Source organism: Amaranthus tricolor, chromosome 5 (genome assembly GCF_026212465.1).
Source record: "Amaranthus tricolor cultivar Red isolate AtriRed21 chromosome 5, ASM2621246v1, whole genome shotgun sequence".
In the NCBI taxonomy this organism is placed as follows: Eukaryota; Viridiplantae; Streptophyta; class Magnoliopsida; order Caryophyllales; family Amaranthaceae; genus Amaranthus; species Amaranthus tricolor.
The window spans coordinates 23,798,090-23,939,991 of record NC_080051.1 but is presented as its reverse complement, the minus strand read 5'-3'; the positions used below and the strand labels follow the sequence as shown (position 1 = coordinate 23,939,991).

The 141,902-nt window shown below is 33.7% G+C and overlaps 17 protein-coding genes across 21 annotated transcripts in view; 13 read left to right on the top strand and 4 right to left on the bottom strand.

Moving 5' to 3' along the window:
- The window catches only part of LOC130813866 (rho GDP-dissociation inhibitor 1-like), a 4,470-nt gene extending 1,100 nt beyond the window's left edge, over nucleotides 1–3,370 (bottom strand). Inside the window, exons 1-4 of one of the 2 annotated variants that reach the window (XM_057679765.1) lie at nucleotides 2,913–3,370; nucleotides 1,369–1,432; nucleotides 1,037–1,258; nucleotides 4–128 (exon numbers count right to left, since the gene is read on the bottom strand). In XM_057679765.1, the coding sequence (XP_057535748.1) occupies nucleotides 4–128; nucleotides 1,037–1,258; nucleotides 1,369–1,432; nucleotides 2,913–3,095 (594 nt within the window). In that variant the 5' untranslated portion in view covers nucleotides 3,096–3,370. The remainder of the gene's footprint in view (nucleotides 1–3; nucleotides 129–1,036; nucleotides 1,259–1,368; nucleotides 1,433–2,912) is intronic. The other variant, XM_057679766.1, reaches the window with a different exon arrangement.
- Nucleotides 3,371–5,153: 1,783 nt separating this feature from the next.
- Nucleotides 5,154–7,982, top strand: LOC130813595 (receptor-like protein EIX2). The gene is made up of 4 exons (XM_057679432.1): nucleotides 5,154–5,193; nucleotides 6,655–7,227; nucleotides 7,286–7,570; nucleotides 7,639–7,982. Exons 1-4 carry the CDS (start codon nucleotides 5,154–5,156, stop codon nucleotides 7,980–7,982), a joined length of 1,242 nt encoding a protein of 413 aa, XP_057535415.1.
- A 1,310-nt stretch (nucleotides 7,983–9,292) lies between these two features.
- LOC130813594 (cell wall / vacuolar inhibitor of fructosidase 2-like) lies at nucleotides 9,293–9,844 on the bottom strand. The gene has a single exon (XM_057679431.1). It carries the CDS (start codon nucleotides 9,842–9,844, stop codon nucleotides 9,293–9,295), a length of 552 nt encoding a protein of 183 aa, XP_057535414.1.
- Nucleotides 9,845–12,449: 2,605 nt separating this feature from the next.
- Nucleotides 12,450–18,353, top strand: LOC130813335 (WEB family protein At3g02930, chloroplastic-like). Of its 2 annotated transcripts, none has more exons than XM_057679151.1 (3): nucleotides 12,450–12,657; nucleotides 13,161–13,368; nucleotides 14,239–18,353. In XM_057679151.1, the coding sequence occupies exons 1-3, from the start codon at nucleotides 12,641–12,643 to the stop codon at nucleotides 17,329–17,331; spliced, it is 3,318 nt and encodes a 1,105-aa protein (XP_057535134.1). In that variant the 5' UTR covers nucleotides 12,450–12,640; the 3' UTR covers nucleotides 17,332–18,353. The 2 variants fall into 2 exon arrangements, with proteins under 2 accessions (XP_057535134.1, XP_057535135.1); XM_057679152.1 differs by having other exon boundaries at nucleotides 12,466–12,657; nucleotides 13,127–13,368.
- Nucleotides 18,354–18,465: 112 nt separating this feature from the next.
- On the top strand, nucleotides 18,466–27,541 carry LOC130813336 (uncharacterized). The gene is made up of 2 exons (XM_057679154.1): nucleotides 18,466–18,932; nucleotides 24,415–27,541. The coding sequence occupies exon 2, from the start codon at nucleotides 25,527–25,529 to the stop codon at nucleotides 26,850–26,852; it is 1,326 nt and encodes a 441-aa protein (XP_057535137.1). The 5' UTR covers nucleotides 18,466–18,932; nucleotides 24,415–25,526; the 3' UTR covers nucleotides 26,853–27,541.
- Nucleotides 27,009–30,650, top strand: LOC130813593 (uncharacterized). Its single transcript, XM_057679429.1, has 4 exons — nucleotides 27,009–27,048; nucleotides 27,306–27,380; nucleotides 27,535–27,712; nucleotides 29,289–30,650. The coding sequence occupies exons 1-4, from the start codon at nucleotides 27,009–27,011 to the stop codon at nucleotides 29,959–29,961; spliced, it is 966 nt and encodes a 321-aa protein (XP_057535412.1). The 3' UTR covers nucleotides 29,962–30,650.
- Nucleotides 30,118–33,070, top strand: LOC130813592 (uncharacterized). The gene is made up of 4 exons (XM_057679428.1): nucleotides 30,118–30,157; nucleotides 30,415–30,489; nucleotides 30,644–30,821; nucleotides 32,398–33,070. Exons 1-4 carry the CDS (start codon nucleotides 30,118–30,120, stop codon nucleotides 33,068–33,070), a joined length of 966 nt encoding a protein of 321 aa, XP_057535411.1.
- Nucleotides 33,071–54,749: 21,679 nt separating this feature from the next.
- LOC130813850 (putative indole-3-acetic acid-amido synthetase GH3.9) lies at nucleotides 54,750–58,001 on the top strand. Its single transcript, XM_057679743.1, has 4 exons — nucleotides 54,750–55,100; nucleotides 55,580–55,681; nucleotides 55,897–56,714; nucleotides 57,129–58,001. The coding sequence occupies exons 1-4, from the start codon at nucleotides 54,811–54,813 to the stop codon at nucleotides 57,695–57,697; spliced, it is 1,779 nt and encodes a 592-aa protein (XP_057535726.1). The 5' UTR covers nucleotides 54,750–54,810; the 3' UTR covers nucleotides 57,698–58,001.
- Nucleotides 58,002–63,855: 5,854 nt separating this feature from the next.
- Nucleotides 63,856–67,285, top strand: LOC130813847 (pentatricopeptide repeat-containing protein At5g46460, mitochondrial). The gene has a single exon (XM_057679739.1). The coding sequence runs from the start codon at nucleotides 64,318–64,320 to the stop codon at nucleotides 66,025–66,027; it is 1,710 nt and encodes a 569-aa protein (XP_057535722.1). The 5' UTR covers nucleotides 63,856–64,317; the 3' UTR covers nucleotides 66,028–67,285.
- A 979-nt stretch (nucleotides 67,286–68,264) lies between these two features.
- LOC130812892 (uncharacterized) lies at nucleotides 68,265–81,885 on the top strand. 2 transcript variants are annotated; one of them, XM_057678527.1, is made up of 20 exons: nucleotides 68,266–68,511; nucleotides 68,897–68,983; nucleotides 69,070–69,138; nucleotides 69,231–69,363; nucleotides 69,471–69,517; nucleotides 69,646–69,732; nucleotides 70,817–70,878; nucleotides 71,048–71,090; nucleotides 71,179–71,259; nucleotides 73,344–73,463; nucleotides 74,978–75,083; nucleotides 76,440–76,503; nucleotides 77,498–77,540; nucleotides 77,899–78,162; nucleotides 78,251–78,412; nucleotides 78,651–78,776; nucleotides 78,996–79,148; nucleotides 79,384–79,470; nucleotides 79,852–79,920; nucleotides 80,376–81,885. In XM_057678527.1, exons 1-20 carry the CDS (start codon nucleotides 68,380–68,382, stop codon nucleotides 80,481–80,483), a joined length of 2,043 nt encoding a protein of 680 aa, XP_057534510.1. In that variant the 5' UTR covers nucleotides 68,266–68,379; the 3' UTR covers nucleotides 80,484–81,885. The 2 variants fall into 2 exon arrangements, with proteins under 2 accessions (XP_057534511.1, XP_057534510.1); XM_057678528.1 differs by lacking the exons at nucleotides 79,852–79,920; nucleotides 80,376–81,885 and having other exon boundaries at nucleotides 68,265–68,511; nucleotides 79,326–79,466.
- Nucleotides 81,886–91,250: 9,365 nt separating this feature from the next.
- On the top strand, nucleotides 91,251–93,197 carry LOC130812908 (adenine/guanine permease AZG2). Its single transcript, XM_057678549.1, has one exon. The coding sequence runs from the start codon at nucleotides 91,361–91,363 to the stop codon at nucleotides 92,972–92,974; it is 1,614 nt and encodes a 537-aa protein (XP_057534532.1). The 5' UTR covers nucleotides 91,251–91,360; the 3' UTR covers nucleotides 92,975–93,197.
- A 1,350-nt stretch (nucleotides 93,198–94,547) lies between these two features.
- On the bottom strand, nucleotides 94,548–101,534 carry LOC130813214 (elongator complex protein 3). The gene is made up of 8 exons (XM_057678989.1): nucleotides 100,964–101,534; nucleotides 99,407–99,649; nucleotides 98,636–98,810; nucleotides 98,098–98,264; nucleotides 96,339–96,558; nucleotides 96,138–96,242; nucleotides 95,647–95,799; nucleotides 94,548–94,943 (listed from the first exon to the last, which is right to left on the bottom strand). The coding sequence occupies exons 1-8, from the start codon at nucleotides 101,437–101,439 to the stop codon at nucleotides 94,764–94,766; spliced, it is 1,719 nt and encodes a 572-aa protein (XP_057534972.1). The 5' UTR covers nucleotides 101,440–101,534; the 3' UTR covers nucleotides 94,548–94,763.
- Nucleotides 101,535–103,847: 2,313 nt separating this feature from the next.
- LOC130812829 (uncharacterized) lies at nucleotides 103,848–113,014 on the top strand. Its single transcript, XM_057678443.1, has 13 exons — nucleotides 103,848–104,172; nucleotides 104,514–104,542; nucleotides 104,732–104,837; nucleotides 105,395–105,548; nucleotides 105,789–105,974; nucleotides 106,157–106,317; nucleotides 107,501–107,777; nucleotides 108,196–108,410; nucleotides 109,135–109,233; nucleotides 109,309–109,835; nucleotides 110,441–111,210; nucleotides 112,048–112,246; nucleotides 112,348–113,014. Exons 1-13 carry the CDS (start codon nucleotides 104,013–104,015, stop codon nucleotides 112,510–112,512), a joined length of 3,048 nt encoding a protein of 1,015 aa, XP_057534426.1. The 5' UTR covers nucleotides 103,848–104,012; the 3' UTR covers nucleotides 112,513–113,014.
- Nucleotides 113,015–113,929: 915 nt separating this feature from the next.
- On the top strand, nucleotides 113,930–118,152 carry LOC130813886 (30S ribosomal protein S21, chloroplastic-like). Its single transcript, XM_057679789.1, has 2 exons — nucleotides 113,930–114,512; nucleotides 117,632–118,152. Exons 1-2 carry the CDS (start codon nucleotides 114,145–114,147, stop codon nucleotides 117,741–117,743), a joined length of 480 nt encoding a protein of 159 aa, XP_057535772.1. The 5' UTR covers nucleotides 113,930–114,144; the 3' UTR covers nucleotides 117,744–118,152.
- A 545-nt stretch (nucleotides 118,153–118,697) lies between these two features.
- Nucleotides 118,698–122,606, top strand: LOC130812782 (26S proteasome non-ATPase regulatory subunit 6 homolog). Its single transcript, XM_057678378.1, has 8 exons — nucleotides 118,698–118,975; nucleotides 119,069–119,183; nucleotides 120,296–120,386; nucleotides 120,525–120,670; nucleotides 120,773–120,992; nucleotides 121,085–121,193; nucleotides 121,521–121,689; nucleotides 122,209–122,606. Exons 1-8 carry the CDS (start codon nucleotides 118,840–118,842, stop codon nucleotides 122,381–122,383), a joined length of 1,161 nt encoding a protein of 386 aa, XP_057534361.1. The 5' UTR covers nucleotides 118,698–118,839; the 3' UTR covers nucleotides 122,384–122,606.
- Nucleotides 122,607–123,282: 676 nt separating this feature from the next.
- On the bottom strand, nucleotides 123,283–129,013 carry LOC130812781 (ruBisCO large subunit-binding protein subunit beta, chloroplastic-like). Of its 2 annotated transcripts, XM_057678376.1 has the most exons (14): nucleotides 128,707–129,013; nucleotides 128,502–128,627; nucleotides 127,395–127,532; nucleotides 127,175–127,270; nucleotides 126,852–127,094; nucleotides 125,899–126,133; nucleotides 125,645–125,814; nucleotides 125,450–125,527; nucleotides 125,300–125,371; nucleotides 124,733–124,837; nucleotides 124,535–124,627; nucleotides 124,351–124,443; nucleotides 123,982–124,159; nucleotides 123,283–123,680 (listed from the first exon to the last, which is right to left on the bottom strand). In XM_057678376.1, exons 1-14 carry the CDS (start codon nucleotides 128,863–128,865, stop codon nucleotides 123,658–123,660), a joined length of 1,809 nt encoding a protein of 602 aa, XP_057534359.1. In that variant the 5' UTR covers nucleotides 128,866–129,013; the 3' UTR covers nucleotides 123,283–123,657. The 2 variants fall into 2 exon arrangements, with proteins under 2 accessions (XP_057534359.1, XP_057534360.1); XM_057678377.1 differs by lacking the exon at nucleotides 128,707–129,013 and having other exon boundaries at nucleotides 128,522–128,627.
- Nucleotides 129,014–141,516: 12,503 nt separating this feature from the next.
- The window catches only part of LOC130813161 (uncharacterized), a 7,028-nt gene continuing 6,642 nt past the window's right edge, over nucleotides 141,517–141,902 (top strand). The window contains exon 1 of the mRNA XM_057678919.1: nucleotides 141,517–141,902. This exon is cut by the window's right edge and continues 155 nt beyond it. Within this exon, the coding sequence (XP_057534902.1) occupies nucleotides 141,571–141,902 (332 nt within the window). The 5' untranslated portion in view covers nucleotides 141,517–141,570.

Genomic DNA, 141,902 nt, shown 5'->3' with positions numbered 1-141,902 from the left:
TACTCTCAGCTTAGCTGCGTAAACTCCTCTTGCTAGAGCACCAGATGGAGTAGTTTCCTCTTCGAGCAGGTGAACATAGGGCTCCTGTTGAGGAGCAAAGGTACCGAGCATTCCATCCCTTTGATCCACTGAAACATATGGAACAGCAAACATATAAATGAAAAATTACACTGAGAAATACGGCAATGACAGATTTTGATTTTCATACAGTTCTACTAGCCACTAGGACTGCAGTTCATTGTTTGGACTCTATGCTCTCTCCAAGTGTTCATCATGTACGATACGAGTATATAAATGGCTTACAGAAATTTTCAGCAGAAGAAATTAAGATTACAGAGCAAAATTTATGAGCTATTCTGGTCATGGGTATTGCTCTACCCATGTAATCTGTTCTTTATTCTTACACGGTAATTTTTCTTATAAATCTCTCAGAGGAGACTGTAGAAGCAATTCACACTAGATTAGTAGACCTTGTCTACACTAAGAATACTTTCACATTTACTGATAAATTTGGGCTTGTACACAAGATCCACACGAGAGGAAAGTTGACTGAACACAAACCCAATGAGGTTCCATCCTAAAACCAATTGGTATTAGAAGGTGCAGCCCATCAAGTATATATGTCAGTCAATCTATCTCTTGTTCTTCGATATGGGATCACACGTGGATTATTTTCCAACATTTACATGGCTATGATATAAGGGAACTGAAAAGGGAGCTTGGATCATTTAAAAGAAGGGGAAATATAGTATGCATGAACCAGTTGTTCTCTCATGAATGAAATACGAAACCGGTTGCACAAACTAATCTATTGTTAATCCACAATGACATTGCACTATATTTCTTTGGTTTGGAGGGTGCCGAAGCATTAACACGCAAGTAACAAGCACATTGTTTTGAATAATTGGTCGAGAGCTTGGGTTGGATTTTTATTATGATTTGCAGAATACAGTGGAAAAGAAAGCAAAAATGTAAAAAAGTGTTTGGTAACGACTTTTGACTTCATGTAGTTCAACCTTATTAATTCACAACTCACCTTGAATTCCTGCTTTCCACACATTAATAGAGTAGGCCAGACCAGAGACAATGTTATGCTTGACGGTGAAAATGAGTTTAAGGCGATATCGAGAGTCTTCTTTGAATGAAAATAAAACTTTGCTGCTCTCACTTTCATCCAGCGGCAAGGCAGTACTTTTTTCTTCAAGATCATCGGATATGATCCCGATCGAGTGAAATGTGACTTCAGGTTCCACTTGGTCTAATAAAGAATGCCCAAACGAAGAAAGAAACAAGTCAATTCGAATATTAGACGATATTCAATGGAAATAGATAGAAAAAACAATAAAGCCAATGAAAGCATTCTCAAACCAGTTAAATTGCCTTCAACAGAACCTAATAGTTTTTCTTTCCACCTCCTTAAGCTCTCATCATCCTGCAAGTGAATTCGTAATTGGTTTATTCATGCTTTGATTTCGTAAGCAGGAAGATTTAAGAGGGAATGAAAATCCATCTACCAATTAAACTTGTACTCATATATGAAACATGGTATGTTCTGGAGTTTCGAGCTCATTCTACACACACTTGACACTCCAAATGGCATCGAAAACGTAAGAAACAACAACAAAAACAATAATGGATAGGAAAGAAACCATGTATAAAATGATAGGGAATGTATTTGACAATGTACAGGAGATGCGGAGTGAATTCTGCTCATATATTCACATGTTTTAGTTGTAAAACCAGTTTTCAGGCTTCAACACTTTAATTTTAAACTCCAAAGGGATAATTATTGCATTCTCATGATTTCCTACACTAATTTCAAAATCTCATTTTCTCTCTTATTATCCATGAACTCCTTACAAATGACAACAGAAAACTCAACTCTTCTGAACAGTGTGAAAGACTGTACATTATCTGTTTGACGTAGCACCATAACAATTAATACCAAGAAATCAACTCAACTAAAAGTTTAAACTAAGGCTTGAATTTATCATGTCCCCTCACACAAAGTCATTTGGACTAAAAGAATAGATGCAACACAAACATTCTTCATACTTGGCGCTAAATGCTCCACTTGAAATGAGGATTGGATGAAATTCAAACTCTTAACCTCTATTCACGTTGGCTTCTATACCATATCAACAAACCAACTTAATGAAATTTTAAGATGATGGTTGAGGTACCTTAATATGTTATATACTCTATCATCTAATATTATGAGCTAGATAATCGGCATTTCCTTAAAGCACTTAGCATTATTTTACAAGAGGTATTCAATTTCAAACTATTACACACTATATGTTAACCCTCAACAAACGCTCAAGACAATCAATGACTTGACCACTCAAACACGAGGAAGTCTTTAGTAAATAACAGTGATTTGTGATGTAACAAATTACCCCTATGTGCTAGGATTTGATAGGGCGATAGTTTTGTAATTTTAATTTATTTTTTTAATTTTGTTTATTTTATTATTATAATTTTTGTCTTTTTGTGGTGATTTAGATTAGTAATTATTGCTCAAACACATTTCCATAGCCCAACACCACAAAATGGCTCTCAATGTAAGTGGGATTGACCATAATTAAAGGGTGATAAAAAAGTGGTTGTTTCCGACTCACATAAGCACATGAATCAATGAGTTATTCAATATAATCTCTTGTAACTCAAACCAAAGAACTATCAATCTGTAGAGCATTGAAATAAGGGATATACTTCATTCAAACACATTACCCAATGAAAATGCATAATTAGAATTGCAATTTAAATAAACACAATCTAGTCAAAGAAGGGTACATATAAAATTAAGAATTTAGAATAGAATTGATTCATAAAATCAAGAACAGTAGAAAACTTAACCCTGTAAAAAATCAGTACCCAAAAACTGAAAAAGGAGGGTTTAAGAAAAAGACCTTGTCTTTCTCAAGATGGTGTTGGAGAGGAACAAGGGGAGCAACAACAAATTCAGCAAAAGACCCATCCTTTGTTGACTCTTCTACTGGTTCATCCTCCTCAAATTGTTTAACATTCTCCGTTTCTGTTTCTAACTCATCCCCAGCAACTGAAGATGAAGACCCTGCTACTTTCTCATCCATTTTTGGGTGTCTTAGTCCAGTTTGAAATCAAAGCAAGAAAACAAAAATAGGAAGAAATTGCGGAAAGAAAATAAGAGTTTGATTTGGTGGGACAGGGATTTTTTATGGGTGGGCCGTGGGTGGGACTGGAATTTGAATGTTTTGTTCGCCCTTTTTCTCGGTCATCAATGGCAGTGTCTTGAGTCTCAAGCTCTCAGCGTATGTAAGTGGACGTACATTAGTACGAGTCATTTTGCATTTACTTATTTTGTCGGCCAACTATACTACTCCTGTACATAAGAATGATATACGAGTAAAATTTATATATATATATATATATATATATATATATATATATGACTTATTAACAGTGGCTATGTGATGTGTATGAGATTTTACCCGCTCCATATTTACCTATTTTGCGCCTTATCCACCGCTCCTTCCCATACCCACTCGACATGCCTCATACATGCCCACTCTAAATCTATAATTTAGTACTTTTTATCATTTATATATATATTTATTTAAACCATTGACAAAAAATATTTAAGGGTATTTATTTTACTTTAACATTATATGTTAAAATAAATAAGATATACAATTAAATTTGTGAAGAATTGTGATTTTATAGAGCACTAGTTAGATGCCCATGCAACGCACGATTTTTATAACATCTAAAATTTATGAAAACTTGTGCTTAGATGTAATTCATGATTATTTACGACTTGTAAATTGAATTTATGAAGTTTGATGACCATGTGTTAAAAGTATCCTTTAAAATATTAGATAAATTAAGTTGTAATTTGAAAACTTTAAACAATTTAAAGATGATAAATATTTTGATCGATCTTATTAAGTAACAATTTTTTTGATATAATAGAACAATTTACAAATAATTGGGTATAATGTAAATATTTGTGTAAGTAAATAAATTAAACATATGAGAAAAACCACATATACCTAATATTGCCGATAACAATCAAATATTTGATTTACAAAATCTTTTTGATTTACATATATCTTAAAAAAAACTAATAAATCAAAATTTCTTTTTAATTTTAACAATTATTTATTAATAACTAGTATTGACAAAAAGTCAAGCAGATTTATTTTAATTGATTTTGTGACTCTATTAGACTATCACTAAATGTGTTTGTTCAAGTGCAAGTTTAGTTTTCTTCTTTTTAAGTTTATTTTTTAGTATTTTTGTAATTGGTTGGTTTTTGTACACTTTCATAGTTAGTGTAACACCCCAGCCCCTCGGACCGCTGGTGACTATTCATGGAGACTGTAGACTGGCCCCACAAACTAACAAAAGTCTTTCCAGCGCACTTTGACCTCACTCGTGCGCACCCGGGAACACTTCTCATGAGGTCACACATCCTAAGATTGCTTCCCACCAAGCAAGCTTAACTGTGGAGGTCTTAGCAAATGGGCTCCCTATATTTAGACTATTTTAAGGATGTAATTTGAACTTTGGACATATTTCGATTTTGTTGTAATTTTCCTATATTTTGGACGGTTAAGACTTCCGTTATATTGCTTTGGTTTGGTTCAAGTATTATACTTGGATATTGGTTTGACCTTTAAGTAACCCCTTAATTGTGTTGGCAAAAGTAAGCTTCCGCTTGATTAATACTAAATTCCAGTTAGTGTTACCTTCATAATTCGAGGCGGTTACAACAACAACATCTACATTTGCCTTTTCCAACTCATCCACAACCTTATGTGCCACATCAGATCTTTTAATTTCCACCTCATCTACCCTAACAGTCCCTACATTACCCGCCTCAGTAGCCAACTCAGAACCCTTCTTTTTCAATTTAATACCTTTTTTTTTATTTTCATTTTCTTCAACTTATTGATCTAGCTAATTTTGTGAAACCCTAACAAATTATTCAGACACAACAACAATCAATTCACAAAGTCCAAGATAAAAAAAATAAATTAAAAAAAAAACGCAGGAATTGGATTCAAATTGCTAAAATGAAAAAAATGCAAATTAACCCTAAGTTACAAGAATGAACTAGAAAACCATAATTAAGAAGTAGTACATACCAGTATAGGTTAGATCTTTTAATGAGAGGAAGTAAAGAGGAGGATGGGAGCGAAAGTAGAGGTTAGGTCTTTGATTTCGCCTGTGTGAAAGAAAACTTTTGAAAAATCGAAGCTCATTGAAGAAAAAGGAGAGATTTAATTAGTCAGTGACACTTACATGCTGGTCAAAGGGTAAAAGTAACAGTCAACAAACGATAATCGTTAACAGGTAATCATTTGCAATCATTTTACCTTATTTATATAATAGTTTGCATGATTTCATCCCATTAATTTATTATTATAAGTTATATAACTATCAATATTACATAAATCATGAATATATGTAAAGCTTCGTAATCAACATAACTGATATAAGTCATATAACCATCAAATTTCACAAAAATACACGACTCGAAGGAGCATTTGTCAAAATAACTTCTAGAAAGATTAATTTTTAAATAGTGATATACTTATCATAATGTCTAGCTTCGATAGTCATGAGTAATGAACTTGAGTCTTTCTTTTTACAGAAAGATCAATTCTAAAATAGTGATGTACTTATCACAACGTCTTAGACAGTTGTGACTTATGAGTAATGTACTTAAAGTCTTTTTGTTTAAAGGTTTGGGGCAGGTTAGTGAATTGATTCAAGTAAGAAAAAAGGAAAATTATTATACATTTCTTTAGAGAGCTACTCCTCTAAGTAGACATGTTAAACCTTAATTAAATTTGACATTGTTTTGAAATTTGATCAGATTATTCGAAAATTTGACCCATAATTCTAAATGATCTGACTCAAAATACCAAAAAAACTGACTCAAATCCGACCGTTTTAACTCGTTTTCAGTTCCAAATCATAATTTTTAGTTTCATGCATTTTAGTTGAAATCCACTATATTTCTGGTCAATATTGACATTTTAAGTCAATATTTCTTTAGTGTAGCTAATAAGTAAATTAATTGGTCCTTTTATAAGAAAATAATTTCTTTATAAATAAAAAATTATAAAAAAATTATTATATAGATACTATAATTTTTTGAAAAGTTAATTGATGATAATATATATATATATATATATATATATATATATATATATATATATATATATATATATATATATATATATATATATATTTAAATTCTTGACCACTTGGGTGGACCCAAACCCCACTCAAATCTAAAAAGACCAGAATCGAAAGTCCAAAACTGATTCGACCCGATGTAATATTGGCTTGACCCGCAATTCACCCGACTGATTGTTTTGACCGATCTACATTTGTTAGTGAGACGGCCTTAAAATAAAGAGCTTATATTTTCATATAATTAGCTTAAGTCTTGGTCGTCTACCCTACTATTTTTAGAAGGCATTGAAAACCATTATAAGCCTATGTATGCATGATTTTTTACCCTATAAACACAAACACAATTTCAAAGGAGTGCAAATTTTCCAATTTCCATAGGTAGATTATGTAACTTACAAATTATAAGCCTAAATCACAATAATCTTGAATATGAGTTTGCTACTATTATCCATTCCTTATCAGGATGTCTTCAAAACGCATTGTTGTCTTTGGATTTAAGCTATAATCGTATTTGGGGATCCATCCCGAAGGCAATCAACAAATTTTCTTCATTGAGAAATTTGCTTATTGGTAATAACCAGTTGAATGGTACGATATCTCAAGGAATTGGAACACTTTCTATGCTCGAGAATTTGGATATTTCTTCCAATTCTCTGCAAGAAACACTCTCTGATGCCCATTTCTCAAATCTTTCAAGGTTAAGCACTCTAGACATGTCTGGAAATCCAAATATAGTGCTCCATATCAGGGATAATTGGATTCCTCCATTTCAACTTATGCATTTGAATTTGGAATCATGCAAGTTAGGGCCATATTTCCCAAAATGGATTGTAACCCAAACCAATCTTTCCTATCTGGGCATATCAGATGCTGGGATTCATGATAGCGTTCCAACTTCTTTTTGGAACTCATTGTCACCTTTAAATCTGGATTATTTAAATGTTTCTAATAACATGATTTATGGACCATTTCCAGATTTATCGATCACACTTCAAAAACTCCCTATCATCGACTTCAGTTCAAATAATTTGAGGGGTTCGTTACCATTATTTCTAAGAAAGTCTTTGTTTTTTGTCTCATCTCCATATCTTAGATCTTTCTCTCAACCACATCTCTGGAACAATCCCAAAATGCATATACAACTTAACAGCAATGACTAGCACACATGATTTCGATGATATTACTTTGTCGAATTATGTATACATTGTAGACGCGAAACTGATGTGGAAATGGAAAGAACACAACTTTCAAAGATTTGTAGACCAAGTGAAAGGCATTGAGATTTCAGATAATGAATTGGAAGGACAAATTCCACAAGAAGTTGCAAGTCTAACAGGTCTTGTGTTCTTGAACTTATCAAGAAACCATTTGGTTGGAAGTATAACAAAGCAAATTGGGCAGCTTAAATCTTTAAAGTTTCTTGATCTTTCCAACAATTATCTTCAGGAGTCATTCCCATAAGTCTTGCTCAAGTTACTTGCTTGGAGATTTTGGATTTGTCTAAGAACAATTTGTCCGGGAAGATACCAATTGGTACTCAGTTACAAGGCTTTGATCCTTCATCGTACAGCGGCAAATGCGGACTTTGTGGTGCACTTCTCCCAAAATGTCCGGGAGATGAACCATCGGGTAGCAAACTAAAAGGACAAGGTGCTCAAAATCGAGAAAAAGATGGAGATACTGGAGATAATATGACATTTCTGGGACTGTTGATATCTGTGGTTCTTGGATTTTGGGTCGTTTTTGGAACATTAATTATAAAAATGTCTTGGACAAATGCCATTCTTTAGTTCCTTTAAAACATAATCGCTCCGTTCTTTTTTGATCTTTCACTTTGGATTTTTTATACATATTAAGGAAGATAGAATCTTTGGATTATAGTGGATATTATTTTAATTAAATAGTAGTGTGAAGTAATGATTATATTGGAAGTATGAGATTGTAGTGGGTATTATTTTAATTAAATAGTAGTGTGAAGTAATGATTGTATTGAAAGTACGAGAGAGAAAATAATTATAAATAAAAGAAAAGGGGTACATTAAAAGAAAATGGGGGGTTTTAAGGGGTAAAAGTGGGATAAAAACTTTCTAAAAATTGAAAGTATTCTAAAATGAAAGAACTTTTAAAACTACCTGTTATAGTAATATGGAAGATAAAAAAAAAACGGAGGGAGTAAGAAACAAGGTCTTTAGTTTATTTAGTTGGTCAACTTAAAGTATTAGAAGAAGGCATGAATTTCTTAGTTTTGTTGATCCATTTTTCAAAATTGTGCACTTCTGCTCTTACAACATATAGTCTTCGAACTTATATTTGAAGTCATTTGATGTCGATGACTTTTATGAGCTTTTACATGTAATAACATTAATTAATATAATCTTTAAAAAAACATTTATTAATTGTAAAAACAAAATTGATGCCTAAAATCTCAATATTTTCTTGGCGTAAATTAAATATTAGCATTTACATATCAAATTACCACATAATATTTTAATTCTATTACATATCAAGTCTCACTTACAACTAGTGTGTCATTGATAAAGAAGGAAAATCTGCAACTCTTGCTTCCAAATATGTGTAACAGCCCGTAAATTGAAGTTGCTCACTTAATTAAAGCTAGACAAGGTCGATATAAAATAACATAGAAACTTACAATTTACGAGCTGCTACATTATTAGCATGGTCGTCGATTAGCAAAGGCAAATTGGGATATCATCCAAGTCTGAAAATTTTTTAAGGCCTAAAAATTTTATATGGTTGATATTAATTTGAAATAAATTTAGATATAATTTACATTTTTTGCTAAGTAATATGAGTTATTAGTGCTTTTTTAATAAATTAGTTTAAATATTAACAATAAAAAACAAAAGGTGTATTAAACCTTAAATTTTTAAAGATTTTTTTTTTTAACTTTTACTCCGAGCTCAACAATTCAACAATGAACGAAATGATGTTGATTGTATAATCAAATCACTTCCATTTAAAAGTATATCTCAAGGACAAAAATAATACATATTACTTTAGATGATGATTATAGAAATTATGTTTTATTGATAAAACTAAAAGTAAACATCTAATTAAGGACCAAAACAATTATTTTATACTAACTTAACAAGCCAATAAGATCCCTACTCAATTGAGACAAATCATGCATATAATCATTCATCCCAATAAGCCTAACCCAAAATGATGAAGGGTACTTATCAATCACATCTTGGCATTGTTGCCCATCATTCAATGCTGCTAAAGCACCCTTTTTGGCATTCCCATAAGCCTTAACATTTAAAGACTTTACAACCATTGGAATATCATTGTTAGTAGCAAGACCATAGAAATGAATACAAGTACTAACCACAATTTTCATTTTTGTAGGAGTTATGTTTTGTAGTGTTTGAACATAGTTTGAAGTGCCCTTAGCATGAGGGACAAGTATGCCAAGGGCTATTTGAGCAAACCCATATACACTTGCTCCGGCACTTCGTGGGTCTGATCGGAGAGTATAGACACAAAAACCGAAATCGGTCACCTTTCTACAAGTTAGTACTATTGGGTCGGTTTCACCCTTTAGCTTGGTCATCAAACCATTGCATGGAATAAATGGTGAGAATATGATCAAAGCTAAAAAAAGAGATATGTTTAATGTGAAGGGATGCATTTTGTAGTGACAATGGGGTTACGAATATGTTGATTTTGTGGGTTATTTAAAGTAACAATTTTTGTGAGAAACCATTTTATAAAGATACGATTTCAAAATAAGAAGTCCACATTCTTATTTTTTGTTCAATTTGTATTAATTGGGTTATTTAACCAATATGTGTAATGCGTTTTTTGGAGAGATCGCCTCTCACAACAATTTATATTAAATTTAACAATTTGAAAAAAATATGTCTCATTCTTTCTAAACTACTTGTAACATTTGACTTTACACATATATACTAAATATCTAATTATGTATACTAAAATTATAAAAATTTTGATATTAATAATGTTTGCCTATTGAGACGAAATCATACAAGATTTTACTTGATTATATTTTAATTTACTTGATTATAATTTTGATATTAATAATTTATAAAAATTAAGAGTAATAAAGGAATAACATAAAAATTACAATATTACCAGTAATTTAGAACCGAAGAAATGCATGCCTTTATTGAAAAACTCATAAAGTCACATTTTCTATGTGCCAATGGGATGACACATATTTACGAGAAAATTGTAAGGACATTAAAATTAGATAGTTAAATTAAGCTGAATTTATTGTGAATTTAAGTAAATAATTAAAGAAGTATAAGGTGTATAAACTCTATAAACTAAAAAAAAAAATCATCCCAAAATAATATGACAATGGGAGGAAAGATTACAATGACTTATAAAGAGTACACATACCATCTTTAAATTATCGATGTGAGATAATTAGTTAATACAAAATATATTAATAGAGCACAGAGAGAAAATAAGAGAAAATATGTGTTAATAGATTTATAAAGGGAGAAAATATGTATAGTTGTGTTAATAGATTATTAATAAGACCAAATAAAAAGGCGTTAGAGAATAAATTATGTAGATGAAATTAAAAAAAGTTAAAATATATGAATGAAATTAGAAGAAAATACTAGACTATTATCCAAAAATACAAATAATATAAATTAAATAAGACGAATCAAAATAAAAAAATGATATAAATTCAATAAAATAGAAGAACCAGTGCTAAATTCAAAATTTTTTTTAACTAACTGATGAACCAAAATTTATAATATTTAACGTTACTGTAACTTTTTCTCTTAAACCTCAAAAAAAGGTGTAGCAGCCACCACATCACCATAACTGCAGACTTGTATGTAACAGCTAAAAAATCGAATTGGGCATGAAAAACACGTAGACATGTCTCCCCTTTATATTCATTTTTATAAAAATAAGTAATCACAAATTTTCAAATAAGTCTATTTTGATGGACTGTTTTTATTTGGTGGATTTAATGTATATTTATAATTTTAAAGTTATCGCTTATAACTTTAAAATTATCATTTACACTTCATATGCTTTTATAATAATTAATTGTAACTTCAAAGTAGTGTCGATCCTAACAATTTATGAAAATAATATAGGACAAATTAAATCTATTATGTAGTATCAAGAAAGTTTTTTTTTTCCAAGTAAAAAGTTAATTAATGGTTACGAAGAATGAGAAAGTTGAAGTCATTCATTTATTCGGTACTTATTAGTGCGAATACAAATTGTTGTGAGAAACGGTCTCTCCGAGAGACACATTAGATATATGGCTTAAATAACTCAATTAATACAAACAAAAGAGAAAATAAGAATGTAGGCTTCTTATTTTGAGGTCGTCTCTTTGAAAGACGGTATTTCACAAAAGTAACTCTAATGCAAATTACTACTTCTTTAATATTTTATTTTTGAAGATTTTGTGATAACTAATTAATTCGATTGGGTTCCTTATCATCTGGGCCATACCTCTGTATCTATTATCAAAAAGCTGGGCTATTCAAGTCCATTTCTCTAGGCCCACATTTGATATTATACATGTTCCCGCTTGCAAAAATATGTGTCCTGAATTCTGATATTTTTTTTCCTTTAAATTAGGTATAAAAAATTGTTATTGTTGTAATTAAGAGTATATTTTATTTATTTATTGGATTAAAGAATAGGTTGGGGAAGAAGAGATTTTTGTGAGAACTAAACTTATGATATTATCTGAGATTTACAATACTATTTGTTATACAAAGTTTTAAATGAAACAGTCTTTCGATTAGACCATTTCCTATTAGATACATTTACTATTTTAAATTAAATGCTTATAATTTTAAAGTGATTAGTTTAGTTTTAGGGTGACTGATTACTTATAACTTTCAAATAATTAATTATAATTTTAAAGTGATTAATTAGAAAAATAAACTAATCATATAAGCTCTTCTCATGATGAAATAATCTCAAGACTTATTGTTTTTATTAATAAATAAACAAAAAGAAAGGAGAGAAAAAACTCAAATTACTTGCTCTCTTAAAACAATACCGAATTCTCTTTGCTCTAATTCAATTACTCAAATGACAATTATACATGAGAAAAAAAAAGCCGAAAGCAGGAAAGAGAAATAAGAACTCCCTCTTGTGAACTTCAAAACATACACAAATTTTAAGTTCGATTTTCAATTAGCCGTCTTTTTTCTCTCGGACTATTCGATATTTAAAAAAATCAAACCAAAAAATATGTCACTTTCTGTGTTGCGGTGAAGTATTATATTATCATTTCCGCACCTACTAATCTATTACATGCTTATTCTAATTTCTCCAACTATCTCAATCTTGTACCCTTTTTCTGCATCTTGCAATGCAATGTCATAAATTTAATTAAGCACCATTAAACAAGAACAACAAATAAAGATTGTATTTTTATTATACTTCTTGCTTCTAATTGACTTGCACATAACCCATGTCTTCAAAGTCCAAGTAAGTGAACTCCATCTCTTTTTCTCTCATTTTTCCTTTTGTTTTTGTCTGTCTGATCTTACTGTCATTTTCAGTTGTTTTAGATTAATTATTTCATCTTAAATGTTGATTTTGCTTCTGGGTTTTAGTGGGTTACTTTAATTTCAGTTGATTATCTGAATTTCCCATAAAAATCACACAATTACTTTATAATTCAAGTGATAAGAAAATACCCAGAAAAAAAATTCAAGATGGGCAATTTCTTTTACTATAAAAGATTAAATTTTTTGATAAATTTCTTGTAAAAAATGCAAATTTGTGCTGGAATTTGGATCTACCATTCTTGACCTATTCCTTGATTGCCATTATAAACATGGGTACTACTATGCTTCACTATATAAATATTTCCCAATTTTCATTTTGATTGTTTTTTTTCTAGAAATTCTGCAAATTTTGTTTATTTACTTTTTTGTTGCTGATCTGCAATTAGAATGTGTAATGATCACATTATGATCAATGGGCAGATCTGGTTTATCTGATACTCCCAGTAGCAAGACTGGAAGAACTACACCTAGAGTTGCCAAATTAGGAAAGCCAGGATCACTCAAGTCAGATGCAGATTCACCTTCTCTTATCCCTAATCCTCGACTATCGATCGATCGAACATCCCCAAGATCGGTTACCTCGAAGCCTACCATTACTCGAACCCCCATTCGACTCTCTACGCCTGAAGTACGTTCAGCTGATTCTCTGATCTCTCACTTTCAGTTTGGTTTTTACTGCTGTTCTATCAGTGTATCATGTACTTTGGAAGTTGCTGGTATGACTATAAGACCTATCTAGTACTATTTACTACTTCCTCTGATTTTTTTAGTCGCTACAGATATGACATGAAAATGTCACTATCTGTAGCAACTAGCAACTAATAAAACCAGAGGAAGTAGTATACATTTGGTGTAATTTTCGTAAGGACTAAAATTTTACTCCCTCCGTTCCAAACGAATTGCTAAAAGTACTAAGTGAGTGTTTTTTGAGGATTTGCGAAAAAATGTAGTACTTTTTGGGGAAGTGATCGTGAATCGGATGAAAAGGTAAGCTGGATGTGTGGATGAGAATTAAAGAACGACTGTGTCATAGCTAAAAATAGAAGTGTAGCAAATTCTATGGATAAACTAAAAAGGAAATTGTAGCAAATTTATGGGGGTAGAAAGAGTATATGTTTGTTGGCGATGTATGTGACTTGATATATTCAGGGCCGGCCCTATACCCATTCAAAAATATTAGAAAAACGAAGTTTTAATATTTAATACTTAGTGGCCTATGATTAATGTTTCCCCGTGCCTCACAAATCTCAGGGCTGACCCTGGATATGTTAGTTATATCTCTAGCTTCTATATAATGTCTAATTTTTAGATGTGGTTATGGTTTTGTTTTTAATTTCTGTTTTGATGATTGATGTCCATCTACTATTACTGTTGGAATAGTTGGTAGGAATGTGAAATTGTGAATTTGTATATTTGTTTTTGTTTGTTTTCTGTATCTAGTGCATCAAAAATGTTCATCTAGTTTCTATTCTAAAGCAAATATTTGTTGTTCTTTTAGAAGCCTCAGTCGCGTATTTTGAAGCCATCCGAGTTGCAGGCCCAATTATTAGCTGCACAAGATGATCTTAAGAAAGCAAAAGAAACCTTACTTTTGTATGAAAAAGAGAAGAATCAAGCACTCAATGAGTTGAAAGATGCAAAAAAACAAGCTGATGAGGCTAATGAGAAGCTTCAGGAGGCTTTGGTGGCTCAAAAACGGGCCGAAGATACTTCTGAGATCGAAAAATTCCGTGCTGTCGAGCTGGAACAAGCTGGAATTGAGGCTGCACAGAAGAAAGACGAGGAATGGAAGAAAGAGTTAGAAGCGCTGAGGAGTCAAAATGCTGCAGATAAGACTGCGCTTCTCGCAGCTGCGGAAGAACTCCAAAGGGCCAAGCAAGAGCTTGCCATGGTTACTGATGCCAAGAACCTGGCTCTTAGCCACGCCGATGATGCCACCATGATTGCTGAGCTTCATGCCAAAAAGGTTGAAACCCTGTCGGCAGAGCTTGCTAAGTTGAAGGGTTTGCTCGAGTCGAATGCCAACGATGGTGATACCGAGAATGGGATAGTTGTGGAATTGAGATCAGAATTGAGTTGTTTGAGGCAAGAACTTGAAAAGGCGAAAAACTTTGAGCAAGAACTTGTCAAGAAAGAAAATTCGTCTAAGACGATTGTGGGAGGATTAAGATCGGAGATAGAAACCCTTAAGGAAGAGCTTGACGCGGTGAAGGCATGTAAAGAGGGTATGGTTGAAAAAGAGAAGTCATATGAAAAGGTTGTGACGGAACTTAAATCGGAGATCGTCTCTCGGGAAGATGAGATCGAGAAGATAAAGACCCATGAGCAGGATTTGATTCATAAGGAAAAGTCTTACGAGAAGATGATTGAAGAACTTAAAATTGAGTTGGGTTCTCTACGAGAAGAGTTGAAGAAGCAAGAGGCTTTCAAAGAAGAGCTGATTAACAAAGAAGAATCTCGCGATAGGGTTATTTCTGAGCGAGATTTTGAAATTGATTCTCTAAAAAAGGAGCTCGAGAATGCGAAGAGCTTTGAAGGGCAGCTGGCCGAGAAGACTTCATTGTATGACCAGACTGTTACGGAGCTTAAGTCAGAGATAGATCTCCTAAATCACGAGCTTGAAAAGGCCGAGATTCTCAACGCAGAACTACTCGAGAGAGAGAAATTAAACGAGGTAATCACAAGAAACTGTGAAACGGAGATGCATTCTCTTCGGCAAAAGCTGGAATCGGCCAAGGGCTTTCAGGAGACATTGGTCGAGAAGGAAGAGGCTTATGAACAGCTAAATGTAGAGTTGGAAGCCGCTAGGATGGCCGAATCTTATGCTTTGAATCTCCTAGATGAATGCAAGAAGAGAGCCGAGGAACTTGAAAATAAGGTGGCAGAATCAAATAGACTGGAGAGATCAGCATCTGAATCATTGGAATCGATTATGAAACAGCTCGCGGGAAATAGTGATATGCTTCATGAGGCAGAATGTGAAATTTCGGCTCTTAAGGAGAAGGTATCTTTGTTGGAAATATCACTCGAGAAAAAGAAAACGGATTCGGAAGAATCAGAAAATCGTCTTCAAAAAGCAAATGAAGAAGTTAGAGTAGTAACCGAGAAATTAGACTCGTTAAGGTCTGGGCTCGAAATTATGTCCGAGGAGAAAGCTCAGGCTCTTGAGAATGAGAAACTTGCAGCCTGTAATGTTCAGGACCTGTTAGAAGAGAAAAATAAGCTCATTAATGAGCTTGATACGTTGAAAGAAGAAGAAGAAAAGAGCAAGAAAGCAATGGAGAGTTTGGCTTCGGCGTTGCATGAAGTTTCTGCCGAAGCGAGGGAGGCCAAAGAGAGCTTGCTATCAAGCCGAGCAGAGCATGAGAACTTCGAAATGCAAATCGAGCATCTTCAGCTTGTTTTGAAAGGAACGAGTGAGAACTATGAGGCCGTGCTTGAAGATTCAAAACGAGAGATCGATCAGCTTAAAAATACCGTAGAACAATCGAAGGTAGATTTTGATACTCAAATGGAAGATTTGAAGGTGGTTTTGAAGGCTTCAAATGAGAAATACGAGAACATGCTTGATGAGTCGAATCAGGAGATTGATCGTCTTTCGAAAGAGATGGAACAGTCGAAGCTCGGGCATCAAAACGAGAAGGCGAAGTGGGAGGTTAAAGAGATGGAGTTGAAAAACCGTGTTAAGACTCTGGAAGATGAGAAATCAACAATTAAAGAGTCGGGGATGAGTTATGAGGACGCTAAGGTAGAGTGGGAACAGAAAGAGCTGCAGCTGGTGAATAGTGTAAAACGATCGGAGGAAGAGAAGTCGTCTATGGAGAAGGAAATAATAAGGTTGGTTCATTTGCTTAGGGAAGCCGAGGAAAAGGCTTGTGCAGCTCGGGAAGAAGGATCCCAGCTAAGGAATTCACTCGGGGAGGCTATGTCAGAGTCGGTATCCTTAAAGGAAGCCCGTGATGAAGCTGAGGGCGAGACGTTAAAGTTAAAGGACGCTCTTTGTGGTAAAGAGAATGAATTGCAGATCATGATCCGAGAAAACGAGCAGCTTTGGGCTGCAGAAGATGCGAATGCCTGGAAGATAGACGAACTAACCAAGTTACTTGAAGAAGCTAAGTCCTACCAACGAACCAAAGAAAACGGAGAACTCTCAGATAGCGATAAAGAGTACGATATGCTTCCAAAAGTCGTTGAATTTTCAGAGGAAAATGGGCACACTAGTGAGCTTCCATCTCATGAAAACAAGGGAGTTAATGGGGTGAGTGAGGGTGATAAAAACGTTGTTTTGGCCGAGGCCGAGGCTGAGAACACAAAACCCACATCAACGGAGAATAAAGAGCAGGCGCATGATGATTCTCCGGAATCTGATATAAAGATGTGGGGCCGAGATGTTTCAACCGAGATGGAAGCAGAACAAGTGTCAGTGGATGACGAAGTTGATTACAAGGCTGAACGTGGTGAAAGTGTCGATCTAATGAACGAGATTTCATCAGATAACGGTGCAAACTCCGACTTGAAGCAGAAGAAGAAAAAACCGTTATATCGAAAATTTGGAAATCTACTCAAGAAGGGTATGAGCAACCAAAAGTAGGTATTTTAGGTAAGTGCAATATAGTAGTGTGAGTATATGTTTGTTCTATTGGCTTCTTTTGGAATGTAAAAGTATGGAGAAGCATGTAATATGATGCCTAGATTCTTTATTTTATTTTTTCTCAAGGTTGAGCCACCTTAAGAAGTAATTAGTGTGTGATTTGTTTTTCTAATCCAATGGATTAGTGGTCTAGATTTGTGCTTGAAAAGAAAGGGATTATAAATTTGTTCTAATCAATATGTTTATTTCTGGTAAAAGTGATTTGTGTACTGTGTAACTTGTAGACTGTATACTACAAAGTTGTTTGGTTTCATGGTAATTCAGTTGGAATTTCCTATTCACAAAGTTTTATGTGAGACGGTCTTACCATGACATGTATAGCTCAATAAGTGAATAATTAGCATATGCTCTTTGTTTTTGGGTCGTTTCATCAAAAAAACGGTCTATCAAAAGAATAGTTCATATCTATTTCATAGGAATTGCATATTTGTATAGTAGTTTAGTTAATTTGGGCAAATATAGAAAATGAAATTTGCCCTGAAAGTGCGAAGTCTCACAAAATGTAGGAATTTACTTACTAAACGGTTGTAGGTAATTTCGATTTTTTGTGTTAATTGTAAATTTTACTGTTTAACCGACGAAACAAGTAAAACTATTATATGAGAATCTGAAAAAGAAAATAAAGTTTAAAGAATAATAAATTATCATTCAATTTATGTTTCGTGTTAGCTAGCTTAACATTTCATTTACCAAACACATCAGCAACTAAGAGTAAATCTAAATCCGACCCGTTAGCATTCCTTATGTTAGTGAGCGGTGCTACATAAAACCACTGACAAAGTCAGATTATCAACAATTCTTCTCTTGTCCAATGCGGGTGATATTCGTATATTTCCTTTGTTCTGAAATACTTGTTACATTATAGTTATTAACATTATTTATCGCTCAAGCTTATTTTATAAATTGCTGCTAATATGTAACAATAAATACAGTCAAATATGATCTTGTTTGAATCGTTTATCTTAATACTCCCTCCGATTCAATTTACTTGTCCTATTTCCTTATTGGATAAATTCATCCTACTTGTCCTATTTCCTTTTTTATCACTGATTTTTTTACTTAAATATCATTTGTTCACACAAGTAATGATTAAAATACTTCCACTTACACTACTTAAAATACCCCAAGTACCTATTTTTAGATGGTCCTCTGCTTTCCTTAATTTATTGTCCAACCCAAAGGAATTAAATTGGAGGGAGTATTAAATATTTAGCACCGTGCCAATGACCGAAAACGGCTATCCTACATTCATGGAGCAATTACTCATGAAGTTATGATCAAATCATATAGCAACACTTGAAGAAAAACTGTACTCGGGAGTAAATTTCAATACGGCAATACTCCAGTTCCAGAGGAAGTAACCCTAAATTCCGAATTTAAACCATCAGTGTTTTAATCATCAAACTTGATGGCAAAAGTAATTGCGAAGACTTCAAATTGTGATAAAAAGGATCGACCAATAATGGCGTTACTTGCTGGTTTTTGACAGAATGGCATCTTCTTCGTCTCATGTAATCGAATTTGCGTCTTCGGAAGCCAACGTTAGTTTCTTCTCTTAAATTTGCTTTATTTACTTTGTCCTTGATTTTTAGGCATGAAATATATTTCAATTCTTTTTTATTCATGGAATTTGAAATGTATGGATGATTTATGTAATTAATGGTTTGATTTTTTGATGTTTAATATGTTAGCCTTGTTTTTGTCATCTATGGTTGGTAATTGGTATTAGTTTTGAATAGCTTAGGGTTAGTCAGAAATTGTGGTAGCATGGAAGAAATCAATCACTATTAAATTTGATAACAATGACAGATAATAACAAATAAAGATTCGCAAATCGTTGTACAAGATAAAATTGAAATAACATTAAAGATAAATTACATAATGAAACATTTAGCAATACTTTCCTCTGCGAGGTGTTTTCAACTGACAGAATTAGGGCTAAGTATTGAGTTACAGACTATTTAAAGTCACTTAAAACCCTAAATCTAACATGCCACTACCTGCACGAGTCTGAAAACCTAAGATTTACTGATTCAAAGGAAGATGCCTACAGCGCAACAGGGAAATGCTGACGCAGTGCTCGACAATCTGTTGAACATGAGGGTCAGGGATCATCAACCTTTCAGCATCTCAATTTCAAGAAATTAGACTAACCTCTGATTATCCGTAGAATATGAGGGTCAAGGATCATCAACCTCTCAGCATCTTAATTCAAGAAATTAGACTAACCTATGATTATCGGTTGAAAAGTTTTTTGTTGAGATTTGAGGAATAGTTCTCCTGAAAATTATAAAATGGATTGTGGCATTGTTTGCTTGGATGTCAGTTGAAATAGAGAGAGGGGAGAGATAGTTGACCACGAGAAGGGGATTAGAAATTGTATATTTTAATATAGATTGTGGCATTTTTTTTGGATTTGTTGGTTTGTTTAATGACAACAAAGTTAAAGCCTTAATCCCAAAAATTTGGATTGGTTGCATAAACCAAAACATTTAACATAAAGATCATCACTAAATTTAAATTATTGGTTTGTGTCAACTATGCCAAGCTGCAAGTGGATTTGTTTGGTATATTATTCATCAAAAATTTCCCGGACTTACTCCTACAAGAGGTAACTATGATAAGACTAGATGCTTTATATGCTCTTTACATGTCGGAAGTAGCATTTCTGTTAGACTATTAGTGCCTGTGAAAGCATAATTAAAAGTTAGCATGGCAGAACTTAGGCAAATCCTTAGGTTTGGAATTCCGTACTTCAAGTCAAACTGCTAGTTAGATGAGTCTTCCTGATACTACTGAATATTCATCCATTCTGATTAGCTTAAGTTTATTCATAGACATTCAACAATCTCTCTGTTTTCTAAATCTGCGCTTTTGTTTGTAATGGATAGATAGACGCATGTGTCTCTTAGAAATACTCACTAGTAGACTTGTACATGTGCAAAAGTGTTGTTGATGAGAAATTCTATCTCACTTCGAGGGATCGTTGTTTGCGTGAATAGGGCTTACGGACATGGCACGTGTGCATGCTAGAGTGTGTGTGTGTGTTCGCTGAGCCAATGTGCTTGCCTAGACCATGTGTGTTTGCTAAGCCTAGGTATGCGCTAGTGATCCAACCTTGCATCGTTAAACTAGGAGGCCAATCAAGCTCTAAAATTATGTCCTACCACTAATACTATGGGTAGTATAATGATAGTACGAGACCGTATCCACAAAGTCGGTTAATAAATGCATTTAGGTTGGTGGCTTAAAGATTTTTTAATTGGGGACTTGGATGATTGATAACACAATACAAAGATTAGCAACTAAGTGAAATTAAACAATCAAATGACTAAATCTAGAGGTTGGAGCTAATACATTAAATATAAGAGATTATGAGGTAAGCATGCACATTGACCAATGACTCACAACAAATCCACAAAGACATCACCTCCACATTTAGGTTTCGGTGAATTATGGTTGGAGATCTTGGCTAAGAGTGATGATTTTCGAGGCATTGAATTCAGCATGATTTTCAACTCACAACCACATATAACTCACAATCAAGCATTAACATGGAAAGCATTGCATGAACATACAAGTCATGGTGCTAAGTACATCTTCTAGAACTAACAAAGGGTTCCTAATAGCTGTCGGGCTTCTAGGTCATTCAACCACTAGTCTTGGTCGTGAAATCAAGTAGACAGCAATACATCAAGCAAGATTGACCATGGACAGGGACAGCTATCAGGACAAGTTAGGCACATCTCTAGTGCTAGTCTTTCCTCCTCTATGAACAAAGCTTCAAGGCCAAGAGCATTGATACCTAACCATCTTCCATAGGTCATATGAAAGCCAAAATCACCCTAATTATATTTAATCATCACCTAATTGTGCTAATGGATTATTAGGTCAGAACCTTGGAAATTAACTAGCACATAATTTCTACTCAAACGTGAAGAATGATAAAAGAGGACATAAGAATGATTAACTACTAATTAAGCAAATAATTAAACTAATTAAACATGATTAAAAAACTACTTAAGTGATTTAAATAATTAATTTCGTAAACTTGAAGATGATTCAACTACTAACATGAATTCAAAATACTTCAAAGAATAATACCATGAACATGAATAAGTGAATAATTATTGAGGAATATAAGAAGTTACTAGTTTGAAGATGTATGAACAAGATGAACTTCCACTAACTATACTCCAAAGCTTGAGAAGGCTCTAACTAAAGATTACAACAAAGATTACAACTAAAAGTTTGTAGATCACAACAAACTAATAGGTTAAGAAAAGACAACAATAAAAATAAGAAAGTAAGAACTATTACTAAAGATAAACTAAAACTAAACTAATGTGGATCCACTACACTTTTTCTCTCTACTTTCTCTTACTATAAATGAGAAGGGGCATAGAACCACGTGAAAATTGCTCAGCGGTAGCGGGCCGTGCTTAGAGCCTGACCAACATGAACATTATGCTGATGGAGAAAAGGGCAAACATTCATCAGCCTGACCCAATTGCCAAAATTTTGTTGGCTTTGTTTGTTTGCTGCGCTCAAGTTTGGGGGAAGAAGCGTAGTCCGATTGGGCTGCTGAAGCTGACCCACTCGGACATTAATGCTTTTGAGTCTATTGTACAAGCTCAAATGTTTATTGTCAAACCCTTGTCAAGCAGGCATGCACCTATACAATCTGTGTATGCCCCCTTTAGGATTGAAAAGCGCAAAAATCCATTCCACATTATATATTATATGGCCTATACACATGTCCAAAACTCCAAATTGTCAGCACTGTTTTTAAACTCTTGCTTAGTAATATCTTCTGGCCCGCTTCTTTTATGTTGCCATCTATAATGAAACTAAGAAGGAAATGGTGGATAGAATAGTGATCACATGTCTTGTGTCAGCGTTCAGTTTTATTTCAGTTTTAATATTTGCAACAAGATTAGTGTCACAAAAATCACAACATATTCATTTTGTATGTGGCAACCATAATATATGTAAAAATATATTTGATGACCTACTTTTGGATAATACTTGCCATAATCAAAAGAACAACTTCCATCACAAAGTCCAAAATTGTATTTCCATCCTCCGCCTGAATAATCTCATACATTGTTGGGAATTACCACAATAAGGGTAGCACCAACTTTAATGATCCAAGGAAAGCATGTTCTGAAATTTGCTTTAATCCTTGTTCTCAATAATCTCATACATTGTTGGGAGTTACCACAATCAGGGTAGCTCTAACTTTAATGATCCAAGGAAAGCATATTCTGAAATTTTCTTTAATCCTTGTTCTCAATGGGCTCAATTTGGGCAACTGATGGTACAAGTACTATAACTTGCTTCTTCTTCGTTATCATCATCATCATACTAATCTTCTAACCCTGGTGAGCTGAACATAAGCAACGCTGGCCGCTGGGGGCAGTCTGTATAACTTGCTTCTTCTAATCTGCAAGTATGTTATTGCTGCATTTTGTGGGTGCTACGTGAGTTTAGGAACTCATTTTTAGCTCTCATATACAACTTGAACTTAACTCGATCAATGAGTGCCTCGAGCTCAAACTTGACCCAATATATATCAGTAAGTTGAGTGAAGTAGTTTCAAATTTAATGAACTGGTGAGGAGCTTGCTAACTTTTCAATCATTATAAACTAAATATTTTAGCATTTAAAACTTAACATTTTTCCAAAACGAAAAATTAAATTTTTTATAAGCTACTTAATTTGGTTATAAAATTATTGCCAATAATTTATGGTCGCGACTCGTGACTAGCTTGAACTGTACTTGTAGTGTAACTAGTGTTCAAGTAAGACATTTTTAGGCTATAAAAAATTATCTCAACTTAACACTTAAATGATTTGAGCGAAGCAGAGCAAGTTGTAACCTTGAAATACACAGAGCTTTTCTGATGCAATTATAGGTAGCCCACAATCCAAGTCAAAAGAAGAACAACATAATTGCATCATTGTGCTTACTCAACCCATTGAACCTATGAAGTGCTTGGAAAATAAAGAGGATGATCATCAAAATAGACTAAGCATAAACATGGAATTAAGACAAAGACAAGAAGGAACACAAGGAAGTCTCCTAACAGCCATCAAGCAAAACAGGAACATGAACCAGTTCCCAAGTCTACAAACAGCAGAATCAACAAAACATCACATTGCCTGCCAGCCTACCTTTTGAGCATTAGAACGTCTAGCTTTGTGCATGCATGAGCATGGAGATCCAAGGAATGGCATCTCTAGACATGGAAGATTACACCAAGACTCAGAGGCATCACAACGGACCCTCACAGAAGCCACAAGACCAGCTCCAAGGTCGCTTGTTCGCCTGACGTTTGATAATGGCTGATTCAAAGGGCAATCAAGCTGCCAGCCATCATCCACTGAGCAGCTGACCTTGAGGTCCTTCCACAGAGTCAACCTGAGCATCCCAAGGTACACTAAGGGCAGTTTTGGAATCTCTATACATGGACCTTTCCATCAAGCCCTCAAGTGCCTCCCAACGATGACAGCAAGACACCAAGAAAGGGAGCTGAAGGTCCCCTGTCAGACAGGAACAGGCTGGAAGTTTTAGTTAGCATTCTGTTTTGTTGTTTTGTTTTTCTTAATTGTACACGTGTTTTAATTTTAGGCTTTGAGTTAGTTTTGTTTGTTAGCCTACTAAAACTAGCCGTTAATAATCCTCTATAAAAGGACATGATCATTGTAACATAAACTTAGTTTAAGTTTTGATTAATACAGATTTTCTTCAAAGTAATTGTTGTTTCAATTACATCTCTGAGTGTGTTCTTTGTGAGTGAAGCAAAGAGTCATTCAGTTTGTTCCACGAGGGTTAGGAGAGTGAATCTTAATCTTAGTGTGAGGAAGAGGCCAATTGGTTGAGTGAAGACCAATTTGTTTCTATCCACGACATAGAACCATCCCCACGGATTGTTCTAGTCACCCTTCTGTTTTCGCACAAAACAGAAGGTTTGTTGTTCTTTGTGTACATTCATAGTGTTCTTGGCCATATTCTTGAAGGCATTGAGGAGGTTCTTGGATCATTCCACCCCGTACATGCATCAACTTGGTATCAGAGCCGCGTTTCGAGGAGGGACACGATCAAGAAGAGTCGAGAAGATCAGGTAAAAGAGGGCAATATACACACCTGGTAAGAACAATTTGGAAAATCAGGTTGTGCCATTTTTTTGTTCAATTTCACGAATACAGGTACGAATTCGATCTTATACTTTTATAATTCGATCCTTCTTTGTTAATTACTCATTTTTGATTAAGAAATACGCATTATATCTTGTCGTTGTACGAATTTGATTGTAAAAAGAAAAAATCTGGAAAACTGATTGTTGAATGAATGAATGTGTATCACTTTAATTTCTGAAAAATTTGTTTCTGAACCATTATACGTATCAAATTGTGTCCATTAAGCCATTTGAATTCAATTCTTGAATGTCCCGAATGCATACTCATTGAAATTTGATGACAATTGCGATTTAAACATTCGAACCAAAGTCTTCGCTGAGAAAACTGGTATACGCGATTTTGATTCTTGTAATTTGATTCCTTGATTGTTGTGAACGTGATTTCTGATGGGAATTGGATTGAATTTGTTGTGAATCATTGAGTATTACGTTTTTCTTTCAAAGATTGATCATAACAATCTGATTTGCGAAATTTATTCTGAAAAATTAGGGTTTGGTATTTGTGGATTTATCTTTGTTCTGAAATTTTAAGGTTTGCACTTGTTGTTGCGTTAATTGTCTGAAACAATTAATATCATTAGGCTAATCATTGAATTCATGTGCGAAATTTGTAATCCATGATATCACATTCTTGGTTTTTCATTGCACAATCACAATTAAAAACAGAAAACCAAGTTAGGGTCAGAATTCCTTTTGTTGCCCAGAAATTCATGTGCATTGATCACTTTTGTGAGAAATTTTGTTCTTCTTTCTGTATCTTTGACTAAAATTGATTCTAATCAAGAGATTTTCGTGTAAAAATTTCAAAAAAATCCAAACTCTAAGTTTCTGGGTGCTTTCCCTCTTGCTGCTGGCAGTAGACAGTAACTCCTTTTGTGCTGTATCATTGTGTATTCATCTTTGTTCCTGATATATTGTGGTATTGAGGACAAGATGCATACTGAGGAGAGATTGAATAAGATGGCTCTTGCCATTACACAACTCACATGTGCAGTGACCAACCTTGTTCTAAATGAGGGAAGATTAACAAATCTTACACCCCTACCTCCATGCACGACCATGACTACTCCTACAAAACAAAACAAAACAAGATATGTGCTGACCAAACGTGACGGGTATGAGGAAGTTCAGATTAGGAGAGGATCTAGGCATTTGGTCATAAGAAAAACTAATGAGAAACAAGACCAACAGCAAAATAAAAAATTGAAAGCAATAGAGGATGCACCAGTAGACCTTGAATTGACTAAGCCTACGAATGTTGATGATATTGAGATAAATAAAGTGTCTTTGAAAAATCCATATGCATACTGTAATGAAAATGATTTTCACTTCATGAACAATAAGGAAACGAGCTGTCTTGTGAATAAAAGCTTCACCACAGAGATTAGTGAGGAACAAGTGAAACAACAAACCAACACATTGAATTCAGTACAAGATGAAGCACTAGACACTGAACTGATTAAGATTATACATGTTGATAATGTTGAATTAAACAAACTGCACTTGCAAGCTTTATCTACATGCTGTGAGATGAATGGTTTTTGTTTCATAGAAGATACAATTGCTGACTTTGCTGTTTGTTGTAGGTACCATACAGATGAGATACAGCAAGCTGTAGGAACCTTACAACAAGAAGAACAAAACAAAGCCAAAGCAGCAAGTGTTAGCAAGCACAATAAGCAGCAGAACAACATTGTAGCTGAGAATCTTCTGAAGTTCAACGGAATTTTGGAAACCTTCAACGTGGATGACCACAATAAGCATAAGGGTAACGCAGAATTGAGGACAATTCTGTTTAAAGAAGGAGGGATTGATGCAATTATAGGTAGCCCACAATCCAAGTCAAAAGAAGAACAGCATAATTGCATCATTGTGCTTACTCAACCCATTGAACCTATGAAGTGCTTGGAAAATAAAGAGGATGATCATCAAAATAGACTAAGCATAAACATGGAATTAAGACAAAGACAAGAAGGAACACAAGGAAGTCTCCTAACAGCCATCAAGCAAAACAGGAACATGAACCAGTTCCCAAGTCTACAAACAGCAGAATCAACAAAACATCACATTGCCTGCCAGCCTACCTTTCGAGCATTAGAACGTCTAGCTTTGTGCATGCATGAGCATGGAGATCCAAGGAATGGCATCTCTAGACATGTAAGATTACACCAAGACTCAGAGGCATCACAACGGACCCTCACAGAAGCCACAAGACCAGCTCCAAGGTCGCTTGTTCGCCTGACGTTTGATAATGGCTGATTCAAAGGGCAATCAAGCTGCCAGCCATCATCCACTGAGCAGCTGACCTTGAGGTCCTTCCACAGAGTCAACCTGAGCATCCCAAGGTACACTAAGGGCAGTTTTGGAATCTCTATACATGGACCTTTCCATCAAGCCCTCAAGTGCCTCCCAACGATGACAGCAAGACACCAAGAAAGGGAGCTGAAGGTCCCCTGTCAGACAGGAACAGGCTGGAAGTTTTAGTTAGCATTCTGTTTTGTTGTTTTGTTTTTCTTAATTGTACACGTGTTTTAATTTTAGGCTTTGAGTTAGTTTTGTTTGTTAGCCTACTAAAACTAGCCGTTAATAATCCTCTATAAAAGGACATGATCATTGTAACATAAACTTAGTTTAAGTTTTGATTAATACAGATTTTCTTCAAAGTAATTGTTGTTTCAATTACATCTCTGAGTGTGTTCTTTGTGAGTGAAGCAAAGAGTCATTCAGTTTGTTCCACGAGGGTTAGGAGAGTGAATCTTAATCTTAGTGTGAGGAAGAGGCCAATTGGTTGAGTGAAGACCAATTTGTTTCTATCCACGACATAGAACCATCCCCACGGATTGTTCTAGTCACCCTTCTGTTTTCGCACAAAACAGAAGGTTTGTTGTTCTTTGTGTACATTCATAGTGTTCTTGGCCATATTCTTGAAGGCATTGAGGAGGTTCTTGGATCATTCCACCCCGTACATGCATCAACTTGGTATCAGAGCCGCGTTTCGAGGAGGGACACGATCAAGAAGAGTCGAGAAGATCAGGTAAAAGAGGGCAATATACACACCTGGTAAGAACAATTTGGAAAATCAGGTTGTGCCATTTTTTTGTTCAATTTCACGAATACAGGTACGAATTCGATCTTATACTTTTATAATTCGATCCTTCTTTGTTAATTACTCATTTTTGATTAAGAAATACGCATTATATCTTGTCGTTGTACGAATTTGATTGTAAAAAGAAAAAATCTGGAAAACTGATTGTTGAATGAATGAATGTGTATCACTTTAATTTCTGAAAAATTTGTTTCTGAACCATTATACGTATCAAATTGTGTCCATTAAGCCATTTGAATTCAATTCTTGAATGTCCCGAATGCATACTCATTGAAATTTGATGACAATTGCGATTTAAACATTCGAACCAAAGTCTTCGCTGAGAAAACTGGTATACGCGATTTTGATTCTTGTAATTTGATTCCTTGATTGTTGTGAACGTGATTTCTGATGGGAATTGGATTGAATTTGTTGTGAATCATTGAGTATTACGTTTTTCTTTCAAAGATTGATCATAACAATCTGATTTGCGAAATTTATTCTGAAAAATTAGGGTTTGGTATTTGTGGATTTATCTTTGTTCTGAAATTTTAAGGTTTGCACTTGTTGTTGCGTTAATTGTCTGAAACAATTAATATCATTAGGCTAATCATTGAATTCATGTGCGAAATTTGTAATCCATGATATCACATTCTTGGTTTTTCATTGCACAATCACAATTAAAAACAGAAAACCAAGTTAGGGTCAGAATTCCTTTTGTTGCCCAGAAATTCATGTGCATTGATCACTTTTGTGAGAAATTTTGTTCTTCTTTCTGTATGTTTGACTAAAATTGATTCTAATCAAGAGATTTTCGTGTAAAAATTTCAAAAAAATCCAAACTCTAAGTTTCTGGGTGCTTTCCCTCTTGCTGCTGGCAGTAGACAGTAACTCCTTTTGTGCTGTATCATTGTGTATTCATCTTTGTTCCTGATATATTGTGGTATTGAGGACAAGATGCATACTGAGGAGAGATTGAATAAGATGGCTCTTGCCATTACACAACTCACATGTGCAGTGACCAACCTTGTTCTAAATGAGGGAAGATTAACAAATCTTACACCCCTACCTCCATGCACGACCATGACTACTCCTACAAAACAAAACAAAACAAGATATGTGCTGACCAAACGTGACGGGTATGAGGAAGTTCAGATTAGGAGAGGATCTAGGCATTTGGTCATAAGAAAAACTAATGAGAAACAAGACCAACAGCAAAATAAAAAATTGAAAGCAATAGAGGATGCACCAGTAGACCTTGAATTGACTAAGCCTACGAATGTTGATGATATTGAGATAAATAAAGTGTCTTTGAAAAATCCATATGCATACTGTAATGAAAATGATTTTCACTTCATGAACAATAAGGAAACGAGCTGTCTTGTGAATAAAAGCTTCACCACAGAGATTAGTGAGGAACAAGTGAAACAACAAACCAACACATTGAATTCAGTACAAGATGAAGCACTAGACACTGAACTGATTAAGACTATACATGTTGATAATGTTGAATTAAACAAACTGCACTTGCAAGCTTTATCTACATGCTGTGAGATGAATGGTTTTTGTTTCATAGAAGATACAAATGCTGACTTTGCTGTTTGTTGTAGGTACCATACAGATGAGATACAGCAAGCTGTAGGAACCTTACAACAAGAAGAACAAAACAAAGCCAAAGCAGCAAGTGTTAGCAAGCACAATAAGCAGCAGAACAACATTGTAGCTGAGAATCTTCTGAAGTTCAACGGAATTTTGGAAACCTTCAACGTGGATGACCACAATAAGCATAAGGGTAACGCAGAATTGAGGACAATTCTGTTTAAAGAAGGAGGGACTGATGCAATTATAGGTAGCCCACAATCCAAGTCAAAAGAAGAACAGCATAATTGCATCATTGTGCTTACTCAACCCATTGAACCTATGAAGTGCTTGGAAAATAAAGAGGATGATCATCAAAATAGACTAAGCATAAACATGGAATTAAGACAAAGACAAGAAGGAACACAAGGAAGTCTCCTAACAGCCATCAAGCAAAACAGGAACATGAACCAGTTCCCAAGTCTACAAACAGCAGAATCAACAAAACATCACATTGCCTGCCAGCCTACCTTTCGAGCATTAGAACGTCTAGCTTTGTGCATGCATGAGCATGGAGATCCAAGGAATGGCATCTCTAGACATGTAAGATTACACCAAGACTCAGAGGCATCACAACGGACCCTCACAGAAGCCACAAGACCAGCTCCAAGGTCGCTTGTTCGCCTGACGTTTGATAATGGCTGATTCAAAGGGCAATCAAGCTGCCAGCCATCATCCACTGAGCAGCTGACCTTGAGGTCCTTCCACAGAGTCAACCTGAGCATCCCAAGGTACACTAAGGGCAGTTTTGGAATCTCTATACATGGACCTTTCCATCAAGCCCTCAAGTGCCTCCCAACGATGACAGCAAGACACCAAGAAAGGGAGCTGAAGGTCCCCTGTCAGACAGGAACAGGCTGGAAGTTTTAGTTAGCATTCTGTTTTGTTGTTTTGTTTTTCTTAATTGTACACGTGTTTTAATTTTAGGCTTTGAGTTAGTTTTGTTTGTTAGCCTACTAAAACTAGCCGTTAATAATCCTCTATAAAAGGACATGATCATTGTAACATAAACTTAGTTTAAGTTTTGATTAATACAGATTTTCTTCAAAGTAATTGTTGTTTCAATTACATCTCTGAGTGTGTTCTTTGTGAGTGAAGCAAAGAGTCATTCAGTTTGTTCCACGAGGGTTAGGAGAGTGAATCTTAATCTTAGTGTGAGGAAGAGGCCAATTGGTTGAGTGAAGACCAATTTGTTTCTATCCACGACATAGAACCATCCCCACGGATTGTTCTAGTCACCCTTCTGTTTTCGCACAAAACAGAAGGTTTGTTGTTCTTTGTGTACATTCATAGTGTTCTTGGCCATATTCTTGAAGGCATTGAGGAGGTTCTTGGATCATTCCACCCCGTACATGCATCAACTTGGTATCAGAGCCGCGTTTCGAGGAGGGACACGATCAAGAAGAGTCGAGAAGATCAGGTAAAAGAGGGCAATATACACACCTGGTAAGAACAATTTGGAAAATCAGGTTGTGCCATTTTTTTGTTCAATTTCACGAATACAGGTACGAATTCGATCTTATACTTTTATAATTCGATCCTTCTTTGTTAATTACTCATTTTTGATTAAGAAATACGCATTATATCTTGTCGTTGTACGAATTTGATTGTAAAAAGAAAAAATCTGGAAAACTGATTGTTGAATGAATGAATGTGTATCACTTTAATTTCTGAAAAATTTGTTTCTGAACCATTATACGTATCAAATTGTGTCCATTAAGCCATTTGAATTCAATTCTTGAATGTCCCGAATGCATACTCATTGAAATTTGATGACAATTGCGATTTAAACATTCGAACCAAAGTCTTCGCTGAGAAAACTGGTATACGCGATTTTGATTCTTGTAATTTGATTCCTTGATTGTTGTGAACGTGATTTCTGATGGGAATTGGATTGAATTTGTTGTGAATCATTGAGTATTACGTTTTTCTTTCAAAGATTGATCATAACAATCTGATTTGCGAAATTTATTCTGAAAAATTAGGGTTTGGTATTTGTGGATTTATCTTTGTTCTGAAATTTTAAGGTTTGCACTTGTTGTTGCGTTAATTGTCTGAAACAATTAATATCATTAGGCTAATCATTGAATTCATGTGCGAAATTTGTAATCCATGATATCACATTCTTGGTTTTTCATTGCACAATCACAATTAAAAACAGAAAACCAAGTTAGGGTCAGAATTCCTTTTGTTGCCCAGAAATTCATGTGCATTGATCACTTTTGTGAGAAATTTTGTTCTTCTTTCTGTATCTTTGACTAAAATTGATTCTAATCAAGAGATTTTCGTGTAAAAATTTCAAAAAAATCCAAACTCTAAGTTTCTGGGTGCTTTCCCTCTTGCTGCTGGCAGTAGACAGTAACTCCTTTTGTGCTGTATCATTGTGTATTCATCTTTGTTCCTGATATATTGTGGTATTGAGGACAAGATGCATACTGAGGAGAGATTGAATAAGATGGCTCTTGCCATTACACAACTCACATGTGCAGTGACCAACCTTGTTCTAAATGAGGGAAGATTAACAAATCTTACACCCCTACCTCCATGCACGACCATGACTACTCCTACAAAACAAAACAAAACAAGATATGTGCTGACCAAACGTGACGGGTATGAGGAAGTTCAGATTAGGAGAGGATCTAGGCATTTGGTCATAAGAAAAACTAATGAGAAACAAGACCAACAGCAAAATAAAAAATTGAAAGCAATAGAGGATGCACCAGTAGACCTTGAATTGACTAAGCCTACGAATGTTGATGATATTGAGATAAATAAAGTGTCTTTGAAAAATCCATATGCATACTGTAATGAAAATGATTTTCACTTCATGAACAATAAGGAAACGAGCTGTCTTGTGAATAAAAGCTTCACCACAGAGATTAGTGAGGAACAAGTGAAACAACAAACCAACACATTGAATTCAGTACAAGATGAAGCACTAGACACTGAACTGATTAAGACTATACATGTTGATAATGTTGAATTAAACAAACTGCACTTGCAAGCTTTATCTACATGCTGTGAGATGAATGGTTTTTGTTTCATAGAAGATACAAATGCTGACTTTGCTGTTTGTTGTAGGTACCATACAGATGAGATACAGCAAGCTGTAGGAACCTTACAACAAGAAGAACAAAACAAAGCCAAAGCAGCAAGTGTTAGCAAGCACAATAAGCAGCAGAACAACATTGTAGCTGAGAATCTTCTGAAGTTCAACGGAATTTTGGAAACCTTCAACGTGGATGACCACAATAAGCATAAGGGTAACGCAGAATTGAGGACAATTCTGTTTAAAGAAGGAGGGACTGATGCAATTATAGGTAGCCCACAATCCAAGTCAAAAGAAGAACAGCATAATTGCATCATTGTGCTTACTCAACCCATTGAACCTATGAAGTGCTTGGAAAATAAAGAGGATGATCATCAAAATAGACTAAGCATAAACATGGAATTAAGACAAAGACAAGAAGGAACACAAGGAAGTCTCCTAACAGCCATCAAGCAAAACAGGAACATGAACCAGTTCCCAAGTCTACAAACAGCAGAATCAACAAAACATCACATTGCCTGCCAGCCTACCTTTCGAGCATTAGAACGTCTAGCTTTGTGCATGCATGAGCATGGAGATCCAAGGAATGGCATCTCTAGACATGTAAGATTACACCAAGACTCAGAGGCATCACAACGGACCCTCACAGAAGCCACAAGACCAGCTCCAAGGTCGCTTGTTCGCCTGACGTTTGATAATGGCTGATTCAAAGGGCAATCAAGCTGCCAGCCATCATCCACTGAGCAGCTGACCTTGAGGTCCTTCCACAGAGTCAACCTGAGCATCCCAAGGTACACTAAGGGCAGTTTTGGAATCTCTATACATGGACCTTTCCATCAAGCCCTCAAGTGCCTCCCAACGATGACAGCAAGACACCAAGAAAGGGAGCTGAAGGTCCCCTGTCAGACAGGAACAGGCTGGAAGTTTTAGTTAGCATTCTGTTTTGTTGTTTTGTTTTTCTTAATTGTACACGTGTTTTAATTTTAGGCTTTGAGTTAGTTTTGTTTGTTAGCCTACTAAAACTAGCCGTTAATAATCCTCTATAAAAGGACATGATCATTGTAACATAAACTTAGTTTAAGTTTTGATTAATACAGATTTTCTTCAAAGTAATTGTTGTTTCAATTACATCTCTGAGTGTGTTCTTTGTGAGTGAAGCAAAGAGTCATTCAGTTTGTTCCACGAGGGTTAGGAGAGTGAATCTTAATCTTAGTGTGAGGAAGAGGCCAATTGGTTGAGTGAAGACCAATTTGTTTCTATCCACGACATAGAACCATCCCCACGGATTGTTCTAGTCACCCTTCTGTTTTCGCACAAAACAGAAGGTTTGTTGTTCTTTGTGTACATTCATAGTGTTCTTGGCCATATTCTTGAAGGCATTGAGGAGGTTCTTGGATCATTCCACCCCGTACATGCATCAACTTGGTATCAGAGCCGCGTTTCGAGGAGGGACACGATCAAGAAGAGTCGAGAAGATCAGGTAAAAGAGGGCAATATACACACCTGGTAAGAACAATTTGGAAAATCAGGTTGTGCCATTTTTTTGTTCAATTTCACGAATACAGGTACGAATTCGATCTTATACTTTTATAATTCGATCCTTCTTTGTTAATTACTCATTTTTGATTAAGAAATACGCATTATATCTTGTCGTTGTACGAATTTGATTGTAAAAAGAAAAAATCTGGAAAACTGATTGTTGAATGAATGAATGTGTATCACTTTAATTTCTGAAAAATTTGTTTCTGAACCATTATACGTATCAAATTGTGTCCATTAAGCCATTTGAATTCAATTCTTGAATGTCCCGAATGCATACTCATTGAAATTTGATGACAATTGCGATTTAAACATTCGAACCAAAGTCTTCGCTGAGAAAACTGGTATACGCGATTTTGATTCTTGTAATTTGATTCCTTGATTGTTGTGAACGTGATTTCTGATGGGAATTGGATTGAATTTGTTGTGAATCATTGAGTATTACGTTTTTCTTTCAAAGATTGATCATAACAATCTGATTTGCGAAATTTATTCTGAAAAATTAGGGTTTGGTATTTGTGGATTTATCTTTGTTCTGAAATTTTAAGGTTTGCACTTGTTGTTGCGTTAATTGTCTGAAACAATTAATATCATTAGGCTAATCATTGAATTCATGTGCGAAATTTGTAATCCATGATATCACATTCTTGGTTTTTCATTGCACAATCACAATTAAAAACAGAAAACCAAGTTAGGGTCAGAATTCCTTTTGTTGCCCAGAAATTCATGTGCATTGATCACTTTTGTGAGAAATTTTGTTCTTCTTTCTGTATCTTTGACTAAAATTGATTCTAATCAAGAGATTTTCGTGTAAAAATTTCAAAAAAATCCAAACTCTAAGTTTCTGGGTGCTTTCCCTCTTGCTGCTGGCAGTAGACAGTAACTCCTTTTGTGCTGTATCATTGTGTATTCATCTTTGTTCCTGATATATTGTGGTATTGAGGACAAGATGCATACTGAGGAGAGATTGAATAAGATGGCTCTTGCCATTACACAACTCACATGTGCAGTGACCAACCTTGTTCTAAATGAGGGAAGATTAACAAATCTTACACCCCTACCTCCATGCACGACCATGACTACTCCTACAAAACAAAACAAAACAAGATATGTGCTGACCAAACGTGACGGGTATGAGGAAGTTCAGATTAGGAGAGGATCTAGGCATTTGGTCATAAGAAAAACTAATGAGAAACAAGACCAACAGCAAAATAAAAAATTGAAAGCAATAGAGGATGCACCAGTAGACCTTGAATTGACTAAGCCTACGAATGTTGATGATATTGAGATAAATAAAGTGTCTTTGAAAAATCCATATGCATACTGTAATGAAAATGATTTTCACTTCATGAACAATAAGGAAACGAGCTGTCTTGTGAATAAAAGCTTCACCACAGAGATTAGTGAGGAACAAGTGAAACAACAAACCAACACATTGAATTCAGTACAAGATGAAGCACTAGACACTGAACTGATTAAGACTATACATGTTGATAATGTTGAATTAAACAAACTGCACTTGCAAGCTTTATCTACATGCTGTGAGATGAATGGTTTTTGTTTCATAGAAGATACAATTGCTGACTTTGCTGTTTGTTGTAGGTACCATACAGATGAGATACAGCAAGCTGTAGGAACCTTACAACAAGAAGAACAAAACAAAGCCAAAGCAGCAAGTGTTAGCAAGCACAATAAGCAGCAGAACAACATTGTAGCTGAGAATCTTCTGAAGTTCAACGGAATTTTGGAAACCTTCAACGTGGATGACCACAATAAGCATAAGGGTAACGCAGAATTGAGGACAATTCTGTTTAAAGAAGGAGGGACTGATGCAATTATAGGTAGCCCACAATCCAAGTCAAAAGAAGAACAGCATAATTGCATCATTGTGCTTACTCAACCCATTGAACCTATGAAGTGCTTGGAAAATAAAGAGGATGATCATCAAAATAGACTAAGCATAAACATGGAATTAAGACAAAGACAAGAAGGAACACAAGGAAGTCTCCTAACAGCCATCAAGCAAAACAGGAACATGAACCAGTTCCCAAGTCTACAAACAGCAGAATCAACAAAACATCACATTGCCTGCCAGCCTACCTTTCGAGCATTAGAACGTCTAGCTTTGTGCATGCATGAGCATGGAGATCCAAGGAATGGCATCTCTAGACATGGAAGATTACACCAAGACTCAGAGGCATCACAACGGACCCTCACAGAAGCCACAAGACCAGCTCCAAGGTCGCTTGTTCGCCTGACGTTTGATAATGGCTGATTCAAAGGGCAATCAAGCTGCCAGCCATCATCCACTGAGCAGCTGACCTTGAGGTCCTTCCACAGAGTCAACCTGAGCATCCCAAGGTACACTAAGGGTAGTTTTGGAATCTCTATACATGGACCTTTCCATCAAGCCCTCAAGTGCCTCCCAACGATGACAGCAAGACACCAAGAAAGGGAGCTGAAGGTCCCCTGTCAGACAGGGTCAGGCTGGAAGTTTTAGTTAACATTCTGTTTTGTTGTTTTGTTTTTCTTAATTGTACACGTGTTTTTATTTTAGGCTTTGAGTTAGTTTTGTTTGTTAGCCTACTAAAACTAGCCGTTAATAATCCTCTATAAAAGGACATGATCATTGTAACATAAACTTAGTTTAAGTTTTGATTAATACAGATTTTCTTCAAAGTAATTGTTGTTTCAATTACATCTCTGAGTGTGTTCTTTGTGAGTGAAGCAAAGAGTCATTCAGTTTGTTCCACGAGGGTTAGGAGAGTGAATCTTAATCTTAGTGTGAGGAAGAGGCCAATTGGTTGAGTGAAGACCAATTTGTTTCTATCCACGACATAGAACCATCCCCACGGATTGTTCTAGTCACCCTTCTGTTTTCGCACAAAACAGAAGGTTTGTTGTTCTTTGTGTACATTCATAGTGTTCTTGGCCATATTCTTGAAGGCATTGAGGAGGTTCTTGGATCATTCCACCCCGTACATGCATCAACTTGGTATCAGAGCCGCGTTTCGAGGAGGGACACGATCAAGAAGAGTCGAGAAGATCAGGTAAAAGAGGGCAATATACACACCTGGTAAGAACAATTTGGAAAATCAGGTTGTGCCATTTTTTTGTTCAATTTCACGAATACAGGTACGAATTCGATCTTGTACTTTTATAATTCGATCCTTCTTTGTTAATTACTCATTTTTGATTAAGAAATACGCATTATATCTTGTCGTTGTACGAATTTGATTGTAAAAAGAAAAAAGGTGAAAAAAGGTGAAATACGCATTATATCCTGCTTTTCCTTCCCCTTTGTCTCTAAACTGTAGCAGACATCAAGGAGGATATGGTCCTGGTTATGTAATTTTCATTATTGAAATAGTTAGAGTTGGTTAGACCAAAAGGTGAAATATTGGGGGTATATAAAGAAAAGAATATCAAATAAGGAAATATTTCAATTTATACCCACAAAAAGGATGGACAAAAGTAGAAATAGGGACAAACAAAAATAGAGATATAAACGTAAATAGGGAAAAACAGAAAGAGACGAACAAAAATAGAAATAGGGATAAACATAGAGACAAAGAAAAATGTAAATAGGGAGAAACCAATAAAAACAATGGGAGTTGCCAAACAAAAAATATTGGAATGGAATGGTATTATAACACTTTTCAATTTGGCAATTGTTTGTTGAAAATTGAAATCGTGTAGAAGTAATATATGGAAGCAGTATGTTGTGTAGCTCAAGTTGTTTTGTTGAAAGATAAAGGCCACATTTACAATAGTTTCAGCCTTTCAGGATATATGGAAGACCTCAGTCTCTTATCTTTCAGGAGTAGAACCCCGAAAACAAGAACCACACACATGGTTTGCTAATCTTCTCGCAAATGGCGAATCAAAAAAATCTAATTGTGGTCGGTCTTGGTTTATTTCTGGTAGCGAATCACGAATTTAAAAGACGAATTAGCTGGTGAGTTGTGTTGCACCGAACAAGAATGATTTTACCATTAAACGAAGTGGTTACTTTGTCAACAAGGTTGAGTTTTGATGTTGGAATCTTTCAAGTTATAGATGTCTGAACATATTGAAATCAAAGGTATGTAATTCATATGACATGGGGTAAGATTTGAGTATTCCTACACGCAAAGGGAGAGAGAATCGATTGTTCTTGTAGGTGGTGAGAAGGAAAAACTTTCAATCATTAGGCTAACCCATAATTCTCTCTCTAAAAGTAAGCATGAATGATATTAATGGAAATGTTTTGTGAATCGAGTCCATACTTCTTTTAGTGGTTAGTACAGGATTTGCTGATACTTATGTCAAGAGTTGGTTGAATTTAGGGAGAGGGAACTTAGGGTTTGTTCTTTGATCGCAAAATATCGGTGCGAAGCAGCAAGTTTCTAAAAAAGTGTAAACCACGGGAGGTTCCCGATGCTTGAATGTGTCTACAAATATCACTAACTGAATAAAGGAAAACAGCACAATTTGCTTACGTGGTACACGTTTTCTACACATGAAATGAAACCAAACAGACAAGAAGCTTTCGTTTTCTAGTTGAAGCCTTGATACAAAGTTGATTTGAATTCTTTTTGTGTGTTTTACTTCTTCCTCTGCCTTTTTATTGTCGAAAGCATACCTCTATTTGATGCAAGTGACAATGCTCCCACTATGCATATTCCATCATATGCCTCCTTTTACTACTTTTGTCTTTTCATCACCCTTTATTTGATAAATAGTTGAGTATCTACCCCGCAACTACTTTATTGGATAAAACAAACCTATGTGCTTAATTACATAATACCAATTAAAATTAGGAAAAATTAATATTATCCACTATGAATAATCCTATATTTGGATTGTTTTTTAATAATCTAACATTTGCTCTTAATTTGCTATCAGCATAATATTTTATTTTATAATAATTCAATCTTCGTCTAAGTGCTCTTAATTTGCTATCAGCATAATCTTTATTTTATAATAATTTAACTTTTGTCCAATTTTCTTTAGTTTGTTATCAGCATACCCTATTAGTAGGGTATGCTGATAGCATACTACGAGCAAATGTTGGTTTATTAAACAATAATTCATAGTTGAGATTATTCACGGCAGATGGGTGAAAAGTTAGATTATTAATATTCATTTTTTCAAAAAATTAACTATGCTTTTTTGAATAAGATAGTAGGGACAATTAACACAATTACGTTTACATTACCCTTAGCCAATAATTTAAAAATGTTTGAGTGAGATGGTAGTTTAGTGTTAAGTGACCCCTAGAGGTGTTCAAATATGTTTCAACTCGATGGACATATGCAGTAGTGATTTAAAAAATTTATTTAGTCGGGTCAAATATAATTATAAAAGATTAGGAGGTCAATTAATTTATCACATAACCTCATTTAGTTTAACACTCATTTTTAATGGCTAGTCTTTTGAGAGACGTATCTCAAACCCAACCTATTAAAGATTAATGCCTATTTATCATATTCTTAATGTCTATTTACATTATTCTTAATGCTTACTTTCAGTATCTTAAATTTTATTTACATCATTCTTAATGCCTATTTATAGTATTTTATAAAATATATAATGGGCCGACCCAATTAGAGATGGTCTCTCATAAGAATTTGTGTTTAACGAAATGTGTAACACTTGAGAAACAAAAAATACATAAGTAATCAGGGGCAAATTAAAAAAATTATTACTTAGGCCAATGTAGTTGATAGTATTATTGTTAAAAAACAATCATTTTTCTACATTATTCCAAAAGGCTATCAAATACAAGTAATAAGAAAACCATGCACTTGAAAATATTTCTATAACTCAGTGAGCTTTTGTAACTTATTAAAAACTTGTATAATTGGACTGTTGTAAATTTTTTAACAATCTTTTTTATACTTAATTAATTCAAAAGAAATTTATCTTCCTTCTTGTATTGTATAGTGGTCTTGACAATGTTATAGCAGAAAAAGTTTTTTTAGTAGTTGTACTAACTAGAAAAAGTCAAAATAAGACGAATGAATGAATTCATCAATAAAATGTCAGAAGGGACAAAAAAATAGATTTTTCACTCTTATCAAACTTGGAGAATTCAAAATCTTTTTCATAAAACTCAAAAAAGTCAATAGAGTAGTATCTCTTTGCAAGACAATATATATTTTTCTCATTAAAATGCTTATAGCCATCTTAAGGATTCATTGTTGAACTTAAAATAAGACAATATGTTGTTTGCTTACCAAAGTGACTATTTAGTTCTTCAATTGTTGATATATACTGGCTGTAAACATATCCACTTTATAGTAGAGCTTAAAAGTTACAATATCCTTATCACGACGAAATCAAATTATGTTAGGATACAGAGCATTCATATCAAGAAGTAGGATGATATCACTTAATGTAAAATTTTGTAGAACATACCTACTATTAGTTGTTTGCTTACCACATGCATTTTTGTAGTGCGAGCTGTGCAGTTTACAGTTTTATTAAATATATTTATTTGTCCAAATAATAAAATTTTCCTAAACTCACTCTTATTGTTAATAACTTAACATCTACTCACCCAACTAACATATACTTTCACAAATCACAACTACTTTTGTAGAACACACCTACTATTAATTTTAATTACTCAAGAGTCAAGTCAAATCTCATTAAAAAAAGCTAACTCATATATATATATATATATATATATATAGGAGAGGGATCTAATGAGAAGGTGTTGAGAATGAGAAGGGTAAGAAAGACTCTACATTCTTGATTTCACTAAAATAAAAAACAACCTATGGTCACGATTGAGCCGAATACACATAATTGTAAAAGTAACTATGTTACACAGAAAAGTAGCTATGTAATAATTTTTGGAATGTTTTTACTTTATAACATAGTATTTTTTTTGTATATATAGTAACAAAACAAAATCAAACAAAAATCTTTCTCATCCTTCTCATTTTAAAATCCTTCTTATTTGATTATATATATATATATATATATATATATATATATATATATATATATATATATATATATATATATATATATATATATATATATATATATATATATATATATACATACCATTCTTTTCTTATAAAGTTGCGTAGATTCGATGGCTCCAATTCCACACTTAGATGAAAGTCACTTAATAAAATTTGAGTATGTAATGGAATGGATTTGAGGCTATGTTATGAGACTTTATCTCACATTGGTTTTATGGGCAACAAATGTGGAGCCTACCGAGCAAATAGGCTATCTTACCTACTAGATTAGTCATGTGAGTGAGTTTGCTAGTTAATCCTATAACTATGATATCAGAGGCTCAGAGCCCATTTGGAGTGGTGGCTTGGTTTGAGTCAACCGTGACCGACAAGGATCTAGCTCAGAGTGGTGGCAAGCTAGTCGTGATGAATGAGGATGCTGAGCTTTATGTGGGTTCGAATGTAATGGAATGGATTTAAGACTATTATAACATTATGAGACTTTGTCCCACATTGATTGTATGGACAACTAATATGGAGTTTATTGAATAAATGGGTTCTTTCAATTACTAGCTTAGACTTTTAGTTGAATTCTCTCGTGTGTTGTATAACAGTAATGGAATATTGATATTTATTTTTGTATAGATGCTTAAAACTTGTTGCTATTCCTAATCTTATGTTTTTTTTTTCTTTTTATTTATTAAAGGCTTACAGAAGTAAACCTTACTATATTTGTTTTTTTATGCATGTTGCTTTCTACACATTACTCAGATTTGAATTTATAGTTGGGCCACTCTTTTTTGTTTAAATATGGGAAACATTTTTAAAATTTGCTCATTTTTCTTTGCCAGATAAATTCTTATTGTTTGAATTTGAGTTGGATTGGCCTTTCTTTTTTCCTTACAAGATGAGTTCATCAAATGTCACTATCCAAAGGTATGTAACTACCTATACCTTATTACAAATGACATCATCTAGGTGTAGATGAGATAAAAGAATAATTGATGGTTGGATTAGAAACTAGAAAGCAAGAAAAAACCAATAATGACGTACGTAGTAGGTACTCATTATCATCAACAACCTAATATCTTGCTCGAAAACAGAGTATGGGTGAAGGAAGGTGACAGACAATACATATCCGTACTCAGTTTAAAGGAAGGACTAAAGTAATGCGGCAACTTTATCACAAAAAGTAAGAGTCTTGCATAAAGAGGAATATGAGTAACATCATTGCCTTAATAGTAAAACTACTTGCAGAAAAACATTAGTTAAACAAAGTCTGAAACAATATAATAGACATAAGTAAATAAATAGACGAAAACTGAAACAATATAATAAAGACATGAGTAAATAAATAGACGAAAAGGAGCAGGTAAAAAGCAACTAGATACTAGAACTAGAAAGACAACTTAAGAAAACTATTAGTAGTCTGAAACGTAGGTAGTCGGTACTAGGTACGGTAAATTTGAAAAGGGCACAAGGACAATAGGACGGACACCATGATTTTAGTAATGGCACACTGATGTGTTCCATGAACTCATTCATAAAAGTAACAAAATTATAAGGGCATATCACATTCACATAGACATACACTGATACACATACACTTTCTCTTTTCCATCATCTTTAACCTTTGCAGTTAAAGAGAAAACCGTGTTTGATGCTTTCAGACTCATGTTTATCCCATTTAGGCTGCTACACTAAAGTAGATAATAGGACACAAGTTGTACGTTGTGTCTTGTAGTGTTTGACACTTCAGAAATATATATCCGAAGAAAACAGCAGGAAAAAAGGATAGTCTATGCGGCGAGCACCAGCCTCATTTAATGGTACAAATGCTCTTCAAACAAGTACGTCTGATTTTGATAGATTTTAAAGTCTTTGGATGTGGGGGCTCGGATTTGGATGTTTTACCAACTTATACTTCCTGCTTTTTCTTTAGTGCCCTTATATTTTTTTGTACTCTTATTACTACTTAGTTTGTCAAGTGGTTAAGAAATACTCTACTCCGGATAACAAGATGGTTAAAATTATACGGGTTTCTCACCATATTCATCTCGGATACGGGTTTGAATTTGATGGGTAATGGGTGGATATGAGATGAACCATCCTACCCATCATTGGCAGTGGATAGGTAGTGGGTGTGAGATCTTACTTGGCACATACCCACCCGCCCAACCCCATACCCACCCACCCACCTCGCCCCAAAACCGCCCGCCCTATATCTTCAATATACTATATTATATCAATCTTGTTTATTTTTATTAAAGTAAGTATATTAATTTCATTTTATTACATTGTATAGTTTAAACAAAATTATATGTACAATTAAATTTAAAGATTTATGGGGTATATAATGCGAGCTTAAAGCGAATGTGAAACGGGTATACCCATGATGAGTATATCTAATTGGTCATATTAGGTGGGGATGAGTTCAATGCATACTCAGGTGGGCACTAGGCAGGCATTGGATAAGTGGTGGCTACGAAAATTTTAGGTGGATCTGGCCTATAGGTATGGAGGAGGGCATACCGCATCCATCTGCCTATTTTTCCATCTTTGTACTCTACTTGTATGTTGTCAAATTATTGAGAATCATGGGTTCGTCTCATTGTTGAAGACTTTTACTCCTATAAAAGATTGTCAAATTACTCAAATCTACAAATAATGGACATGATTACTCGAATCTATATATACGGAAGTTATATTTTGACTCTTTAAGTTTAGATAGATGTGGAGTTTAAGGGATGTACATGACTATGTCGTATAGCACCGCAACCATGTGAAATGTGCTGGGATGCTTTTAGTTTGCCTATTATTGTTCAAGGCATGTCTGTTGTACAAAATGGACATTGATGAAAAGATGCCGCGGAAAAAATCACATTTGAATTAGATGTTATGTTCCTTGCAGAAAGCTGTGGTTTTATTTTTCTGCAATTTGCAAAAAAATTCTATTAATTTGGTAGATTAATTGAATCAGATACCCACATTTCTATCTAGTAGTACTGCTGTTTGTTAGAGTATGTAGCTAAATGTCTTTGTTGTATTGTATGGTATATTTCTAAGAATAACCGTTAACAGAGCCAAGTGCAATATGCACCATCCAATTCTTGGCAAAGATTTTTTTGTCAATGCCTAAATCCTGGTAGAAATAATGGATTTTAGTTACAAATTATGATGCTTTTTTACATGGACGGAGGGAGAATTATTTGGTTTTAATTTTCGCTACTCTGAATTTGAGAGATTGTTCCGAAGGAGATTGCACATACATTAAGAAAAAAATTAAAAAATAATTATTTTAGTAGGATATTGTAAGTAGAGTCATTCGTTTAGTGAGGTGATTATAGGTTTTAATATGAAAAGGAAATTAAATCGTAGGTCTTAATGAGCATTATAGGTGGCTCGTGTATAAAAAAAAGTAATAAAGCAAATTTAGTAGGATAAAGTAAAATAGTATATGAGATAAAATCAGTTGACATACGATATAATAGAAGTTTGTGGTAATTTATATTACATGGCCAACAAAACAAATTTAGAGTTGTATTTGGCATTCTAATAATTAAAGGGTCATAATTGTTTACATGTACATGTTGACTATTTACTATTTAGTAGTTTTGATTTGTTTTATAAGTTTATCATATTTGATTTGTTTTACAAGTTTATCAGATTTATCTAAGACTTTTTATTTTATGTTTTTGATTTTAGTTGTTTTATCTTTAAAACTTTAATATTTTTCTTATTTTAATAAACCACATATTATAAGATTTTTAAATTTCTTTATAGGTTCACCACAAAATTGATGATAAATAGATAATGCCGTGTATGTACCACTCAATCCATTCTGCTGGGGCTTAATATGATGTTTTGTGTTGAGAGAGTTTATAAAATAAAAAGCACGAGCAAAAATTAGCTATAAAAACAAATGACAAAAGAAATCTATGTGGGCCATACCACTTTAGTGGATGATGATGTATTTTTTATCTAGGTATTTTGCTCTTCTAAAAGGTAAAGCTCACTAAATTAAATTGTTGATTTTTATGCATTTACTTTCATTATGGATAATTGCATATCTAAATGCAAATCCCTGATGTATTCCCCACATAAACCCATCTAACAGAAAATACTTCGGTCTCTATAAATTTGTCAAATACTTCTATTTTGATTCTTTTTTTAATTTTACAATATTTCTATTTTAGATTATGTGTTTATCATTTTCTCTAATTTTTGTTCACACATCTTTTATTTTCACTTATTTTAATCGTATCTACATATAATTTTATTGATCTCGCCATTTTCTTAATATTTGGTAATTATGGGTTGTTGCATATTATCATGAGGACAAATGGAGAACTAAGATGCCCTTGTAGGACTCCTAGTTTCTTTTATTAGTAAAATGATCATTTAATTTTGAACTTGCTTGCAAACTTTGTATTTTCTATATGTGCACATGAATTTAGAGCAAATATTTAATCATATTGCCTTAATTAGCATGAACAAGCTGTAGTTTCAATATAATGTTGAATGTAATTAGTGTAAAAGATAGTGACACTTTTTTCTATCTTTAATTGCATTTGGTTTTAGCTTAATGCTATTAATAACTGATATTGAGTGCCATAGTTTCTAAATTTTTTGCTATGAAATCCCATAATCAATTTAAATGGATCTCAAGCTAAGTTTTAACCATGCAAATCATGTTGTGTTTGGTCACGTAAAAATAAAATCTAATTATGAAACTTGTGTTGTATTGGGCCGCCATATATCGTGCCTATTGTACCTCGTATCAAATCGTACCGTGTTAAAAATGTGGTATGAGCAATGTCGTATCTAGGTGGCACGCATGCCTGCCCGGTCCATTCCTAATTCACTTCCATCTCTAGTCTAAGTTTGACTTTACATCCTAATCTACTTCCATCTCAAGTCAAGTTTGACTTTTACCAATGCCTTATTAAGTTATAACAACACACTAGTACTACACAAATGTAATAACAATAAGCTATAAGACTTTTGCACTACTAGTTATTTTTACCGGCAAAACTAAAAAACATATTGTAATAAGGTAAAGTAAAAAAAAAAAAAAAAGTATTAGATTATGGAGTATAGAATTATAATTGTGTTAAAGTCTCATTTGCATAACGTTGTAATTTAGCTGCATATGGGTAGCTCGAGATGAAGGTTTCAAGAAGTTTTCCTAGATTAGTAACAAGACAAGCTTGACAGAGAAGCACTTAAATGTTTAGAGAAAGGCAAGACCATTAGACAATGAAGCCACAATATTAGCATATCACGTAGGGCTGTAAAAACGGGTTAAAAGGTCGGAAACAGGTCGGTCAAAAACAGGTTCGGTAAAAAACGGTCGGTCAAAAGCAGGTCGTATAAGTCTTTCGGTACCGGTCGGTATCGGTCGGTTTATTCGGTATCCGGTCGAATCCGGTTTTTTTCCTTGGCGGGTGTCGGTCGGTATGGGTCCGGTATTTATCGGTCCGGTCATTACCGGAAACAGGTCACATTCGGTCGGTCAAAAACGGTTTTTTGCAGGTCGTAATCGGTATACAGATCATAACCGGGCGGTCAAAATCGGTAATCGGTCGGTCACAATCGATATGCGGGTCAGAATCGGTCGGTCACAATCGGTCGGTTTTGGTCGGTATCGGTTCAGTTCAATTTAGTTGAACCGGGATTCAGTTCTGTTCAGTTCAGTTTTGGTTGGTATCGGTTCGGTTCAATTCAGTTAAACCGATATTCCGGTTAATTTGGTTGATATCGGTTCAGTTCAATTCATTAAAACCATGATTTAATTCAGTTCAATTATGTTCCAATTATTCTGTTCCAATTTGGTAAAAAATCGCATCGTGTTGCCTCATAATGTCATTGATCATGCGTTTATCCATGATGGGAATGATATATAGAAGGTGGAACCTCACATCAAGTTTTATAGATGTCGTTAGGTTATGAGTTTTATGACATCAAATTCAACTAATCAACTCCGTCTAAGTTAATTAATAGATCATAACATGTTAATTGATCGACTTGACCCTTGTTAGCCCATGGGTGTGTTATTTTAAGCTAATGTGATCAATCTATCTAATCAATCTAGCTGCCAGCGATCTAAGTTAATTGATTGGTTTTTCATTCTATTTCGTCCTATCTAAGTCAATCATGACAAGTTAACATGTAAATCCATCTACGTTGATATGTTTGATTTTAAATGAGGTTTTCGAAAACTAATCAACTCGATTTAAGTTAATAAATTTATTTGATCATAAGTCTAATTTTTCAACTTGATAAATCGATTATAATTAATTAATATATTTGATCATATCATGTTAATTATTTCTATTTGATAAATCAACTCGTGAATTATTCTAACGAGTATCTTTTTGGGTGTAATTTATAGACTTTTCAATTTCAATATAGAATTATATAAATACCAATAACATTATAACATTGTTTTTTTTTGGCAAATAAAATAATAGTTGCATAATTAGAAGTATATATATATATATTTTAGAAATAAGAATGAAAGAGGTTTATTTATTAAAATTAAGAAGTTTATTTAGAAACCATTAAATCAATGAATTACTCATATTTTAAAAAAAAATTTAGTTGTAAAAAAAAAAAAAACACATAAGATTATCCCATTGGTGCACAACCTCAATACATGGATTGTCAACTTGGCAAAAGGCATGATAAATCATAACCCTTCATTTTGAAATCAATTAATCTAAACCATTGATTAAACATACTCTAATATATTTAAAAAAAAAAAAAAAAAAAACTAATATGAACCGTTAGATCAAGGGATCTAATCTAAACCGTTGATAAGCCCAAAACATGCTAACCCTAATTCAATCCCATACCCAGACCCCAGTACCACGCGCCGTTCATTACTTCATTTTCATCTTCCGTTCTTTCTTTCTCTTTCGTTTCATTTTCTTGTTCCAGCTCCTCGCAGGCTCGCCTCCATTCTCTCCCTAGCGCTTTCTTCTTCAAATCTGTTCATCTTCACCCTAGAGTTTTAGGTATTTCTACTCCTCAAGTTTAGTTCATTGATTTTCGTTTAATATCTATCAAATCTGTTCATCTTTGTTTTTTGTGTTTAAAATCTTTGTTCGATTTGATTTTGTGTTCTTCCATTTTCGATTTGATTTGATTTAGTCTTCTTCCATTTTTTTTTTGTTCGATTTGATTTTGTATTTAATTTTCTGGGTTTAATGTGTTCGTTTAGGGTTAGATTTAGGGTTTTTTGTATTTAATTCAGTCGAGACTCCAGGTACTCCATTTCTTTGGTTTTCTTTAATTTTTCTTTAATTTGGTAGTGATTTCAATGTATTTTGTGGTTTTATTGTGTTGATTGTTGAAGAAAATATCAATATCTTGAAGGAATGATCAATTTCTGTTTTCAATTCTTGAAGAAAATATCAATATCTTTGTGGGTACTGGAGTATTGCTGTATTGGTTTTGATTATTGTTCGGTATCGGTATTAGAGGCTATTAATATCAATATCGGTATTGGTTTCTGAGTTCCAAACAAGGTTGCTGTTCAACCAAGCATTCAGTAGAGGTCTGCAAATCTCGATGATTCTGGCCGGGAAGAAAGATCGTGGCCAAAATATGGGAGACCTATTGAGCAATTGACCTGTAATTTACAGAAGAATGAAAAAATACCCAAACTTAATTTGGTTTAAGCTAAACTACCTAACCTAAGCTCAGAAGTCAGAAGAAGCTCAGCATCTGGGTATTTCTGGTGTTAATAATTTTTTTTATTCAGATTAGATCAAATTAAATTTAATTATTTATTTTTATTATTGTTGGTGTTAATAATTTTTGTTATAACTTAATTACTACCTTGTGCATATTGTCTATAATTATTTGTATTTGGTCATTTGGTGAGCTAGGTTGTATTAAAATAAATTTTTAGTTGGTTGATTTTCGAGTCATATTACTTTTGGGTTTGATATAAAATTTTATTTGTTGAATACCTAATATTTCATAATCGGATTAAATTAGCAAGTGGTTTTTATATCTATTATACTAACAAAATTTAGAGGAAATCCTATTTTTATTTCTTTTCTAATATGGCTTCACTGAACTTCATAATAAATGTTACTAGTATTAAATGAAGATTATAATGCAGTTGTTACTTGTTATATAATTGTTACTAGTATTTATATTGGACGGATCAGGCTGTAGTAAAATAAATTATTGTTTTTTCAGTCATGTCACTTTTCCGGTTGGATACCCAATCATATTTGTTGAATACCTAATATTTTAAAATTGAATTTGCTCAACATATAATTAAAATCAAATTAACCGTAATCTAGATTTCAACCTAAATCCCTAAATTTGTCTTTCTAATATAAAAATCTAACTATAAAAGGAATCGAAAGACCTTTAAAAACTCATTTTGAAACAAATTTAAAAGGTGTTAAGACATTCTGTATTTTATGGTTATTATAACTCTTATCGGGTTCTTGGAAGACCTGTTGTCATATGTGTTTTTGGAAAACAGAAGGATTTAGATATTATAAATCTTTGTTTCATTTTTTTGGTAGAAATCAGGTGATAAGAGTTAAAATTTGCTGTAATTTGCACAGTTTTGTGTTCTTTGCTGCCTTGACTATTTGTGCTTGAATATAGGGTTTATTTTTGTTTGAAAATAACCCATGGTGTTATTTTTTTTTTTAAGGTATGGCTGACCCTGCTGTGGTTGTCCCCGAACAAAGAAGAGTTGTTAAACATAAAAAAATTACGTCACCGGTTTGGGATCAGTACCATGTATCGTACCCCAATGACGTACGGACGGTAAAGTGTAAATACTGCGATTATGAGGCGGCAGCACCAGGTAGTGCAGGTACAACTAATTATAAACGTCATACTGAGGGCTGTAAAGGTTATAAAGAGTTCATAAAAAATAACCCAAACGCTAATGTTGTGTATGATCATGATACTTACGTGCTTAAGTTTGCTGATTCGATATTATATCATGGATATTGTTTGAGTATGGTAGAGCATATTAAAACTAGAGAATTGCATCGTTGGTTAAATCCTAATGTCAAAGATGTGTCTAGATATACGATAACTAAATGCGTAATGGGTGAACATGAAAAGTACAAAAAACTAGTATTTGACAATATGCAATCTTGTAAGAGTCGTATATGCTTAACTTGTGATGGATGGACAGCATGTACTTCGCGTTCATATTTTGCCCTTACTGCCCATTTCATCGATGATGATTATAAATTGCATTCCCTTTTGTTAAATTTTCGCCGTTTTCCCCCACCCCACGATGGTGAATCTATATTCATGTTTGTGAAAGGTTTGTTGAATGACTGGAATATAGGTAGAAAAGTTTTTTCAATCACACTTGATAATGCTTCCTCTAATAATAGGATGGTTGAAAAACTAAAACGTGATTTGCACTCCTCTTCTCCTCTCCCTTTAGATGGCAAGTATTTTCATATAAGGTGTTGTGCTCATATTTTGAACCTTATTGTTAAAAAGGGTTTGACACTTGTTGATAATTCCGTGACTAAGTTACGTGCGGTTGTTATATATGTTGATTCTTCTGATTTTCGACTTACAAATTTTGAGAAAGCTAAAATTGATAAAGGTTTGCAATCAAAGGGTAAATTAGTTTTGGATGTTTCCACTAGATGGAACTCTACTTATGACATGATTCATAGGGCTCTTGAGGTAAAGGATGCTATTGATTTATATCTTGTTCGTGAAAGGGATATTGATGTTGATATTATTTCTGAGAATGAGTGGGATACACTTCAAGATATTTGTGATTTTCTTGAGCCATTCTATGAGATTACCAAGCTTTTTTCTGGTTCAAAATATCCCACTGCAAATTTGTACCTTTCTTGCATAATATGTATTGAAAAGATTTTGACTGATTCCCACCAAGATCCTAGTGATGCTGTGAGAAAGATGGCTGCTCCTATGTGGGAAATGTTTGATAAATATTGGTCCGATCATTCTATGGTTCTGTCTTTTGCCTTTTTACTTGATCCACGTTTTAAGATGACTTTCCTTAGTGATTATTATTCTATGCTGTATGTACCTACTGCGGTTGAACAAAAGGTAAATGATGTGCTTGCTGCGTTTGTTGCTTTATATGAATGTTATATGAATACCACTCAATCTGCTCCTGTTGCACCCTCTCCGTCAAACCTTGGTCCTCCTCGTCCGTTCCAAATGCGCAAGTTACGTCATGATTTTCCTCGTATTTCTGCATCTAGGACGGCGAGAGGTGATGTGGACTCTTATTTGGCCATGTCTCTTGTTGTTGATTATGATGGTTTTGATGTTCTTGAATATTGGAAGGGACAGTCTACCTCTTATCCAACACTCGCACTAATGGCTAGAGATATTCTAGCCATTCCAATTACTTCTGTTGCATCTGAATCTGCTTTTAGTGTTGGTGGTCGGATCCTTAACAAATTGAGATCTTCTTTGTTACCAAAAAATGTTGAAATTTTGGTGACAACGCGAAATTGGCTATTTGGGTTTGAACCCGAGGAAAATGCGAAGGAGATATTAAGTGTTATTGAGGAAAATAACACTGATCATGATGATAATGCTTCAGGTAAGTGTAGTGCTCTATGAAGATTTTTTTCTTGTAATTGGGTTTTTTACCAAATTATCATATCTGAGCGCCCAATTTATATTTTATAATTAATTTATATTTTTTTTATTTTATTTATTATAACTTTCTGTCGTTTTTCCATCTCATGCTCTTAATCATAATACTCAGTATCTGAAAGTTGTTACTTTTATATGATCTTAAGGTACACTAAGTTTGGTGGAGCAGTTCCTTACAGATTATTGAAAGGCGGTGTCGCATTGAGGACTAGGAGCAGGAGATCTAAGGTGGTGATGGAAGAGGAGGAAGAAGAGAAGGAAGGAGATCTAAAGTTATTTTGTATTTTGTTTAAGTGATGATTGATGTTTAGTATCTGAAAAAAATGTAATGGATCTATTTTAAATTTCGTCTAAACTATTAAATGAAATGAAAGTGGTTTATCAATTTCATAGGTTAATATTTTGTATTGGTTTATATTGTTATATGTTGATTTTAATACAGTATTAATTAGTCAGGAAATTAACCTGAACTTGGTAATTATATTGGTTGCAAAGTATGAACTATGTTTATGCAATTTTGCAATTTCTGAGTTTTGTAAAATTTATACTTAATTTTTTAGAAAAGAAAAAGGCTTTACTAAATTACTGAGTTAATATATATTAACTTATAATTTATATATTTATTTTATAAAAATTTATATTTAATTTAATTTTTATCATATAGAAATAATATAATTAAGTTTAATTTAATTATTTTATATAAAATTTTATTATATTTTGACAACTTAGAAGAATTATGTAGATAAGTTCGGTCCAAAACAGGTTCGGTACAAAACAGGTTCCAGGTTCGGTACAATACAGGTTCGGTACAATATAGATTCGGTCAAAAACGGTCGGTTAAAAACGGGTATTAAGCGGGTCGAAAACAGGTTTCGGTCTGAAAACAGGTTCGGTATCGGTCGGTCACGGTATGATAAAAACAGGTCGAAAACGGTTTTCGGTTTTAAACAGGTTCGGTACCGGTCGGTTTCGGTATGTGTAAAACAGGTCGGAAACGGTTTCGGTCACCATTCGGGTTCGGTAGCGGTCGGTATCTGGTCACTTGTATTCGGTCAAAAACGGGTTCGGTATCGGTCGGTAACAAGTCGGTAAAACAGGTTTCTGACCACATTTACAGCCCTAAGCATATGACGTCTCGTTGCCATAACCAAGGTGTAGCACTACTAAAAGAATTTTTTTTTTACGTGTTTGTATGCACATGGACAGAATAAAAATTGACAAAATATTTAAAGGTCTTATGTAATTTTAAGGGAAAAGTGTCAAAAAGTACTTAATAATTTTTTTTTTCAAAAAGTACGTAATAAAAAAAGTTTTGTCAAAAAATACCTAATAAAATTTTTTCTTTTCCAAAAAGTACCGATTAACGTTTTTCTTCAATTGACCGTCAAATATAACGGTTGACTGGTCAAAATCGAAAATTCTTCTTCCTCCAATTTCTTTTCCAATTCAATTTTTTCACTGACTTCTTCTATTTTTTACTCAAAATCGAAGTTAAGTTGGAAAAAATATTGAAGATGAGGAAAATTTTTTTAAAATTTTGACCAGTCAACCATTATATTTAACGGTTAATCGAAGAAAAAAGGTCACTTGGTACTCCTTGGAAAAGAAAAAAATTTGTTAGGTCTTTTTTGGCAAAATTTTTTTTATTAGGTAGTTTTTGGAAAAAATAATTTATTAGGTACTTTTTGTCAATTTTTCCTAATTTTAAAGTTATTATATTTTTTCTCACAATTTTGTATCTTTTAACACTTAATATATAACACATTATTCAATATTGAGGTCTCTAATTTTTCAAGGTCTTGTATTGTCAAACATGTTGAATATTCTCAAAACCTTGCCAGTATATAGATTTAGAGCATGCTGTGCATCAATCTTAAACTTAGGAAATAAGAGTAAGATACGGAGTAGGAGTTAATAGAGCAGAGGGTAAGGAGTATATGCAAGTAAAGAGGCAGTATTATACCCTAAATTTAAATTGGACTTTTTTAAGAGTTTTTTGCTCAAAGTAATGCTTTAATAACCCAATTTCTTAGACTAATGGCACCTAAATTTCAATACTGTGGATGCAAGTTGACAAGGTGACGAGGAAGATGGTTAGTGACATGAAGCAGAGTTGAAAGTGATTTTACGCATTTGTCCATCTGGTTGTATTTTATGATTAATAATTATTTTATTTTTATGTGATTCTATTTGTGATAGATTAAATATTAATTTGTACGGCAAGTATTTGTATTAAACCATGTCAATAATGTATAGAAATTATGATATGATTTGTATTAGATAATTGATTATTTTGTTTTTATTATTGCTTGTTTTGAGTTTAAGCAATGGGTAGGGAAGGAAAATTTTGTGAAAGGGTATGATAGTTTAGATGATAAATGTAGGGAAATGGACAACAAAAGGTAAAATAAAGCACATTTAGTTTATTTAAATAATGAAGTACGGACTTAAATATGAGCTTTAACCGAAAAAAACAAATCTATTCATCATCAATTCATCAAATATTTGAAATTTCTATCCTGCCTCCTCTTCTCATCCATTACCTACAAACATCATGTGAACAATCATAAATTATATAGCACAAAAAAAAAAGAAAAAAAAAAAGGAAAAAACTAGTTTTTTCACATTGAATTTTGAACAATTATAGAACCGACTTAAGTCTCTTACGTCAGTTGTAGAATAACTGACACAAGAATTTTGAAATATTTCAAACAAAACTTAATTTTAATTTTTCTTTTCATTTTTATCTTCTTTATCTTAGATCACAAGTGCGAACTCTAATTTTCTTTCTCATTTATTTTCTTACTCCATTTATCTTCCAATTTTTTTTTTAAGAATACTATTCTAAATTTTCAATTTAAAGCTCAAATTACCTAAACAAAATATAACTCAAATTAGCTACCTCATAAATCACTAGAGAATCTTTGTTTTCATACTTTCACCTATCAACAAATACTAAATAAAATTTGATAATAAACTCCACCAAGTTCTTCAATTGGCAACCAATCCAAGTATTTCAGCATATAATTGGCTCACAAATAAGACACTAAAGTTTATGATCTTTAATCAAAAAAGAAGCTTTCTACTTTCTTGTGGGCCCTATTATGGATCAAAATCATCAACAAATCCTCTCATACCATAAAGCAATGACGTGGGAAGAATCATTGCTTTGTGAGTAAGATTTTGAGCTACCTTTCTCACTATATATACATGCATTACCTTAAAACCTCTCTGCATGAAAATACATACTACCCATTACCCGGCCCATTACCCATTACTTCAAATTTTATTGTATTAATCATGGATGGAAAGAAGTTGGAATACAAAGGTGAAGAGGCCTTAAAGGAGTTAGAGAGGTTAACAAACAATCCTGATGAAGTTCAAGAGAATATCTTAAAACAAATTATTACTGTAAATGGAAATACAGAGTATCTAAACAAGTATCTTAAGGGTTCTAATGATGTTTTTACCTTCAAAAATCGAGTTCCTGTCATTGGGTATACCGGCATTCAGCCTTATATCCAACGGATTGCTAACGGCGAGGACTCGTCTCTTATCTCCGGCCATACTATTGTTGAGATGTTATGCAGGTTCTTTTCTTTGTCTATTGATCACCTGTTAAAAATCTCGTCTTTTATTTATTATATAAAAATTTAACTTAACCTCGTTTTCTTTTAAAATTCTAATCGCTACAAGTCATGACCAATAAAATGTTCAAAATACTTCACATGTGAGGAAGTTCTCACGTCACTTATATAGTTGGGCGTGGACTTGCATATAATGCTTAGTGGGTAATCTTTCTAATACTATATGATTTTGGAAAAGAATAAACCTCATCAAGTGTGTATGCAAGTCAATGCTCATTGCCCGTGCGTTTGTGGGCTTAAACCCATAGGTGCCTCATGGGTGTATTCACATGACTGGGCCCACAAGATGATTATAACGAACTGTCACAATGGACCATTAAAATTGGATTTTTTTTAAGATAAACAAAAAATGAGATTTTTAAAAACTGGCGAACATTAATCAATGTGTTATAAGTCTAATCTAATATGTCACATATTTTCAGTTCAGGGACTTCAAATGGGGAGCCTAAACTGATGCCTTCAATAGCTGAAGATCTTGACAGAAGAACATTCGTTTATAACCTTATTATGCCTATTGTTAACCAGTAAGATTAATTTTAATTACTTCTTTGATATCCTAATTTGATGTATTAAGATTATCCATACATAAAAACCCTTTTAATTTATCCATTTTTTATCACTCATTTGAGTGAATTCCACTAAGATATCACATAAAACTCGACAAGGATTATGATAAACATATGTTATAAATCACAACATTGTACAAACATTTGGGATAATTGTATTTTGAATGTTTAAGGTACATTCCCGGTTTGGATCAAGGAAAGGCCATGTACCTCTACTTTGTGAAGGCAGAAATGTCCACCCCTTGTGGCTTACCAGCAAGAGCAGTCCTTACAAGCTATTACAAAAGCAAACATTTTAAAGGGCGTGACAGAAATGTTCCATTTTTTGATTTCACTAGTCCTGATCAAGCCATCCTATGTGATGACAGCCAACAAAGCATGTACTGTCAATTACTTGCCGGTCTTATTCTCCGACACCAAGTTCTTCGTCTTGGGGCTGTTTTTGCCTCTGCCTTTCTCCGGTCTATAACTTTTCTCGAGAAAAATTGGGTTCGCTTATGCAATGACATAAGGAAAGGCAAATTAGATGCTTCCATTACTAACCCGGAATGTCAATTGGCAATGTTAAGCTTATTGGCGTCGCCTAATCCTAGCTTAGCCAATGAAATCGAGGAGATATGTAGTGACTTATCATGGAAAGGGATTTTGTGTAGGCTCTGGCCTAAAGCAAAGTATATTGAAGCAGTTGTAACTGGTTCTATGGCACAATATATTCCATCACTTGAGTATTATAGTGATAAGAAATTGCCATTGTTTTGCCCTATGTATGCTGCAACTGAGTCCTTTTTTGGTGTCAACTTGAAGCCTTTGTCTGATCCATCTGAGGTTTCTTTTACCCTTTTGCCGAATATGTGTTACTTCGAGTTTATTCCTCTTGGAGAAAATTCGTGGTCTCTTGACGAAGATACAGAGATTCCATTAAACAAGCTTGTGGTTCTTTCTCAAGTCAAGATTGGGTGTTTTTATGAAATTGTCGTTACCACTTTTGCTGGTAAGCTCGTTTATGTTTGATGAATATTTACTGTGATAGAGTTAAAACATATTATGTTACTACAACTATCAGCTTAAGCTTTTAGTTGAGTTGGTTTCTTAATATGGTATCAGAGCCCTAGTGATGGGTTTAAATCTGATTTACTCCATGTTTTAAGTGAAATATTATGCTTCGGGTATGAGGAGAGTATGTATAGCATCCACATGTTTAGCCTAAGGGTTCTCAAATGAGGGGGTGTGAGCATATAATGGGATTGCAACCATTAGCTTAAATTTTTGGTTGAGTTGGTTCTTTAACTTAGTTCATGGTTCTTTGTTTTAATTTTTGATGTCACGAATTTGATTACTTTTCACATGCTCTTATCTGATCAAGTTAATGGATTAGTATCAAACTTGATAATTTCGTGATCTGTAGGGCTCAACAGATATCGCATAGGCGATGTGCTACAAGTGACAGGCTTCTACAACAAGACTCCACAGTTTAAATTTATCTGTCGTAGAAACGTTGCTCTTAGCCTAGACAACGACAAAACAAGTGAAGAAGACCTGCACAAGAGCATCACAATTGCAAAAAAATTGCTAGAACCACACAACGCCATGCTGCTCGAGTACACTAGCTTTGCTGATGCCTCATCCGCACCAGGGCACTACGTTCTATACTGGGAAATAGGATACATCAACCCCAAACTCGCTCAACCCCCTCTCAACGAGGTTCTAAAAGAATGTTGCATAACTGTTGAGAATGAGCTAGACTACACATATCGAAGGTGTAGGTCTCACGACAAAGCCATCGGACAGTTGGAGATCAGGATTGTGAAACCAGGCACATTTGAGGCACTTATGGATTTGTACATAAACCAAGGTGGGTCTATCAACCAATACAAAACACCAAGGTGCATCAAATCTAAGGCCGCGCTCAAGCTGCTTGAAGCGAATGTTCAGGACTGCGTTTTTAGCCCAAGAGATCCGATATGGAATCCGTAAAAGCTAGCTTAATCATCCATCATATTAAGGAAATAAGACCGAGTACTGATCATTTATCAGTTGTGTATGACAATCTATATTTTGCTGCACTACCTTACTAAGTTTGATTAGCAATGTAACAGTTCTTCAGCAGTTTTTCTTGGACAATCTTTATGTACTTTGCTTGCTTGATTTTGTACTATTAGACCTCAGTATAATGTTAGCACAGTTCTTAGTATTAATTTATGTGCTTACTAGCTACTCCCTAACACTTCTATACTTGTGGTCAAGAATTTTTGACTGATATATCCATATATTATCTACGATTGAGTGTGTTTGTCGTAGCAGTTTAAGTAACTATTAGTGGTTTAATGAGGTTAAAAATACTACTTTACAAAAAAAGTGAGTGTTCTTTAAAGTCACATGTTAAGTAGCGTGTACGGTAGTTGTATTCAGCACGTTACAATTTGTGTTGTTCAAAAATCAAATTTAGCAGTTTAGGTTCTATTTAGTTATAAGTTGAAGCGTTCCAACATCAAAAGTTGTTTAAATTTTTCAATATATTTTCCCAACAAATTATATTCTAACATAAAACAATATTTATTATTTATGTAGTTACGTAAACAATTAAATATCTAACAACTATAATTATACAACCAATACAGCTACAACAACTAGTCAACTACAGCTACGTAAACAACGACTAACAACTATACTTTGCGTGGAACATACGTGTAGATCATCAAATGGCAAAGCTTCTCAAAAGGCAGGGTCGGCCTTGGCGGCCTATAAGGGGCAAGAAGGGGTTGTACCCCCGCCCCATCCAAAAAATAAAATAAACGATGTTTAAATATTCAATAGTTAGGGGTCTATAATAGTAAATTTAGTAACTATAAACTCATAATAAATGTTTTGCTCCATACATCTCAAATCTAAGGCCAATCCTCAGAAGGCATTGTTTCCATATAATAAGTCTATAAACTCTTAATTAAGCGTTATAATACGTAATTAGTGTATATTGATGTCTAATGATGAAAGTTTGATTAAGATTGTACGTTGTGGATAAGTGAGCATGCTGTTTAGGGACACTAGCTATGCAACAGAAAAGTCATCAAGTACGGCAACACAAACAGATTTATGTGGTAAATAGGAAAAAGGACTACTATGAATGAGTAAGTTGGATGAAGGAAGTCCCTAAAACAACAACTGTCTTATTTGGTGACTGCTCCACTAGTCTACTAGATTGTGTACAAAGTGGGATAATTGTCTGAGGATGCCCCAACATGCGCATGCTATGCCTGTGCCTGTGACATGATACCAATTTCCATTTCTTTCTTTTCAGAACTTCTACACTCAATACATCTCTCTTTATGCTTTCTTTACTCTTACAAAATTTATGCATTACAATAATTAATAATTAATATTCCTCTTCAAGTGACGACGTAAAGATTTAAAAAAACGGGAAGGCTGCTGTTTTTGTAGGGTCCTGTTCTTTGACGAAATAATCATAAGTTTTAAAGAAAGAAAAATTAATTGTAAATTTTGGTGGATACTATTACTCTATTAGTGGGGTTATATCTAAAATATTAATTAATCCAACATTATCAAAATAAAGGGTTGTGGAATATAGACTTGCATTAATGTTTGATGGGCAATCATTATTCTAATACTATATAGTTTTAGAAAAGAGTGAATCTCATCAGGTAACATTATGGTCCATTGGATTGTCGGTGACTATCCATATAAAATGTAGACTGGGTAGTCTATCAATTCTTTTTAAAGCTCAATCCGATATATAACATATCAAGTGTGTATGCAAGTAAAAATGTTCATCACTCATAAATTTGTCGACCTAAGCTCATGAATGCTATATGGGTTTATCGACACGAGTAAGCCAAAATGATAATTACATGACAATTTACCTATCTTGTTACATACAAGTAAGCCATACTAATCAGGGCTGTAAAAACGGGTTAAAAGGTCGGAAACAGGTCGGTCAAAAACAGGTTCGGTAAAAAACGGTCGGTCAAAAGCAGGTCGTATAAGTCTTTCGGTACCGGTCGGTATCGGTCGGTTTATTCGGTATCCGGTCGAATCCGGTTTTTTTCTGGTTGCGGGTGTCGGTCGGTATGGGTCCGGTATTTTTCGGTCCGGTCATTACCGGAAACAGGTCACATTCGGTCGGTCAAAAACGGTTTTTTGCAGGTCGTAATCGGTATACAGATCATAACCGGGCGGTCAAAATCGGTAATCGGTCGGTCACAATCGGTATGCGGCTCAGAATCGGTCGGTCACAATCGGTCGGTTTTGGTCGGTATCGGTTCAGTTCAATTTAGTTGAACCGGGATTCAGTTCTGTTCAGTTCAGTTTTGGTTGGTATCGGTTCGGTTCAATTCAGTTAAACCGATATTCCGGTTAATTTGGTTGATATCGGTTCAGTTCAATTCATTTAAACCATGATTTAATTCAGTTCAATTATGTTCCAATTATTCTGTTCCAATTTGGTAAAAAATCGCATCGTGTTGCCTCATAATGTCATTGATCATGCGTTTATCCATGATGGGAATGATATATAGAAGGTGGAACCTCACATCAAGTTTTATAGATGTCGTTAGGTTATGAGTTTTATGACATCAAATTCAACTAATCAACTCCGTCTAAGTTAATTAATAGATCATAACATGTTAATTGATCGACTTCATCTAATATCAATTAGACAATTACAATTTACAACAATAATATGTTATATTAATGTCACAATGTAAGTTTGTTAGATTGTCTTAATAATATATCTTCATCACTGATTGAATTGACCTTCGTTTGTCCATGGGGTGTGTTATTTTCAACTAATGTGATCGGTCATAATTAGAGGTGTTCATTCGGTTGATCGGGTCGGTTTCGGACGGGTGTTATTCGGTTCGGTTGTATTTCGGATCGGTTATTTTTCGGCTATCATTGACTTATAGAGTTATAGTTATAGACTTATAGACTATCATTGACATTTGACTGTTAACTCAATGTTATTACTTATTACTATTAGTTATTAGTTATTATTGATCTTGAATACTCTAAACTCTAAAGTAATTTATAGGCTATTATTAATAATCGATCGTAATTCAAAGTTCACTTATCATAATTCGATCTATTATAGATTATAGTAAATGAAACTAGTGTAGTACTCCACCTTTTTTTTTACTTTGAATTAAATAGCCTAAATTATGTAATTTGACCAAATTCAATAATAAAAATATTTAATATTTGATATAAAATATTTATATTACTCAAATAAATTATTTTAGATATAATCATATAATTGTCCAATTTGATGATAAAATGTTATTGGTTATATTGATAGCACACGGATAACGGGTTTAAGCCGTTGGATTTATAATGGTAATATCATATCAGTGGTCAAGATTGTGCCACGTCGCCGGCCCTAAAAATTAAAAGAGGAAAGGCGCTTTATTTCATTTCACTATTTCAGCCGGCCCTAATCTGCAGTTCTCCTTCCTTCTTCTTCATCCTCATTCCTCAGCCTTCCTTCTTCTTCATCATCTCCATTCCCAGTCATCATCATCTCCGGCCCTAAATTTGAAGTACCAATTTCATTTGTTTACTTGTTGACTTGTAGTTAATTTTAGTATGAATCGATGTTTTCTTCGAATTCCTCGCGAATTTCTCGGCGTGTAGGTTCCAGTTTCTTCGTTGGTCCTCCTAAGATCGCTTTCCTGTTCCTCACTCGCCGTCATCTTCCTCTTGACTTTTTCTGGGTTAGCTTCTTCAAGGTTTTTGTTTTTCGAAGAAATTGTTTAAATTTAATTATATTTTGGTGCTTGGTTTTTGTTGTTTGATCTTATTTTGGTAGCTTTCCTGTTTAAACTTGAACTTGAACTTTACTGGGTTGATTTTAATGGGTTCTTGTTATTTCTTGGTTGAATTTTGTGTTTGTTCTACCAAATATTACTCTATATATTTTTACATTATGGTGCATTTGTAATTCTATTAATGAATGTACTCCATATCCTTTTGATTTTTTGGTCATTTAATTTTGGGTTTTTGTGAATTTTTTCTTGAGCTTTATTGAATTGGTACTGAATTATGGTTTTAATGGGCTTTTGCTCTTTGTTCTTTAGCTTTACTAAATTGGGGTTTTAATGGATTTTTTCATGTTTCTAAATTAACTTTCTTTATTCTTGTTCTTTGTGTTTGTGAATACTGTATAGCAAGCATTTGTTCTTTAGCTTTACTAAATTGTTGTTTGATCTTATTTTGGTAGCTTTCCTGTTTGTTTTTGTTGTGTCCATTAATAAAATTGTTCTGGATTGTTCTGGATTGTAAGTAAATATTTGCACATCCCATATTTGCTTAATGCTTGCTGAGCCATGTTTGCTGATTCAGAGCTTTAAAATATTTCCTGATTGTTCTGGATTATTTTGGTAGCTTTAAAATCTTGCAGAGAATTTGGGTTCAAAACTTACTGATTTCATAGAACATACTAATGCATAAAATTTGGTAGCTTTATTATTTGGTTTATTTAAGCATAACATAAAACAAATCTGAAACATTTATAAACATACTAATGCACAAAGGTGAAACTAATATTTGTGATTTTGCTTCATTTTGTTTTGCGGTATGGTGTTCAAAAGTGGTATTGATTTTTAAATTTAAGTGTAATGTTGCTTCATTGTCTTTCTTTTTTTGCATTTTGAGAAATAAAGAGATTCATAGCTAATTAAATAGTTCGTTTTTTATTTGTGTGAAGATAACAATTCTTTTGAAGACGGTGTTGAAATTCCGATTTTGCGGGATCCAAACAAAGAACCTCAAGTTATCGGCGTAGAAGAGAGCGGAGTTGAAATTCTTGAAGATGATGATTTTTAGTAAATGTTGTCTTAGATTATCAAATAGTAGACTATGAACAAGTTTATTAAATTGTAATTGTCATACTTTGTTGAACTAATTTTATTTTCTGTTTCATGCAACTTTTGATATGTACTCTATATAAGTTACAATTTTATCGTAATAGGTACATATTAATATATTATCGTAATAGGTACACTACATAACATATTAATATATTATCATTGACGTAAATTATTTTTTCAAAAAAGTGCAAAACCCGTTGGGTCAACCCGAACCCGATAACTTAGGGTCTTAAACAAGGTAGTCAAAACCCGAAACCGTAATTTTTTAAACCCGTTCAACCCGAACCCGAAAATATTTTTATACAACCCGACCCGTCCGACCTGTTTGACAGGTCTAGTTGCAAAGTATGAACTATGTTTATGCAATTTTGCAATTTCTGAGTTTTGTAAAATTTATACTTAATTTTTTAGAAAAGAAAAAGGCTTTACTAAATTACTGAGTTAATATATATTAACTTATAATTTATATATTTATTTTATAAAAATTTATATTTAATTTAATTTTTATCATATAGAAATAATATAATTAAGTTTAATTTAATTATTTTATATAAAATTTTATTATATTTTGACAACTTAGAAGAATTATGTAGATAAGTTCGGTCCAAAACAGGTTCGGTACAAAACAGGTTCCAGGTTCGTATAATACAGGTTTGGTACAATATAGATTCGGTCAAAAACGGTCGGTTAAAAACGGGTATTAAGCGGGTCGAAAACAGGTTTCGGCCTGAAAACAGGTTCGGTATCGGTCGGTCACGGTATGATAAAAACAGGTCGAAAACGGTTTTCGGTTTAAAACAGGTTCGGTACCGGTCGGTTTCGGTATGTGTAAAACAGGTCGGAAACGGTTTCGGTCACCATTCGGGTTCGGTAGCGGTCGGTATCTGGTCACTTGTATTCGGTCAAAAACGGGTTCGGTATCGGCCGGTAACAAGTCGGTAAAACAGGTTTCTGACCACATTTACAGCCCTAACACTAATTCCCATGTGATTGTCGAAAAACTAGGCAAATGGTTTTCTATTGAATTATTTATATTAATTATTTATATTATAACCGTAAAGTTTGATTAGGTTATTTATTAATTATAGCTATTAGAGATCAAAAAGTGTATTTATTGTAACTATGTCATTTCATTGGACTAGCCGTTGACTCAACTTAATTACCATTAACCTTACTTAAATTAACTAAATTACCTTTAAAAAATTATTTTTTATTAAGAACATGAAAAATCAAATATATGATATTTCTTAAAAGTTGATATATGCTCTTCAAATAAGACTACACTGGATTCTCGGCACATGGTATACGTTATAACTTAGAATCATAGATTTGTATTCAAGTGGAACAGAACTTCAAATTATGTTGTTGTAAGAGTTGCATAGTATTTTTTTTGCAATGACACTTTTTGTTTGGGAGAATTTATTGATGTCGGTAGATCATGTTGTTGTAACCTTTACTAATAATTTGCAAACTTTCTATAGAGTTTAAATGATATGCTAAGTAAAACACGCAAAGGTTTGGCTTGGGGAATTTGATGTCTCATTTCCGTATGATTTCGCCCCGAATTCTTTGTGTAATTGTGATCATTTTCATGATTATTTTGTTGTTTTTGACTTGATTTTATGCATGATTCTGAAGTTTTGTGTTTCATGGTGTCTTGTTTGCAAAAGAGCTATTTAAGAGAGGAAATCGACGTATTGATAGCTGGTCAATAGAATGCACATATCGCTCACAATCTTCTCACTTTGTTACAGATTCATATCCCCAATTCAAATAATGGTTCACAAGAATTTTCCCCTTTCTTACACAATTTGTATCTGTAGGACAATGTCAACTTACATGACTGAGCAACGATTAGGGTCAACTGGTCAAAGTTTTGGAATGATTCCACATTCAAATGTAAGTGTGTGTACCAAAATGATCACAAATTACACAAAATATGGTAGGCTTAGAGATGCACTCCACCTGTTCGACCAAATGCCTATAAGAGATACAATAGCTTGGAATTCTATTATTAAAGGGTGTTTAGATTGTGATAATATGACTATGGCGAGAATGTTTTTTAATGAAATGCCTGACAGAAATGTTGTTTCTTGGACCACGATGATAAATGGGTATATGCAGTTTGGCAAAGTAGAGGTGGCTGAAGGATTGTTTAAAGAAATGCCTTTTAAAGATGTTGCTGTTTGGAATTCTATGATTCATGGGTATTTTATTAATGGTAGAGTTACTGATGCTGTTAAGATGTTTGAAGATATGCCTTTTAGGAATATTGTTTCTTGGACTTCCATGATTAGTGGGCTTGATCAAAATGGGAGAAGTGCTGATGCCTTAAGAATATTCAAGCAGATGGTTAGCTGTGGGATTGAGACCACAGCGACTATGTTTTCGTGTTTGATTACAGCTTGTGCCAATTCAATGGCTGTTGAGCTTGGTACACAGATTCATGCCCGCATTGTCAAGCTGGGGTGCATTGTCGAAGAATTTATATCTTCTTCTTTAATAACATTCTACGCAAATTGTAAACAACCGGAAATTTCTAGAAAGATCTTTATGGAAAATGTGCATTATAGTGTAGTTGTGTGGACATCCCTCCTAACGGGTTATAGTTTGAACTCCAAGTACGATCAAGCATTGACTGTATTTAGTGACATGACGAAAATGGGTATTTTTCCTAATGAGTCTTCCTTCACTAGTGTGTTAAATTTGTGCTGTTCACTAATGTCTCTTGGTAAAGGACAAATCGTCCATGCGGAAGTCATCAAACTGGGATTTGAGGCTTCGGCATTTGTGGGAAATTCACTTGTAACTTTGTATTCTAGATGTGGAAATATTGAGGATGCAATCAAAGCATTTAAAAGAATAAAAGTGAAAAACCTCGTCACCTGGAACTCGATTATTGTTGGTAGTGCACAGCATGGGCGTGCTCTCTGGGCATTTATTTTGTTCGCACAGATTCTACGTGCTGGTGTGGAACCTGATGAAATTACCTTAACAGGCTTGCTTTATGCTATTGATCATTCTGGCATGTTCTTGAAAGGGAGGCAATTTTTTCTGTATTTCAGAAAGTATACTTCAATAAAATTGAATGTTCAGCATTATGGTTGCATGGTGGATATCTTGTGCCGTTCTGGAGAATTAGTTGAAGCAGAAGAATTTATCAATACTATGCCGATAAAAGCAAACTCGCTAATGCTGTTAAATCTACTTGGTGCATGTAGAACACACTCTAATATCGAAATAGCTGAGAGAGTGTCGAAGTATATACTTGATCTTGATCCACATTGTAATGCAGCTCATACTATATTATCGAATATATATGCTTCAGCTGAACGATGGAATGATGTTTCAAGAGTAAGATTGCAGATGAAAAGCAGAAAAATAGAAACACAAGAAGGATGTAGCTGGCTGAATGAAGGAGGATAACGGCGTGATTTCTTTTCTGATCAAAATTCCCTTACTACTGAAAACTGCAGAAAACCCTACTGTTTGTCATGAAAATTGCACCGTCGTCTGCGTGAATACAGGCTTACAACTCCCATCTGAAAGATTGCAAGAGAATTCAGATGATGGCGCGCAGCACTTTTGCTTAGTAGAGGATGTCACTGACAGGAAACTTTTGGACCTCAGCACCAGAGTCATTCAGCCGTTCCCATGTACCAATTGTTTGTTTTCAGCTTAAACGGTGTCATAATCAGATATAGGATTGTTGAGCTGATAATCGCTGCAAGACATTCCTGTTTTTTCGTTCTTCAGGATTCAGGTTTTATTTGTGATCATTGTAAGAAAGATGAGTGCACTGTGTTATTTGGGTATGTTCAGTTCAGAGGGTGATCCATACAATAATATGATCACTAGATAAAGTATGGTAGCCTTGTAAGGATGTAGCTGGTTGATCACTCAGGAAAGCAGCTAAGGAGGGAAAAGACTATTGCCAATGGTTGATCCAGATTTGTACTTTTTATGACAATTGTTCTTTTGTCGGCGTTTAAGGATAAAGTTCGATGCTTTGCGTGCAAAACGCCAGCTAAACTAGTATGCAATTCAGAAACTCGGTATCAGTTCGTACTTAACAAACTGATTAGCTGTAGTTGTGAATTGTGATAAGTACTATGATTTCTTGACTTACTGTTGATGATCTCATCGTCAGGTGTAGCATACTTTCCTCTTGCCAAAGTAAACCATCCCTCTTGTAAAAGCTGTCAATCAACCCACAACTTCTTGATTCTTGATGGGAAATAGTTGCTATGTATATTGGTTCAAATTACTTTTCCTAGAGCAAATTTTGAAGAAATTGATTGTTGTGGGTGTTTCAAAGGCAGGATGATGTGCTTAATTGCTGCTAGTTATGATTTTGATTATCCTAAATAGGTCATGGCTGGAGTTGTGCATTTGGTTATTTTTTGGTGTTTGGTTCGCTTGTAATTCGGTTCGGTTGTAATTCAGTCATTTAGTTAGGTTGAACTTTAGGATTAATTCGAAGTCAGCATCGGGGGTCATAGTTGGTTATAATTCAGATTTTGCTCGGTTTAAGATTTAGTTTTGGGTTTGCGTTTCCTATTTAAATTGGGTTGAATATAGGTTTGAATTTTGTTCGGTTAACTGGATAAGAATGAACTCAGTTGGTTATCGTTTTAGCATAATAATAAAAACATTATGCTTGACAAATACACTTTATATAATAGACGGTTAAATACTCATTTGTTTAATGTTGGACAGGCTAATACTCCTAATATTTTTTAAAAATAAAATATAAACAGTAGTACACATCTTCATATGAAATAAAACAAATAGAAATTAAAAAAAAATAAAAGCAAAAAATATTTAATTGATCAATAAGCAAGAGGATAAAATAAAGTTAATATGACGCCCTTACACGTGTCACTCAAACAAAGCCGAATACATCAAGTAATTCACAACAGCTATAACTAAAAAAGCAAGTAACAACCCAAAAAAGAAAATAACAGCCAAACCCAAGGCTCGCTCGTGTCACTTAGGTGCCCATGCCCGTATTATTTAGACGAACCACAAAACATCCAAGCAAAATCCTAATTAAGTCAAAGACAAGTCACCAAAGAGGTTTACCTGCCACATGTGCAAGGTTCAAATTCACTCATTATCAAGCAAGAGCTAGCTCGTGTCACTCAGGCGTCGGTTCTTGTGGTAATCTTTTGACGAATCTACCTTTTATTTATTCTATAAAAGTTCGATATTTCATTTATTTTACAATGGTTCAATATTTACTTGTTTTTTTCTTCTAAAAGACCTATCAATTTTCTTCATTTGATATAGCATATTCTTCTACAAAAAGTTTTTCGTGTGTCTAATTATTCCTTTCAATAACATTTAATATAATTTGATACGTGATTTTTTATTTACAATAATCTATTTTAACAGGTGAAAGAATTTGGTATATTCTTTGAAGAAAAAAAATACAAAAGTCACGCTTATATATGAAAAATCAAAATTTTAAAAGATAACTACTTAAAATTGGATTTTTTGAATTAAATTTTCCTTTAAATTATTATTGTTACCAGTTTTTAATTAATATTTATATTTATATATTTTCTTTTATTTTTTTAGTTTTTAATCCTATCCACGTAAGACTACACGTTAATACTTGAGAGTTGAGAGTACTTTTAAGTTTTAAGGGAGTATAAAACTGAACCTTTCCTGACGGCGTTTCAACTTCAAAGTTCAAATAATAGTCTGGCTCATCGACTCCGACAGAAACCCTTGTGCTTTGCTTATTGAAGAACACAAGAACAAAGTAGAATCATGGGAAAGAAACAGAAGAAGGCAGGGAAAGGCAAGGAGAAAACCGAGAGAAAAACCGCTAAAGCTGAAGAGAAAAAAGCTCGTCGTGAGTCTAAGAAGCTCTCCCCTGAAGATGACATTGATGCTATTTTGGTCCTCTTTCTCCCTCTCTTAATTTATTTTATTGTTATTGTTATTATTTTTACCAATTGGGTAGTTTGCAATTTAAATAAAGATTGTTACTTTATGGTGTTTTCCGCCTAAATTATGGGTTTTTAGAGAGGTTTTGGAAAAGAACTGATTGAAAATTGAATTGGGTTATTGCAAAATTTGTGTTATTGATAGTTTGTTAATGTATATCAAAGAAGGTTAAACGTTTGTGGGTATTTTGTAATCATGAGCAATTTGCATTTTCTGTACTTATTAGAGTGGCCGAGGGCTAAGGGAGAGGGGCATTAAGAATCAAACCTACGACCTTGCCGTACCCTGTGAAAGTGGCAACACAATTAATTAACCTGGGATATATGTACTTATGCAGTTGAGTATACAGAAAGAGGAAGCTAAAAAGAAGGATGTTCATGTTGATGAGAATGTGCCTGCCCCATCTCCACGGTCGAATTGCTCGGTATTTGGGTTGCATTTACGATTTTAATTGTTTTTTCTTTGCAAATTGCTAGATTATTGATGGGTTGAATTTTTTTGGTTATGTAGTTGAGTATAAATCCAGTGAAAGAGACTGAATTAATCCTTTATGGTGGTGAATTCTACAATGGCAATAAGGTTAGGTTATCTGTATTGTTTAGCAAGCCTATATAATGCTACATATTGGAGCTTTTAGAGTGATGTTTGGATTTCTTTTGCAATGAGTGCAGACATTTGTTTACGGTGATCTTTATCGCTATGATATCGAAAAGCAAGAGTGGAAATTGGTATCCAGCCCTAATAGTCCACCACCTCGTAGTGCACATCAAGCTGTTGCTTGGAAGAATTACCTCTATATCTTTGGTACAAACTGATTAATCTCAAGGATTTTTGGTTTTTGTTTTCTTCTAAGCAATTTTCCTTCTACCTAGTAACTGTTCTTTAATGGCATTTACTTATAATTAATGAAGGTGGCGAATTTACATCTCCAAATCAAGAGAGATTTCATCATTACAAGGTGAGATCTGCATTTTGTTGTGTGTAGAAAGATGCTAATATTGTCACGGTTTTCGTCCTTTTTCCTGGTATCTGTTACCATGTTCCTACTTCATGGCTAATGAAGGAGATCTTGTTTTCTGGTAATAGGACTTTTGGGTGTTGGATTTAAAAACTAATCAATGGGAGCAATTGAATTACAAGGGAGCTCCAAGTCCACGGTCTGGTCATCGGATGGTAAGCATCATATATTGAATTTTTACATTAGCTATTGCAAGATTCTTGAATATGTTGAATCTGATGAGTATTTCTCCTTTGATGAGACTGTCAATGTTGAGGATATATCATTCTGGTTTATTGAGTTTCTATATTTACTTTTGGAATAAGTTATTTATTGATTATTATGATGTTTGCATTTTACAAAGGTAAGGTCACATCCAACCCCCCAAACCCCACAAAGAGGGAGCCACTTGACATCAGGGTAAATAGCATGTTGTTCTAGTGCTGCAAGAGTTCTCAGAAAATGTTTCTTTCTGACTTTCAATGTCGTGAACTGTAAGGAGACACAATGATTGGTAGAGATTAACCATGGTCCATCCAATGTTTTCAGAATTTTGTGACATAGCAGTCAATGTGGAAGAATCATACTAACTGTTTGTTATCTAATAGTCTTTGCTTAAACATATCTTCTCTATTGATGTATTTTCGGCTCTGTGTTTTTGCAATCTATTGTTGTGAAGTTCATTTATATAGAAGTATTTATTACTTCTCTTTACTTGGATGAAGTGAAACAATATTTTTTTTATCGAATTAGACATTGCATTGAAGTATGACCATGCTAATTGAGTTAATGAGGTTCTAGTTCATAGCCTTTAGTAGATCCCACAATTTTTTCATATCTTCTTTGTTATAGAATTCCAAAGTATCCTCAAATACTTGACGGTGTCTCTGGATCGCTTTAAATGCGATGGTAGTATTTGCTCTTAGGGTGGTTGTTTTTTGTTACCCAACAATAACATTTTAAGTGGTTCTCACTCAGGGGGGTTTGGGGGTCCAATTTAAGCAACTAAACACTAACAGAAAAATTATATCCGATTAACCCTTGGTAGCAAATATCATATGTAACTTCATATAATAAGAAGTGCACGTGATTTAATAGTCATTTTGTCTATTGTATAAAACGTTAGCTGTAACTCTGTTTTGTTTTGCTGGCGTGAATGTGACTGTGTCTGCTATTATGAAATGTGATTTTTTTTTTTTGTATAGTCACTTTGAATGTTGTTGATCTTCTATCACCTGGCTTATAAGCAGCTTTTTGCAGGTTTTGTACAAGCATAAGATTATAGTGTTTGGTGGATTTTATGACACTCTTAGAGAAGTAAGGTTGTTTTTTCGATCTCTTGTTCTCGGTTCTTTTTAATTTATAAATTTTGACCTAGTAATACATTTAGTTGAAGATTTGTCTGATGACTATGTATCTGCGTATAGCGTTAACATGTTGCAAATTGGCAAAGATATATCTTGACGAGATCCTTTATTAATTTCTTTTCAGATACCTTAATGATCTGCATGTATTTGACCTGGATCAATTCAAGGTGAACAATAATAAGCTCCATATTAATTACATTTTAATTGTCATTGGTTCAATGCTTTGTTTCAAAGAATCACGTTTTTTCATTACAGTGGCAAGAAATAAAGCCTCGACCCGGGTGCATGTGGCCTAGTCCACGGAGTGGCTTTCAACTTGCTGTTTATCAAGACGAGGTAAAATTATTGGTTATATTCTATTCGGATTTACATCTATTTGCTATTTCATATGCTGTTGCACTTGCTTTTCCTTTTCCCTTGTTATGATTTCTTAGTGTTCATAGTTATATTTTGAAATAGTTATATTTTGCTTGATTATCGATGCTCAAATGTCTCATGTAAACTTGACTTTCACATATTATTTCATCTTTGCCTTTTGATAAATTATTTCGGTCCCATGCATTAGATTTGGGCTGTAAGGTGGGTGGCTTTTGACTCAGGTGAAGAGAAGCAAAAGAAAGTTAGTCTAGAATTTTTCATGTGGACATTGATGGAGCAAACGCTCACCACATATAAAGGATATGCATTATGACTGTTGTGCATGGAGCATGCTGTAGATTCGAGTATAAAGAAGGCAGAAGGAAGCATAGTTTAAAAATAAAATAAGCTTCGTATATTATCCATTTTAGGGCTACGTAAAAGTGGATTATTACTAGTAGTTTCAAAGAGAATCTTTTCTAATGAAATAATTCTCTTTGGGAGCCAAGAGTATGCTCGAAATACTTCACTATCGGTTTTACGTAATACTATACTAGTAGCCCTTGCTTTTACATTTTCTATTACAATTCTTCCATTTAATTATAATCCTCCCCCATCCTCTATAAACCCTTCCCCATAAACACCATAATGTCAAATACCAGTTCGTTACATAGGCTAGGTCGATAAATGCAAAATCACCCTTAATCTCCAACCTACCAAAAAAAAATATCAAGGGTTTGACAATAAGAAGTTTCAACAAAAGATAACGATGAGAGTGTGTTTTCAATGTGATGAAATTGGCTAATGCATCAATGCAAGAAACATGAATTAAGTGTTAAATAAGTTCATACGAACACGGACAACCTACACCTACACAAACAACCTACTCCTCTATAGGCCACAACCCATTGTCGACCTCTTGTGGTAAAAATACAAAACCCGACGACCCCAAACCATCCTAACAAGCCAGAAGATTGTTCTCCGAAAACCATAACCAACGTCACTACCATATTTACCAAAAGTAGTTATAACCACGAAAATTTGCCCCCACATCTCACATTCGAGAACTACCCAATACTAGAATGAAGAATCTAAACCACCCAACATCATAAGTCCCAAATTCAAGCACATCCAACAATATATCCTTAACGGAGTATCCAAAACCAAGCAAATCCTACAACCTATATCCCACACACAACAACCAAACTTTTCGATTACCAAAATCAAAACTAACCAAATATGTAATTCCAAAACATATTCATAATTCTCAAGAATCTTCAACTATTGTTAAACTACAAAAGTTCTTTGTCCAACCACATAGCCCACCAAAATTATGGAGGTTGTCTGGGTGTGGGTTTATGAACAATGAGTCCATGACACCTCAAAAGCCCTAAATACCGCATAGTCTTGTGACGTACGGGTGTCAAACTCAACAATTGATTTTTCACTATGCCGTGAACCTATGCAAGTCTTAAATGAACAGGTTGGCCACTATATAAGAAGAATTTATGATTTTGACGAGACATACATTTCATGGATTGAATATATAGAAAAATTTATTTTGGAGGACGCTTGGAGCTATTGATATTGTTTTATGTCCTTGGAATTTTGTTTAAGACGTATAGGTTATAATCCATTGTATACTATAATTTTTAGGTTTGTATAATATCATTGAAATCTTCAATTGGATGTAAATTTTGAGATGCAATTATTTTTCTAATTAAACAAATATTTTTTCTTGAGTGGTCGGTGCTTATTTATGTGTCTATTTTTAGATATTACTAGAAGAGTAAGAAAACATGTTGATCCCTTGCATCAATTCGATGGGTTTGAAACAATATAATAGTTTAGGACGATGTAAAAATGTTTGAATTTAGTGCTTTACTTTTGTCACCAAGTTCTATTGTGCTTTTTATGATACGTGTTATTGTTGAATCTCCTTTCAATTTGTAAATACATCTCTAGTATCCTATAAAATCTTTTGTGGTGCATATGATTTATATTTTAGTTTACTCTAAACTTTTGAACATTCATTCCTATAACTTTATTGTATGACACCGCAGATATTTTTGTATGGAGGTTATTTCAAAGAAGTTGCTTCGGATAAAAGTAGCAGCACGGAGAAGGGAGTAGTCCACTCTGACATGTGGTCTTTGGACCCTAGAACTTGGGAATGGAATAAGGTTTGACATACATCACATAATCTATGCATGCTTGTAATGGAAGACGTATGTTGATTTTTTAGAAAATTACAATTATCTACTTAAGATATGTACCATGTTTGTGCTCGTTGTTCTACGCGTGGATTAAAAACAAGGCCACATTCCTTTGACATTGGCCACGTTGTAAAGGTTTCCAAAATAAACGAATTGATATTTCCTGCATTGTAAAGGTTTACCAAGCGATATCTTATGGTTTCGACCGATATTTAGGCGCTATGATAACAGCATTACTTCCGTTACCGCATCACCGTTCCATTACCGCGATCGCGAGCGTTATCACATTTTTATGCTATGGTTCTACATGCTATGAATGGACATATGCTTTATTGCCCATACTTTTTTTGTACTTGCAGTTGACAAGCTAAAAGATTAATTTGAATTTTATTCTTGAACTAACACAAGTTCTCTTCTAATAAAATTCAGAATTTAGTTTAAGAAACATTCTTTGTTTTTGGTGAGTGAAGGCATTGTTGAAGAAAAATAATTAACTCTTTAGCTAAGTGAAGCATGCGGGTTATTTCCAACTATACGAGGTGTGAGTATACCATTAAGAGGGAGTTAAAGAGGGAGTGAGAATGCAAGGTGGGATCTTTTTTGAGTGAAAGGACACCCCATTGGACCAAAAACTTTAAATCAACCAAACTGAAGGTTAGCAAGGCTGTAACAACTTGGCTAGAAAGAAGACAAAGGAGGAGGTTAATGATTTGTGCAAGATCACTATTTGGGAGGACTTATAGAGAAAGATGCACGAAGAAGAACTACCCACTACTTACACACCCATCAGACCAACAACTAAATCAGCCTAACTAAAGATGACCACGTGAGATGTAGAAAAACATGTACATTGCAACTTACATGTGTGCTTGAATCTTCTAAAGCAAGGTACAAGATAGGTACAAGAACAGATCCATGCTCACATGGGCAAACAGGAGTTCAAGTACATGTCCATGAGATTGGAGGGCTAGAGAAAGAGGAAGCCGTCCACCACCTGGGACTAGGGAGAAAAACATTTAGCTTCCACATCCAACACATTACCAATGACTACATCTTTCGGACAAAATGTTAGATCCAAGGAGATGTGTGCGATTTGTCATTGATTCTTGAAGTGAAATCAACTTGGTTAGTTTGGATTTGGTGGAGAAACTTGCTTTACAAACTATACACCATCTTCATCCATACAAGAAAAAATGAATTAAACGCAAATAACATAATTTAAAATAACAATTGACCTCTGAAGAATTTCATATTTTAGCAGAAAAGAAATAATTATTTTTGAAGTAAGCATCAATTATTTCAAACTCAATATTGAACTTTGATAACTTTGTATTCCATTTAATTTATTATAGTGGTTGGCATTCACTTTTGAATTACCCATAAACCTGTACTATAATGTTACCCATAGTATTCAGTCTCTGTAGCTGGAATTTCTTTCCAAATTGTTCTCTGAAACTTGCATATTTGTCTCTACTGTCCAGGTAAAGAAAAGTGGAATGCCTCCAGGACCTCGTGCTGGATTTTCTATGTGTGTCCACAAGAAAAGAGCTGTGCTTTTTGGAGGAGTGGTGGACATGGAAACTGGTGGTCAGTTTAACTAAAACTTATCCGTTAGAAAATTTGTTCTTATTCACTTCTTACTTCAGATTGTTAAATGTATAATTTAAAGTGGTAAACTAGTTGTATTTGTAAAGATGTGATCCATGTTTGGCCGTTATTCAGCTTTCCTGATTACGTTCTATTATTTAATTTGAATGCTAAGTTGCTAGCTCTTGGAACGTTTGACTAACTCTAGACTATGCAGCCGACCCAATCTTTTGGAATTATGGCTCTGACGTTGTTATTGCTGTAAATGTAATTCTAGACAACGAGACTACAAGTATGTTGAGCTGTAATATGTCAATGATCAGTGTATTTATTATTTTAATAATAGTACAATGTCAATTTCTCTGCCTTATGGCATTTATTTGCATTCTCAAAGACCTATTACTTGACAAATGTCTTCAATGCTTCTATTGTACTAGACAATTAGTGGATGTTTTTTTGTTTAGTGATGATGAATTTTTTCTCATTTCTGGGTCAAGGGAGGTTAGCTGTGTGTGATTACTCGGTTGTATCTTTTGTGGTTGTAACCGACTATGTAATACTGCCGCCTACTGGACAGCCCACAAAGGAACGATCACCGTGGGTAGGCTGCTGCTCGGGGGTGATGAAGATTACTGTATTACTTAAAAGGGTGGAAGGGCTGCTGAATTAATCACAGAAAAATTGTAATAGACTAAGTAAGAAGATAGAATAATAGAGAAGGGTTGTATTTGATTAACAAGCTCTTCGAGTGGCTATCACTCCAACTTAGCCAAAGGCATTACAACTTCCAAAAACATGAATAAAACTCATTACAGTGCATTCAATATATAATACTACACTAAAGCTTGCTTCTCTATTTTTGGTACAATAGTACTAAGCTAAAACCAAAAGGTACTACTCCAAAAGGAATGACAACTGTTCTTTGTGTTTCCTTGCTCATGTGACCCTTGCCTTGTACTTCTTTGTCTCTTGTTAACTGATTTGAGAGTGGTCCAAATGACTCTGTTGCCCATTGTTGCTTGCTTGTGTCTTCCCACGTCTGGCATATGTAAACTTCAGCTTGGGACCTTGAGTGTCCTGATTCATGACATACTACTTTGTTACTTCAGAGAAGATAAGAATTAGAGGAAAGATTATCAAGTGTACAAATCCATCCATTAAAATCTGAATTTCCACATAAGGATCTCGTTCTGAGCTTATCCTTAAATAGCAGCGAAACATGTCTATAACTCTATATTCTACTTTATGCTGTTTGCTCTTTTCCATTTTCCTTACAATTATGCTTTATGTCTGCAGAGTTCTCTTGTTGACTTTTTTTTTTTTTTTTTTTTTTTTTTTTTTTGTATATGTGAGCAGGTGATGTTATGATGAGTCTATTTTTAAATGAACTATATGGTTTCCAGCTGGACAATCACCGCTGGTAAATGTTTTGCTTTGATTCTTCATATTTTCTGTAAATTCATTTCATTGCGTGAAATAGCTAACGTAAGCGATACATGCCTTTATCTTCATTTTTCTTGCCAACTAATTTTTTATGCATCTCTGAACTCTATGCCCCCTATCTCAATAGGGCCAAAGATTCATAAATCTTTGGTTTTCGGATTATATTGGACTGTATTAAAAAGGTTCATTAATACAATACATCTGCACTTTTATGTATGTAATTTATGTGATGTTGTAGATGATATTTACTGTCAAGGGTGAATCGGAAACCACCTCTTTTTTTCACTGACATGGATAAGGTTGCGCACATACGACCCTTCAAATCTTGCCTTGGAGGGAGTCACTTAATTGCATTAGAGTTATAGAATGTAGTGTTTCTAAACTCAAGTATAATTAAGGTTTCTATTTTCATATAAGTAATAATCACCTCTTGACATGATGGGAATCCTATATAGATCCAATAAAAGCATTTGGTTTCATGTCTAATTTTATCTTTCTTCATCCAAAATTCATTCTTTGATTTTATTGATTTGTGGGGAATTCTATAAATTGCTCAAACTCTTGGAATTCGTACAAGAACTATAATTTTCAATGAACCAGCTATTCTTAGCTCTAACATTCCTTGAGGAAGAACTAGTATTAGATCATCACCTTTTCAACTAAGAGGTCTTATGACAATTTCTTACAACATAATAAAAAGGTGTTTGAAATAAGAGAAATCCTTTGAACTACTGCAACTTACCCAAACCATGTCTCCAATACTAGAGTCCTATAACACAAGCACTACAATGTGTATATGTGTAGGAAGTAGAGAATTTCTTTGTCTGTTGATGACTCGTTTAACCTGTATTAGTTCAATGAATACTTAAATATATTTCATAAACTAATAATATAAGTAAAAGAATAGTTTTGACGGTCCTAGATGCTGGGCTGCTGGCAGAAACTAACGCACTATCTTCTCTTTTTATTAGGTACCCGTTGGAGCTCCGGAAGGAAAAGTCCAGCAAAGATAAGGTATTTGATTCTAAAATTCTGATGTGCACAGTGGATGCTATACGTTGATAGTGTTATATCCACTGTCTAATAGTCCAATAGTTATGGTGACTACTGATTAGAATCTTTCCAATTTAAAATTGAATACCATAAATATTGCGTAAGGTTATATGGTGATTGCTATTTGCCCAACACCCCCTTGATACTTGCACAATGTGGTGGAATGTTGATAATTGTTTTAAGGTTCTTGATGCCGCAATTGTTTTTCCTCGCTTTTTTCATTTAGATCATGCGACCACTTGGTCATCCTCTTGGGCTAATGGAGTGGAGTCTTTTGTCATGTTGTTTAATAGTGGCTTGTTTTTATTCCACCGTGCAGTTGAAAAAGATGGGTGGTGAGAATATTCATGCAAGTTTACTTGAAAAAAAGGCTAGTTTATCACATATAGACACTGGTGTAGCAAATAGAGACGATACAGCTATGGTTGACAAAGAATCAGGAAATAAATTGGAGGAGAGCATAAGTGAGATGTCTATTGAGACAGACTATAATGGAAGCAGTGGTAGACTGGGCTCAAAATCTGACAGCGGGTATCTGGAACCCGATACCAACTTGGAATCACAAAATATTACTTCACCAGAGGTTGGTACTTTGTAGTTCAGAAGTCCTGGCTATTGCACTTTATGGCTCCTTCTCAGGTCCCACAACTCGGATTAATATGCATTTTCAGGTAGTGAAGCCTTGTGGACGAATTAATGCGTGCCTGGCGGTTGGAAAAGATACATTGTACTTGTATGGGGGCATGATGGAGATCAAAGATCGTGAAATTACGCTTGATGATCTGTACACTCTTAATCTCAGCAAATTGGATGAATGGAAATGCATAATACCAGTGAGTCCCTTTTCTTTTTATGATAGCTTGTGCTTATTGTACTGCTATAGCACAACAATGTCAAGCCTGAACTAGTCTATATTGTTACATATTAATGAAATAATCGACTCGTGGACAATTTTTAAAAATGTCACACGTATGATTTTGTGCTTGGTGCTCTAGAAAAGTTGCTATTTTTTGACAATACGACCTCATAAAGTACTTATTGATTTATTTTCTTCGTTCTGTTGTATATCAGGCTTCAGAATCTGAATGGGTTGAAGCTTCAGAGGAGGAAGGTGATGATGAGGATGAAGAAGACGAAGATGACAGTGAAGATGGTGAAAGCAGCGGTGAGCAGACCGATGATGATGAAGAAATGGAGGTGCTGCCCTATTCTTGCTTACAATTTAACAAGATCCTTATTTTAGTAGCTCCCTTATTATTTTTGATTCTTGTCACATAATCATGAAATATCTGCTGCCACTCTTTATGCGGTAACCTTGTAATTTGGTAACTGTATGGTACGAATGGAGTGGGAATCAAGTTTATTGAAATTCTTTAAATTTGATTTTCTTAGTGACTATATTATTCTTTTGTGAAGGATGTTAATGATGACGAGAAATCGCGTCAAATAGGGGATGCTGTTGCTTTAATAAAAGGGGAAGGAAAGAATCTCCGAAGGAAGGAAAAACGCGCAAGAATAGAGCAAATCAGAGCTAGTCTTGGACTTTCAGATTCAATGAGAACGCCTGTGGTAAATGCAGTTCTTTACAATTTGATCTAACTCTTGATCGATGCCTATATCATATTGTTTTCGAACTTCGATCATAAAACTATTTAACTCTTGCCAAATCATGGACGTTATTCTGCTGCAAAATTTCTGTCGGACCTCGAATTATTCACTATACTTGTAGCCTATGTATTGCTGTAGATTTATTGGCTAGTAGGTAGCATCGAGCACTCAATTATCTCTTTTGCATCTTGTGAAGCCTGGTGAATCTTTGAGAGAGTTCTATAAGCGCACCAATATGTACTGGCAAATGGCAGCTTATGAACACACCCAACACACTGGGAAGGTGAAGTACTCTTTTTCTTTACTCTTTTCTTGGAAAATCATTGATTTAACCAGTAAATAAAGATCGAGTGGTCATGCATACGGCTAACTGATTGTTTTCATTTATGGCAAGTCCCTTATTAGATTTCAGCATTTCAGATAAGTTGCACTAATGCAACAAGATCAATTACTCGTAATTGAACAAGTCCTACTACCAGTGTTAACCCGCTTTTATCGCTTTTTTCTAAAATTAATGAGTAGTATGCCATTTATTCTGAGGGTTATTCTCTATTGTAATTTCCTTGAAAAAAGCGCAACATAGGTGTGATCACAATAACATTCTAATAGTGAGATATGTTGATATCTTGAGTTAATGTTCCTTCTGTTTTGTGCTCTCTTTCAGGAGCTTCGGAAAGATGGTTTTGATCTTGCTGATGCTCGATATAGGGAGCTGAAACCGCTTCTTGATGAGGTACTGACAGCTTTTACAATTTGGAAAAAAAGTTTGGATACTAGACCTTGTATATTATCGTCATCACAACAACATTCTTTTACCCCAAGTCCCAACGTCATTAACTGGCTTCCACCTAAGTGGGGTTTGGGAGGTCGAGTCAGTGTAACATGATTTGTAATTCGTTTTTTGAATTCGCAATTCGCTCAAATTTGTCCAAGAATAGTCCAAAACCGACCATAACTTTTTTTCGATTCGAGATGCGTGAGTAAATTATCGAATCATGTGACACTGGGTCGGATATACGCAACTCTTACCTTTGTTGGTGATAACAAAGGGATGGTTTCCGAATTCCATCTGACCCTTGGTAGCGATCTTCAAATGCAACTTCACATAAATAAGAAGTGCAAATGATTTAATGACCCCTTGTGACAAAGATTGTATATTATTGCCCTAACAATTTTTTTCTTCGGTAGTTGGCTGTGCTGGAAGAGGAACAGAAGGCCGAAGAGCAAGAAGCGGCTGAATCAAGCTCTAAAAGAGGAAACAACAAAAAAAACAGGGTGTCATCCTCTCAAAGATAACCCTTATTGTGACTTGTGAGTTGTCTACCAAAATTTTGACTTGTTTTCCGTGTAAAATTCAATTGAAACCCATTACTGTTCTTGGTAGATCTAGTCTCTATACTTAATATATACGCTATCGCCTATCTATATAATACGATCCTTACTTACTAATGTAAGAAAACACAATGTGGGCCCCAAGTCCCAACACAAATGTTGTACTTTTACGACGGGACCCCATCTCAGGCAACCTACCCGATGTGAGAAGTGAGAAATGAGTCGACCAACTTTTAGGCAGGGGTGGAGCGTGGATCGAAAATAGACGATGTGTACCTTTACTTTCCATGATTCATGGGAAAAAAGAGCTGTCCTTTTCTGTTTTCTTTTCATAGTTTTGGTAAGACACCACTAATTCTGGTGCATACATGAATAATATCTGAACGCAGGATGTCAAACCATGATATGATATCATATAATCATATGATTACGTTCCCATTATCGTTATGTATGGTTGTCCTGAGCAGGCGGTTCTGGATCTGGACACGCAACTTATTTTCTTATTAATGATGTTCTTTTGAAACATATGATTACTTAGTTGAATGCTTTTGGGAACTTAAAGTTGTAGAGTGAAAATGGGGGCCTGGTTGATGCAAAAAAAATGAACTATTTATTGGTGTTAGGCTGTTAGTTCATGTATTTCGACTGTTGTCCCCTTTTACCAGTAACAGTTGGCCCCATCTTTTAGACTTTTTGTGGGGAAAAGGCTCTATGTTTAGCATATACTCTTATTAATTTCGTCTATGTTTCTAACTTTTTGGCCTAATTACTGATTAGTGCCATCATCAGCACTAATTATTTTCAACACTTTAATTGATTTTCGTGGACTTTTGCACACTGCTTTAATAATCCGTTTAATAAACTTCATATTTATCAACTGATTCGTTTATTTGTAACAGGAATTTGTTTAAATCGCTAATTTAACAAACACTAAAATTAAATAATTTGACCAATTTCTTTTTCGGAAATTGGTTTTTTAAGTCTTGTGTGATGGACTCTTGGAAAAAAATAATGACTTTTACATAATTTGTTGTTATTTTTAATTAGCCGTTTAAAATATGTTTGGATAGGAGAAAATTTAGAAAACAAAGGGAAAGGGCAATCAAGGATCGTTTTACTATTTTTTTTTTTAATTGGGTAAGAATAGGATAAGGAATGGAAATCTTTCACATCTTAACTAAAATAACTCTTTTTAATGTTGCAAAGACATGGATAGAAAACATATCGATCATCTCCTTCTTTCCTTTCCTTTCCCTTTTCTCCCTTCCTTTCCTTTTAAAAATGTTATCTAAACATAGTACTTTTATTAATTAATACTTTACAAATTCTTATTTGAGACCGTCTTTACAAAAGACGTTTTAAATTTAGGCCAGCATAATTTTTAAATTTATAGAAAAATAACTAAACTTTCTAAATAATACTTTTTAACTTTCATTTTCCTTCCCAAATTCTATTTGTGGTTTTCAATCTCCATCTTCCTCTTTTAAACTCCATTGTTATTTATTCTTTGTTTATCTTCTTTAACATTTGCAAAATCATCATAGTTATGTATTTATATTTCATCATTTTTGTTTTTAAAGCTTTTATTTTCATTTTTTTTTGGGTTGATTGTGTTATATATTAGTTGGATTTACAATTTTCTGATTTTCTTTAAAAATTAAGCTTCATCAATAGTGTAAATAGTGATGTTGAAGAAGACAACAATGTTTACTATTCGGGGGAAATTAATAAAAGCAATTGTGGTTATAACATAATATATTGAGAGTTATAACATAATATATTTGTAATTATAACATAATATATTTGGGGTTATAACCATAATATATTTGGAGTTATAACATAATATAGTTAGGGTTATAACATAATATATAATTATGTTTTTAGCGTAATAAATTTGGGTGTATAATAGTATATATTTGTGAAATAATACTACAAATTTGATATTATAATAATACAAGCAAATATATTGAGTCCCAATATATTATGTATATATTCTGTTATAACCCCAAATATATTATGTTATAATTCAGAATATATTATGTTAAAACCCCAAATATATTATTTTAACATCAAATCATAAAATATTAGCCATAATTGTCATCTTCAACATCACTGTTTTTCACCATTGATGAACCTTAATTTTTTTTTTACAAAACTAAAAAAAATCTGATTTATTACTAAATGATGTTTTATTGTGCTTAGGAATAAGCAGTTAATCAGAAAACTTTTCATCTTCCAAAAAGAAAGCACTTTTCTACAGTTTTTTTTAAAACAGCAGTTTTTTTTTTAAATTAAGATATTTACTAAAGAAGGAAAGTGGGTTGGGCTCTTGAGAGACCGTCTTTAGAAGAGACGGTCTCTCAAGAGAGAGCCTGTTAATACTTTTATTACCTACTCATTTCTTTCTTAAATAAGTTCTTATTTGCTATTTTGGAATGTTTTTTAATTGTTATTTTCATAAAAAAATCTTTCTATTTATATCATAAATTTTGAATTAAAATAGTCTTGTTCATCTTCATTTTAATATTTTAATAATACTTATGGTCCCACATATCTTCCACTAACTTCATTTTATCAATTTTATATTCCTTATGGTTCCATCACATTTTCCACTAGCTTTATAAAAACTTTTTTTATTAGTTGTGGTCTCCATATTTTTTCCATTAACTTTCTTTCAATAATTTTTTAGCGTTTTTTTAGTGAAAACTTCATTGAGAAACGAAGGGAGTATATAATAAACCTCTAAACGTTACTTTATTGTTGTTCATGTAAGTGTGTTCATGTTAACTTGGTTGGTTCAAGTCAATTTGGGTTTGTTCAAAATGGAAACATGTGTAAGGTGAGAAGTTAATTTTTTTAAGAACCCAATTATATAATAAAATGAAAATATTAATTAAAGTATTTAAAAGGTTAATTGCTTTTTCAATTGTATTTCATTATAATTTAAACAAGTTACTAGAATTGCAAAATTTGGATTTGTTTTATAATTTTTTGAGGCTATGCTTGAAATTAATAGAAAGACCCATAAATATTTTAGACGGCTCTTATAAATTGAAAGTAGGAATATGAAGAAGTGATATGTTCTCCAAGTACTCATGATTCATGAACAAGACATTCATATGATAAATATACAAGTTTGAGTATTTATTTACAAATTTGGCTAGTAAACTTTTATCTAATTCAATCTTGGCTGGTTATGGGTAGGCTAAACTCCGAAAAAAATAGGGATGGGCATTGGTCGGATTTAGGTCGGATCCAATAAGATTCAGATTTATACCCTAATGTTTTTATTAGACTCAGTCCCGGACCCGGATTTATAAAGTCTGAAAATTTTAGACCCGGACCCATATTATGTATTACAATATTCTACCATTCATGTAAAATTATTAAAAATTTTCGACTAACGAAGATTTTCTAAAACTTTATACTAATTGAGCGAAATATATGAAGTTTCCAACATTCAAGTTCTTATAACGAAATATTTATCGAGTCTTTAATTTTTAAAGTTTAGATACAACGACCACATTATAAATTACATGAATCGAAAAAGTTTAAAATCACGTAATGTTCAAAAATATAACAAAATTTCAAAACAAAAAATGAAATACACATGATAGCTAATATATAATTTTTTTAAAAAAATGTAAATGGGTTCATGGGTCAGATCTGGGTCTCAAACATGTAGACCCAAACCCAAACCCTAAGATATGGGCCTATATCCGACCTGAACCCTTAAAATTAGGGTCAGATCGGGTCAGTTCTAGACCCTTAGAGTCCAAGACCCATATCCATCCCTAGAAGGAAAGCGTGTTAAAAGCGTGTTAGTGAGAATTAAGGTCAAGTCTCTCCTAAAAAAATAGTAGAAGTTATCTTCAGCTGAAACAAGATTCAATTCTCTTGTTATCGTATTTCTTGATATATTGACCTAAAATAATAGTAGTACTTCTATTAAAATAATAGTGTAATGATGCCAAAACTCAAAACTAAGTGGTAGAACACTCAAAAGAAGAACACTCAGATTCTGTATAGCTTTTCTTTGCTGACCACAGATTCTCTCTGTAGTCTGTAGGGGTTTTTTCTATTCTTGCTGTTCCAACTCCAAGTCATCTTTTTCGGTTAGAGTTAGAAACATTTTCTAGTCTCTTTTATTTAATTTGCTTATTTTTATTTTTGATAATGACATAAAGTGTATTATTTATTTAATTTACACTTACATATTTAACTTATATTTTCATCTAAACAGTATTTTATTTTTTATAAAATATATTTTTTATTTTTTACTCAATTTTCTTAATTTATACCCTATTTATATTGGAAAAATTATCTTGAATAATACGAACTTTCACTGATTTTCCTACAATAATACGAACTTTCAATTAACCATGAATAATACGAACTTTGATACATATTTCCCGCTGGCATACCATTTTACCAGTTACCGGTAAACTTACTCATTCCTTTTAAAATTTTTTTTTGGCTGATAAAACTAAGTAAGAAAAATTACCCTGAATAATACGAACTTTCACTGATTTTCCTACAATAATACGAACTTTCAATTAACTATGAATAAAATACGAACTTTGATACATATTTCCCGCTAGCATAATGAAGAAATGGGGAATTTACCGTTTCTCTAGGTAAAGAACCGGTCAGGTATGCTAGCGGGAAATATGTATTAAAGTTCGTATTATTCATGGTTAATTGAAAGTTCGTATTATTGTAGGAAAATCAGTGAAAGTTCGTATTATTCAGGGTAATTTTTCCATTTATATTCACAAATTATTGTATGAGATTAAATTTTTAATTAGACGGAGTACAAGTTTAAGCTGTAGTGTTTTGTTGATTCTTACTTTTGTTCTTTAAGTAAATATTTTATACAACCCTCTTGCTGCACATTCCTAAAAAGAGATACACAATTCCCTTTTTAATTTACCAATATCCTTTTCACTTGCCTTGCGCACGCTACATAACTAAAATAAATGATGATTGAAGTTGCTTGCTTCATCCTTGTACTATGTTATTTTTAATTACTTAAAAAATTTAACTCAATTAATTTTTTATTTCTATCCTATGATAGGTTAGAGAATTTTCTACCGATAAGAAGAAAAAGAAAAACTAATTTATCTATAATGATAAAAATCAAACTCCTACTCCAAAAGTATAATATCTAATTGATTAGAAAAACTTATAAGAATTACCTATAATCGAATAATGTTTAAATGACAAAGAGAATGGATCTTGATAATATTCAATTGCAATGATAAATAAAATAAATTGAGTTAAACTTGCAATCAAACAAAGTTGAACAGAAAATAAATCGTAAAAAATAAGGTGTAGATGATTTGCTTGTTTAGATGTGATTTTTTTCTAACAATTTTAAGTATAAAAGTTTCAATCATCCCCTTAAACAATTAGTTGACGCCTCAAAATATATCATACTAATGTCAAAAGATGTACTTCAATTTAATTTAGTACTTTATATCTGTCTCTTTGAATTTGTATAACTTTTTATTTTTACCTGTTTTAAATGATTTCATAAACTTATTTTTTCTCTTCACCTTTAACTTTTATTTTTTTATTTTTTATTCACTTTTTAAAATTTTGTTCTCAAATTTGTTTCCCTTTCCACAAAAGAATTAGAAGTGATGGAACGAGTATAAAATAAGACCGCCCTGGGCAGCCCTTTACTGCAGATTAAGGCATGCCTGACTTGGAAATTGGGAAGGATTAACTTAATATTTTGGTCAGAATTTTAGAGGGAGAATCTTGATAAGAACTAAGACTCATAACAGTTCTTGAGATAATTGTAATTTTAATATTAAACTTTTAAATGCAATATGAAAATATTACTAATTTAATATTATTAGTGAACTTTTCCAAGCATCGAGTCAAATATTGACTTCAAAATTGCTCCTATGTGAAATAATTTGGAAGGAGATAATTTTTTCATATTCTTTAAATGAAAGGTTGAGATGAGGAAAACATTATTTGTTATAAAAATTCTTACATTAAACATATAAATGTGGTCGTGGTCATGGTCAACAGTCTAGTGTCTTCCATAAAGTCAGATTCAAGAAAATAGGTTGCGGAGAGATCATATCCGTATCCCTTTGAGGGAGAAGGGTGGGAGAAATGCTCACAAAACAATCTAGCTAAGCTCCCAGGTATTAAGAGCCCTGCAAAATAAAATATGAGTAGCATTGATAATTTTTTTGAAGTTTAAGGTAGATAAAAAAAAATAGTTAAGTGAAGAATCGAAACCAAAATTTTTTTTGTGTATACTTTTAAGAAGGAAATTGAAATGAGTTCGCAAATAAATAACTGTTATTGTTACTAAGTAAAAAACTTTTAGAAGGAATACATGAATATTGAAAACAAAAATGAATGATGTTAAACGAAATTAACAGCCCGTTTGGTAGATATTATATGGTAGAAATGGTAATGAAAAGTCAATGTAATTTTAGTAGAACAATAATAGTTATGCTTGTTCTCCTTCCTTTATTTGAATTTCTTTATAAAATTTATTCCAACGCATTACTAAAGTGATATTGAGTGATAATAGAATTTGCAAACAAAATTTTTTGTTATATTTAAAGTTTTATTACCACTAAAATAACTCCACATTTTACTGAAATTAACAGTCCTAATGTGCTTAAGATATAATTGAAATATAACATGAGTGTAATCATTAGAGGGATCTAATGTAATAAAAAAAATTATTACATTTTAAAATTAAATAGTGAAGTATTTAAAATTTCAAAAGAAAGCCTTTATATCTAAATGTCTAAACCAAAGAGAATATACAAGGAATATTAATCTAAGCTTATAGCGTGTAGTGACACGGTCCCTGTAATTAATTAACAAATGATTAGCGTTAAATATTAGGTAAAAATTGTCCCCTTTCATTAATTTAAGCTTGATTCTTGGCGGACCCAATTTAGCTATGCAGAAAATCCAATAATTATTCCCTGCATTGGTTTTCTTTATTCTCCAATAATTATTTTAATTCCCTTATTGCATTAACATAATGTAGGAGCGTTTAGATGTGTTAAGGCCATCATTCACCTCATAGCCATAGGTAGTAAGAATTTTATCGAATTTTATTTCAGTTGAAATAAATATTATTTGATTTTCATTATATTTTGTTATGAATTAACTTATTTACGAATAAATCTTATATCACAATAAGACGACATCAATATAATCAATACATTTCGTTGATCATTCACTTTAAGATTATAAGTAATTATTTTAAGATTAAAAATAATCACTTTAAGACTCGTTATACTGATCATTTTAAAATTATAACTAATTACTTTAAAATTATAACTATTCATTGGATCAGCAAATTAAAAATAATTTGACGTCTTGACATTAATATGGACCAGGTACGTTAAATGCATAATTGTGGTCGGTCCATGAGAAAACTCCTGCCCTTGTTGAAAAAATAAAGATTCTCAAAGTCAAAAATGCATAAAACCTAACTGGATTACTTTTACCACTACGTCTACGACCATAAGTGTTAGCTAATAATATGTTCTCATCGGTGGACACAAAGTATTATACTACTTTCCTATATTAAATTTAGTCAACCTTAATTAGCTAATTTACCATTAACAATTATGCTTTGCTAATTGCTTGTCAGCTGTAATTAGATTGACTTATAAATTATTCTTCACGACTTATGTAACACAATGTAAGACAATAAAGTTTAGTTTGATCCGTAAATTCAATTTAGTTTGAATTACACGGCAGATTGAAGAAAGAAAAAGTTTAGAATGAATTTGGTTCATACTATTTTAATGTGAATCAAATTTAAAAGGTACTTTTATTTGACAAGTATTTCAAGTACAATCACTGGCAAACACTTATCATTAAGTTAGTATACACTAAAATAGTGTGAACCGAGTTTATATTATACAAGACTTTTACGCTGAGGGAAGGGGTAAGTAAATTAGAATCGAACTTAAGATCTTTTCTGAAAAGTAATACTTATTCTTCAACTGAGACAATAAAAGAAATTCAATTTGTTTTGTTTATCATAATTTTTACTCACATTAACTGTTTTTATATCAATTAACTATAGAGATTAGTTTAAAACTCCTTTCATTTATACGATTAACTTATTAGGTTAATTAATTAATAAAAGTTATTTTAAAAAGATTTAATTTTGATTAATCTAAAATGATATAGGAAGAATTGGCTTGTTATGTAGAATTTCATTAACAAAAACCATTCAGCTATTAATTAGAAAAGTAAGAGAAGGCAAAATGAGATAAAACCAAAGTTAAGTACAGTACTATCAGTCTATCACTATGTGCATATTTTTAATACTACAATGTCATGATTTCTTTTTTTGTTTGTCAATACTAGACATATGCAATGAGTAGAATAAAACACGTGTCGGTTTATAAAAACGGGTTGGATTGGACTAGATTCAAATTAAAAAACAAGATCAAATGGCTCTGGCTTGCTTCGGTCCGACCCAAATATAATTTTGCTCTTCTAATTAAAATTCTATTGAATAAACATTTCTGAAAATCTTATAAAAAAAGTTAATTTAATGATTTTTGCATTGAAATAAATCAAATAAAATTTCACTTGACTAGTTTAAACTTATAGATTAAGTATAACATATAAATTATTAGTAATTAGTGTAAAATGCCAAAAAAAAATGAAACAAAAAACTTATAGATTAAGAATAAAACATAAATTAAAAGTGATTGATAATATTTAGTATCGATAGAGAATATACATGCATTATTTTTAAAAAATAATGTATATAAATGGACAGAGTAACAGTTTCTCTTTACAGTACCACTAAGTGATAACTCATAAGTATAAACATACTGATATAACAAAAAACTTCTAAAATTATTCTTGCTACATTTTAAGTAATATAATTTATTATTTTAATTATTCATATATTAAATTATATATAATTAATAATTATAAAAAATAAATATTATAAATGATAAAAATATACAATTAAACAATTTAAGAAAAATTTATTCTTACACATTATAAAAATATATAAAATATAAACTCGAATATAGCGTATCAATAATAGAAATAATAGGAAGGCAAAGCAATATTTGCGATCAATAAAATAATTTGGTGGGCCATAATTAGATAAGGGCTTTAGCTAGGAGGAGTACGTACAAAAAATGTCCATTATTTGGTCAAATTTGATCACTAATATTATTAGTATGTCATCAAAAACAAAAATAATTTTCGAAAAAAGAAAATCTCCTCTTGACATTTTGTTCGCCAAACGCACTTTATTTAAAATAAACATAAGAAAATCAATTTATTTATTAGGAAGATCAAATATGAATATATTTGGTAATGGAAATCAGATATTGATGATGGATTAAAGGCACATAAACAGAATTTCCGGAGATCACGATTTGATCACTAAATTTAAGCTTAATATCATATAATTAATTGGTAATCACTTTTGTTTTATTTTGGAGTATTTTTTATTACATGTTAAGTCCAAGAAATAAGAGAGTTTGGTGAAAATTAAACTTAAAACTTTATATTGAGAAAAATAATTTACGACAATATCACAATTTTAATTGTAACTACTTTTATTAGAAGCTTTTTTATGGAAACTTTGGTTATTGAAGACGGCAATTAACCAAAAAAGATAGGCTAATTTGGGCGAGTAAAGCATGATTTCTCCCTTATTTTTGTCTTTTCAAATTTTTTAAATAGTATTCGTTTCTTTTAAGAATTTCTTGCACCCTTTAATGAATTTCTTCCTTTTTTAGTTGGAGAACTATTTTAACATATGAACATGAAGCAAGGAAAACACTCCCTATATATATTTTCCCATTAAGTTTGTTTTAAAATTTTATAATTTTTATAATTTTTATATTTCTCTCATTATATTTATTTTTAGCATTTTTTTAATGTTTACAATCTCTATTCTAGGGTTTCAATCATCCACTTAAATTTTTACTTAAGTTGACCTCTTAACATAGTATCAGAGGTCACATAAAAAAAATACAAGATTTAAGATCTCATATATCCCTCATATATGATATAAGTGTAATATTTTATCAATCACTCTTATTATGTGATTTGTTTTTAATTTATACGTTTAAATATAGTCAAATAGAATCTTGTTTGATTTATCTTATTGTAAATTTATTAATATCAACTTTTTCTAATTTTTACTCAAGCGCCATCAAAAATATTTAAGATTGTCAAATTTGCCAAAATTAAATGGGACAAGTGAATAAGAGGGATTATTTAACACATTATATGAATATGAATTGTATTGCATCCACACATCTAGTTCTAAGGAATTTCATGTAAGAGAAACATGTTGGAACTATAATAATATATACATTAAATAAATTCTTGTATGAAACAGTATCATTGTGAGACGCACCCCATTCAAAGGTTAAATGACTCAATAAATATAAATTTTTAACATATAAATTTTTTATTTTTAGATCCGCATATCAAGAGATAGTCTATCATAACAATAACTAGATAAATTATGAATCAACTTAGGAAGTAAAAAGCAAGTTCACTCTCTTTTGAACACAAGCAAAAAAAATAAAAAATTCAAGAAATTAAGAACATCATGAACCTAATCCTATACATTAATATTATTATTATTATTATTATTGTTATTTAGTAGTAGTATTAAATATATGAACGTACAAGTGGACAAAGTTGCTCCCCACTATCTGGTCTCATTCCTTCTATAATCAACCTTTAACGTTCCTTATATTTGCACGTCCTTAAGCTTCTTCCTTCACAAATCACACCTCACTCTATTTTATTTCATGTAGCAAACCCTAATTTTAAAAAACAGCCAAAAAATGGGCGGAGATTTTAATTTATGTGTAGGAAATGGGTTTTGCTCAAAGATTATCACCAAATGGCAGGAATTCGAAAAACATATGAATCAAACCGTATCGAGTAGCAGAATTGGTAAGTTTTTCAAGCTAGATGCTAGAAAAACTTGTTTTACGAAGGAATTACGTGCTGCTACTACTACTTTCTTAACTATGTTATACATTATTACTGTTAATGCTAGTGTTCTTTCTGATTCCGGCGGCCGTTGCTCGGAATCCGACTGTTCTCCACCGGGTGGGCCAAACTGTGTTTTGAACCCGAACCCGGGTTATGAGAATTGTTTGGCCCGACTCAAAAATGACCTTGTTGTTGGTACTGCTTTATCATCATTTGTAGGGTCAGTAGCTATGGGTTTGTTTGCTAATCTCCCTTTTGGGTTAGCTCCTGGAATGGGGCCCAATGCTTACTTGGCTTATAATTTGGTAGGGTTTCATGGTAGTGGGTCCATGTCGTATGAGACTGCTCTTGCTGTTGTTCTTCTAGAAGGTGCTGCTTTCCTTCTTATTGCTGTATTTGGTCTTCGGGCCAAGTTGGCCCGGTTGATTCCTTTACCGGTCCGGTTATCATGTGCTGCAGGGATTGGGCTTTTTATTTCCTTTACTGGGCTACAGTCTCATCTTGGGTTGGGCTTGGTGGGTCCAGACACGTCGACGTTGTTGACCCTCACGGGTTGTCAGAAAACGGATCCTGTTAGTGGTCAATGTCTAGGTGGAAAGATGCAAAGCCCAACTCTATGGTTGGGCCTGCTGGGCCTCTTGATAATCTCATTTGGGCTCATGAAAAATATCAAAGGTAGCATGATATATGGTATAGTATTTGTAACACTAGTATCGTGGTTTAGAGGTACTAGTGTTACATACTTCCCTTACACACAAATGGGTGATATAAAATTTAATTACTTTAAAAAAGTTGTGGATTTTCACATGATAAAATCCACATTTGGTGCAATTAGCTTTGCACATTTTAATAATAGCCAAGTTTGGGTAGCTTTGGTAACTCTATTATATGTAGATGTGTTAGCTACAACCGGTACTTTATACACAATGGCTGAAATCGGTAATTTTATAGATGATAAAGGAAGTTTTGAAGGTGAATATATGGCATACATGGTTGATGCAAGTTCCACCATGGTGGGGTCCGCACTCGGTGTTTCACCAATTGCGACGTTCATTGAATCAACTGCCGGAATCCAAGAAGGCGGTCGAACAGGACTAACCGCAGTAATTATTGGGTTTTACTTTCTCTTGTCAATATTTTTTACCCCACTTTTAACAAGTGTACCACCATGGGCTATTGGGCCCGCATTAGTAATAGTTGGAGTTTTGATGATGAAAGTGGTAAAAGATATAGATTGGAGTAACATGAAAGAAGCAATGCCAGCCTTTGTTACTATGATACTTATGCCCTTAACTTACTCAATTTCTAATGGGATTATTGGAGGGATTGGATTTTATGTTGCACTTAACTTGTATGATTATGGTATAAGAGTGATTAAGTGGTTAATTAAGATGAGAAGAGCTGTGATTAGGGAAGAAAATCAAGTTTTAGCTGTTCCTGTGCCTGATGTTGAAGCTTAATGTATGTGGTAAGTTTAGGTATGATTAGGAGTTTTAAGTTTAAAATTAGTATTAGTTTATGAACTTAGTTAAATTAGTAAGAATTTGCATGATGTATGCACAAGGTTCCATGAGAGATCTTCACATCTTTGTAGTGAGTAGATACATAGGTTAGTAATCTTTCAAGGCTTCTTGTGCATGCTTTTCTATGTATTTTAATAAATATATTTGGTTTCTTATGTTATGCTTCTTTTATGCTTTTAGTCAAAATTAGTAATATTTTTACTTAATCTTTTATTATTACTTGTAGCAATTTAGTACTAAATGCTATTTATTTTTATTTATTATGATTGATAAATAATTCGATTTAAATTTTATTGTTCGAAGAAGGTAAATCAAGCTTAAACATACACTTGTGCTCCCTCATGCATCTTCTAGAATGTGATGAGATTCCTCGTGGTGGTTGGCTTCTAGACTATTATACTACTAGTGTAAGAAGGTGAAACCAAGCAATGAGGCACATAATTAGACCAACAATGTTTTTGAGTTGTGATTAAAGTTGCGTACAAACATACCTTCTAAAATTGGCCTCCTATGGAACCGGCTTTTTATGACTAGGAGTGACTCAAGTCATGAGAAAGAGGTCTTAGTAAATAACGGTTATTTGTGTAGTTAACAAATCATTCTTATGTGGTAGAATTTGATAAGGTGGGAGTTTTTTGATTTTAACTTACCTTTTCTGATTTTGTTTGTTTTATTATTATTCTTTTTATCTTTTTATGGTGATTTACAAATTATGGTTATTGATTAGGAATTATTGAGTCATAAGCTATAGTTCACCATATTATTTTTTAATAATTCAAATAAACTTCACTTTTACTTGTTCTGTTTTTATTTGTTCTTCCCATTTACTTTTTGCACAGATCCCAATACAAACTTAAATATTAAATAATTTTAATTGTAAATTTTTAAAAATTCCAACAAGTTGATATTTAGAAAATAGATATTGAGACAAATTTATCAACTTCCCACACAAATGTTTTTTTTATATAAATTGATGATAAATCATAATTAAAGTTTAATACTAAAAATTTGTAAATTTTATTTGAGAAGAAAATATGAAAATGGAAAGAGTAATTGCAAAAGACACTTGAAAGTCATTCAAAAGAAGAGCATTAGATCCTATTTTGTGTTTGGTAGTCAAGACATTTTTTAAAAAATTTATGGATATTTTTAAATCATTAATGTAATTTTTATGCTATCTCCGTATTTTTGTATTTGTCATTGAATAGATTTGTGACAAAATTTGGGAATTTTTTTAGTCAAACGTGTATAAAAGTAGTACTCTATCAAATTTAGAGTTGATACCTTATTTATTTTTTAAATACTATTTACATTTCACTCTTAATTTATATTTAATTCTTAATTTATATATTTAAATATAATAAAGTAAAATCCTATTTGATTCATCTCAATGTGAAGGTTATTAATATCATACTTTTTATAATTTTTAATTACGCATAACTAAGATATTATAAATTAAATTAGTACATTGACAAATGTTTAAAAATCTAATGAGACATTTAACTCTAAATTTGAGGAATTAATAAATTTGTGACAAAATTATGAAAAAGTTTTAGCCAAAGATGGATTAAAAGGTCGTAATCGTGAGATAGTGATATTTGCTTTCAAAGCAAACACACATGACATGATAGACATAGTAAAATGGGTAGAAAATAAGCAAATAAAAATGACAGGTGAGGATCAAAATCCGTAATATACAAATGGTTAATTAGTTGTTCTACTACATCTAAAGCCTACTAGAATGTTGTTGCACAAGATGCTTCACCATATAAGGTCCCTCGAGTTCATAGCCCAGTTTTCTGTAATAATGCCGGGTACCGACACCAGAGATCACAGCAATTTTTGTTGACCTATGCTCCTTGGTAGCGATACGCTCTGCCTCTTCCATTAGTAATGTACCATAACCCTATATGTACAAAAAAGAGGATCAGTGTAGAGCATCCATATATTCTGTAATTCAACACAATGAGCGGCATATTCAACCCCGGACAGCTTCAGAGGCATAGCCCAAGGTTTCATACTCGTGGGGTATTTGAAATGAAAGCATTAAAGGTTAAAAAGACAAGATAAAGAGAAGGAAGGTAGTAGATGAAGGTATAAAAGAGGATGAAGGGCATACCTAACCCTTCTAATAAGGACCGTAGCTACCAATACCCCTCACAGCTTGTTTGGTTGTCGGTATTATATGGTGGGAATAGTAATAGAAACTTTCGTGTAATATTGTTGGGAAAATATCTTGACAAGTTTAATGGTCAACTTCTTCTACTTCAATCATCTCGTTTTCTTCACAAAAATCATCATTGCATTACCATTTCGAAATATGGTATAAGGTGGTAATGAAAAATTTTGAATAAATGATACGCTTCATGAATGTTTACTCTACAATCATTCATATTACCACTGTTTAGTATCAACAACTTGACAACAAAACGCGTCGTTAAGAGTAATATAATACCCCCAAAATGAGGGCAATAATTCTCGTATCCTTCCCTCCTTCACTCACAACAACCTCATCTCATCTATTACTTATTTCGGACTCAATAAACTTTGAATCCCCATTACAAACATCAGGTATGCCATTAAGAGTTATAGTTTTCTTAGTAAATTACCTGGTGTTGCAACTTATCAGCATCGCGTCCATGGACAGGGACTGCTGTTCCATAAACATGAAGTTCACGAACAATTGAACACTTTCCCACAAGTTCAGGACAAGTCACATTTCTACCACATTTCCTAAGACGGAGTAGGCCCACAAGAATATCCTGTGTGGAAATTAATCAAATTTTATTAAACTAAAACAAAAGGCCACCGGCTGGATTCAAGTGAAAGACCGACAAATTATACACAACAGCTTAGAGATTTAAGATTAAGCAATTATTCATAAAAAATCAAATATCAATTACCGGTAGAAGAAAGTGAGCAACTACTAGAATAGAAAGTATCTTGCTCATTCCAAAAAAAGTTTTTGCAGTGAACACAGTTTTGACTGGCAAGTACAAAATCCTTGCATAACTCTGGTTCTTCCAAGTTACCAGGTCAACAAAATCCAAGTAAATTGCAAACAGCTTTAAACATTGCTAATTAATGAATGATTCAATACCTGTCGTGTATCTTCGTACGAGAGGAAGGTCTCCCAGCCCTCGTTAGCTGTATAATCACGGCGAACGAGCTCCACTTCTTCTGGCTTTATATTGTGATGAATGTCCTAAACACATCAAAGCCAATACAGAACATTAAAAACTTCATCCTACCAGTTCTGACTTCTAAATTAATAACAGACATCACTAGAAAGCAGATGTACCTGAATCCCAGCTTCTCTAGTTCGCACATCACGACATTTAAGTCCTAGATCATCCATTCGGGCTAAAGCCAATTCACGAAGATTTCCTTTCTCAACACCAGAAGTAACCAAGGGCATAGGTATATCACGCTGTACTCGATAGACACGTGTCCAAGGAGGCACTAGAGATAAAACCCTAGCTATGATATCTACAAGCTGTTCAGGCGGATAATTTCGATACCTGCATTAATATATAGAGGTAATTCACTAGTTTGTTTATTTCAAGACCCAAAACAGAAATAGATTGCTCTATATGGAAATAGATTATAACCCAATCCGTTACTTCATAAGCTGTCAGGTCATTTGTCTAAACCTCGATTTCCCCACTCTGCCTCCTGCCCACATGCCCACATCTCTTCCTCCTCACAACTGCATAACACTCTTCATATTCTATGTCTCCTTAATGTCCTCTTACCTAACGCCAAGTGGCCACCAACTCACCACTGAAGCCACTTGCCGTTACGTATACTCATCCTCTCTCCCATCACTTGATTGGTTTTCAAACATAAATGTTCTGCATTTAGCAATACTACAGTCAGAGCTGGTCGTGATGGACACATGATTTTCATTTCTCATCTAACGCTTGCTTAAATACACTACCCCATGAAACAAGGGGATTTAAAGGATAAGTTGCAAAAGGCATGAGACGCCTAATGATGCTAAGAGTCCTCAGAGCCTAGGCACCACACGAAGGTGCTCCCTTTGGGTACGAGGTGCACTAAAATTCAGGATAAACCACTCAAAAAACACAATAAACTTAAAAGAGAAATAAAGAAAAACAACAGAGAATCTAAGAAGAGCTGAGAAAACATGTGGTGGGTGCATGCATCAAATGAACTTTCGAGGCTAAGACCAAAAGGAGCTCTAAGGCGCTACCTCTAGGTAGGGATGGCCATGGGTCGGATTCGGCTCGGATTATACATACTCCGACTTTGCTCCGGATTTTGGACGAACTTTTTTTTTTCAGTCCACCTCTACTTTGAGTCGGATTATGCATACTCCAAGTTTGCCCCGACTCGGACTCTCAGACCTCCAACGGAGTCGGATACGGAGTCGGATTATTATCAAACTTTATCGTTGAAGCATACGAAGTTAACAAAATATATTTTTCAAATACAATTTAACAAAAAAATATGTACTTTGAATTCAAGTTTAACATGAGAAATATTCCTAATATTACAATTTAACAAAATTTTCTCGCAACTTTATTTGGCGTATTTTATTTCTCTTGATCTGATTTGTCGTATTTTGATTGATTGATCTAAACAAAAATACCAAGTAGTTTTTCAAAATCGAAAATTACAATTAGTATGAGAGAGAGCTTGAATTAGTCACGTCTAGAGTTTTAAAGGAAACAAATTATTGGGTTAAAAGTCAAATTCAAAGTCGGATTTCCTTCAGGGTCGGAGTGTCGGATTTTTAATCCAACTCCGGTCCGTATCTAACTCGGATTCGGATCGTGAAGTTGGAGTTGGAGTTGGAGTCGGAAAACCTTTTCCTCTGACTCGAATCGGATTATTTTCCTCGGATCAAGTCAGATTCGGACTGAATTGCCATCCCTACCTCTAGGTACTATAAGGCGCTCTAAAGAGGTCGCCTAAAAGAATCGCCTCGCCTAGTCATATCAAGGCACCTTAGGTACTCCTAGTCAAGCTTTATAATACTGATCTTAAACTTTTAAAGGTGTACTATTAGAACAAAAGTGGAATAAATGAACTACCTGCCAGTTTTCCAAAGCTCATATAGCCCAGTTCCACGAATTACAAGAGTAGGGTATATCTTGAGTCCATCAGCTCTAAAAGCAGGACTTTCAAAGAATTCCTTGAAACTCTCCATATCCCTCTCAACCCCGACGTTTGGAAGATCAGGCATCATATGAGCAACAACCTGACAAAAAAAACGCAGAAGTCAGAGAATCAAACATAAAGCTGATATATTCTGAAAACTTCAACCAAACATCAAATTAACATACAACAATTTTCAACAAAGTAACACCATCTAAAACATGAAACCAATTCTTGATGTCACAACTCAAGAACACGAACAAATTCAACACTTAAGCAAGGAACTGGACATTAACACTATACAACTTCAGTATACCACAGTTTAACGATTTCATGCTATGGTCAATACAAATAAGAATACCCACTTTAGTGGTAATGTGTCAAAGTTGGCGTTCATCCTGATCGTATGACAAACAATGCCAAGCATCACATTTTAGAAAATCCAGATTTGAAATGCAGGACCAAAAGAAGTACCTTAAAACCAGCATCCTTTGCCAAGGAAAAACAGTCAGCTACGGCAGCTACAGTATGACCTCTATTTGAGTCCCGGGCAACATCCTCATATGTGCTTTGAACTCCAATTTCCAATCGTGTGCAACCATAAGATAGCATCTGCCGCAAATGTGGGCCAAGGCAATAGTCTGGTCTCCTGAAATGATCAACACACATATTCAGGTAGTAAATAAAGCAAAAAGAGGCAAAACATTCAAGATTTAACAATAAAATCCTTTTACAAGTATCATGAAAGTTTTTGCATTGCTAGATACAACAATATTGAATCCTTAATCCAAATATGAAGTTGACTACATGAACAAAAACAAATCAATGTGTGACCTCGCCCGTAACAAATGCTATATTTTATGTACACCTATCAAATACTAACTTACAACTAAAAAGTCAATTCCAATGCATCTACACATATTCTCTTTGATTCATTCCTATCTAATACTAACATACATATATTATCAAATTTTCATGTCATTCTTCACTCATGTTATCTAGGTTGTTTTTGAGCTACCTCTTCGTCTTCTAGGTTCATCAAAGTTTCAATCTTTAACGTTTCTAATCAGTATGCGAGTTGAATTCAAATCACATCTCACCGCATAAGTGAATTTGATCTATCATTTCAATTAGAAGTATAAGAGAAGAACTTGCATCCTTGATCATGGAAATATTAGAGATGAGCAAAAAAAATAATCAAACAAGAAGCAAAATTCTGATTACTGCATTGAAATGATATCTTACGTCTCAATAGTCATTCCAATACACTTTATTGCACTGTGTTCAGAGTAGGCAACAGCTTCTTCGACATTCGCAGATGTGTGTCCAGATAAGGCATCGTGCAGGTTCCTTATGAAGTAATCACGATATTCTGCCGGAAGTGACATAAATGTACCACCCATCAAAATGAACTCAACCTTATCAACACTGTGACCCAACCGCTTAAGCTGATCAATTCTACTTCTGGCCTGGACATAAGGGTTATACCTGAAACCACACAAAAATCAAAACAATTGCTTAGTGATGCAGTATTTAATCAATATACAGTCATCGAACATCATCAGTTCTAAAAGACTAATACTTCATGATTGGATCAGCAAGAGCTAGACAATTATTGCCCTGACAATGATAAAGAGACATACATTAATCATACTAGTGACAAGTTTATCCAATCACTATAAATTAGGCTATTAGCTACTTTGAGCTGTCATAAACTTGCACCAAAACAAGAAACATGCATTAATCAATCCAGTTTATTCACAAGGGCGTAATGCAAAGTCTAATTGACAAGGTCCTAATATATATCTAACGGTCTAGCAATTTCACCAAATGAGGAACCAAATCCTTTCCTTTCTTCTAGGGACTCATTTAGGGAATTAAATCTTCCATGTCAATACCAGAGTCAAAATTGCTTTCAGGGGCAATAAGTATGGATTGTGGCTGTCAGAAACCATAGTCATAGTAATCTCAGGTGAAAATCATTCACAATTAAGTAGCAATGATCATGCTGTCAATATTCAATTGCCACAAGCAGAAAACTCCTCCCTATAGAAGTAAATGTCAGGTCCTTACACATATGAAAAGTTTACATAAACCGAATAAAATAGGTTTTTGTAGGGCACGACATAATATTTAAAAAGACCTAGGTTGACCTGATAAGACATGCACTGTTGTACACCAAATCTGTAAAACTTGCTCACATCCCATAATCATGAACCAAAATCAATTTTTGTGGTGGAGACCCATACTCAGCGACGGGTGGCACTTCTTAGGCCAGAGTGTGGTATCAGAATAATGTCCAAACGTTTCCTAAAAAAATAATCAAAATGTCTAATACTACAGCACAAGCATCCCCAATGAAGTGTCAAAGCCAAAAAAATTCTAGATTCCTGATCAAGTATCTCTCATTCCTTAATTTCAAATCCTCAAATACAAGAGAATTAAATTTTAAACTCCTACCAACAATTACAAATAGTTGGAAGCAGTCCTAAACATCAAAGTTACCTCCTTTAACATTTCAAAACTTTGTCATGTACAAGTATAGTACATCAAATGTGTTGCCAAGCAGACTTGAACAATGGCACAAATTTCAGAGATGTAGATATACCAGCAAATAGGCAATAAAATCCAATCTAAATTCCAAAACTTCCTTAAACTAAATGAAACCCAGTATGCAAACTGCTCGAATAATCAAAATCCATAATTTAACAAATATCAACAAAACAAATAGATCAAAAAGCACAATTTAGAAAGCTAAAAGAACCCATCAAACCCTATAACTAAAATTAAAATTACACTTACCTGGCACGAATAGCACGCATACTAGTAGGTTCATAGCCAGTATAACTCTGAGTACTATATTCAAAATCAGAATCAGGGCCACCAGGACAATACACACAAATATTGCCAGTAGTAGCAATATGAGGGCACCTATGAGGTTTAGACATCACCGCAACAACTGCAATCCCAGACGCAGTTCGGACAGGCTTAGCACGGAGTTTAGGGAGTAGAACCTCGCGCTCAGAATCTGGTAAAGCAGCGATCATCTCAACGAGTTTAGGTGCACGGGCGAGGCCATATTTACGACATGCGGTGGATTTGATGAGATTAAGATCAACAGTTTCTCCTTTTCTAGAAAGGTCTACCATTTGAGAGACGATTTCAGCGATAGCTTTAACACGAGCTTCTTCTTCGGTGAGGCCATGAGCGATTACGCCTCCACGGCCTGGGCGTGGAAGTTTTCGGGTTTGGGGCGGCGATATTATTGCTGCCGCCATGGGAGAGTGTGGAGTTTAGCTTAGAGGGGTTTTGTGATTAGAGAGATGTATGTTGAGAAATTAGGACTTTCGGTTGGGGCTTAACTTGTCGAGTGTTCCTCAATGCCTTTTTTTTTTTAATTGAGTATTGAAAATGAATCATCATCATATCCATAGTATTCCACTTATAAAAAATTATTGTTAGGGTCTGGGGGAGGAAGAACGACGACAGCTCATACCCATAGAGGAGCGTGCGGTCAAAGAGTCTGTCGGCTCAAGAAAGATCTTCAAAGAGAAAGAAACCTGCAACTTACAAATAAAATAAATAAAATACGCACAAATAACTAAAAATAAAGATAAAAGTAAAGAATGAAGTAAAGAGCGATAATTAAAGGCAATGAACAAAAAACAAACGATGGGTAAAAAGGACGGGTTTAGTAATCTAAGACGTGGATAAGGAACCGCTAAGTGCCCTTATTTCTGGTCAGGTACTTGGAGAGGTGAAGGTCATGCATATCACTTTTAATCTGTTTCTCCCACGTTCGCCTAGGTTTTCCTGACTTCTCTTGCCCTCCACTATGATGCATTCAATCCTTCTTACTGGGGCGTCATGTGTCTTTCTCTGCACATGTCCAAACCATCTCGACCTATTCTCCCGCATCTTCGTGGAGAGAGGTGCAACCCCTAACTTCTCCCCAAACTCTTGGTTTTTTATCGTATCTATCATAGTATTACCACACATCCACCTCAACATACGCATTTCTGTTACTTCCATCATTTTTTCGAAAACCTTCTTTACTGGCCAACATTCTGTCCCATACAATAATGCCGACCTAATTGCAACGCGGTAAAATTTACCTTTTAATCTCCTCGGAACTTTTCCCCGGTTTCCGCTCGTCACTTAAGTCAACCCGCTTGTATACGATTAGTAACGTCTCCATCAATCTCCCCATTACTCTGAATCATCGATCCCAAATATTTGAACTTGGATGTACATGTAACAACTTCTCCCCCTATGGTCACCTCTGGCTCCCCTATCGATTCTGTCCCACTGAAATTGCATCGCAAGTATTCTGTCTTCGTACGACTTATGCGCAACCCCTTACCCTCCAAGGCTTCCCTCCATTCTTCCAATTTACTATTAACCTCCTCCTTGGTTTCTGCGACCAAAACTACATCGTCAACGAAAAGCGTGCACCATGGTACAGTTTTCCATATGGATTTAGAGATTTCCTCCATAATGAATGTAATAATGAAAGGACTTAGTGTTGATCCCTGATGTAGTCCCACTTTAATTGGGGAAGACTTTGTCATACCCATCGGTGTATGTATATTAGTCGACACTCTGCCATACATATCCTATATTACCTCAATGTACCTTCGTGAAATACCTTTTATTCTTGAGGTTATCCCAAACGATGCTTCGTGGTATGTCGTCCTACGCTTTCTCCAGGTCAATGAACACCAGATGCAAATCTTTCTTTCGCTTCTTATACTTTTTCATCAATCTCCTCGAAAAATGAATTGCTTCGGTGATTGATCTTCCCGGCATGAATCCGAATTGGTTCTTTCTAATTATTGTTTCTTGTCTTATTCTTTTCTCGATCACTCTTTTCCACAGTTTCATAGAGTGGCCTAGAAGTTTGATCCCTCTATAGTGTGCTAACCTTTGTTTTTACACAGTGGGATAAGTATGCTAACCCTCCATTATTCTGACATCTTACTAGACCTCAAGATGACATTAAAGAGGTTAGTATTGACAATGAACGATCCTCGTAATTAGAAACCTTTTTTTTGGATGAGATAAAGTCAAAATACGAAACATATATGCTGATAAATACGTTAGTCAAGCTATTCAACTCATGTATGAAAATCGTTTCACAGTGAAACCGTCTCACCCAAGGATTATGCATTGAAGATTTGTTATTATGTTAGTTAAAGCAGGTTATTTTTTATCATTTAAAGTTACGATTCGATTTTTGTCAATCTCTCTTGTGTCTCTGAGCCTGTAAAGTAGAATTATGAATTAACTTGATAGTAAAGAACCTTCAAGAGGGATATACTTGCAAGGTGCAGAGTCGCTGATGCCAATGTGATTAATTAACCCCATTGGATTTAAATGGTTCAATAAATATAAAGTTCTCCATAATTATTTAAAAAAATATTAAGTATACACTCTCACATTAAAAATTAAATCAAAATAACATGAAATATTTATATTCAAGATAAAACCTCACTTAGAAAAATTATCATAGAAAAATTATTAGAATATTATAAACTTTAAAATGTACTAAATTCTCAACTAAAATACCACATTGTTCTAAAACATTTTTTTTAGACTTTCTTATTTTTTAATCTCATTCCTTATTCACATTTTATTTAAACAAACAAAAACTAAAAACTTTTATTAAGCTAAAATTTCATTCCAATTTTAATTTATACGGTGTATTGACTCTAAAATCGACTACAACTTTGATTTTTGACCCATCCGCCCCTAAAACTACTTGCCTCATGTGGGTGTTTCTGGTGGACGGTGATACACCAAATTGGCGAAGACAACAGCAAGTGCAGGAGAAGGAGGAGAAAGAGTGAAAATGACAACAGAGAAGAAGAATGACGAACAAACCCAAGTCTTGCAGAAAGTTTCCCACACTCTTTCTTACGTTACCTATTCTAAAAACGTCGACCAAGTCATTTTAGCTCTTCATTCCCTTGCCATTCTAATTTTCCCCATTGATGCTTCTTCTCTTTCAGGTTTCATATGAATTATCCAACTTTAATTTTACTCTTAATTTTGTTTATTTTATAGGGTAGGTCTAGGGAAGGGGAGAACTAGGTGAGAACGGAATTAGAATCTTGTTGGGAGAAATTGTACTTGCTCCCCAGTTTATTGTACTAGAATCACCCATTGATTTGAAGCATAGAAAATTTTTATTTTAAAATTTTTGTTGTTGGAATTTTCTGTTTCTTTGAATTTGTTAGTTTTTTCACTTGTTTTTATTGAATTTTCTTTTGGGTATAGAATTTAAGGATTGAATGAAAGGAGAAAATAATGGGTTAACTAATGATGTTGTATATGTATGTATATAAAACAGGAGCAATCTCAGAGAGATACAAGGATCAGGTAATTATCATACTGATTTGTTAATTAGGGTTTTACTTAGATTCTTAGAGTTTTTAGTACTGTAAAACTGTTCATTTAACATTAATACTAGAAGAAAATTGTTGTTAGTCCTTGGATTCTGTCAAATTTGCTACTATCTCTTAATTAACCAGAAGTATGATCTTAGCATTTGGTCATGTTTGAAAACAGCTCAATCAAGTTGAAGTAGTGTCTTTGAGTGAGAACAGGAACCAACTGTGGGAACTTTTCTATAAAGGAGTCTCATTTCCTACACTGGCTCGCTTTTTGATTAATGGTATTCTTCTTTGATTTTTTTTCCTTTCTTAATGTAATGCAATGGTTCTTATTGATGGAGGGTATTTGGTAACTAGAAGTACAAGAAGAGGATTATAGCCTAATTGACTCATTTAGTTTGATAAATCTATGTAATAGTGAAATAACATTAAGCAAGGGTGCATTTGTTTATGCAGTTTGTAATTTCTTGGAAAACTTTGTTGCTTGAATAAATTAGAGAAGCTTGATCTGAGGTGAAACATTTATTTGCTAGCTTTTCATCATTCACAACATGATTCATAGTACAAAAACAAGGATCCATCGTAAATTGTAACTTATCGGCCACATTGTAAATGTTTTCATATTTTTCAGACCCGTACTATGTGCATCGTAAAGGTGTAAAAGACTTGTGTTTTAGGCAGTTTCTAGCAATATTTCATGGTTTGGGTGATACATGGCGGTATGCCAACCACATCACCCCCATCACGCATCACCATGTCTGTTACTGCAATTGCGACCATTACCACATTTTTGCACAAGGGCATGATTATAATTTTTTCCCCTTTTGATTATTTGCAGATGTTGCTTCCAATTGGCTATCTTGCTTCCCTCTTACAGCAAAAAAACTGGTCTATGATGTTTTTTTTGTTAAGGGTCTCATGATTGAGGTTGTCCAAGCCTTGATTCCTTCTCTAGACCACAACTCTAATGCTGTGAGATCAAATGCTGAAAGGTGGGTAACTAAGCTGCCGTTGCTTATGTTGGATTTGTTATTCATTCTTCTTATTTTTCTCATAGCATATAGTCATTCTCCTGTAATGTTTGAGGGAAATTTGTCTATCATAAGATGCAATTTTGAATTTTCCTACTGTCATATGACTTACTAATTTCCTTGCGAATCGCGAATCAAAAAAAGCGAATTAACTGGCGAATCATGTTACACTGGTTCACTCAGTTTTCTAATTTTTTACAGATTAGTTGAACTCTGCCTGTTAGAAAATGAAGGTGCTCTTCAGTTGGTGCGAGAAATGGGTGTTTACCGAGAATCCAAAGATAGCTCAGATTCTTTAGTCAAATTGGCAGTTTCTAGAGTGGCCCAGCTTCTTGCATCTGTCCCTGACAAAGCACGGCTAGGAGCTCCTAAATCTCTTTCATCTCAGTATCCTTTCATATCCAAGTAAACATGCTCTCTGCTTTACGGTGCTTCCAAAATGTGAACATTGAGATTTTTAAAATCACCATTGTTCAGTTTTTGTGTAACCGTAAAAGTAAACAGTATATGTTCCCTATATTTATGTGATTAGATTACTGTGGTCTTTGTTTGTTCTTAACAAAGATTAGTTTATTTTTCAAGAGCATCACTATTCAGCTTCTGGATGGTGCAGAAGAAAAAGGCAGGAATTTATATGCTAAAGAAGTTCTATTTCGTGGCTTTGATGGGGATGGCACCTTCCATTTTGTTGCAGAAATGTTTACTCGTATCTGTCGACGTGGATCAGCTGGTAAAACAAATTCTACTGACTTAATGGATTATTTAACTTGCTTTGAATTATGTTTTTTTTTGTTGATGACTGTGCCCCAGAATTGATGCGATCAGTTAATTTAATGCTTATTTGGGGTGGGCTCACCAAAGTCCATAATCTTAATGTAGGGCTAAAATGGAAAATTTTCATTGGGAAGCAGAGATATTAGCTAAGGTTTATTTCAGCTGAAAACCTCCCAATGTATCTTATTGAACTGAATTGCTCTTCTTATTTATTATTCTATGTGCCTGAACTTCTTAACCTTTACCATATTCTGAACTTACTAGTAGTATTCTTTTGTATTTTTCACCATTAAGCTAGTTTTGAGTATATGTTGTTAAATGTCTAATGTGGGAAAACATGACACTTGTCCCTTTGAGGGGAATATGATTGTTTGTGCAAGTCCACCAGCACACTACTAAAGAATTCTGTTTCCTGTCAAAGAATAAATTCACGGTATTATATGGATGGAGAAAAGTTTTTGCTGCTTTATGCCCAATCTAGATTGCTATAAAGCCTACCTTTTGGCAACTTTCTAGCGTCTATGAGTTTGAAGAGTCCTAATTGTGGCACGATTTGTTGTAGATGATGTCTTCATATAAGCCTGTTTACTGTAGGATTTCTTTTCTACTTCCAATATTTGAACTTCTATTGATTTTCTTCATGGTAATAGACAACAAATGAACATATGATCTGAGTATCTGACAGAACTGTTAAAAAACAAACATTTACGCGCAAGTTTCTTAGCCAAACTGCAATCTAGCTAAAATCTTAGGTGCTATAAAAATCCCATGAAGTTGCACTTTAATGGAAGCTACTTCCGCAATTTCTGGAGTTAGAACCATTGCGCAAAAATGCCGTTTTGGTCATGGTAATGAAACTGCTTTCACGATAGTTTGTGGTTGCCTCGGTCTATATTGCTTTTGCAGTGAGCTCAAACTTTTAAATACAATGATGCTGTGATGCTGGCGATGTTTTGCACTATGAGTAGAACTTCTTGAAACTTTAATTTCTGAACCAGAAATTGGTACTTTCCGGGAATTTTTCATTTTTCCTATCAACATTATAATTATGTAGATATTGATGTTTATAAGCATAACATTTTAAGTTAAACAGAGTGCTAAATATCATATTCAGTGCTGACTTGAGTTGTATACTGCAGATTTGCTTGTAAATGAGACGGTCCCCCGAATTCGGGCGCATGTAGGAAAACTATTATTGTCCGATAAGGATGTAATAACTGAGAACAGTTTCAAGTCAAATTCCACATTTCAGTTTTGGTTCTTGATGATAGAGATCATTAGAGATACACATGTTGTGGAAAAATTGACTGAGCAAATCCTGCGCCAGCTTGTTGTTACATGTACAAATGACATTGAAGCATATTGGATAATATGGATATTGTTTCATCGGTCATTCCAACATCAAACACATGTCAGGTGAGAGCAATATGTCTACTAGATATAATTAGTTAAGGTTGAAATTTGGATGATTTGATGTGGTATTTCTTGTTATTACATTTATATTTTTGTTTGATTTGTTTGCTTTGGTTGAATAATGAATTTATAATTGATGGTATTTATTGATAACTTGTAGTTATGCGCTGAAAACCTATGTCAAATCCATCACAGTCTCATATAAGTATGGGCTCTTGACACTATATTGGAAACCAAAATGATGCTTAGCGTTTATAAAATTGTTCTGTCAAATATTTATGTTTTATTTCTAAACATACGTCAATAAAGTTTGCAAGTGTCATGGATAAGAATGGATGTATTGATATTATAAATGTGCAAGTATTATGTTCCCAATAGTATTTACAAGCTAACTTGTTTTTGTCATCTATTTTCACCTCAGGCTCATATTTATTGAGAAATATTTACTTTCGAAAGTATTTCCTTTCCGTTGCTTGAGATGGATACTTCAGTTTGCTGTGTTTGGTTGTCCATCTGTTGGTGGCAAGCTACTGAAAGGTGAAAACAATCATGTTCTATTGGAAGCAGTCCAACGTGTCGTAAAAGTGTGGTCCAAACGGGAATTTGTACAATCGGCTTCACTGGAGCAACAAGTTTGTATCCTTTCTGGAAAATGTCTGAGTACTTTTCCTTGTTCTTTCTGTTTCTCATTATTTTTTTTTCAATATTTATTCTGTTTTTTTCCCAAATCAATTGAGTCCGTTGATGAGTTAATTTCAGAATTAGCACATTTTACTTTCTTGTCATAATTATTGTACAAATGGATTATGATGGCAGTATGATCAATGGTGCATGACATCACTGAGGAAAGGAAAATAAAAATATGAGCATGTAGAGCGATATTGGATTGTTTGTATTGGTGAAACATAATTCGCTAGTTAGTTCGCCTTTTGGATTCGCGATTCGCTCAAAATTGTTAAAAAATAACTTAAAATCGACAATAATCCGCTTTTTTTGATTCGCGATTCGCAAGACAATTAGCGAATTATGTACACTGGTTTGTATAGTCTGCCATTGATGGGACTACCTCTTGTAAAGAGCAATCCATTTTAGGTTGCCATTGATGGGACTACTTCTCTTGGTAGTTAGCACAATACAAACTTCGCAAATCATGAATCGTGATGGATTGGTTATAGACAAGTTGCTTATATTTTTTGGACAACTTATAAATTGTTCATCTAAGTCTAGGATTGTACTGATTTAGTGGCTCTCATTTTTCCTCACTATTTGAGCATCCGTTTTACAGGGCCCCATATTGCTAACAATCCATTCCTCTTTCATTTATTTTGCTTCCTATGATTTACCTTAACTTAAGCTGCAGATGTTACTGCTGTAGCAGGACTGTTGCTGGAGAATATGTCGAAAGAAGAGCTAGACTCAAGCAAGGATGTTATGCGCTCAATCCTAGAAGGAGTTAGCTGTACGCCTTGAATCATGAATTTTCTGTTACACCCTGAATTGCTTACCTTAGAGTTTATCGTCTTTTTTCTGACAGGTAGACTGGAAAACCCTGATGACTTAATCAGACGAATGGCTAGCAGTATCGCACTTATTTTTTCTAAGGTAGTCGACCCAAAAAATCCTCTTTACCTTGATGATAACTGCAGAGAAGAAAATATAGACTGGGAGTTTGGATTGGCGTCCTCAAATGATGTTTTGACTCCTGTTAATGGAATTTCCAAAAACCTAGAGAAGACGGCAAAATTGAATAGTATTGAACATACACAAGAGCTAAGCCATGTAGATATCCGTGAGACAGGCATCAAACCGAACTCCAGAAACAAGAATCCTTTTGGGTTTAAGTTGGTTGATCCTGATGAGATTGTTGATCCAGCATCATTAAATGATGACCTTGTCTCTGATGAAGAGTTGGATGATAACATGAGTGAAGATTCTGATACTTCAAGTGACTCATCTTTACAGCCTTATGACTTGACAGATAATGACACTGATCTTAAAAAGAGGATCTCTCAGTTGGTGGATGTTGTTGGGGCCCTTCGAAAGACTGATGATCCTGATGGAGTAAGTCTTCTTTTTTTTATACCCAATTGTATATCTTGTAATTATATCCTCATCCAAGGGTGGTTCCAGGCATGTGCAAGGTGTCCAGGGCCCTCGAATGCTTGTGTATCATTGTAGTTTTTGAATCAATACAATATCCATTACATTTCTCATACATGATATTTCACACCCTTGCTACACTACATTTTATCAATAGATTCTTGATGTTATACTGTCTAGATTAGTGTGACAACAGTCCTTGATCTGTCAGTGACGAGAATCACTATTGGAGACGACCCAATTATTACAGGCGCCTTGGAGGACTTATCTGGAATACATGTTGAAAAACAAAATTTAGAACCCCCTCAATATGTACCTTTGATGGCAATACACCGTAGTGATAGGGAACACTAAAGTAGCTGCCCTGCTATACCCCAATCTATTACACCTTGGCTGACTTATCAGCGTGGAATTACTATTTCTGCCTTATTAGTTTCTTTTTTAATACAGGGACAAGAATACTAAGCTTCATGTTAAAAGACGATAAGGAAGACACAAATCTGTCTGGACTTGACACCACATATATATGTTCAGAAAGTTATGCTTCTGCCTTGCTTTTAATGCAGGTAGAAAGTGCTCTTGAGGTTGCTGAAAAGCTCGTGCGAGCATCGCCTGAAGAACTTCGTCATGTAGCCAGTGATTTAGTAAGAACTCTTGTGCAAGTTCGTTGTGCTGATACAGTATTAGAAGGAGAGGAAGACTCAGCTGAAGAAAAACGGCAGAAGGCGTTGGTTGCATTGCTTGTGATGTGCCCCTTTGAATCTGTCACTGTTATGAACAAACTTCTATATTCTCCTCATCTGGATGTGAGCCAACGCATCATGATACTTGACGTAATGACAGATGCGGCCCAGGAGCTTGCTATTTCTAAGGCTGTTCAGAAAAAGCAGTCAAAACCACTGATATCGTCTGCATCTGAACCTCAACCGTGGTTCTTGCCAAGTAGCAAGGGCCCACCTGGAGCTGGTTCCTGGAAAGAGATTCCAGATTCACTTCCTTTTTCTCAATTGAATTTGACTTGCCGATTCGAGAGAGAACTTCCTTCAAAAGCTGTTGAAATCAAAGGGAAAACACGGCGATGGGGTCATAAACCAGCAAATTTGCAGGCTACTGAGATTGACTGGTCCCAGAACAAGTTTCCCCTTTATGCTGCAGCATTTATGCTTCCTGCTATGCAAGGTTTTGATAAGAAAATCCATGGAGTTGATTTGCTTGGAAGGGATTTCCTTGTTTTGGGGAAACTTGTTTATATGCTTGGAGTTTGTATCAAGTGCACTGCTCTGCATCCAGAAGCTTCAGCTTTGGCTCCTCCACTTCTGGACATGCTAAGCTCTAGGTATTTAATGATTTATCAAATAAATAACTTACTTCCCCATCACAATTTGTTGTCTCTCTTTCTGAAAATCTTGTTGAATAAATAATGTTGGGACGCATAGTGCAAAATACGGTTTTGGTTACTGTCGCGGTTACAGTCACAAAACGGATTTTGCTGTCAATACAAGTGATTTCACGATCAATGTGACCTATATTTGAGTCACAACAAACTCAAACCTTTACGATAATGTCTGATGTTCATCCTTGTTTTTGCACTATGGTTCGGAGTTGACACAATCACACAATACCAAAGAGGAAGGGGGTGTTTGGTAGTTGCTTTTACATAGGCTTTTTGGTTGGCTTTTGGCGTTTTGCTTTTTGCTTGTTAGTTAGTCAAACAGCCAAAAAAGTGTTTGGTAAATGACTTTTAAGCCAAAAAAAAGCTACTCCAGTTAGATTTTTTTGTTGGCTTTTGGCTTGTTGACCCACTTTTTCTCTAATAAACAGTCAACAGTCAATACTTAAATTTACCAAACATCTCCATAAAGAGCCGACTTTTTTAGTTAGCTTTAAAAGCCAACAAAAACAGCCAACATTTTTAGTTGGCCGAACAAGCCAACTAAAAAAGCCAAAAGCCAACAGCCAACGGCCAATTGCCAAATACCCCGAAGTAAAATGAAAAAGGGAGCATGTACATTTTTCAAGCTTTACATAAGATTGCCAAGTGAAATGTAGTAATGAGAGGACTTCCTTCCTACTATGCCTTCAAATATATCCCTCTACATTGAGATTTCTCGGGTTATATGCTCTTTTTTGCCTGTGTTTTTTAGTCACAACAAATGGGTTTACTTCCATGCAGAAAGGTATGCCACCACAAGGAAGCATATGTTAGAAGATCAGTCCTGTTTGCCGCATCATGCTCTTTGACAGCACTTCACCCATCTTTTATAGCATCTGCCTTGCTTGAAGGAAACGAGGAAGTTTCTAGAGTACTTGAATGGGTTCGTACATGGGCCCTTCAGATAGCCGAATCAGACACTGACAGAGAGTGTTATACGGTGAGTTACAATGGTTTGTCAAACTGGTTGAAATAATGAGGCCCATTTTTTACAGTTGATAAACATGTTTCAATTGTATTAACGTTCTTTTTTGGACACAGATGGCCATGGCATGTCTTCAGCTGCACGCTGAGATGTCATTTCAAGCTTCTCGAGCACTTGAGTCTGTCGAAAGTAATCCAAAAAAGAAAAGCATCGGATTGCCGTCTAATCTGTCAAAGGAGGTTATCAAAATTCCTGGTTCGAACGGTTTATTTCTTGGCTAATTGGGCTTTAAGTTGGTTAATAGGAAGCTTTAATATACTGTACAGTTTTCAATTTAGTCCTGTTGGAGTTGATACCAGATACTTGCAAGCGGCACATCACATTTGACCGAAATTTTTTTTATGTACATACATAGCCAAGTAGACCTGGTAAAGTGTCATGTTGAGTCGAGTTGGGGCGGGGTAGTTGTGTTCAATTGTTAAGAGGTTAGGGATGGGATTTTTGAAGTGGTTCATTAGTGAGTTGCACCAATTATGCTGCCATGAGTCCATGACTATTTGTTCGGTTTTAGGAGTGTTTGGTTGTACTACTTTGTGCGCACAAATGTCGGCAAATTGTTTCGGATAAAACTATGTTAAATTTATTTAAGTGAGAATTATAGTTGTTCAGGATCAATTATAAGAATATGTTGTCCAGTGCTTGGAAAAGCTCCTTTGATATTTAAGTTAGTCATGTGCATAAAAAAAAAATAGAAAGTGATGTGATTGATGCAACATTTATAAAGACTACTGATTCTATGAATGTAAACTACGTACTGATATTTAACTTTGGATTGGTTTTGGTATGCAGCTCTAAGATTTTAGAGATTGTATTTCCAAATTAGAGTATTTCAATCATAGCCTTTGATAACCGAGTATAACCATATTCTAATACTCCATTATGCATTATCTAAATATAAAAAACTAGAAATAATGTTAGTTTTATATTTTTCAATAATAAATAATATTAGGATATACTGGAAATTTTGTACTTGAATTTATCTCTACTAGTTGTCACACTAAAAAAACATGAGATATAATAATGAAATTTTTCCAAAGTAATGCTCAAATAAATTATGTTTACTAATCTAGGTTTATTTTTTATTTCCACTCTATAGTTCACGTAAATTTTGAATTCACTGAAAAATTTGGAGTGGATGATACCGTTGCGGTTCTTTATTACGTTAAAATGCTGACTCAATTAATTAAAAAACGAATATGCTCATCAATTAAAAAACGACTAGCAACTTTTATCTAATATTAACTCGATCGATTGTAACTTGTAGTCGAATTCTATTTGAAAATAATGCACGAACTCGATCTGTACCCGGTAAAGCCGAACTAAAAATTAACTGATGACAACCCTAGACCAATTGATACTCGACGTGAACTTCAAACGACATCGAAACGATGCAAACCCGATAACTAGAATAACGTGACTACAACCTGACCCGTGTGAGATCCGTCACAGCACATATCCGATAAACAACCAACTCGAAATCGAATCGAATGATACCCATAAAAAATCTACCCGATAACATAAAATCAGAAAAAGGAATCTCAACAAGAAATTACGTGTCACATATCGCGCAGAACTTTCTTATACATTCTCGTACTTTAACAAAACACATTTTCAATTCAAATTACCCCGTCTTCTATTAAACTTGAGAGTTGGGACCCATTCTATTAAAATTGTCCCATTTTTTATTAACCACTCCACTTTTCTTTGTTTGTCCGCCGATTGCATTGAGCAAAATCGGTGAGACAGAGTGATCACTGATCAGGTCTCCGGCCTCCGGTCTCCAACCCACAGAAAACCCCGTCAAAATTCACTACTCCACTCTCATTTGTCCAAAAAAGTTCAACTATTCCACCATGGCAATATCACCGTCATCATCTTCGAACATCTTCTCTATATTCTCACAAACTCAAAATACTAAAACCCAATTTCCTTTTCTCCAAAAAACCCACCTTTCATACCCTCTTTCATGTCCTTTAATCTCTCTACAAACCTCAAAAAATCCCAACAACCAAAATGGGTTATTTATAACATCAATGGGTACTTACAATGTTCAGATTATTGTAGAAGAGAATGAACCAGAAGAGAAGCTGATTAACAGGTTTAGGAGACAGGTTTTGAGAGCTGGTGTTATTCAAGAGTGTAAAAGAAGAAGATGGTTTGAAAATTCTCAGGATAAAAGGAAACGTAAGTCTCGTGAAGCTGCTAAGAGAAATCGTAGAAGGTATATTTTTCTTTTCTTTTAAAAAAGCTATAATCTTTTTGAACAATTTTGGTTGATTTTTGAATGTTTGTTTTGTTTGATCAAGGTTGCAAAGTTTAGGTGGGCATGATTCATGATTGTAGTGAAAAGTTTTGAACTTTCATGATTTATATTTGTTTTTTTTTTAAATTACATTATTTGTATTTGTTGGTTTAGTAGATTAATGGGTTTTTAGTTTCATGTTTGATTATGCAATGGGATTCATGGGTGTCGGAAGGGGTTGATTCTTATGAATTATTTTGTGGTCAGGTTTGCGTGATTGCTAGTCTCCTCGTGAATAAGAAAGAACAAATTATGGTTGATTTTAGATTATTTTTAGCCATTTTGGGTGAATCCCATGTTTAAAAAGCAAATTAGCCGGTGAATTATGAGGTATGTTACACTGAATTGAGGTATGCCAATAAGGTTGTTTTTGTATTGAGTAATTGAGCATGAGTGAGAGTAACATGATGTTTCATATGTTGAGTTAGTTCCTCATTTGAAAACTTGGTACAGTTTTTGGGAGTAACTTTAATTTTCTGGAGACACTAGGAAGTTTTTTTTAGAATTACATAGTAGGCCGAGGAAGTGAGGAAGGGAAGGACTAGGTGAGAATTGAAATCATGACCTTGCTTGAGAAAGTGGTACTTATTCCAATTGAGATGAAACGCGATCCTCGAAATTAGGGGAGGTATTAAACTTAAGCTGAAATAGCAGAACTTTGTCTCTTTTTATTTAAGGCTTGATGACAAAAACTTAAGGTGCATTTGAAGGTTTTGTTCAGTGGATAACAAATATTTGCTTTAGTGATTATTGTGTCAACTTACAATAATCGTTTTAAATGTATGCGCTTCCGTTCCTTAGAAATGTATGTGCTTCCGTTCCTTAGAAATGTATGTGCTTGCATTCCTAAGAAATGATGCAAGGACACTGAATATTTAGGCCGTAAGATGAAACATACTTGAAAGCAGCTTAATCGAATCTTTTGATAACTTGTTACACTCATTTGATGTTAAACTATGTGACTTAAGGTAGAAAACTCTTGTTGAAAAGAGTAAGTTTAGAAAGGAGGGGGAACAGAGAAGAGAGAAAATCTTATTGATGTGTGCTTCAAACTTATTGTAGTATGTGGGTCAAAAGATTGTATACACTTAAGCGCATGTAGACTAAGAAAGCAATCTGGTAAGTACTGGCGGGTAATTTGGTGCCCAATTTGTGCCCGAGTTGTTAGATAAACTTTGGATTTAATACTTCTAAAAAAGACGGTTAAAGATATTAGTTTTGAATTTTTGATGTTTGCGAGTTGCAACTACACTACACCCAATTGTCAAAATACTCCCAAACACCTTATGTACGACGACATTTACTAAATTGTTTATGTGCGGTTAAAGATATGCGTTTTGATATACTGCGACTACACCCAATTGTCAAAGAACTCCCAAACACCTTAAGTACGACTACACCTGCCAAATTGTTTGGTTTTGCATGTTACCACTACACCTAACTAACCGTTTTTGAGTTATTTTGGAGTACATCCTCCTTATATATGTGGTGACAATTAAACCCTTGTCACAAGGATGAAAGAGAAAACCTTCCACCGCAAGGCTAACATATGAAAATTAATGCACTAAGTTGTTGAGACTTGCACATTTGTGATTTTCATTCCTTTAGGACCCTTGGCTGTCATGTTAAACATGGTAACTTCTTAAGTATTTATGAAGTGGATGTCATTGCAATTGTTTAAATTTAGTTGCAGAGAACTAACCCTTAGTCCTTGTGCCCTAAAGTAATGTCAAGATTGCTAACTTAGACATGGGTGATGGGATAATGGGGGCTTTCTTTCGGAGAGGAAACCATATTCTTCTGTCTTTTGGAATTTCTAACATATGGCTGTTTTGGACAGACTAGTAGACATAGGACATTTATCTTCTATTTCATATTTTTCGAAATTTGGTTTATTGTGTCCAACCATGAATTAACCTATGCAAGTATTTGCGGCCCATTTGGTTAATGGTACTAATTGGTGGTAATGGGAATAAAGTATAATTTTCATGATATGCATCATGTCATTTTCATGGTAATGAAAGTTTAATCATAAAAAAGTATTTTTGTTCACAATTTTCCATTACCACCTAATAACACATGTTCAATTGGTAATGCATTGAAATGAATTTTGTGAAAAAAAAAATAAGATTGTTGAAGAAAAATAAGTATGGTCATTTAATTTGTCAAGAGATATTTCTACTAAAATTACACTAACTTTTCATTATAATTCCCACCATTTAGTACCGATTATCAAATGGGCTGTTGAAGTAATGGAAAATCCTACTATATTATAGTTCAGATAATCTTCCTCTATTGTTTACTGAACACTTGTAAACGTTTTGGAAAAAGAGCTGTTTCAGCCTTCCATTATGCTTGCTGAAGAATTAATTTATGGGACAAGGAATTTAGGTACTCTCTCTCAAGTAAATTCCTCACCAACCAATACTAGGGGCGAAGCTACATAGGTGGACAGGGGATGCCCGCTCCCCGATCCAAACATGTAGTATGTAGACCATTGTATTTTTAACTTGACTGTCCTTACTAATTTATAGTATATGACATAAGGGCTGATTAAGTATTACGAGATCAAGTACAGTCCATAAGTCAAAATTCAAAACAATATAAATGAAATTCGAGATTTGTGGTTTGAGATTTCGTGAAAGCTACAAAGTTTATATTTGTAATGGTGTAAAGGTCAATTGGAAACAACCCTTTTATTATCACTAACAAGTGTGTAACAAGGTAAGGTTGCGCACACTCAAACTCCACCCTAGGGTGGGAGCCACGTAATGGCATTGACTAAGAAATGTCCTTATTGCTGTTGTAATAGTATATCGGCTATTTTCTCCCCCTAACCTAAACTTCTGGCTTCGCCCCTGCTCTTATTTGGCATTCGTAATCCGTTAGTCTGATTAGATTTGACACATTACAACTGCGTGCCACGCCTAACTACTCAACTGGGTTTTGCTGTTTTTCGTTTTCCATTTGAATTTGCAGCTGCATTTTACTCTTCCGAGAGAAACGTTTTGATACATGCCCAACTTTTTCATATGTAGGCGGCCTCAGCCTAAAGTTTCGAAACAGAATAATACGGAAACTCCCAAGAAGGAAGTCCATGACTTGGATGATGATAATTGGGATATTCCAGAAGGCAACCTTCCTTATTGATCAAGCTGATAATAATAGCATGTTGATGTTGATAACTGATATGCCGAGTTGCTGACAATAATAGTTAGAGTTTGTAAATCGCTAATCGTAACCAATCCTTTGGGACCCACTTTAGTTCCAGTCATTTCCTAGCGGTGTTATAATATCATATCATGCACCTTCTGGACCTAAGACACCCATGTTTTCTTCGACGATATTGTTTTGAGTTTACAAATGAAGATAGAATATACATTGTTAATTTGTTATGATAGTTTAAAATATTAATATATTAGTTAAAATAAATTGCTGATATTTTCATGTTATGTATGTTGTAATTGTTAGGAATAATTTTCATGTTATATAAATTGTTGTAGATATATAATAGAAGTTTTAGTATTATAATAGAAGCTTATTCGACATAATATAGTTGTATAGATAATTGTTAGCAGTCTAAGTAGTTGTAGATATATAATTGCAATTGTTAGATGTTTATATGTCTAATTAGTATGTGTGAATTAAGAATATTTTGGTAAAAAAACGATTTCGATAATTATTAAAGTATAATTTATTGAGAAAATGAAGAAAAAATCTTCAACTACTTTTGATTTTGAAATGCTATAAAATATGTTAACGTTTTGAAATTAACTACATGTATCTTAAGTTTTGTTACTTTAGTTAATACGATAAATATACTCCTTCGTTCTTTTTTTTTTTTGGTCCAATTTAAGTTTTTTTTACTTTATGAAAAAAAGTTAAATTAGATTTTTACAGTATATATTAAAGATAAAATATATTGATGTTGAATCTTATTAAATTCGTCTAAATTTAAAATTATTTAATTATATAATTTTTATAATTTCTTATGATACGTGTTTAAAAACTCAAAATTTACCCTAAAATGCTACAAAAAGTAAAAAAAAAAAAGGAAATGGAATCAATACTCATTACAAAATTATGCGATTGATATGGTGTACAATTCAAATGGAGTTAATCGACCCGGTTCTAAGCTCTCTTGAGTCTGCACATTCACTCCTAAATTTCACTTGGTTCGCTGCTTTCCCATTCTCCAAGCAAACGCATACAAAATCGACAAACTCCATACTCGGTGACGGTAGCCATGGAAGGTCAAGATGGTTCTCAAAATGAACATCTCATTCTCGCTAATAAGATCTTTCTTCTAACTCATCCCGATGTGCAAGATATCGAGAAAGTTCAACTCAAAGATGACGTTTTATCCTCCGCCAAATCTGACTGTAAGTTTTCTTTCGAATCAATACCTAATTTCTTGCTTTTTTGCTCTCAACTATTACCGATTTATTGTGTTTACTGCTTCAATTGTATTGCAGCTATGGCGTTTCTGTACGAAACCCTAGCAACTAATGGAGTTTTGGATTTGGATCAATCGGTTTTGGATTCAATGCGACAAAGTATAGACGATGAACTTAAGAAGCTCGATGAAAAGTGAGTTTTCTTTTAATTGTTTATTTAAGATTTGATATAGTTTTAAATTGAGGTATTAGGTTTGCTTATGCATTGCTGAGTTGAAATTGCTTAAAACTTGTGGAATTGTTTCAAAAGTATGAACAATTAGGAGAACTATGCTAGGTAGGTTTATACGATTTTTTTGTTGATTGGTTAATTTGATGCGGATTATTTTATTTTGTGCTGTTTTTATTGTGATATATTTTATATAAAAACTGCATATCAAAGAGTAATGATTCAATGATTGATAATACTCAAAAGTATCGTTCCAATATCTGAAATTTGGGCTCAATCATAGTTGGTCAAGCCCTAGAGGTTGAATTGAAGAGACATATGAGGATCATTGCTTCTAGGTTTTCGTTCACAGTTGTGCATTCAACTGCTCGTTTGATCTGCTTCCTTTGAGTACAATTGATAGCAGGTACATAGATCTGCCAGAATGCTGGTAGACTTTGATAGCATTTTTTTTCTGATAGAAAGTTGCGTAGGGTGTGTTTTTGGTTTGAATAATCTTTTGTAAATTATAACAATGTCACTCCTTAACAATAGTGTCTCAGAACAAATTTTTTGAGGACATTTGCCTGAAATTAGTCAGGATATATTGTCTAAGGACAGATGCCATGTTGTAGTATACAAATCATCGAGATATTTATGTTCTGCCCTTTTGATAAAGTGTAAACTATTCATATCAGTGGTGTAGAGAAATTTTAAGCAGTTAGGTAGGAAACAGTATTAAAAAATCTTTTTGTTAACACCTAAAAATCTAATTACATGACGTCTGCTAAATGTTCTCTGTTATGCGATGTAGTGGAGGACTCATAATGATTATACTTTTATCAATAGTATGAGCTTGGTTATTTTGATAATTATTGTTTGATAATAGTAATCTGTATTGCAATTGTATGATTATGGCTGGCCCTGGGTTATATAGCATTTATAATATGTGTGCTGGCCAATGGTAATGGTTGATGTATTTGCTTGTTTTGAGTGGGGAAAGGTTAAGTAGCAGTTGAGTAGCTTGTTTGTTTAATGTGATTTCTCTTTTACATGGTTATGCTTTGTGCATTGATTTAGTATGTTAATGTCTGTAGGATTGCTGATGCTGAAGAAAACTTGGGTGAAAGTGAAGTTCGAGAAGCTCATTTGGCAAAATCTTTGTTCTTTATTAAAATTGGTGATAAAGTAAGAACCTTTTCATTCTATTGTTCCTGACTTCTTCAGCACTTATAATCCTAGTGTTATGCTTCATCAGCGCTCTTAGTTCTTCTGTTATATAATTACTTTATTGTATTTTTTTTCTCACATCATATTTGAATTTAGGATAAAGCATTGGAACAACTTAAGCTGACAGAGACCAAAACTGTTGCAGTGGGGCAGAAAATGGATCTGGTTTTCTATACTCTTCAAGTTGGTTTGTTTGACATGGATTTTGATTTGATTTCCAAAAGCATAGATAAAGCTAAATAGTAAGTTGGTGCATTCAATCATGTCTTCGAACATATCATTGGTTCAGCTTTTGGTTCAGTAAACATCTATTTCTTAAATTGTGCCATGTTTCTTGATTCCAGCTTGTTTGAGGAGGGAGGAGATTGGGAAAGAAAGAATCGTTTGAAGGTGTATGAAGGATTGTATTGCATGGCTACCCGGAATTTCAAGAAAGCTGCTAGTTTATTCTTGGACTCCATATCAACTTTCACAACCTATGAGCTGTTTCCTTATGACACCTTTATATTCTACACTGTTCTTACTAGTATTATATCCCTTGATAGAGTGTCCTTGAAACAAAAGGTAATTTTGTTAGTTTCCCTTCTATTACTTCTATCCTTGTCAACTTATGATTTTTATTATATTATGTACTAATCCTCATAGACATGTTGCAGGTAGTGGATGCTCCAGAGATACTGACTGTAATTGGAAAGATTCCTTACCTTTCTGAGTTCCTGAATTCTCTTTATGAGTGTCAGTATAAGTCATTTTTCTCTGCATTTGGTGAGTAATTATATTATTGGTTATCCTAATAATTGCATTATTCATCTGAATGATGGATTTTTCTTGCATTCTTGATCATTGATTCCCGTGTTTTGGCTCTTCCATGGCTATCCGCCAAGTATGTGTTTGTATCAGTGTATTTGCCAATAGCAGATCCATTTATGCTGAAGGGCAATCAAAAAATTGAAGATGTTTCTATTTATTCATGGAAGGGAAGGGATGCAAATTTACTCAATTTGACTGATATCCAGAGAATTAGTCTTTTGTTTGTTTGTTGCTGCATATATTGGATATTAGTTGAATCAAAGTTCCTTTTATGATATGCAGCTGGCCTAACAGAGCAGATAAAACTTGACCGCTATTTGCATCGGCACTTCCGTTACTACATGAGGGAGGTCAGGACTGTTGTTTACTCTCAGTTTTTGGAATCTTACAAGAGTGTTACCATTGAGGCCATGGCAAAGGCTTTTGGTGTAACAGTCGAGTTCATTGACCTGTGAGTAATCATATCTTTTATACTTGTTTTGGATAAACACTGTTCTTGAGAGAAATATTATTTGAGGGCTTATCAAATTCTGCATGTGTTGAAATTTTTACGGTATATGTGGTGTTGAGAATGTCTGTTAGTGTTAATTTTTCATGGCATGTGTTATGTCAAGTGATTTTTCTAGTTAAATTACATCAAATAATCATTAATATTCCCTCTACTTAATAGTAGTATCAAAATTGTTTGAGGAAGTTTCTTGGTGTAATATTTCTTATGTGTGTAAAGTGGTCTGAATGTTGAAAACTCTTTTGCGTGTTAAGCTGGATTGAGGCCTTCTTGATACGTGACACTCCTCGTCTCTTTTTTTAAATGCTGAAGAACAAAAGAGGAGTCGAAATACTACCTTTTATCTGTTTGGTTAACTGATTTTAGTTCCCTGTTGTACTGGAGGAAACAATTGTTATATTTGAACCAAATGTTCTTTACCTATAAAAACATTTCTGTAACTGCAAACTTTCTTTTTAACAGGGAGCTTTCTCGTTTTATTGCCGCGGGGAAGCTGCATTGCAAGATTGATAAGGTGGCAGGTGTTCTGGAGACAAACCGCCCGGATGCGAAAAATGCCTTGTATCAAGCAACTATAAAGCAAGGAGATTTTCTACTCAACAGAATTCAAAAGCTGTCCCGTGTAATTGATTTGTAAAACCTTTACTCTTAACAATTTATTCGACTTTCTGGAATTTCTTTTTAAAGTCTTATAAGCACATTTTATTCCCCTTCCGTTTTCACTTGTTTGCGTAATGTTTTGAGGAAAAAGCTACTGTAGTAGCTATTTGTAATATTGATTTTACTAATACTTCGAGATTAGAAGAAATTGTGCATTAGCACTTTAGCAGTAACAATTATACTAGCCTTGTTCTTTTACATTTTGTACTTTCCATGTCTTTTTTATGATCTATTTTGGTAGGATTGCTACCATCCAAGAAGGTAATCGTGTAACACATCAAGTCAGTCTCGCAGATGCAACAGACAGACTTTGATTGTTTTAGAAAATACGTTAAATCAAAAAAAAGAAAATTGGGTGATCCAATTAATACGAAAGAACAAGATAATCTTATTTTGTTTATCTTAATTTTAACTTTAAATTGTAAGGTTTCATCAGTAGGTAGAGTTTTCGTTGTTCATAAAACCACAGGTATTTCATACTCATTTCTCTTTCAAAAAAGTGATTACATTGTATCTGTTAAGCGTACGTTGGGAGAATTAACACTTATAGGAAACGAGTTTTGTTGTGTTTCTTGTATGCAATCAAAGATATTGTCATTTGTCATTCATCATTCATCTTCTCAAAAGCACAAGCTTTATTATTGGTTTCTCTTGTTGTAACGTGCCAAGTTGTGTTGTAAGGGTACATTTCAATTCCCAACATACTTGAATCAAAAATTCTTGTAAGAGACGGTCTCTTTAAGAGAATATCTCTAATTAGGCTAACCCGTTATATATATATTTTTAAAATATTGTAAATAGGCATTAAGAATGATGTAAGTAGACATTTAAACATTAAAAGTATGCACTAAGGATATAATACGTAAGCATTAAGGATAATATAAGTAAGCATTAAGAATACGGTAAATAGGCATTAATCTTTAATGGGTTGGGCTTGAAATACGTCTCTCAAAGAGACGGTCTCTCAGGAAACTAGCTGTACTTGAATTATGTAATGCTTCCAATAAAAATATGTACAAACATCAATGTTTTGATTTTAGGATGAATAATATAAATTGGTTAATGTCCTTGGTCTTAGTCCTTCCTGTTCAACCTCATTTGCACCTTAACGATCATGAACGCATGACAAACATATCAGCATTGCTCTCTGAAATGAGACTGTAAGAGAACAGTAAGATGATATTCAGCTCGGAACAGAACCAAGCTAGGTAACTATTTTCCAAGCAATTGCTTCTGTGTTATAAAGATCCATCAAATGCCTCGAGGTCTGATACCTATATAAGAAAATGTAGTAGAATATAATTTCAAGTGTAATGTGTTAAGAAACCAGCTCAATCAAAAGCTTAATCCGGTGGTTGAGACTCAAAATTCTACTGTGCCCACACATAACAGCCTATTAGGCTAGAAGTGTGGATATATAGCAAACTTTCTTTATATATGACCTTCTTGTCACGTTAACTTCTAATAAATATATCAAGGAGCTAACTCAACTAAAAGTTTAAATTGATAGTTAAAGCCTTATAATATGTTATAGACTCCATCTGAATGGCCCCCTTGTTCATGTCAAGAAATTACCTGACATGGGCATTGGTGGCCTTGATGGCATTGGTGGCATTGAAGGCATTGGAGGCATTGATGGCATTGCAGGTCTCCTTGGAAATGGTTGTTTTTCTTGAATTTCAACAGCAACAGCATCTGACAGCAGAAATGCCTTTGCAACAGAAGCTGCATGCTCCAAGCAACACCTGACCACCTACTCCCATATGTGAGAAAGAGATGTCAATATTGAACAGTTTTTCGACACTTAAATAACATGTAAAACACGAAGATCATTTTGTTGTGCGAAATACATGTTTAATGTGATTGTTTTGAAGTAACAGATATCATTTTAATACATCGATAAGCATTGTTGGTTGTTCTATAGCGGAATGAAACTCACTATACCTTTGTAGGATCAATAATTCCAACCTCCATTAGATCTTGATAGCAATCACTTGCAGCATTGTACCCGTATCTCAGGTTATCATTACTAAGAACCTGCGACCGATAAAATATGTGGAGTTAATTGAAGAAATTTATGGGAACAAATTTTGCATATAGCAAATAACAGCAGAATTATATGTAGAACCTTTTGTACAACTACACTGCCACTAACACCTGCATTTTCCGCAATCTTTCTTATTGGGTAAGTCAAAGCCCGTCTGAAGATCTCTGCGCCAACCTGCAGATGAATCTTAATTTAAGCTCATGTTCGGAAAGAATGCTCCTACAAACCTAAAAGAGTAAAAAAGTGAGGATCGAATAAAACAACAGCATGCTGCATTACCTTTTGCTCTTCATTATCAAGCTGTTCTTTGATTTCATCAACCGTCAGTGACAGTCGTAAAAGGGTACATCCACCACCAACGACAACACCTTCTTCAACAGCCGCCTGAAAAGTGTCATTAAGTTTAGAAACAATAAACTAATTTAGAATAATTTGTAAATTAACCTTAAAGTTTAGCACTTTTGCGAATTACAGCCTCAATGTTTATTTTTTTCGAATTCCAGGCCAAATCACAGAATTCGACCATTTTGGTGGTCGGAATTTTAGGCTAAGTGGTTGGAATTCTGTGATTTAGCCTGAACGCTGTAGACTTTGATACTTTGGTGGCTGTAATTTGCAAAAAATAAATATGAAGGTTGTAATTCGCAAAAGTGTAGAACTTAAAGGCTGTAATTTGCAAATTATTCACTAATTAAGAACAAAAACACAAAACTTAATTTGTTCTTCAGTCGGATCAAAGATTACTCGGGCAATATCTTTACGACCTTTGATGTTCTAGGAATATATTGAGGTTCATACAATTATCATTGAGCTCGACAAATATGTAATTGATTAACAACAAAGTACCTTAGCTGCATTCAATGCATCTTGAATCCGTAGATGTTTATCCTTGAGCTCGATCTGTGTTGGAGCTCCAACCTGCAAATATCCATTTCGTTTCACGATTCCTTCACAGCATGCGTATTTCTTATAACCAATAAAGGAACTAATGTTTACCTCAATGATAGCGATACCCCCAGATAACCTTGCTATTCTCTCATGAATTATATTTTGTTGAAAATCACCTTCAACATTCTACAAAGAAAGTAATAGCATATAAACAAGTATCAGAAAATAAATTCGACCTTTAACATTAGACGAGGATGTCGAAAAATTAAGCTATATATTTCGTAGGGGAACTTGAAACCTTACCTCAGCATATGCTTTAAGTTCAGATATTCTGTGTTCAACGGCTTGTCTTGTGCTTCCATCAGTAACAATCAAAGTAGATTTGTTCGTCACTACGACTTTCGTAGCAGACCCTAATACATCCATTCCTATCTTTTCTAGATTAAGGCCTATTTCATCTCTGACTACAGTTCCTGCACAGTGCATAAGAGTAATACTCAAATTGGCTCATGGATGTGCTTTAGGGTATCACTAGTGTAATCGATTTAATGAACTACCTCCTGTTAAGATAGCAATGTCATCTAAGCAGTGACTTTTACGTTCACCAAACGCAGGCGCCTTGATTGCAACAGCTTTCAGAGCACCCTTCAATTTGTTCCTGATTATTGGGGCCAGTGCTTCCTGCTCTATGGCCTCCGCTATTATCAAGATCGGAAAATCTCCTTTAACCGCGTTTTCCAACATCTTAAACACCTCCTTAGGATGAGTTATCTTTTTGTCAACTAACAACACCTGCAATTCACTCATTGTTTTACTATCTAGAAAAAAAAGAATAGAAATTTCGTCAAGGAACCAACTCAAACCAAAAGTTTAAGTTGATAGTTGAAGTCTTCGGATATGTTACACTTACTCTGCTTTTTTTTTTTACTTGCACCATTTTCCTTATTTGGGAGTTCTTTATTACTTGCATCCTTTCATTTATGGTAACAAATTACTTTATTAGCTACTCAACTTTAATTAAGTGGCTCATCATATAACCCTTAAACAAGGGCAATATTGATTTTCTCCACTATCAAACAAAACTAATCACACTTTTCACATATAAACTTTAATTTATCTTTTTTAATCCCCCAACTCTTAATCCCATTATATGCAAGGAAAATTTTGACGTTTTCCTATAACATATTTACTACCTTCATACTTGTGCAATTGTCCTTGGGTGCAAGTAAAAAAGTGAAGGAAGAATATTCTAACACGTTCCCTCACACGACAGCCCTTTGGCAAGAAGTGCGGATGCAACACAAACACTCTGCTTGGACCTAAATATTCCACTATAAATGATGGTTGGATGAGATTCAAATCCCTGACCTCTTGCCATGTCATCTCTAATACCATGTCAAGTAACTAACCAACTCAACCAAAATCTTAAGATGACGGTTGAAGCCCCATAATTTGTTATAGTAATATACTCTTAACAGAATTGGTATATGGTAAAAAAAAAATTATCTACCTTGCAATTGTCATACTCTACTGTCATCCTTCTTCGATCAGTAACAAAGTAAGGGGACAAGAACCCTCTATCAAACTGCATTCCTTCTACAACCTGCAGTCTATTTTCCGTGCTAGTTCCTCTCTCAATTCTTACAACACCTTTTTTACCGACTTTTTCAAGAGCTTCTGCAATCATATTGCCTACTGCATAATCATTTCCTGCACTAACGGCAGCCACATCTGCAATTTCTCGATCTTCAATCTGCATTATTTTCACATCAAAATATAATCGCAAAAACGATAACTTACATCTGCGTTTCTTTCTTTACACACTTAATATACCTCTCTAGACATTAGTTGCAGCTGTGAAACAAGAGCTTTTGCTGTCTTCTCGATCCCACGTGAGATTTGGATAGGATTCCTGCCTGCTGCAGTGACCTTAAGATATGCACCTTTAGTATAGATTACTAAGGTTCTATACAACATTGTGAGCCCTTATCTATAAGGAACAATAAGGAACAAGTCTTAAGACATTCACCCTTTTGGATTGAAATATGATTACCTTCACACCCTCATCAATAAGGCCACGAGCAAGAACTATCGATGTTGTCGAGCCATCACCAGCAAGATCATTAGTTTTAGCACCAGCTTGTCTTACCAACTTCACCCCAACATTCTCTAGAGGATCTTCCAACTCAATCTATAACATTACCAATTAAGATCAAAGAAGTTACTTACTAATTAGATGGTAGTCCCTTTAGATTATATAAGGGCTATTCGTAGCTTAGTATGTCAAAGATCAACTCAACCAAAAACTTAGGCATATGGTTGTAGCCCTAGGATATGTAATCTATAACGTCCCTTCACACAACAACCCTTAGAGTTAGAAGTACGGATGCAACACATGCTTTCTTCATCATAGAGTTTAATGTTTCCACTTGAAATTTGAGATGTGGGTGTAATTCGAACCAGTGACCTTTTAGTCCCATTGACTTCTAATACATGCCAAGAGACAAAATTCCCAAAAGCTTCAGTTTATGGTTGTATCACTATATGTTATACTCCCTCCAGTTCCCTATAATTGTCCTCTTTGGATTGGGCACAAGAATTAAAAAATAGGGAGACCACATAAAGTGATACTCTCATATGGTATTTTGACATAATACACCATCCAAATTTCAATCCATCATACGCATCACTTAGGACATTTTCGTAAATTTAAATGGTTCATGAGAACAATTTGGTAAAAAAATCTATGGCTTAAAATAGAAAGAGGACAATTGAGGTGAACCGACTAAATAAGGAAATAGGGCAATTATAGCGAATTTGAGGGATTAGATTCTATTATTAATTACTCATAATACTTGAAAAATATTTTCACCTGCATTGTTTCATATGCATTGCTATCCCTAATTTTTACTGAACTTAGGCTTCTAATTTGAAATACTACTGCTAATTTATGCCTGGAATATATTACCCTCGTCCCTAGTTGAAAAGCTACAAGGTCACCCAATCCAATTCACTATTACAACTTTTAATTTTTTTGTATTTACCCATATTTAGAAATTATAAAAAGATCATACTATACCAGCAATAGAATTGAAGTGATGATTGATGAATAAAAAGGTTGCAAAGTGAAGAAAAAGATGGAAGCAAAAAAGTAATTAACCTCTTTGAGAACAGTCTCACCATCATTAACAATTCTTGGAGGTCCATACTTATTTGGCAAAACCACATTTCTACCTTTGGGACCCAATGTCACTCCCAACAAATCTCCCACTAGATCCACCCCTGCCTACAAATATCCACAACCAAATTAAAAACCCACAAATTATAGAGAAAGGTAGAAGTATAAAATTGGGGAAAATAAAAACCTGAAGTTTCTTAGTGACAGAACCGTCATGATTAAAGTAAATCTGTTTAGCCATAGCCTTTGTAGTGGTGCTCATTGTAAAGGATGATGAAGAAGAAGAAGAATGTCTAGAAATTGTTTTTTGAGAAATTAAAGAGAAAGGGTTTGGTAAACAAGCCATTTAAGAATTTAATTGAATGAATAAATTATGGAGATTTTCAGAATTCTGCAATTTTGTTTATTCTTACCATGTTTTGGAGATAGAACTAGATAAGAGAGAGTAGAGTAGCGCAGCCCCGACGGTTGAAATATCTTGAGGGGGGTTTTTGTATTCCCTCTAAATTACTTTTGTCCCATTTTATTTCGGCACAAAGTTTAAACAAATAAAGGGGACCACTATAAAATAATATTCTCTACGAATTAATTTAGTTGTCCCATTTTTTTATTTGGCAAAGTCTTTTTAGTTGTCTCATTTCTATTTTTGTCAAATTTTTTTTACCTAAATATCCTTAGTTCACACAAGTAATTACGAATATACTCCCATATACCTTACTTACCCAACTACCCTTCACTATTTACCCTTCACTACTTAGTCTTTACTACTTACCCTTTTTAATGGACCTCACACCATCCTTAATAACCGTACCCAAACAAATGGGACATTTAAATTGGTTCGAAGGGAGTACATACTTAGTTAAATTATTAGTAAAGGATAAAAAATAGAAGGAACCACTATAAAGTAAGAATAAGTAAAAATAATATTATAAAAAGGACCTAAATTAAAAAAATGAGACAAAGTGAATAAAATAGATAAATAAAAGAAAAAACAAAATCATTAAAATAAAGGAGTATGTTTTTTTAGAATATGATAAAGCACGATCAATATTTGAAAAAGAAAATACTTATTTCAATTGAAATACATATAGATTATCTATAATTATTTGTTGTAGGCTTTTATAGTTGTGTTAGACTGCTAGTTATGCTCAATTCCATTTGTTAGCTTGTAGAGAATCGGATTTTATCAAGTGTAAGTTATTTGGTGAAAAATCAAAAATAAAATCAAATTAAATTGAATATTAATTCGTTTTGATGTTTTATCTAATTTTGTTTAATTTGGTTTGAAAAGGGTTTAAATATTTGGTTTGATTTTGGTATAAAAACCCAAAAATCAAACTAGATGGAATTTTATAGTGCTTATAGTTATAACTTATAAGCATGTGTCAAAATACCTTTAAATTATTTTTATTAAAAAATTTAAAACTTTTAAATTTAGTTTTATTTGTATATTATGGATTTTGAAGTATTTGGTATACGGAACTTTTGATCATTTATATGAGATATATTAAATTGTTACTATTTTTTAATATTTGATTGAGCTAATTGGGTTTGGTTTAGTAAAATTTTGGTCGAGTTTGACTCGAAAAATAAAAACTGAATTCTATCCAAAAATATTATTAAGTTTTTTTTTTAGGAAAAATTACCTAGAATAATCCAATATTTTAATGATTTGCCTATAATAACCCCACCTATTGATTAACCATGAATAATCCCAACTTTAGAGGGTATTTTCTTATGGTGAACCCGATAACCCGATATTTGTTATAGCAAGTTTTTTTTTAAAAAAAGATAAATTAAAATAAAATATCGAAAAAATGTGAAAAAAATATTAAAAAAATCTATTTTTTTAATTATTTAGAATTTTTTATGTGAATTTTCAAAATTTTTCTTTAATTTTACATTAATTTTCAATTTAATTTTTTTGGTGAATTACCTACTATATAAGGTCATCGGGCAAGCATACTCTATGCAAATATTCCCTAAATTTGGGATTATTCATGGTTAACAAACAGATGAAATTATAGGAAAATCATGAAAAAGGTTGGATTATTTTAGGTAATTTTTTTTATATAAATGTATTATTTTTTTTAAAGAGAAATCAAATTTTAAGGGTTGAATTTCTCCAAGGGCATGGATGTGATATAGAAAGTTTGGTAGTAAATAATACAAGAGAAATATTATTACATTTAATATGTAAGATGGGTATTAGTTTTCTAAGAGTAACATAATCCCTTACTTTGTAATACTTCAACACCATACAATAAGAGTTTCTCCTTTCAAATGAAATGAGCATGTAAAGCCATATAAGACAGAGGGAGAAGGTGAGGTCCTTGAAGTACTATGAGAATTTTATTCTGATTATCTTCTTCTGATGCAATTTTTTTTTTCATAATAAAATTATTGGAGCTCTCTTTTTTTAAAACTTTAGGTTCCATTGATAAATTTTAATAAAATAGTTTAGATCATATATATATATATATATATATATATATATATATATATATATATATATATATATATATATTAATTGCCTCTTCAAATTATTATATTCGAAAAAAGTATTATTTCCAAATAATACACATGTCCTATTATAAACTGAAATAATTGCTAAAATCGATACGATGTTAAAAACTTTGATGAACGATAACAATATCAATGAACTTACAAATGTTTAATAATGTAAAACTTGCAAAAAGGACTCAAAGATTTAAGAAGGTTCACCCAACGATAGCTACGTCCTCCGTCGTGTGTAGTTTCTTGTTTATATTATATCAATGGAGTATAAAAACACTCTTACAAATGAAGTATAACAATTGAGTAAGAGATAAAACAAAAGGCTATGTGTTTGACTTAGGGGTTGTGTTTGATGATTTTTCTTGAATGAGTATGAGAGCTCTATTTATAGTACTAAGTACATTCAATGATAATTGTTCACTTAATGCATGCTTAATGTTGAATAATAAATGATGTGAAACAACTCTAAGGATTTGAAAGGACAAAAACAGCATCCTAGGTGTATTAGAGGAACCGCTCGACCAAAACAGAGAGCTCGCTCGGTCGAGCGGGTTATAGAAGCTTTTGGATACATTCTGTTTGTCCGCTCAATCCACCTAAGAGCTCGTCCGGTCGAGCGATTTTTAGTATCCTTCTGACAGTTTCTGCTCGAGCAAAGCATCTTCAAAGAATCCTTTGCACTTCTTCATTAAACACCATTAACACCAATAACTTCCATGATTACTTCATCCAAAATAAATCACACTTAAACACTACAAACATTAAGTTACCAACTTAAACACCCACATTAACACACTTATTGGATTCCATCCGAAAATCACACATGAATACACCCATTAATTATGCACTCAAGTCACACCATTCATAACATAAACAAAACACTTCATTTAATTCAAAACTTTAACAATACACATCAAATGTTTAATTAATTTGTCTACAACTTACACACAAGAACTTAGCACAACGTTTTTATTAACCCCATTAAATTTAATTTTCTTCAAATAAAAGTTCTTACACGAATAAATACAAGGTAGCAAATTAAGTAAATAGGATAAAGTTTTCTAAACATTGATGGGCAAACGTCTACAAGCGGCGCGACCTTGTGTACCTATGATTATGGTATAAGAAGCACTGAGTTTTGTACCAACCTCCAAATAAAAATAGTACAGATTTTTCCAAAAGGAACCAACAATTTGAGGACAAGAAATTTGCGAGCAAGCAGCACTGTCAAAGAGCAAAGGCCCAAAGCTAGGAACGCAATCCAAGATTTGATCGGATACATGATTACATACAAACCCATCATGAAAGCTAGTAGAGTCGCGAAAAAAGATGCGAGTAGCAATATACGCTGAAATTGATTATCATTAATGAATTGTGTCGATTTCCGGCAACCATGATCCAAACGAGACAAAATAACACTATCATTGATAAGCACATTCCTACAACATCTGAGCTCATAAATACTTGAAATGCTGTGTTTTTTAGGAAAATTGGTGTCCCTTTGTCTTGGAATAGGCCACCCGGGACCGTAAATGCTGTTGTGAATGTTATTGTCGTAATATGTTGAAACTTGCATACAACAGAAGAAGAAAAGTGGGAACAAGAATCTTCAAAGAATTATTTCATATATTGATTCACTGAGTTTTTGATACAAGAACTATGCCTATATATATACACAACGTGAATACAACCAAAACATAAAAGGAAGGTTGTTATGACAGTTATAACCATACAGAACGAAAGATTCTTTGAGGATAAACTTGAAAAGCTATGTATTCGTAGCGTGTGGGGAATTCCTACAATAAATGTGAAAAACTACGTAAGCACAATGGGAGTAGTAGCTGCTCTTATTACCGCAATAACATTCACAGCAGCATTTACGGTCCCTGGTGGCCTATTCCAAGACAATGGGACTCCAATATTCCTTAAAAAAGCAGCATTTCAAGTGTCTATGATATCAGATGTGGTAGCAATGTGCTTATCAATGATAATATTATTTTGTTTCCTTTGGATCATGGCTGCTGGATGGAAATCGACACAATTCATTAATGATACTTGATTTCAGCGTAACATTGCTAGAAGCATTTTTTTTTTGCCACTCTACTTCTCACATTCATGATAGGTCTGTTTGCAGTCATGGTTCCTATTAAACCTTGGATTGTTTATGCCAATTTGGGTCTTTGCTCTCTTTTTTTGGTTCTGTGCTCATTGTCATTGCTGGTTGTTAACAAATTTGCCATTATTGAGTCTTTGATTCCTCTTCGAATTATTGCTGTGGGTATTTTCAGTCGTTTGACGTGGGCTCGTTTTAGTGCTAAATTTTGTACAGCTTCCTTGTGTAGGCGCAAATGGCGTGAACAAGGTGGTCGCTCTGCCCATCGCCGCCAGCGCTCATTCATTGATGATGTTTAGAAAACTGTAATTGAGTGATCTGACATTAAACTAGTACCCCTAATAAAATGAGATAAGGAATTAATATGATCATGTATGTAACTTCTTTATCTTTAAGTCTTAGTATGAAAAAAAACAAGGTTTATATGATTTCAAATGCTTTGTTTTTTCAAATATTGTTAGAGTTTATGTTATAGTTATATTATATTAGGTGGTAATCTTACCTACTTTCATAATTCTTTAGGGTTTATACTTGTATATATAGTTTTGGTGACATAATGAAATCAAGAGTTAATTATTTACTAAACATGGTGTCAGGCTTTTTTTTTTTTAATCTTATTTTCCTCTGAAATTTTCTGGGCATCGGTGTTATGATTGGTGTGACTTGAGTGCACATTTGGTGTGTGCATTCATGTGGTGACTCTTGGGATGAAATCCCATAAGTTTGTCATGAATGGGTGTATTAAGATGAGTCTTAATATTTGTGGTTTATAATGATGATTAAGGTATGAATTAATGAGTTAATCAAGAGAGTTATGGGACTTAATGAAGAAGTTCAAAGGTTTAATTCAAGATGCTCAACTATGCAAGTCTAGCAATACTGTTAGAAGCCCTCTGAAGTGCCGCTCGACCAGCTCGCTCGACCGAGCGAGCTTCAGAATGGGTCGAGCGAGCAGACAGAATGCAACTAGAAACTTCCTGTGGTCCGCTCGACCGAGCGAGCCTCTGCTTTGGTCGAACGATGTCTCTGATGCTCCTAAGATGCTGTTTTTGACTCTTCAAGTTCTTGGGATGTTTCATTATCATTTATTCATAGCTTTAATATACTTAATGTTACTTAGTGTGATCTCTCCTATAAATAGAGAGCTCTCATTCACATTGAAAATATCCACAAAATATACCCCAAGCCAAACACTAGCCTATATCTCTTCTCTATTGTAATTATCCATATTTGAAAGTTCTTTGAACTCCTTTGATAATATAAGAGATACTACACACCGGAGGACGTAGCCTTAGTTGGGTGAACCTCGTTAAATCTTTGTGTCGTTTTATTGCTTTACTTTCTCCTACAAACATCGATATCATTGATAGCGTAATTTGTTTGTTACTAAACTTCATACACTCGATCTTGGCAATATTGGAGTTTGAAACACATTGTTCGAACTCTAATACATCGTCGTTTTCAATCGGTTAGGGTTGCCGCTGTGCTTTCTTGCTATTTTCGATTCGTAAATTTCTTTGCTGAGGCAGTAATCTGCAGCTGTATGCGGTCTGTGCTGGTTCAATTCTTTTATCCTTCTCGTGTATACTCTGTCTACTTTTGTCAAGTAGTTGTCTGATTTTTTTCTTTTTCCTGTGAGAAGTTTCATATATTAATTGTCTTTCTTAAGTTTTCTAATTTCAAGTGAACATTGAAAGTTCCATTTGATTTCGTGGGTATAGTGATTCTTCTTTGTAGATAGTTATCTTTGTGCCAATTACAATATTGTGAAAGATTGACTTTGTTGTGCAACGTGGACAATCCACATTTTGGGTTCTTCCCATGCATTGATACAATATTTTTTTTAATCACACAATTATTGATGATGAAATCCGATACCTTTTTCAATTATTCACATTCTAGATCCAATTTATTTTGTAATTATTGTCATCCTTGTTGACATGGTGTGGATAATTGTTGGGCAAAACATGGCTGCCAGAGTAGTGGAAACATAAACGATCATGAGGTGATGGTAATAAACGGGGGTGGGGGGGTTGGCGGTGCAATAAGTGCTGACACTACTAACGATAGGACAACCCTTTTATCTCATTCTTCGAATATTTTGGGTCTCACATCTACTGAGCAACAACTTGTTATGGATCTTGCTAGTTCGACAATATTGCAATCTCGTGATCATTTGAGGGTTGAGCCTTTTGTATCTTGGCTCCTTGATTTTGGTGCGTCTCATCATGTCACTGGAAATTGTGAATTATTAGTCCATACTCGGGATATTAACTATTGTCCTATTGGTCTTCCGGATGGTAAACAAATTGTATCCACTATGCAGGGCGAGGTGCAGTTGTGTACTAATATTGTTCTTCATAATGTGTATTATGTTCCATCTTTGAATTGTAATTTGATCTCTATTTCACAACTTACTGCTGATGTTCGTTTTACAATCACTTTCACCAATACTTTGTGTGCTATTCAGAACATACACTTGAGGACTTTGATTGGATTGGGTGAACGGAGAGATGAACTGTACTACTTTTGTGACATACCCCATATTCGTGCATTGTCTGCTACTGATGGCTCTTCTTCTGATTTGTGGCATCAAAGACTTTAGCATCCTTCAGACAAAGTATTACGGTCTCTTTCTTTTTCTCTTTAACTAGTAATACTGCTAATTAAGCTTGTGGTGTAAGTCATCAAGCCAAACATTCTAGAACTAGTTTCTTTGTTAGTGACAGTAGAGCAACCTCCCATTTTGAGATTTTACATTGTGACTTGTGGGGAAAATACCATACTCCTTCTTCTTGTGGTGCTTCTTATTTTCTCACTTTGGTTGATGATTATTCTAATCCGTTTGGGTGTATCTTCTTTTTGACAAAACTGAGGTTGCTAAAATGTTATATTCTTTTTATTCTAAGATTGAGTGACAATTTGATGTCAAAGTTAAAGTGGTGCGTAGTGATAATGGTACAGAGTTTAAATGTATGCGTGAGTTTTTTTGAAAGTAATGGAATTCTATTTCAAACCTCATGTATAGACACACCACAAAAAAATGGGAGGGTTGAGCGTAACATCGCCATAATTTGAATGTTGCTCGTGCTTTACGTTTTCAAGCTAATTTACCACTACGATTTTGGGGTGATTGTGTCTTGGCCGCTAGCTATATTATTTGTGGAACTCCATCCTCTGTGCTTGATTTTAAAACTCCATATGAAGTTTTATTTGGCATTTCTCCTTCTTTCAATGATTTGCGGGTCTTTGGATGTTTATGTTATGTTTATGATCATCATTCCAAGAGAGACAAATTTTCTAGTAGAAGTCGCACATGTATCTTTGTTGGATATCCATATGGAAAAAAGGGTTGGAAATTATATGATCTTGAAATGGGGGACTATTTTGTTTCTAGAGATGTGCATTTTTATGAAACTGAATTTCCTTTTGCCCATAATTCTACTATATCTTCTTCATCCCCTCACATTGTTGCTCCTAACTTCAATGATATTATTTTGCCTACGTTACTTGATGTTGATCAACCTGTTGTGGATACTTCGACTGAACCACAACGTAATGATGAAAATGTGTTGGAAAATCCTTCTCCTTCTGGGTATTCCACACCTGCGAATATTGGGCCAGTAGCAGAGGAAAGGCCTACTGATGTTTGTGCTACTAAGCCTAGTGAAATGGTTCTGTCAAACTCTAATTCTGATATTGAGCCAACAACTTCCTTAGGCATCGATAATGGTTTTAGTCCAGGGAGCTCCATAGTTCGCAATGATACGAGACAACAACTTCCTAATGTTTTAGATTGTGAAGAAAAAGGAAAAGGCAAGCGTATACGTTATCCTTCCACAAAGCTACGGGGTTTTGTCACGAACACTATAAGGAAAGTTAGAATATATAATACCAATTTCAATAGGTTAAAATATCAACTTCAATAAATTAAAACAAGTTAAGAAACACGTGTTTATAAATAAATAAATTTGGGTTGGGCTTAAGGATAGCGGCTGAAAGACTGGGCTCAATATTTGTGTTTGTTCATATTTGAAGTTCAATATATTGATGAAGAGTAAATTAAATTTAAACTTGGAAGTTAGTAACATTGATTTATACTATGTCTAAAGGTTAAAACAATCAAAAATTTTAGTTAATGATTAAAGCCGTAAAATTAATAAAATTTACTAATAAGGAACCATCTTAAGAAACAATCAAAATGATGGTTAAATCGCATAAAAAGTTATATATATTTAATCACAGTATGCCCCTCACATTAAAACTCTTTAAGTTAAATTTAAATGGAAATTTACTCAATCAAAGTTACTCAATCATACCCTCACAAAAGTACATTTCAACCTAACCAATCCATTTTATGAGATTTCAACCATCTTTTAATTATTTCTCAATAACCTCATCTATTGCAGAAGGTCGCTAAAAATATACTCAACCTTATTAATCCTTTTTTATTTGACGTCATTTCAACTATTAAGTCATAACACTTCAACATTTTTTCAAAAATTTTTATTCATATATACAAAAAAGCTTCATCGTCATTAAAGCCATTAAAATATCAATTTTCATTTGAATAGGGTGTGTTAGTGTGTATTTTCAGTATTTTAACAAATTAATTAAAAATTTTGTTTATTTTTGAGGGATAGAGAATGAATAACTTGAGTATTTGCATCAATTCTTCCTCATCGGCTTTTGATAGAATCCAAAAGTTGAGGAGAATGCAACACATCAGCCTAACAAAATGACCCTCATAAGCCTTAACTAGGATTCACATTCATTGTTTGACTTTTTACTAGATAAACTATGTTGGTTGTAACTATTGGTAATTTTTTTCTTTTACGTTGTATTTTTGATGTTTAAAAACTAATAAATATAGTGATCGAGCATGTACAAGTTTTGTTATGGGGTTAAATAAATAAACCCGTAATTTATTTAGTCAAACCCTAACCATCCAACTCGGTCCAATAACTTCTTAAAATAACTACCCATTACTCACCATAATCTATCACTCACCCATCATCCCCATGATTCCCACATTTATTCACCATTTAACCTCCATTCTACCATGATAAATACATGTCGCGTACATCATTTGCACGGGACTAAGCTTTCATATTGCTATCGTTACACCACAATAAATATTCACCCTCCTACGTACAATATATACTGAACCAAATATTCCTTCAATTGATCTGAACTCATCCTACAATCCGTTAATCTTGTATTCATTCATTGTCATATATTCATTACTTTCTGTCTCCCGATCTGACTTGAGCGTCGGAGGGGTTTTCCGGGAAATCACCCCCCGGACAAGGCTAACGTTGTATTGCAGGATTTGAGGTCTCATCAGCGGAAGGATCATAAACATTTTCAGCATATTGATGGTTGTACCCAATTACACCTATCTACAGGTATTTTAAGTGTCTTTTGCACTTCCTCGTTTCATTAACGAAACAAGTTTATATATATATATATATATATATATATATATATATATATATATATATATATATATATATATATATATATATATATATATATATATATATATATATATATATATATATATATATATATATATATATATATATATATATATATATATATATATATATATATATGGTACTTTATTCGTTTCACAATTTGATTACATATTTGGTTTTAGATTTTTTTTTATTGATTATATTTGGAAATTTTCCTTTATATAAAAAGTGTTTCTAGGTTAAGAAAATAAATAAAACAATTTTATTTGTATATTAATTTAATGGAGAACTACAAGATGTTAAAAGTGATCTCTTAATGTTTATTGTTTACTCAAAAAAAAAAATTAAAAATTAATAACTAATCATATCAAAGTCAAAGTAAATTTATATTCAAGAGCGGAGTAAAAATTGATAAATTTTTTACTCTATGTTATCTTAAAAATTATGATATTTTTCTAGAAACTTTATATCTTTAAACATTTAACATAATTATATAATTAATTTAATATGAAGGCCCTTAATTTTTTTGAAACTTTATGCGATTGAATATGTTAAACATGATTAAAACCTCCTCATCTATAATTTTCGATTCTAACAAATAACATAAAGTAAACACATCTCATAATTAACTTTTATTAAATACATCATATAAAATACCATGCACATGTACGTAGCATTATGATCAAATGAAGGGAGTAGAGTAGTATAATAGTCGACATAAATATAGGGAGCAGGTACAAGCTTTTACAGTACTTCACATTTAATCATTACTAATATATATATATATATATATATATATATATATATATATATATATATATATATATATATATATATATATATATATATATATATATAATACTCCATTATAATATTATAACTAATTGATCAAAATCAACTAATGATCAATTCAATCATAGCAATTATAAAATTTGGAAGTTACGAAGATAAGAGATATCATCGTCATTATCACTTCATTTCCATTGTCATTGCTGCCATCATCTCCATTCATTGCTCTGTGGGTTTTTGCATAGCTGTGTGATTCAAAACTTTTTTCACAAATTCTGATTTAAGACGTTTTTATTATATCTTCTGTTTTACTATATTTACTGGTTACTATATTTAATTTTTTACGCAATTTAATATAATATTTTGATCATTTATTTAGGTTAATGGACATTAATGGATATATATAGCTAAGATAAGTACACTTATAGTTGCAACCAAACATAATGTATAATGAACATTAATCATCTCATTTAACTAACTTAATTTAAAATGATTGTAATTATATTTTGTTAGGGATAATAATTTCCTATCAATACTAATTAATTAATATAGGTAAAGAAAAGAATATTTTAAATTTTTTCTTTAGAAAAATTGGTTAAATAAAATCATTAATAATGCCTCATAATTAACCTTATGCTAGATAAACGATCCTTAATCAAAAAAAGTTAAAATAATAAAGTTAAAATAATCAAAAAAAGTGGGTTTATGGGTCTATACTAAAAGGGCCAACTGGCTTCTCTTCAACCTCCAGCCACGTTTAGTTGGGTAATCTAGAAACTTTGTGCTGTTACATCTAAACTGTCTCAATGGATGCATCTTCGTTCCTTTGTCATTCAGGATGTATACCAAGATATTGCTTCATCTGGTCTAAGAGTCAGTTGCGATAAGTGGGTCTGGAATAGAGCCTCAATTCCTAGATCCAGGTTTATTTTCTGGTTGGCAATTTTAAACAAGTTGAAAACTCGTAATAGGCTCTTGAAGAAAAAGATTATTCAGCATAACTCTTGCCCTTTATGCCGCACAATGGAGAAATCTATATTTCATCTTTTTTTTGTTTGTCCTTTCAGCGCTCAATGTGTTAATGGACTCAAAGTTTGTTGGGGTTCCATCAGAGCATAAAGTCTTTTATTGGCTTATTTCAGGGGTTAAAAAATTGACAAAGATTCTACAACAAATCATCATGGCTTGCTTTTCCAATCTAATTTATATGATTTGGCGTACGAGGAATGAGGCAATTTGACAATTGCGAGTGAGGCGTATTGATTCCCTTATGCGTGCATTGAAACATGACGTAAAGATTAGAATCCTCTCTATTCCCTTTAAGAAGCCTTCTAAGAGTAGAGTTTGGTTGGAGCATATCTTTACTTGATTTGTGAGTTTGTGGTTCTTTCAGTTTGTTTGTGAGTTCCCCTGTTGGCTAGTGATCTTTGTGAGTAGTAGGGCTGCTTGTGAGCTGCAGGTTGCCAAATTTGATGACTTTTGATTTTGAGTCAGCTGGTTGCTTGTTACCATCTAGTTAGCTTTGGCACTGGTGCTTTTAGCTGAATTTCTTGTTATTTTGGTTTATGCTTGTTGGTTTTCTTCGAATGGTGTTTGTTAATGGTGCTAGATTTGTCAACTGCAATTGTTGTTGTTGTGTGTTGGTGTTCTTTGAGGAGGGTCGATGGCCCCTTGCAGTTGCTACTGTTTTGATTCTTGGTATTTTAAGCTTTGTATAGTCTACTTTCTTTGTTTAGTTTTTCTCTTATTTGGTGGTTTGTGTTTTCCACCTTCTTTGGTCTCCTCTTACCTTTCGTACACATGAAGGGTGGAGCGGGGAAACCCTTCTTGGAAGGTGGGCCTCGCTTTCATACTGATACAATATAAGATTTGGTGAGTTGATGCCCAGTTTTGACTCTTGTATAATTTTGATTTTTTGCGGTAAATATAAATTTTTTATTTGCCAATGTGAATCCCAGTTATGAAGACATTATTATATTATGTACGTTCACATTGCATTCTCCTCAACTATTATACTAAGATCGGAGACCTAAACAGTTCCATCCGGTCCGGTTTCCATCTAAAACTATGACCCTATCATCCTATAAATTAATTGTCTCATCATAACCATACTCTCACCAAAAAGAACACTCTAAAATCAGCGAAATTAACCATGGCAGTAGAAAAAATGTCGAAGGAAGTATATCTTGCAGCAGTTAAAGGTAACATAGAATTCCTTCAACAAACCCAAAATGATGCGTATTTACTTACCAAAACCTATGAAAACAATACAATTATTCATATTGCCGTACAACATGAAGAATATGACTTCATACAACAATCTCTTGATAGATTTGCCCATCATAAGCTGATTTCTGACAAGAATTCCTGGGGAAATACACCTCTTCATGTTGCGGCGGAGGTGGGGAACTTACGCATTGTGACGTTATTGTGCGAGTATTGTGCAGAGTATGACGATGATAGCAAGCCATGGAAGTTGAAGAA

What these genes read in the sequence shown, in the direction of transcription:
- LOC130813847 (XM_057679739.1), top strand. Translation starts at nt 64,318, where the DNA reads ATGCACATATCGCTCACAATCTTCTCACTTTGTTACAGATTCATATCC.
- LOC130813592 (XM_057679428.1), top strand. Translation starts at nt 30,118, where the DNA reads ATGACAGCAAGACACCAAGAAAGGGAGCTGAAGGTCCCCT. An exon ending in TGTGAGGAAGAGGCCAATTG is followed by an intron (nt 30,490 to 30,643) that starts GTTGAGTGAAGA and finishes GGCATTGAGGAG; the next exon opens with GTTCTTGGATCATTCCACCC. An exon ending in GTTCAATTTCACGAATACAG is followed by an intron (nt 30,822 to 32,397) that starts GTACGAATTCGA and finishes TGTTTGTTGTAG; the next exon opens with GTACCATACAGATGAGATAC.
- LOC130812908 (XM_057678549.1), top strand. Translation starts at nt 91,361, where the DNA reads ATGGGCGGAGATTTTAATTTATGTGTAGGAAATGGGTTTTGCTCAAAG.
- LOC130812782 (XM_057678378.1), top strand. Translation starts at nt 118,840, where the DNA reads ATGGAAGGTCAAGATGGTTCTCAAAATGAACATCTCATTCTCGCTAAT. An exon ending in AGCATAGATAAAGCTAAATA is followed by an intron (nt 120,671 to 120,772) that starts GTAAGTTGGTGC and finishes TCTTGATTCCAG; the next exon opens with CTTGTTTGAGGAGGGAGGAG. An exon ending in GAGTGTCCTTGAAACAAAAG is followed by an intron (nt 120,993 to 121,084) that starts GTAATTTTGTTA and finishes GACATGTTGCAG; the next exon opens with GTAGTGGATGCTCCAGAGAT.
- LOC130813886 (XM_057679789.1), top strand. Translation starts at nt 114,145, where the DNA reads ATGGCAATATCACCGTCATCATCTTCGAACATCTTCTCTATATTCTCA. An exon ending in GCTAAGAGAAATCGTAGAAG is followed by an intron (nt 114,513 to 117,631) that starts GTATATTTTTCT and finishes TTTCATATGTAG; the next exon opens with GCGGCCTCAGCCTAAAGTTT.
- LOC130813594 (XM_057679431.1), bottom strand. Translation starts at nt 9,844, where the DNA reads ATGCATCCCTTCACATTAAACATATCTCTTTTTTTAGCTTTGATCATA.
- LOC130812829 (XM_057678443.1), top strand. Translation starts at nt 104,013, where the DNA reads ATGACAACAGAGAAGAAGAATGACGAACAAACCCAAGTCTTGCAGAAA. An exon ending in AATCCTAGAAGGAGTTAGCT is followed by an intron (nt 109,234 to 109,308) that starts GTACGCCTTGAA and finishes TTTTTCTGACAG; the next exon opens with GTAGACTGGAAAACCCTGAT. An exon ending in CTGACAGAGAGTGTTATACG is followed by an intron (nt 112,247 to 112,347) that starts GTGAGTTACAAT and finishes TTTTGGACACAG; the next exon opens with ATGGCCATGGCATGTCTTCA.
- LOC130813595 (XM_057679432.1), top strand. Translation starts at nt 5,154, where the DNA reads ATGAGAGGAAGTAAAGAGGAGGATGGGAGCGAAAGTAGAG. An exon ending in CAGTTCAAATAATTTGAGGG is followed by an intron (nt 7,228 to 7,285) that starts GTTCGTTACCAT and finishes TCCATATCTTAG; the next exon opens with ATCTTTCTCTCAACCACATC. An exon ending in AAGAAACCATTTGGTTGGAA is followed by an intron (nt 7,571 to 7,638) that starts GTATAACAAAGC and finishes AATTATCTTCAG; the next exon opens with GAGTCATTCCCATAAGTCTT.
- LOC130813593 (XM_057679429.1), top strand. Translation starts at nt 27,009, where the DNA reads ATGACAGCAAGACACCAAGAAAGGGAGCTGAAGGTCCCCT. An exon ending in TGTGAGGAAGAGGCCAATTG is followed by an intron (nt 27,381 to 27,534) that starts GTTGAGTGAAGA and finishes GGCATTGAGGAG; the next exon opens with GTTCTTGGATCATTCCACCC. An exon ending in GTTCAATTTCACGAATACAG is followed by an intron (nt 27,713 to 29,288) that starts GTACGAATTCGA and finishes TGTTTGTTGTAG; the next exon opens with GTACCATACAGATGAGATAC.
- LOC130813850 (XM_057679743.1), top strand. Translation starts at nt 54,811, where the DNA reads ATGGATGGAAAGAAGTTGGAATACAAAGGTGAAGAGGCCTTAAAGGAG. An exon ending in ATTGTTGAGATGTTATGCAG is followed by an intron (nt 55,101 to 55,579) that starts GTTCTTTTCTTT and finishes ACATATTTTCAG; the next exon opens with TTCAGGGACTTCAAATGGGG. An exon ending in ATTATGCCTATTGTTAACCA is followed by an intron (nt 55,682 to 55,896) that starts GTAAGATTAATT and finishes TGAATGTTTAAG; the next exon opens with GTACATTCCCGGTTTGGATC.
- LOC130813335 (XM_057679151.1), top strand. An exon ending in TTCGACTCTCTACGCCTGAA is followed by an intron (nt 13,369 to 14,238) that starts GTACGTTCAGCT and finishes TTGTTCTTTTAG; the next exon opens with AAGCCTCAGTCGCGTATTTT.
- LOC130812781 (XM_057678376.1), bottom strand. Translation starts at nt 128,865, where the DNA reads ATGGCTTGTTTACCAAACCCTTTCTCTTTAATTTCTCAAAAAACAATT. An exon ending in TAGAGTATGACAATTGCAAG is followed by an intron (nt 126,134 to 126,851) that starts GTAGATAATTTT and finishes AGTGAATTGCAG; the next exon opens with GTGTTGTTAGTTGACAAAAA. An exon ending in GGGGTATCGCTATCATTGAG is followed by an intron (nt 125,372 to 125,449) that starts GTAAACATTAGT and finishes GGATATTTGCAG; the next exon opens with GTTGGAGCTCCAACACAGAT.
- LOC130813214 (XM_057678989.1), bottom strand. Translation starts at nt 101,439, where the DNA reads ATGGCGGCAGCAATAATATCGCCGCCCCAAACCCGAAAACTTCCACGC. An exon ending in CAAAGGATGCTGGTTTTAAG is followed by an intron (nt 98,265 to 98,635) that starts GTACTTCTTTTG and finishes TTTTTTTGTCAG; the next exon opens with GTTGTTGCTCATATGATGCC. An exon ending in CTGATAAGTTGCAACACCAG is followed by an intron (nt 94,944 to 95,646) that starts GTAATTTACTAA and finishes TTGTACATATAG; the next exon opens with GGTTATGGTACATTACTAAT.
- LOC130813336 (XM_057679154.1), top strand. Translation starts at nt 25,527, where the DNA reads ATGCATACTGAGGAGAGATTGAATAAGATGGCTCTTGCCATTACACAA.
- LOC130812892 (XM_057678527.1), top strand. Translation starts at nt 68,380, where the DNA reads ATGGGAAAGAAACAGAAGAAGGCAGGGAAAGGCAAGGAGAAAACCGAG. An exon ending in CACGGTCTGGTCATCGGATG is followed by an intron (nt 69,733 to 70,816) that starts GTAAGCATCATA and finishes AGCTTTTTGCAG; the next exon opens with GTTTTGTACAAGCATAAGAT. An exon ending in AATGGAAATGCATAATACCA is followed by an intron (nt 78,413 to 78,650) that starts GTGAGTCCCTTT and finishes GTTGTATATCAG; the next exon opens with GCTTCAGAATCTGAATGGGT.